Consider the following 116,615-nt stretch of genomic DNA (forward strand, 5'->3'; position numbering starts at 1 on the left):
GTGTTCTTGTGAAAATTCAAGCGGCCAGTGTAGACAGCTGGCAAGTTTTTCTGCAAAATCAGCTGCTTTTGCGGAAAAACTTGCCAGTCTAGATGCAGCCAGGGTGTGTAAATTTCCCAGGTTTCCGGGTGAGAGCTCGAGCTGGTTCTGTGTGAGATGGACCCCTAGATATTGCACCCAGCCCTAGTTGCTGCCAGGCCTACCAGGCAGAAGGGTTACACAGGTAGTCCCTGAGTTACGAACGCATCGATTTACGACTGTTCGTCCTTACAACCAACCTCCCATTGAGCGTGTCCCCGAGTTATGAACGTGTGATCCGCGCTTATGAACAGCACGGACACATGTAAATGAATGGGGCCCACCTTACGAACAGATCAAATTATGACCAAGTGCTTGGTACATAACTTGTTCGTAAGTCGGGGATTATCTGTATAGGGCCTGAAATGTGTGATGTCTAATACCTACTAGGATAAGTAGAACAGGATAGCATTAAATCAATACCACAACACTGTCCTTAGTCAGCAAAGGGCCATAGAACTGAATGTCTATGGCCACGTTACAAACCTTTATTTCAGTGTCTAAAAATTCCATGGAGTAAATACTTATCTGATGCAAGCAGGTTAATCAGAGACAACAGCATGATCACTATGACCACAAATAGCATTCGATCAATAGCAGTTGAATAACAGATAGAAAAAATATAACCCGCACTGTTATCTGCAGAGATTTATGCAAAAGTACATTTTTCTTCCACATCGTGAGCACTAATCGTGCTTGACACATCGTGCCATAATCTGATGGCAGCTCTGACTCAGATGGTTAACTATAAGAACATTTCCCTATGGTAAATTATTGCAAGGGGGGAAGAGGAGGGGAATGTACAAACAACTAAGCTGTAGCTGAAGTAAAAAATAGATTCGTTCCTCTTTCTGAACTACATCTGACCTGTGAAAAATATAAGCTGTGTCAACTGGAAAAAACCTGTATGTATATCTACACAATTATTGCAGAATCCTTTCTGTGCAAACCTTTTCACTAAAACTCGCTGTACATTAAGTGATTCAACTTTACACATTTGTAAATTTCACGCAGGATGTTAACATAGCTTCTTGCTAGTTAAGAGCTGGTCTCTGGTCCTTACTCATGGGAGGGCAGTATCTGGTGGTTAACACCGGCTTAAATCATTAGCTCAATTCATTACTACCCTCATGCCGAGGCTCTGACATTCTGCAAGACTGGTGCGAAAAGTGCAGTCGCCCCGGTTGGGTAAAAGCATCTACAAGTGCAGACGAAAGGGGTGAAATAATTTGACTCTTCTCAAACAGCCCCTCTGCAGCCTGCGCTGGGCTTGTACTGGGCCGCATCTCAAACACCCGGGTCCCCGTGAGCCCGGCACACGCGTGCGACAGGAGCCTCGCGGCGAGAAGCGGAGGCACCAGGGGGCGATGGCGGGAAGCGGCCGCAGGCAGTAGGTGGTTCCACCGCGCGGGCGGTATGGGCGGAGCTTAGCCTCAGCCCCGCCCCTCTCCCTGAATCCTGCGAGCGACCCGGAGCCGGAAGCGGGAAATCGCTGGCCTCCAAGATGGCGGCCGTGGCAACCGCGTCCGGGCAACAGCAGGTAACGGCCAGGCCGGCAGCGCCGTTCCCGCCCCGCGGCAGGGACTGTGTTGCGGCCCAGGCCGGGAGGCTGCGGCCGGGCCCTGTGGCTGCCAGAGACAAAAGCTGCTGCAGCCCGTGGCGTGTCCCCGCGCCCGCTGCCGCCCCTCGAGGCTGGGCCGCGCCGCGGTCAGGGCTGGCAGCGGACGTTCTGTGACGTCAGGGAGCTCGTGGCTTACCGGCCGCTGCCCCGCTCGCGGCCCCCCACGTCACTGCGCGGCTCCTCTGCGCCTTTCCCTTGTGTCCCGCCCGCGCGCATCGGGCTGTGAAAAGCCCGGGCCTCGCCCCCCCCCCCCCCCCCCCGTGTCGCGTCAGCAGCCTGGGAGGCAGCGGGTGAGGGCAACGCTGCAGCTGGGCCAGTTCAGTCTGCGCTGGGGCTTTCCCGCCGTGTCTCTTCATTACCCCCCTGTTCACGACGCTGCTAGTCCGGCCCTCCCACCCACGGGGGGCAAACCGAGCCTCCTCGCTGCCTCGCCCTTTAAATCCGCGCCGGAGCCTCGGCCTTGTGTCGAGCCTTCTGGGTGGTACTGGGGACTGACTGGCCGTGGGGGGAGGGAGGCCTGCACCTTCTGCCTGAGTCCTCGCTAGGGATGTGAAATTTTGATTAATCAACTAATCGATGGAATTTCCATTGTCTACTTGATTAGTGATGGGGCGGGGGAGCACTTGCTCTCCTTCTGCACCCAGCCTTTGCCCATGGCTCTTGTACCTTTCAAGGGGAGAGGCACAGCTGGGAACCCGCTTGAGTGGGGACTGCTTAGGTGCCTGTTCAAGCAGGTTCCCTCCTGCAACTCTCCTTGAAATGTACCAGAGCTGCCAGCTGCAGCTTTGCCTGCCCTGCTACAGGCCACTAGGAGAGCCACTACTCAACTGCCCAGTAAGCATATGCATAAATGGTCCATCAATACTTATTAGCCAGAATGGGTAGGAATGATGTCCCTAGGCTCTCTTTGTCAGAGGCTGGAAATGGATGACAGGAAAGGGATCATTTAATGATTACTGATTTCTGTTCATTCGCTCTGGGGCATCTGGCATTGGCCACTGTCAGAAGACAGTATACTGGGCTAGATGGACCTTTGGTCTGTCCCAATATGGCTGTTTTTATATAGATTTTTAACTCTACGGAGCCTAGAATCTTGGTGGTTGCTGAGTGACTAAATGTGGTATGATGAATAAAAATCAAGCTGGGTTCTTCTTGAGCATGATCACAGTAATAATTGTACTGCTGATTAAATTGTGCCCTTTGTGACTCCCATACAATCTCATGGTCTTCCAAACTGAGCAAATTTGATATTCAGTTATGGAGATATCATCAGTGTGATACTTCATGATGTCATTTTCAATAGTTTCTGAACAGTGGCCTCTTTGATCTGTTTAAACTACATTTTAAAATGATTAAAAACAAAGCTGAGTGTAATTAGACAGAGAAAATGCTTTGAAAAATCTAGTCTTTAAAAATCCAGTTATGTCATAGTTTGACCCTGTACATACTGGTTGGTCAACTCCTGTTATCCACTTTGATTACAGAATGTGTTAGCATTTAGGATGTTTAAAGCATCCATGTTTTACTTGAACATGGATGCTTTAAACATGGTTATATAGTGGTAGTGGGCAAGGAGCTGAATTTATTTTAATATTGTCTTCAGCTAGTGATGATGCTTTATCATCCTATGCTTATGTTTCATTTCAGCATATAATGTTTGTTACTCATACTTATTTGTATAATACCAAGAACTCAGTAATCACTTTAGAGATCAATATAAGGATGGCATTCCTACTCCAAGATAATTGCACTCTAAATACAGAAAATACCAGTGAAGGAAATGGAGGTGAAATATTGCAAGCAAAACAAGTAATCAGTCTGTTTGCACACATCTAATTATTTCCATTTTTTTCCACTTTGTATTTGTCCAATAAGGGAAAAAGTAGCAATTCTAACAGACAAAATGAGGGGCATGTCTAACGATGTGATGCTAGTTCAGGTGCTCCAATAAATAGTCTTTAGCTGGAGCAGTCAAATTAATTCACCTTTATAGCAGGGAAGACATGTATTCTCTATATGACATGTAAGTCCCCAGCCAGATATTCTGTTTTCTTCCAGTTGCAGTGGTCATGGGGGTTTGATTCTTCTCATCTTCCCATTGAGAAGTCATTGACTTTAAGGTTGACTTTTCTTATGGAGAACGCCTAATACTTGTTATCAGGTACCTTATGTTGATATTAGGTAGATTTAATCTTAGGGGGGAAATGATTATTCAGTCCCTGATCTTAGAATAGTGATAGAAATGTAGCCGTGTTAGTCTGGTTTAGCCGAAACAAAAAAACAGGACTGTGTAGCACTTTAAAGACTAATAAGAACAGTACTATGTACTATGTAAGAGCTAAGGACCCTTATCACTCTAGCCCTTTTTCTAAGTTAGTGTATCTTAGTCAAGTTGTCTATTAACTTAAATGGGACTACGCTCATCAGTGTTTCTTAATGTTATTTTTTATTAATATTGCAATAGCGCTTAGGAGCCTCAATTATGGACCAAGACCCTATTGTGCTAAGTGCTGCACAAACACAGAACAAAGGTAGTCCCCTCCCCAAACAGTTTAAGTGTAAAACAAGAGACAATAAGTGGAAATGGGAGAGGGTACCAAGAAATGAGACAGTGCTGCTGGCCTCAAGATTAACAGTGGTTTTAGCACATCAACTGTCTGTTATCAGCCTGTTTGTAGGCTGTGAGTGAGGATTGCAAATTTGTATGCTACATTACTATCGAGATTATCCTGGGTTATCACATAGATGGGATATTAAACCTCGTGTTTCAGCATTTAAGCCAATTCCGAATGATTGTAGGAATAAGACCAAGAAGAGACATGTGAAGGGAGATTATTCCTCATTTGTGTACTACAAGGTTCTTGCATTTTATGCTGACACATCTGGTACTGGTCACTGTCAGAAAGGATATTAGATGGCTGACGGGTCTGATCCAGAGTGACGGTTCCTATGACCGGCAACTACTGTTAATTGTAGTGCTATAACATTGTACTATTTTTCTTTTTAAAATAATATTACAAATAAAATTCCCATTTCACCACTGCATTATTCTAGCTTTACAATGGTATACACTAGTGTAAAACTGAAATAACACAGTGGTAAAGTACATGCACAGTATGTGTTTTCCTTTACCATGTTACTGAGAACGAATGAGTGTTTTAAAAATACAAAACTAATTTATTTTAATAAAGAATGCCTTCTTTTGTGTTTTGTACAGAGTGACTACTGTTTCAGTACTCCAAATTCCGGTCAGCACTTTCAATTTCAGAACTGGAAGATAAAAGCTGATCAAGCTAAGAAAGTTGAATTCATAAGAACAGCAGAAAAACTAAAAAATCAGTAAGTTAAAGAATAGCGCTATGAACACATTCTGTGGGTGACAGGTTTTAAGGTAATTTTACGATTAGTACGGAAGTAGTGGTGATCAACAGGGATTCTAGAACTGTGAGCTCTGTGTTCTCCTCTTAATCCCAGCAAGTGAGAGCTTTGCTACTGCTAATCTGTGTGTCAGGTCATGGATACACTAGCTTGTTTGCCTTTCCAGCAAACTCTTCAGGACTCTGCCAGTCCAAACTGTACATCAGTGAACTCCAGTTCCCGAGTTCCTCAGAGGTATCTTTTTATATACAGCAATGTTCCCTATAAGATGTGCACTTGTGCAGCCTCTCTGGAGAGATTCAGATGCCACCCAGCTGATTAGCAGAGCACCCACAGCTAGGTTTTGTGTTTTAATTCATGGTGCACATAAATGTTTATTCTGTGCATGGATGGAAAAGATTAGAGGAAACATAGGTGAATGAATGTGAAGGGCAGGTAGAGAAAAAGAGGGTCTTTAAGGGTATGTCTACACAGCAGTTAACTACTGTTATTCTGAAATAACATAGTGCGTATCTACACGAAAAGCCTTTATTTCAAAATAATGTCAAGCTGGAGGACTTCTTACTCCAACTCATGGTAACCCTCATTTCACGAGGAGTAAGAGAAGTCAAAGGAAGAGTGCTTTTCCTTCGACTTCTGGCTGTGTAGACAGTGCCTAAAGGTGATTTAAGCTATTTTGATTTAAGCTATGCAGTTGATGTACCTGAAGTTGCGTTGCTTAATTTGACTTTAGCCCTGCTGTATAGACATATCCTCAGGGTGTTTATCTCTCCTTTTTATAGTTTTATAGTCTCCTCTTGAAAAAGTTTCTAGCTAACCTTCAGGAGATAGCGTGTGTATGGGAAAGGATGTTCCCTGCTGCTTTTTCTCACTTTTGAACTTCCTTTATATTCCCTTCCTGCTTGATAACTCTGTTCATTGCATAAATGCAAATTAAGCAGAGCATACAGTCCTTTGTATGAGACAAACATGTTTGCTAATCTCAGTTTAGGAACATGTGTTAATAATAGAGATGTTAGATATCATATAATTTAATAGTTATGTAACTGCAGCCCCATTCCTGGGGAACCTCTATGAGAGGCAGAAGCGTGGGGTGGCAGGCGGGAGCTGGTACACAAGGGGAAGCAGTTTAAAAAACAGCTCCTTGCGCAGACCGGCTGCCTGCCACTCCCACTGATACAGAGGCAGCGTGCAGGGTTGCAGCAGCTGGGACCCGCTGTGGACAGGGGCTGCTGCCATAGACCAGCCTCTGTTTGTGCCAGACCCAGCCTCACTGCAGACAGAGGCTGCTGTGTGGGATGCCGGAGCAGCCTCTGTCTGCAGGGAGCTTGAGCTCCCTGCAGATAGGGGCTGCCGCTGCGGTCCAGCCTCTGTCTGTGGGGAGCTCAGACAACCTGCGGACAGGGGCTGCTGCTGTGGATCAGCCTCTTATACAGAGGCAGCAAGGAGGGGGGCAATGCGTGTAGTTGACAAGATTAACCAATAAGCCCTGGCTTATCAGTTAATCGTGTAGTTGGCTACATGTTGACATCCCCAGTTAATAATACCATTCAGTGGAATTTTATACAGTAGAACATCAGAGTTAAGAACACTAGAGGTATGAATTGATCTGTCAACCACACACCTCATTTGGAACTGTAAGTATTCAGCAGCAGAGAAAAAAATATGCAAATACAGAACTGTATTAAAGATAAACTACTAAAAAAATGGTATCATGAGCTTTCATGGACACAACCCACTTCTTCAGAACTGGGTTGTGCCCATGAAATCTCATCATACCATGTACATTTTTTGTTAGTCTCTAAGGTTGTTGTTTTTAATTTTTTTTCAGTTACAAACTAACATGACTACCCCTCTGAGACTACTAAAAATGGGAGGGTTAAAAAATTACAAGATAAGAAAATTGTTGCTGTGCTTAAAGCAGCATTTTTCTTCTGCATAATTAAGTTAGTATTCAGTTGTAAATTTTTGAAAGAACAACCGTAATGATTTGTTCAGAGTTATGAATAGCCTCCATTCCCAAGGTATTTGTAACTTTGTGGTTCTAGAGTTTACAGTTTCATATTTCACTTGAATAGTAATTATGACCAACAAATTATGAATTTCAAAATGATACTTCAGAAGGCATATTTTGTGCAATGATTTATTACAAGGTAGGGTGTGGACACACAGGTATCTTTCATACTTTCCCACTGGTAGTTTGATGACTTTGCTTTCATATACAGGCAGTCCCCGGGTTACGTACGAGATAGGGACTGTAGGTTTGTTCTTAAGTTGAATCTGTATGTAAGTCGGAACTGGCGTCCAGATTCAGCCAGTTCTGACTTACATACAGATTCAGCTTAAGAACCCCAAGCTTCCCCAAGTCAGCTGCTGCTGAAACTGATGAGCGCTGATTCCAGGAAGCCTGGGGCAGAGCAACTCTGCCTCAGGCTTCCTGTAGTCAGCGCTGGCCAGTTTCAGCAGTGGCTGACTTGGGGACGCCTGAGGCAGAGCAACTTGGGTGCTGCTGGGTTGCTCCAGTAGCACCCCTCGGCGCTACTGGACCAACCCAGCAGCACCCCAGCTGCTCTGCCCCAGGCGTCCTGATTCAGCCACTGCTGAAACTAACCAGCAGCGGCTGAATCAGGAACTGGGGCAGAGCAGCTGGGATGCTGCCGGGTTGGTCCAGTAGTGCCCAGAGCGGGTGCTGCAGGACCAATCCGCAGCGCCCCAGCTGCTCTGCTCCAGGGTCCAAAACAAAAGCCTGGTCTGCTGGGGGGGGAGGGGGGCACACTATCCGCGCCCCCCCCCCCAGCAGACCAGGGACACGGGGAGCAGAGCAGCAGCGGCAGCGGGGTGCCGCGCCTCTGAGGCTTTGCTCTGGCAAAGCCTCAGAAGCGCGGGAACCCGCCCGCTGCTGCCGCTTGGGTCCCGGTGCCTGTGGTCTGCTGGGGACGGTCCCCAGCAGACCACAGGCACCGGGTCTCAAGCGGCAGCAGCAGCGGTTCCCGCGCTTCCGAGGCTTTGCTCTGGCAAAGCCTCAGAAGCGCGGGAACCCGCCCGGTGCCCCTGGTCTGCTGGAGACGGTCTCCAGCAGACCAGGGGCACCGGAGCAGCTTACGAACGGGGCTTTCTCGCCCCAGAGCTCGCAGGTAGCAATCCGCTACCTCGACCTCCGGGGCGAGAAAGCCCCGTTCGCAAGTGCGGATCCGACGTAAGTCGGATCCGCGTAAGTCGGGGACTGCCTGTACATATACTTGCATTGTGTCTCCTTCCTCAGTTGACACTAGAGACACTTACAAGCAGATGGGATCACATTCCTTTGTCTAGGATGGAGTGATTTAAGCCTTACTTTCTAAACACATTTTCAGATCTTATTTCTACACATAGAATCATAGTATAGGGCCCTACCAAATTCATGTTCCATTTTGATCAATTTAACAGTGAGAGAGTTTTTTAAGGAGTCAGTTTTGTGTTTTCAGTTACATCTGGAATTTCATGGTATTTTAACCAGTGGGAGGGTCCCAATCCAAAGGGTACCTGAAAGTGGGTGTGATCTCCCATCCGAGAGCTGCTATGCAACAGTGTTGCATTGTTGCCCCATATTTAGCTGGTGAATCACTATGACCTCAAGATTCCCTTCTGCAGTACTCCTTCCTAGGTAGTCATTCCCCATTTTGTATATGTGCAAATGATTGTTCCTGCCTAAGTGAAGTACAGTAGCACCTCAAGAGTTACAGACACCCGAGTTAAAAATTGACCAATCAACAACATATGTCATTTGGAAGTGGAAGTATACAACCAGGTAGCAGCAGAGGCAAAAAAAACTCAGAAGTACACTTGAATCTCCATATTCCAGGTGTTCCTAACCTGGGACCACCCCATGGTACAGAGGAGGAAGTAACTTTGTGTGCTGCCATTCCTCTCCCCCTAGCTGGGGGAAGGCAGTGCAGCGATGTGCTTCCCTAAGGCTTTTCCCATAGCAGCTGGGAGTGGTGCCTGGGAGTGGCATGGAACCACATATGTCCCCAGTTTTAGTATACCTCCACTAAAATTAGTATTACACTACTGCCGAGGAAGAAAGTTGCATCTAACAATACATCTATATATATATTAGACTTTTGTGTGTCTGTCCATGAGTCTTCCCATCCCCCCAACCCGTGGAGAAGATGGCAGCCAGATACGGGCACAGCATCCCTGCCCCACCTCCCAGGAGGGGCTGGAAGGGGCCAGAACCTACAGGGCCATCTCCCTAGCCTGAGCCCCCTGCCCCTCCCATCCACCTGCCCTGACTTGTGCACTCCTATCCCCTTCTTGACTCCTGTACCCCCCACACCACCAGCCTCTTGCCCTTAAAGGACCCAAGCAATGCCTGTTAAGTCTTCTAGTAGTCTATAAGGCTCACAGAATCTTGAGTGTAAAGAAGGTAGTTTATAAATGGAGGGAGAATGTGAGACTGTTCTAAAGGATGTGAAGGACTCCAAACCCATTAGATATAAAATCACCATTCACCATGGTCTGTTGAAGGGAAGAGCAGAATTGTACTTTGCTGAGTGTGGTTTCTCACTACTTCTGTCAGACTTACAGTGTAGCCTGCACTAAGAATAAATCTTTTGCAAAGGATTTTTTCTGATTTTTTTTCTCCCCCTTTTTTACAGTTGCCAATACAAATCTAATCCTTCCAGATCTTTCAAATCTTATCGTTCTAAGTGATAAAACATTAGTTGCATGATAAATTAATATCAGCTATTTTAATTAATATTCCCGGACCTAAAGCTCAGTTTGTAAATTCTGTAAAGATGCACTTGTGTGTAGCATTTACTGAAACTAACTTTCTTAATCAAAAATAAAGACCGCTACTCAGAGTTAAATAGTTTCTAAGTCATAATGAGTGTACATTTATATTTTAAATTAATTTTCAGGTGATTTTTAAAATGTGATTTCAAAGCCAAGCAATATTTTTTCTCAGACTTGCGAATATAGAAAAAGACAAAAATGGCCATCTGTACAGCAAGAAGAGTGATTTCAGGGTGGAGTACAGCAGATTGGAAGAAATGGAACATAAAATGACCAACAACAGGAAAGCTGAAAGTAGGATATTTGTTCCTTTCCTTGTCCACACTCACTTACTTAATTGGTTTATTTGCTAATAGAAAAAAGCAAATTCTTGTACTGGTCTGTGAAAATATTTTTGCTACTGTATGTACTGTTCAGAAGAGAGAGTGCACTATAAAAAGAACAGTATTATGAAAGAATTAAGAAGTATTAACCTAAACGCATCAAGATTTAATGTTGCTTAGTTAAAGTACAATAAACTTATACCACACCACAAAATAATCAAGGATTTTCAGTATCTCCCACACTGATCACTTAAAAAGAAGTAGATCTTTTTGAATATTTCAGTGTCTGGATTTCAGGAGCTTGAAGTATTGGAAGTTGGTCCTACAGAATCCAGTCACTGAAATGTCCGCTTATGTATTTCAGGTCTGGGAAGCGTAGATGACATCATAAGAAGGTATGTTGGTTGCAGGATGGAATGCAGAAGTTGGTTCACACTTTGAATGCTCTTGAAATAGAGGGTAGCACACTCAATATTCAGAAAAGACCTACTGTGCCGTTCCAGGAAGGTGACACCATCTGTCATGGCTCCTTCCCCACTCTGGCATGACAAATGCAGAAGTGGGGGCCAGCAAGTGTACCCCAAAGCCTTATCTACCAGGCTTTGGTATAAAACTTCCCCCCAAAATCTTAAAAACCTAGATTTTGGGAATAAAACTTCTGCTGCCACCACCCAAATATTAATAACGAGATTAGGGGAAAGATCATTTGGGAAATCTCACCCCTGTTATAAAAATCAGGACACACACGTAACCAATGCCAGCTTAATAAAAAGAAAAGAGAAAACTTTTATTATTACAACAATATTCCTGTTGCAAGCATAAGGATCAGATGGAAAGATAACAAAATATACTCATGGAGGAATTACACCATGGGCTAGAACTTAGTTAAAAAGAAAAGCCAAACATCTCTTAAGCAGTGCCAGATATCAGATCCCATACCCAAACCTTAAAACAATAAAGCCTAACGAAATTAACTAAACTTTACCCTACTTACAGAAAGTGAAGAATTGTTTCTTGGAGAGAGAGAGACATGCTTGTCCCTCCCTGTAGCTTCAGAGGACTCACCCTGAGAGACCAAAGAGGACAAAAAGTCACATTCCTTTGTCCCAGTTTGAAAGTCCCACCTACATTCCTACTGGCCACTCCAGCTGGTGTAGTTAACCTCTTAATCCCCAGGCTGCTGGCTAACCCTCATCATCATGACACCATCACTGGGACTTGAAAATGCTATGTTTGGGAGTGCAAAAAATAATTTAGAGATGTGCTAAGTGCCTCACAAAATAAGTAGTAGACCTGATACAGATTTTGAAGAGCATACAAACTAAGGTGACTCAACATCAAATCATAGAATACTAGAACTGGAAGGGACTTTGAGAGGTCAAGTTCAGTTCCCTGCATTCGCTGTAGGATCAGGCACTGTCTAAATCAGCCCTGATAGATGCTTATCCAACTTGCTCTAAAATATCTCCAGCGATGGAGATTCCACAACCTCCCTAGGCAACTTCTTCTAATATTTAACAACCCTGACAGCTAAGAAGTTTTTCCTAATGTCCAACATAAACTTCCCTTGCAGCAATTTAAGCCCATTGTTTCTTGTCCTATCATCGGAGGCCAAGGAGAACAATTTTTCTCCCTCCTTGTAACATCCATCCTTTTAAATACTTAAAAACAGCTATCATGTCCCCTCTCAGTCTTCTCTTTTCTGAACTAAACAAGCCCGATTCTTTCAGTCTTCCTTCATAGATCATGTTTTCTAGACCTTTAATCTTTTTTGTTGCACTTCTCTGGACCTTCTCCAATTTCTCACATCTTTCTTGAAATGTGGTGCCCAGAACTGGACACAGTACTCCAACTGAGGCCTAATCAACTCAGAGTAGAGCAGAAGAATGACTTCTTGTGTCTTGCTCACAACACTCTTGTTAATGCATCCCAGAATGTTTGCTTTTTTTGCAAGTCACACTGTTGACTCATATTGAGCTTGTGGTCCAATATGACCCGTATATCCCTGCAGTACTCTTTAGACAGTTGCTTCCGGTTCTGTATGTGTGAAACTGATTGTTCCTTCCTAAGTGGAGTACTTTGCATTTGTCCTTATTAAACTTCATCCTACTTACCTCAGACCATTTCTCCAGTTTGTCCAGATCATTTTGAATTTTGACCCTATCCTCCAAAGTAGTTGTGACCCCTCCCATCTTGGTATCATCTGCAAATTTAATAAGCGTACTCTCTATGGCAATATCTAAATTGTTGATGAAGATATTGAACAGAACTGGTCATAAAATAGACCCCTGTGGAACCCCACTTGTTATGCCCTTCTAGCAGGATTGTGAACCATTAATAACTACTCTTTGAGAAAGGTGGGTACATAACTGGCTGGATAACCTTATAGAAGCTCCATCTAAGTTGTATTTGCCTAGCTTATTGATAGAAAGGTCATGCGAGACTGTTATCAAATGCTTTACTCAATTTTAGGTATAACATGTCCACCGCTTTTCCCTTATCCACAAGACTTCTTATTCTATCAAAGAAAGCTATCAGATTGGTTTGACATGATTTGTTCTTTACAAATCCATGCTGGCTGTTACCTGTCACCTTATTATCTTCCAAATGTTTGCAGATGAATTCCTTAATTACTTGCTCCGCTATCTTCCCTGGCACACGAGTTAAACTGACTGGTCTGTAGTTTCTTTGGTTGTTCTTATTTTCTTTTTTATAGATGTGCACTATATTTGCCCTTTTCCAGTTTCTGGACTCTCTCCTGACTGCCATGACTTTTCAAAGAAGATAAAGGAGGTATCTGAGCCTTTAGCCATCAGCTCCTTGAGTATTCTAGGATAAATTTCATCAGGCCCTGGTGACTTGCAGACACCTAACTTTTCTAAGTAATTTTTAACTTGTTCTTTTTTTATTTTAACTTGTAAACCTACCCCATTTCCACTACATTCACTGTGTTAGGCATTGTCACCATCAATCTTCTTGATGAAAACCCAAACAAAGGAATCCTTAATCACCTCTTCCATTTCCAAGTTTCCTGTTATTGTTTCTCCCTCTTCGTTGAGCATGTAAAAGTCTAAATAAACAAAGCAGAAAAAGGGAAAGAAGGTATCAATATAAAGTTAATACACATTTTGATGGTGCTGTTTTGCTTTTTAAGGATATCTATCTGCCCTCCACATATTATAGGCCTTGTGACAGAAGTGAGTAGAAGGGATTTGAATGAGTCAAGGGAGGAGGCTATTCAAGCAGAGTCAGAATTGATGTTCCAAGTACAAAGGTCAGCATGAAAGAGTGGATGGATCTGCTTCAGTGAGAAGATGATGAAAGGGGGTATCATTATTGGAATTTTGCGGAATTATTGTTGGAATGGAAGGGTATCAGAGAAGACATGAAAGGTAGCCAGACCAGAGATGTTGGGGTGCATGATTTAGTGGTTTGTGGGTAAGAGAAAGACATTTCAATTTGATGTACAATTAAACTTTTAACCTGATTAATTAACTTATTTTTTTCCACAGAAGCTAAAATCCAGCAACAACTAGCAAAAATACACAATAATGTTAAGAGACTTCAGCGACAATTGAAAGATGTGAAGCCTACACCAGAATGTAAGTTGTTTTTGGAGTCTGAAATACTTGCCTTTTATAGGAAAAAGTTTAATTTTCTTGAATAATTGTGTTGCAGGAAAGATTGTGCTATCAGTGCAAGATATGGATGTCCTTTCTCCAAACTGACTCTTCTTCTGTGAATCTTGGAAGGGAGTGTCAGGAAAGGCACTGTCCTGGGACTCTGTTGGGAGTGGGGTACCTTCTGAGCTGAAGTCTGCTCTTTTGCTTGAATTTTACTGCAATGTTAAGTGGAATGAATATATTTTTGAGACTTAGATATATTTGTACACCTCTCTTCTATCTGATGTCTGAGGAAATTGAGCAAGGGCCATAAAGATCAAGGGCCATCTGTACTGATATAAACCGGAATAGTCTGTTGATAATGAATAAAACATGCTTGGGGGATAAATTGAAACACTTGGGACACTGGTAATCAGAGCTCTTACCATTTCAAATGTAGTCCAGATTAGAGACCAAGACCTGTCATCAGCTCAAGATTGTGTCTGAAAATGTCTGCTTCTACCTTGGCTTCTCTGCTAAACTGTCAAAAGGGATGCCAAGGATTGAAGAAAAACTAGGGGCGGTGCTCTCAGCTCACTTCGCTCGCCATCCCCTTGTCTTTGGAGGTAGGCAGCCCTGGCTCTCCCCCGGCCACTTAGGAGGGCCATGCTAAGGTGTGGCAGCTCGAGCCTCTCCCCTTTCCTCCCTCCCCCAACCATTGGCAGGGCTGAGGCCAGGCCAGCCCCAGCTCTCCCTCCCCCACCATCAGGCAGGTCTCTCCCTCTCTCCTCCCACAATGTGTACTGCAATTTGATCCCCCTGCCTCCATTCCTGCACTTACTATCCTCCCTAACAGCTCCCCACAGCACACTGCCAATCCCTACCCTCTACTTCCTTTCTCCATTCAGACACCTCATCCTTCCCTAACTAATACCCCTCTGCCCACTCACACTGCCCATCCCCCTGCCTCCATTCCTATATCACTCTCACCATCCTCCTTTACTGCACTGCCCATCCCCACATACACTCTTTCCCTCTTCCTCCCTCCCTACACACACCCTGCTCCCTCCCACAAATTTGTTGAGCTGTGTGCTCTGCCCCTCCGCCCCAGGAACACCATTGAGCTTGTCAGCACAGCCTTGGGCACGGCAGCAGGAGCCACAGCCTGCTCCCCAGCCCAGCCTTTGCGCACAAGCCTCTTAGGGCAGCTTTACTCCATGGTGAGCCCAGGGAGCCGAGAGTGGCTGATCTGGAGAGCTGGGGAAGTGGCCATGGTGCAAGACCTGCCCACCTCATGTTGTGGTGGGCCTGGAAAAGCGTGTCTGAGCCTCGGCCACGTAGAGCCAAGCCCAGTATCCTGTCTTCTAACAGTGGCCAATGCCAGAAGCCCCAGAGGGAGTGAACAGAACAGGCAAACATCAAGTGATCCCTCTCCCGTCATCCATTTCCAGCCTCTAACAAACATAGGCTAGGGATACCATTCCTACCCATCCTGGCTCATAGCCATTGATGGACCTAACCTCCATGAACTTATCTAGTTCTTTTTTGAACCCTCTTAAAGTCCTGGCCTTCACAACCTCCTCTGGCAAGGAGTTCCACAGGTTGACTGTGCACTGCATGAAGAAAAACTTTCTTTTGTTTGTTTTAAACCTGCTACCTACTAATTTCATTTGGTGACCCCTAGTTTTTGTGTTATGGGAATAAGTAAATAATTTTTCCTTATTCACTTTTTCCACACCAATCTTGGTTTTTATGGACCTCTATCATATCTCCCCTTAGTCTCCTCTTTTCTAAGCTGAAAAGTCCCAGTTGCTTTAATTTCTCTTCATATGGAACCCATTCCAAACCCCTAATCATGTTGTTGTCCTTTTCTGAACCTGTTCTAATGCCAATATATTTTTTGAGATGAGGCAACCACATCTGTATACAGTATTCAAGGTATGGGCATACCATGGATTTATGTAGAGGCTATAAGATATTCACTGTCTTATTCTCTATCCCTTTTTAGGACACTTCAGATCATGTTTGTGTTCCTGCCAATCCTTGTTAATAGCTATTGATGGATCTATGCTCCATTAATGTTTCTAGTTCTTTTCTGAACTCTATTTACAATCATGGCCTTCATAGCACTCTCTGGCAGAGTTCCACAGGTTGACTGTGTATTGTGTGAAGAAATACTGTCATATAGTTTTCTTATTGGACAAAGCCTAACACTCTTGCCCCAAGAGATGCTCTCTCCAAATCAAGACTGATGCACATTGGCGGTGTAATATAAGAGAACTAGTTCTTAGGTTGGAAATAATTTAAAGATAATCCGGAATGAGCCCTTCTTACTCTAAAAAAAGTGTGTCCACATAAGGGTTTCTACTGAGTTAACTAAATCAGTTTAAAATCACACTTTCTTTGCAATGGGAAGAATGCAGACAGACCTGTATACCTGCAAGGAGTCTCACTCAGAATAGAATAATAATACAAATAAAGAATTCCCTTGGTATCATCAGTAATTTATTATTATAGTATAGTTTGATTTCAGGAAATGCGATTGTACATATAACTGTAATTTGTTACTAATTTAGTAAAAACTTATTTTGCCCATTAGGGATGTATGAAATAGAGGCTATTTGGGATGTATATGTTTTAAGTAGTAATTGCTTGCTTTATTATACACCTTTGTTCTTCAAGTCAGTTTATTAAGAAATGTCATATTTTCTTGTGTCTAGCATATAAAAGATGTATTCTTCTATAGGGAAAGTGATATCTGTGCCTCTTTCTGGTTTTTGTAGTTGTTGAAAAGCTCAAAGAAATGATGGAAGAAGTTGAAAATGTAATACATTGTTTTAAAGAAGAACAACGACTAATGTATGTTTCTGAACGTTTTATAGTTTTGAGATAACTGTATCAGTTGCACAAAACCAAAATAAAACTTAATTTAAATGTATGGTATAAATCACTCTTTCTGTCTTTTTTCCATCCTGTTTCTTTATTTTCTTTTTTCTGTAATAAATCTTTTAAGTAAATATATATTCAAAGCAAACTATTAAGACTAGATTATCTGTAGTAGTATCATGCAATAACCCTATGAGTATGATAAAGGCATTCCAGTGTAGTGGAAGGGATGTTAAAATGAGGGTAGGTGGTACTGTTTTTTGTTCGTTTGTTTGTTTTGGAAACATGTAACTGTTAAAATTTTTCAGTGGTTATACATTTACACATGAGAGAGGTGGCAGCAGCAAAGCAGGGGCCCTGCGTGTAACCTGAAGGTTAGCTGATGAGCCCACGCTATCACATCTCTAGGCTAGGTTAGATTAAACTGATTTTTAAAGGCACATTTCTTTCTTTTTTTCTTTCTCTTCTGTCCCAGTGGTATTAATACAAGTAAGGATTGTGTTTGTTTGCTTGCTTTAACCGTGCATTTTTGTTTATATTTCTTTTAAGAGTAACTTTAACTCTGATTTCTTTGGGTTTATAACTCTTAATTTGGGGATAAATCATAAAATTATAGACCTGGAAGGAATCTCAAGAGGCTATCAAGTCTAGTAATCTGTACTCATGACAGGATCAAGCACCATCTTCTAGAAGACAGTGCCTGACAGGTGTTTTTCTAATCTGCTCTTAAAAATCTCCAAAGATGGAGTTTCTAAAACCTCCAAATACAAAATTTCTGTACAGGAGAACCTCAGAGCTATAAACACCAGAGTTACAAGCTGAGCAGTCAACCACATACCTCATTTGGAATCTTTGGACTCAGATGTACACAATCAGATAGCGGAAGAGATGCCCTCCCCCAAGTCTCCTGCCAAAAAAAGCAAATACAGTAAAATCGGTGCTATCTAGCACGCTCAGGGATTAGGGCATTCCAGTTATCTAAAAATTCCAGTTATCTGAGGGTCCCATCAACCTAGGAAAAACCAATGGACAATAATAGTAAAACTCAAGTTTTTAATATTAGTAGTTTTGTAGTGTGAGGCAGTTGGTCTCACATTTCTATTTTGAGTTAAAGATGATTAGTACTTCTTAAAAAAAAATTTTTTAAGCCAATCATGGTAAACCAAGCCAGGCCTTTGCGCTTGAAGATGTGACAATATTGTGGCTGGAGGCAATGCTGGTTAACAAAGTTTTCTGGTTAACAGAGTGCCAGATAACAGTTTCACTGTACTGTACAAGTACTGTGTTAAATGTAAACTACTAAAATAAAAAGTAGAATTTTTCTTCTGCATAGTGAAATTTCAAAGCTGTATTAAGTCAATGTTCAATTATAAACTTTTGAAGAACAACCATAATGTTTTGTTCAGAGTTGTGAACGACCTCCACTCCACTTGTAACTCTGAGATTCTACTCTAATTTTGTTTACCCTAAATTAGTGATCCATAATCTCAACTTTAGCCCCCTTTTAATGTAGATTTTTGTCTGGGAATTGAATAATCACTGTTTCAAGTGAACTCATGGGTATTTTCTGATCTTTTGTTTAAAATTCAGTTTATTTTTTAAAATTTTAGATATGAAGATCTTATGAAGGAGGAAAAGAGTACTACTAATGAGCTCAGAGCCTTAGAGAAGAAAATTGACACGTGGGCACTACATAGTTCAACCAGAGAAAGAGTTTTCAATTTGCTCTCAGGCAAAGTTCCAGTGGACAAAACACTGCAAAATCATCTACCTAAAGAAGTAGTAGAATTTGAAAGGTTCCTTCAGCAAACAGGAGGACGACAAGGAGGCTGGGATGATTATGATCATCAACAGTTCTTGAAAGCATGGACAAAACATAAAGGAAAATCTGTTTATATAGAAGAAGCCCTTGAGTATCTCTCTGGAAGAACAAAAGAAGATATTCAACAGCATGGAACATGGTATCAAGAATTTATGATTTTAGAGGAAAGAAAAAAAGAGGTATGAGAGTTTTCAGATACAAAGTATGTTTGTATTTTAAACAAATGTATTTCTTAAAAGCCACACCTGCTTTTTACCCTCTTCCGTCCACTTCTAGCTGTGATGGCAGATATAGCTTTTTTCTTAAAACATGTACTCTTTAAAAATGTCACTCTGCTGGCGGTGTTCAGCAAGAATGATCAGCAAATGATTCTCTAAGCACATGTTGCAGTGCCTGGGGCAGTAGCTGAACTTATTACAATTATTAATCTTATTGTAGTAGTACCTAAGAACCAACCGTGAATGGGGCCTCATTCTACTAAATGTTGTATGGAGTAGTAGACAGTCTTGGCCTTGAAGAGTTTACAGTCTAAATAGACGAGACAGACATTGTGTGCGAGGGTGGGGAGTGGCTGGTGGCAAAGACTAGAACATTTGCAATATATCTTGATCCATTGGTTCAGAAAATTAGAAATTTTGAGGGGGGTATTGGACCTGGGTCTCTTCATGGCAATAGATAAACTGGCACAAACACTGATTTTTTTTTTTTAAAGCAGTAATGTGAATGCCATGAAGCTTTATACATTCCAGTTATTATAGATATTAATCTTCAAACACAGCTGTGAGATAGGTAGATAAATAGTTATTTCCATTTTACATGTGAAGAAACTAAGAGATAGTAAGCTTCCTACAAAGGTAAAAAGAGATGTCAGAGATAGAATTGCTACTTTGGATTCCTGCCCTCTAGGATTCCTTGCCCTTAGATCACACAGTTCTGTCCAGTGATTCTCTCCCTTGGAAATAATATAAAATTTTACATGTCTAAACTTATTTTAAGAGGTACAAGAATTTTTTCTTACTGTTCTCGTGCAGTCTATTCAAAAATGGAAATTGAAGAAGCAACAAGAAAAGCAAGAAATTTTCAAGGAAAATCAGAAGTCAAAGGAAATGAAGAGAGAAAATCTTCAACAAGAAGCAGCTCAAAAGCAGAAAGCAGAGGCGGAAAGGAAAAAGCAACAAGCAGCAATTGAAGCATGGAAAAGACATAAAGAAATAGAATTTGCAAGGAAACAAGCATCTAGATTGAAAGAGGAAGAAGAGAAAGAAAAAAGGCAGCAGAAGGATCGTCGGCGCCATTTCCAACTGAAGCTACTCTTAGAAAAGCACATTCAGCAAAAGGAGGAACAGAAAGCTCAACAAAGACTTGAAAAGGAGAAGAGAGAGGATGCTGAAAGAGAAGAGAGGAAGAGAATTGCTGCAGAAGAAATTTCTAAGTTTCAAGAGCGAGTGAGTAGTCCCATCCCTCATTCATGAGTTTCAGATCTCCCAGATGTAAGGTACAGAGTAGATGTAGCATTAGAATGTGTGGAAGACCGGGGAGTGAATTATCAATAACAGTTATTTCCAGGTGTTGACGAACCGCGGCGAAAGCCACTCACCAGCCCCGCACTGCGCATGCGCTCGCCGCCCGTAATCGGGGCGCTGGGCTGAAATCTACTCACCCTGGGCGAGTAGATTCAATAGATTGTCGAGCCCTGGTTATTTCACCTGTAAGAACTATTGTTAGATTCACAAGCTATAAAAACTTTTCCTGCAGGACAATAGAGTGACGGCATCACGTCACTCTGTGCCCCAGGAGCCCTGACCACTTGACTGTTCTGTGAAATGGGGTGGGAGTAGCTCCATCCCTGCACGCCTTTTGGAGCAGGGTCCTCCTGTCTGGCCCATGTGCCTGCCGTGCCGCTTTGCTCTGTGCAGCCCAGCCCAGCCACAATGCTTTGGGGCCGTGCTCTCCTGGGCCTGCTGCGAGCTGAGCAGGTCTTTACCCTGGCCGCTTCCCCAGTTCTCCAGAGTGGCAACTCTGCACTCCGGGCTCCCTGGACAGCTATGCTGCTCTTGGGGGGGAAGGGCATGCAGCTCGATGAATTTGTGGGAGGGGACAGGGTGTATGTAGGGAGGGAGGAAGGGGGATATATGGGGATGTGTGGTGTGATAAGGGGGGATGATAGGGATGAGGATATAGGAATGGAGGCAGGGGGACAGACATTGTGGGGGTGGAGAGGGGTTAGGAAGGATGGATGGGTATAGAAATGGAGATAGAGGTAGGGATGAAAGGAGAGGGATAGGCAGGATAATGAAGGGGAAGGAGTTAGGCAGGATGGTGAGTGTAGGAATGAAGGCGGGGATCAAATTGAAGTACAGCTTGCAGGGGAGGGAGGAAGGCGGGAGAGCCAGGGCTGGCCTTGCCCCAGCCCTGCCCAACAGCCAGGAGGGGGGAAAGCTGGGTCTGCCCACCCCCAGAGATGGGTTGGTGAGCCTAGTGAGCATGGGGGCACCGCTCCTGAGTTTACTAAAGTAATGTTCTGGTGTTTTTCCTTAGTGTCACAGTTTAATAAGATTTTGAGCACGTATTAAAGTACCAGAGTACTCCTATTGGCCTCAGTGGACTAACAGTTTAAAATTAAGTATATGCTTGAGTATTTTCCTGGCTTGGGGTCTAGGTGGGGGAACTATCCATTGCCAATATTTTCTTAAATTACTGTTTGTTTCAAAAATGGAAATTGAATCTTGCAAATATATAGCAGTACAGTATAAGGGTTTGTTTCGAAAAAAGGTAACCTTTAGAAACTGGTCAGTGTAATTTAATTGTGTAGGTGTTTTTTTCCCCCCATCTACTCTGTGGTGCGCACAGTTCAGAGTCCAGACAACTGAAATGCTTTAGTCGTAACTGCAGTAATTGGTTTCCCCAGAGTGGTATCTAGGTGAAATATTATATAGCGGTCCGACCTAGATGATTGAATGGTCACATCAGTTCTTAACCAGTATGAATTCTAGGAAACATTTGGTTTCTAAAGCATTCAAAAAATTTTCTGAACATATAAAAAAACACCTATTGGTGCAATAGCATTTTTTCTAATTCCCAAAAATACTCTCTATTTCATCCATTATGTATCTTCCAGGATCTTCATAAACTTGAACTAAAGATTCTAGAAAAGCAGACAAAAGAAGAGGAAAAAAAAGAAAAAGAAAGGAGACTGGCAAAGTTAAGGGAAAAGGTAACACATTTACTGAATGTATCAGTTTTTCTTATTATAATCTGATTTAGTATATTTTCATGCTTGTAATTAATTTTTTTTAAATAGCTTTATTCTATTTTTCAGCTGCCTTTTTCTAAAAGACAAGTATTTTTCCTATCCAAGTATCTTGACCTTTTACATCTGACAATTTTTTGTCATTGCAAAATAACAAGCAACCCACGTCAGAATGGAAAGTTTTCTTTTCTTCTTTTACAATGGAAAAAGGGCATAATTTTTGTTAAAAAGAACAACACACTTATTTTTCTTTTCAAATGTGCTTAAATAGCTATCTTTTTTGGTTTAAAAGTGGATAAATATAGCAAAACACAAATGTACCAAGGCCCAAAAATTGTTAATTACAGATGCCTAAAATTAGGCACCTGAGTCCTTATTTAGGCACTTAAAATAATTTGACTATTTTTCACAAAGGTTGAGCATCCAGTAGTTGCTGCTCATTCTGTGAATTTACAGTGGATGTTAGTCTTCAGAGTAGTCAATCCTGCACCTTTTTCCTGCACAAACTTTTATAATCAGTGAACTCCATGTGTACCAAAGGCTCTTGACACTAATGAGACTTATTGCATCTCTTGGAGGGACTATCATACAGGCACACTCTTACTTTTCTTATGCTATTGATCTAGCCAGTGTAATTATTTCTTGTAACAAATTCAAAGGTACTGTTTTTTCCTATTGTAAGCCAGTAATCAGGGTCTTACAAATTTTTTCTGCTGCAGAGGGGTAGCCAAGTTAGTCTGCCACAGGAAAAACTTAAAAAACAACAAATAATCTAGTAGCACATTAAAGACTAACAAAACATGTAGATGGTATCATGAGCTTTCATTGGCATGTCAGCCGACGGTCAGGGCTCCCTATATCTGTCCCTTAAGACCGGCTGAAGTTCTTTTAAATTGTGCTTGGTTCTATTACAGCAACTGAAGGAGTCAGGTTAAAACTTAAACAGTTACAGGTTTATTTGAAGAAGCTTATAAATCATATGGTTGCAATGGCTATTGTTCTATTTCTTAACTACTAGCAAAATATAGATCTTAAAAATGGTTACAAAGAAGATAAAGATAGAAAAATAGAAATAATGGTACCAAGTAACAGCTTACTCTTTCTATGTGTATACTTAGGACAGAGGACCACATCCAGGTACAATTTTTACCCCCTTCTGTGCCTCTCGACTCCAGCATGTCAGGCCAGGGCCGGTCCCTCAATTCCTAGGAAAGACGAACATACGAGGTGGGCGTCCCCATAGAACCTCGGGAGGTCAAACACCTAACCCGACCAGCAGGTAGAGGGTAGAATGACACTCAAAGTGAGTGTGTGCTGGACCTATCTTTTATACTCATGGGGTCACGTATTTCTCTTTCTTGTCTGTCATGCCAAATGGGGCTGGTCTGTCTTTTGTGAGACCAGTTCTTACAAAGGAGTTGTGAACTTAATTTACACTTGTAAGAGAGATAACTAAATTGGGATTACTGGGGATTCTTTTCTCAGTGGGAAATTCCTCTTCCTGGGACTGTGTGTGTTCGAATCAACATGGGTGCCAGCCGGGTCCGTTCTCGCAGCCTCGAGGCCAGCTTATTGACTTAATCGCTCTCTCTCCACATATCTGGGTTTTTTTCAGCTTCTCAGGATCAGATGAGCCAGCATAGACTATGCTGATTTTACTGCTCCTTCTCTGCCCTGTATGCTTCAGAGAGGCAAATAAGATGGATGTGATGGGGGCGGGCTGTCTGGCTACAGGGCACAACCCACTTCTTCAGATGACATGCTACCAGCACTCCTAGCTACCTTCGCGACACCACTGACTTCCTGAGGAAACTACAAAACATCAGTATTCTACCTGAAAATACCACCCTGGCCACAGAAGCTCTTTACACCAACATTCCACATGAAGACGGATTACAGGAACACTGTCCCCAATGACAACACTGCACACCTAGTTACAGAGCTCTGCAACTTTGTCCTCACCTACAACTACTTCCAGTTCGGAGACAATTTGTATTTTCAAGTCAGCAACACAGCCCTGGGCACCCGCATGGCATCACAATATGCCAACATCTTTATGGCTGACCTTGAACAACGTTTCCTCAGCTCTCACTTCCTAACACCTTACTCTACTTATGCTACATCGATGACACCTCCATCATATGGACCCACGGGAAAGAGACTCTTGAAGAATTTCACAGGGATTTCAACAACTTCCACCCCACCATCAACCTCAGCCTGGATCAGTCCACGTGAGAAATCCACTTCCTTGACACTACAGTACAATTAAATGATGGACAAATTTCCACCACCCTATACTGGAAACCTACCGACCGCTACACTTACCTTCGTGCCTCTAGCTTCCAACCCATACACATTTCTCAATTTATTGTATACAGCCAAGCCCTAAGATACAACCGGATTTGCTCCAATCCCACAGACAGAGACAAACACCTACAGGATCTTTATAGAACATTCTTAAAACTGAAATACCCACCTGGAGAAGTGAAAAAACAGATCGACAGAGCCAAAAAAGTACTCGGACATGAACTACTTTAAGACAAGTCCAAAAGAGAAAACAACAGAATTCCACTTATCACCTACAGTCTACAACTTAAACCCCTCCAACGCATTATCAGCAATCTAGCATTTAACACTCCTGTCATCTGAAGAAATGGGTTGTGCCCATGAATGCTCATGATACCAGCTATATGTTTTGTTAGTCTTTAAGGTGCTATTAGACTATTTGATGTGTTAAAAATTTTCTTCTGTTAGGGGAAATTGATAATGGAGTCCAGGTATTTTTTTTTGATGCAATCCTGTTTATTGACAACGAATGTATTTAAAATCCAGTTTTCCTCAATGCATTAGGAATCAAGCAGCAGGAGACGGTTTCTTTGGTCACTGTTCCAAGACTTTTTCCAGCCAATACTTAACCCAAAACACTCAGCATTTTTTTTCCTTGTCACATTATAAATCCTCCTCTGGCTCAGTTCCTTGCTGTTTAATCTGTGCTTCTCTCCTGTTTCTTGCTGCATTAATAGTAATAAAAGTATCTTAACATTTCTTACAGGTACTGTCCTATTGCAACCCAGGTCCTTGCTAGCTCTTTAAATAGCTCCTTGCTGGCTTTTGCTGCAGCTCAGCCAGGTCTTGCTGGAACTGCGCACAGGGCGCACCTGCTTACTTTCACCTCTGTGCATTACTCTCATACAGACATACAGCTTCAATCCCATCAATTCCCTGTCCTCAGATTGTTTATCAGGACACCCACCTCTCTCCTCCCAACCCATTGGACCGCAGGGCTCAGCCACTGTCATGTGGTCTAGTTCCTTAAGTTTTTCCATTGTTCAGCTATCACTAAGCAAAGGGACAAGTTGGGTGATTTTGCCCAATAAAAGATACTCTCACTCACCTTGTCTTTCTAATATCCTGGAATAGACAGGGCTACAACTACATTGCATGCAGTGGTCAAAGGGCATTTAATTGTTCCCCATTTAGCAGGAGTGGAAGGCAATTGTCACACTTTAAATTACATGATTGTTCAGTCCCCCCACCTCCCATGCATAATAATATTGTTGACAGGTTGAAGTTCATGTAACCAGGGACCCATCCAGACTGTACAAACCTACCAAGGGTTGGGAGGAACGCACAAAAGAGATTGGATCAACAGATGTGCAGGCACTTACATATATTCCACACAGGTAAGAAAAAGACACACATTTATATATTTTTAAAATACTAGGAAGCTGCGCCCCCTGTTCGCTATGGTTGCCAACCCCCCTCTCTCTGTGGGAAGGATGTCTGGCCAGGGGAAAGGGCGCAGGAGCAAGTTTGGGGTGCGGGGTCTCGCCTGAGTGGTGAGTGAAGGGGCTAAAGGTGTGGGTCTTGGCCAAAGGGGTGTGAGAAAAGGCTGAGGGTGCAAAGCCTCAGACAAGGGTGTGTGTGACAGGGCTGGGGATGTAGGGAGGGGGGAGGCCTTATGGCTCCTGGCCCCTCCGCCTGTGAAGTGGGAGGGTGAGCAGCTTGCTCTGACCCCTAAGGCAGGACAGAGGGCGCGCGGGCTTCCAGCTCCGCCTCCCCCACCCCCGAGAGGGTAGGGCACACAACTCCTGACCCATGACACCGGGAAGGGAGGGAGGAGGCAGGGCAGCTGAGAGCAGAGGAGGCAGTGGGGCACAGAGTGACATGATGACATCACTCTGTTGTCTCATAGGAATTATTTTTATATATAAAGATACTTTATTACAAACTACTCATCCTTATTTTTTCTCATAGGGCTGTCCCAACCTGGAGACAAGGGCTATAGCTGATCATCTGCATATACTTTATTTTGGAAGATTAATTACATACAAATAAAATGACCGAGTCTTAAAAGTTTTATGAAAACTTTTTTATACAGTGAAGAATATTAATTGTGTATTATTACATGGGTTTCAGGTTCTGACCATTTAATTTTTGTTGTGTTAGCAGCGTATTCATTATGGTATGTGTTTGATAACTGGCATATCATCCACAGTTCCATAAATGTGAAAATGAAATAACAGAATAGAAAAAGATGACTATAAATAATGTCATGGAACAACAATCAGTTATATTAAAATTACTGTTCTTGTACATTATTCTAGATTATAGATCATATATGATCTAGTCATTTTGGGAAACTATGGAAGGAAATAGTATTTTTGAAGAACAAATGTGCTGTGTTGCAATTGCTTCATATTTTCTCCCACATTTGCTGTGTCCATAATTTCCACAATTAGTTATTTTAAAATATTGGTGTTTTTATATTTGAACAAATAAGATATTTCACAATTAGATGAGTGATAATAGAATGACTATTCTGTGCTGCAGACTATTGTACTAGTGTCAATATGACTTGGATAGGGACTGCTATTTTGCAAAATAAATATTTATTTTGTTCTTGTTTTAGTAATACTATTTTCATTATGCATAGTGTCTTTCATCCAAGAATCTCAAAATGCCTTACAGATGGTAGGTGGTATCTCCATTTCATAGAAAGAGAAGTTGAAGAACAGGGTTAGTCACTTGACTTGAGCCTCAATGCTAGTTTAATGTTGAACCTGGGACTAACTCTTTGGTTTCCTATTGAAAACAGCAGGAATTGTCCATTGCTCAGCAGTTCTTTAAAAAAGAATCAGGCTATTCAGGTACCTATTTATGACCTTAGATTCATAACTGTAGAGACTCCGTTTTTAAAATATTGCTCAAATCACTTCCTTGCCTCCCATTCCCTTCTGCTGCAATGGTGCCATCATGATCAGTTTTTGACTTTCCATTTTCCATGGCAAATCATATGTTGTACTTTTTATAAGCTTCCTTTTAGAATCCTGGCCATTAATTTGGAAGGAGCTTTAAGTCAGCCATGCCCAAGATATTGCATCGTAAGAAGATTTGATATGTTGTTCTTGTTAGGGTGTATTATATTCCATATTGCATAAAAACATTTAAAAACAATTCCAACATATGCTCGAGGGCACATGGGAACAGTGAGTCACTAAAGGTACATATGATGGTGTTATATTAACATTCTGTACTAAGATAAGGGCAAAATTCAGTTACAATTACTGTACAGTGCCACTGAAATCAGTGGGCTCCATTATATTTCTCACAGAAGGATGGAGGTTGGAACCTATATCTCTAAATTAGAAGAGATGATATGGCATAGTTGGACAGGAAGAAAGGGGGTTAAAACTGGCAGGATTCCTTTAATGAGCAGCAGTGAAGACAGCAGCTGGTCAACAGCAGAAAAACAATTTAGAAATAGCTCAACATCAGTGTTTGAGAGACGAAAAGTGCCTTTCTTTGACAGAGCAGAATATAATGCCACCACAGACTGCAAGACAGAAGAATGAAACAAGTACCCTCCCTAAAGACTAGAGAGAAGAACACCCTAAATATTTTTTTCCGGGCTTCCTGTGTGCCGCTTTCAGCCCAACTTCTCATTTGGTGTATTTCAGTGGAGAGCGAGAAATGATTATTGGCTAACCTCTGATACTAGTGTCCATGCATAGATGTAGCAGATGCCTTGTAATCAAATCAAATGCATCATCTACTGTTACATGTGCAACAATTGGCAATTCTTCAGACTAATTCAGGGACTTGGTCTACATTTCTCTTTTTGTTGTGGCAATCTTATTTTCAGTATGCTGAGCCCCATACTCCCCGCCCTCCAAGTTTGAAGAACAGTGTTGGAGGGATTTTATCGTGTATTCACCGTGAAAAATTGTTTAAATTTGCATGACTTGACTTCATGGGATGCTTTGGAGTATCCTTTGGTATATATGGTTGTGACAGTTTTCTCCCACTATTTGATCTGAGGAAGTGGGTCTGGCCCACGAAAGCGCATCACCTAATAAACCATCTTGTTAGTCTTTAAAGTGCTACATAGTCCTGTACGTATTTTGTTTCAGCTACACCAGACTAACACGGCTACATTTCTATCAATAGAGTATCTATTACTACAATGGATCTGATAATTACTGATCTGGGTGTCTGCAGACGTGAGTTCCTTAATCTGGAGCAGAGATTTCCCACAAGGCAGTGCTTTCCTGCTTTTGGTATCCCATAGTTCAGTGTGGTTCATGCTTTGGACATGCTGTTCTCCATTTTGTATACTAATGGAGATGTCTGTCTGTCCTATCTTCAATGCATATGAGGCTGGGGGTCTTTTCTTAATTTGACAACCCTTGTCTGGAGGTAAGAAGCAAAAAAACAAAAAATCTCTCAATAACACCTGCCCCTAGAGGAGGAGAACCCCTCCTCCCCCAAGAGATTTGGCCCCCTCTTCAGAAGCAAGAAAAAAAGAAAGAGGGGGATGCTCATTTCACTTCATTCATGCTACGCAAGTGGAAGGGGGCCAAGCTTCAGGGCTTCCCATGAGAGCCAGATTAATACTTCTTAGAGCATGGGGCTTATAGATTTTGTGGGAGGGTTGGGGGATGAGTGAGGAGCTAATGGTGAATGTGAAGGAGGTGAATGTTCTGGGAAAGAGGAGAGGGCACAGCCCCCTAATAAGGGTAATAGAATTAACATTTATAAAGGAGCATTAAAATGGGTTAGAAGGAGTGGAACGCAATTCAGGAAATCACTGCAAGAGAAGACAAATATCACAGGTCTGCAAATTGAAACAAAGTTTAAATTGTTTTGATAAAAATTAGTGACTTTACATAATTTTGCTATGCTGATTTTTAAAATGACATCCATTTTGCTCTATAATGTAAGGATTTTTCACAAATTAAAAAGAAATTGGACATTTTTCATACTTTTTATTTCACCGTATGCATTAAAAACTTGGTAAATAGTAAGTTATAGTTCTTTTAGAAGGTCTGTGGTAAGCCCATGTTTAAAGAACAAAGGAGCAAAGTGTGAATTTAACAACTGAGTAATTTTAAATGATTAGATGTGACTGAATCTATGCTTTTTTGACAACTTTTTATTCATTTCACCATCAGTCTCTCTTTGCACAGACCAGCAGTAATCAGCCATCATGTTGACATCCCAACGTCCTTGATTTCTCTTTTCCACCATCTTGATATCCTGATGACATCTTTCCCCTTGCTCTTCACTGACACTTCCAAGATTTTCAGGAAAATAATCCAGATGGGAAAGCAAAACATGAACTTTCAAGCTCATGTTGCATCCAAGTCTTTCATATATGTTTAGCATGTTGCCAACAATGTTTTTTTAATCAGGATCTTTGTTATTCCTTAAGTTTTGTAAGACATTTCTGAAGGCCACCCAAGCGTCTTTCTCTGTGTCATTCATGGCTTCTTCAGAGTTAGTGTCAAGAATCAGTTTCCTGATCTGAGAACCCACAAAGATACCCTCCTTAACTTTTTGGTAACTCAAAGCTGGGAACTTGTTGCAAATGTACTTGAAACAGTCACCGTTCTTGGGTAATGCTTTCACAAATTGTTTCATCAAACCTAGCTTGATGTGGAGTGGAGGTAGCAGTACCTTGTTGAGTTCAATCAGTTTTTCATGAATTATATTCTTGGACCCGGGAGTCAGACTCTCCCTTGGTGGCCACTGTTTCCTTACCCAATGAAGATCTCTTGCTCTGCTATGCCATTTGCATAAAAAGCATGGCATTTTTGTGTAACCAGCCTGCTGACCAAGCAGCATACACAGCACCTTCAGATCTCCACATACAGTCCATTCATGCTCTGGACAATGCACCTTTTTCCAAGGAGAAGGTCAGGATTTCCATAGGTTTCTCTAAAGTGGACAGAATGGGCAATAGGCACAGAGGCATATTGATTGCCATTATGCAGTAGAACACCTTTTAGGCTTGTTTTTGAAGAGTCAATAAAGTCTTCAGTCACCTGGTTAGTAAGCTGTCCCCAAGCTTTCTATTAATCAGGCAATATTATTGCAGTATACCAAACAGACCATCCATAGAAAAATATGGAACAAACTCTTTCTCGCGGTTCCGTACCAAGCAAAATTTGTTCCAGAGGAAAGCAAATTCTTCGCTTGAAGTCTGTATCCCAAAAGCTCAGCAGAATCTTTAGGCAGATCCAGGTCTCTCACCAAGTCATTAAATTCACTTTGGGTGAAAAGTTGTGGCTCATTACTGACATGTTCTGGTGGATACTCAGTATTGCCTCCAGCATTGTCAGCATCGGGGCACATTAAATTAAACTAGATGGCATTCATTTTGACAAATTCAATCAGTTCGAGGTATTTTTGCATTCAAGTTCTTGAAAATAAGTCACTGCATATAATGTATAAAGCATTATAATAGCATTTTTTGAAAAAGTAGACTCCAGTTTTCAGAAAATCTGTACATCATGGGCAAAAATGGATATAATCTTTGAACTCAGCACCCCAAAATGAGTTAAGAACAGTTGTTTGTTCTCAAACAATGGAACCCATGCATAAGGGGCTAAGTCTTGACTGGCATGATTTTCCGCAAATGCTTTTAACGGAAAAGTCTTTCCGTTAAAAGCATTTGCGGAAAAGAGCGTCTAGATTGGTACAGACGCTTTTCCGCAAAAGCACTTTTTGCGGAAAAGCGTCTGTGCCAATCAAGATGTGGTTTTGCGCAAGAAAGCCCCGATTGCCATTTTCGCCATCGGGGCTTTTTTGCGCAAAACTGTTTTTAGCTGTCTACACTGGCCCTCTTGCGCAAAAACATTTCCGGGAAAGGGCTTTTGCCCGAACGGGATCGTCAAAGCATTTGCGCAAGAAGCACTGATTTCAGACAGTAGAATGGCAGTGCTTTTGCACAAAATCAAGCACCTAGCGTAGACAGCTGGCAAGTTTTTGCGCGAAAGCAAATGCTTTTGCGGAAAAACGTGCCAGTCTAGACGCAGCCTGGGTGTATTTGTAGCTATTATGAGACTTTATGTACGGCATTACCTGCATAGAGACTTTTAAATCTTCAAAATATGTTACATGCGCCCTGAAGTACTTGCAGCATTTTGCCCCACTGCAGAGAAGAGCTGCGGGGCTGGCAGGGCAATTCGAGCAGCTGTACCTGCTAGAGCAGCCGGGAAGCGGCCCTGTGCTTGGGCACGCGTCTGTGTGAGAAGGGCAAGAAAACCCCCTCTCCGCCCTGCCCCCAGATCTGCACCCTTGGCACCTGTTACCCCCTTTGCCCCTCCCTGGGGGGGGGGGGACCTGAGTACAGGTGCTGGCACCGGCTTCCCCCCAGCTCCAATCACCGCCCCCGCCCGATTCGCCCTTCCAGTCCGCGCTGGGCCCCACCAGGACGTTAACAGAACCGGCCGCTGCGCCCCGCGCCCCTGCGCCGCTTTTAAGCGATTGTAAAGAGCTGGGAGCAGCACCTGACGCCACGTAAGAGAAGGTGCGGGGAGAGTGAAGGCAGCAGCTCTTACTGAGCATGCTCGGTTCCACGCAGGAAGTGCTGCAGCCCCGAGGCACGTGACAAGGAAGCGTCTCTCGTCTTGGAGGACGTGCGCGCCCAGATCACGTGAGCGAGCCCCTCCGGCCGCGGCGGAAGTGGTCACTGAGCGCGCCGGGGTTGGGTAGGGAGGGCGGCAAAGATGGCGGCGGAGGATCCGGGCTGCGGGGAGGAGGAGCGGTTGGATTTCCTGAAGGAGCGGCACGTGCGCTTCTTCCAGCGCTGCCTGCAGATCCTGCCCGAGAGATACTCGTCCCTGGAGACCAGCAGGTACCGGCCGCGCTGGGGGCAGACGCCGCGGAGGGGCCCGTTGGCGCGGTCTCCGGGTCCCCTCCAGGCGCCGCAAGGTCGGGCTGTGCTCGTGGCCGCCTCCAGGCTGGGGATCCCGCCCGTTCGCGTGTCGGCGGCGGGATCTGTTCTGTGACGCGGCCTCTGGATTTAGCCTCCAGTGACGAGTCCCGCTGTAGGGCAGCCGCTGGTCTCCGATCCCGTTAGCGCGCCGGACTGGGCAGGCAGCTCGCAGCCGCTCAGGGACAGCTCGTGTCAGGGCTCTGGGTAGGGAGCGGTGAGCTGCTTGTCCTCTCCTGCGGGTGGTTGCCCCAGCCCTGAGGGAGGGAACCCTGTGCTAATGCACGATCGCCCATGCAGCTGCCCTGCTGGTGGTGCAGGGGTGAGGTGTAGGTAAGATATTGGGGATGCTAACATACAGACATTTAAATGATAACCGGTAAGTCTAGTCTTATTGGTTAATCCAAGAGACTGCAGACACTGTATCAGATGCAGCAAGGTGGTGTGTGTGGACGCTAAATAGACCCCCTGTGCATGCTGGTTCCCCAGAGCTGCTGCCTGCCTTCCTGTCTCCCCAGTTAGATACAGAGAGGCAGCAGTATGTGGGGCAGCCTGCTTCCTCATACCACCTCCCACAGATACAGGGGCCTGCTAGCCATGTCGTCCCCGTCCCCCCGCCCGGGAGTATTTTGGTAGTCGTGTAATCATTACAAATTGTTGCAGCTATAAGATTACTAAAATAACCAATATCTAACATCCCTATAAGATACATGTGTTCCTGTCAAATTATTCTTTGACCATGAAGGTTTGGCTGGTAAAATGTCATGGCTGTTCCTAAGCTAGCATTTTTATGGAACAGAGAAGCAAAAGCACCCACAATACTGCAGTTTTTGTTCTCCCAACCTGGCACTTTGGGACAAAGGTAACCAAGAGAAAGTTGGGATAAACAAGTGATCTTTCTAGTCCTTGTGGCTCTCCACCGTACATTAGAAAGAACTCCTGTTCTGTGTCTTTAAGGTCAGCAGGCATGCAGGCTGAATTAAGTCACTTATTTGAAAGCAATGATTTAAACCAGAGAGTAGAAATACATGTTTTATAATCTAACTTTTGATGTATGCTTTCAAGATTTTTTTTGAGAGAAATTCTCGTTGGTTCATACATCCATTAAGACACATTTAAAATATTATTTACAACTAGATATAGCTGTTACACTACTTTTGATCATTCTTTTTGCTAACCAAGAGACTGCACCATACTGAAAAAGTCTATTAAAATTAATTATATAGTACAATATATGTTTATTCATATACAAAATGCAGAAATTAAGTATTCTAGTAGAAAATGTTAATGATGTGTTTTCTTGTTGTGATTGCGCATTGGGGGGTCCCCGACCCTGCACCCCCATCTACAGCCAGGTGTGACTCTCACCCAGCCAGTAGAGTCAGAAGGTTTATTGGTTCACAGAGATGCAGTGTAGCTTAAGATCGATGTTAGCCAGGAACCAGGGCAGGCAGCATTATTTCTCTTGCGGGGGAAAGGGCTCCTGGGCCCCTCATCCCTTTTCCCGCTCTCAGCCTCTGCACTCTCCTAGCCCACACTGACCCACACTCCCAGCCTCTGCTCACCAGCCCCAGGCAACCCTGCCTTCTCCATTGTCCTCCTTCCTGGCCCAAGATGTTACTGCTGTCACCTGGGCCTTAGGAGTGAGAGACTGAACATACTTCCCCAGTGAGTCACACCCAGCCTCCCCCTCCTCATGCAGCTAGTGCTGCAGGGCCTGGGGAAACTGTGGCACACACACAGTGTCACTACAGAGCAGCATAGGACAGTAGGATCTCCTATAACCCCACAAGATAAATGGTGAATGCAACACCAAAGTGACAACAGGATTACAGAAGTAGATAGCATCCCCACTATATCACACTTGTTTACTAGATACCCAATTTTTGATTGAGACTGTTTCAAAGCTGCATTTGGATTGAAATTGGATTTCAAAACCAAGATTTTATTGGAGTAAAATTACTTGATTCTTTCTACATAATTGTTTAAATCCACATTAGCATTTTTCAGAATGTAGTTTCTAATTACTTTGATTAACAGACTCAAGCATTGTGTGATCTGATAAAAAAATAAACACACGTTTTTTCTTTATGGCTGACTACTGATATCTAGGTAGGGGAGTAAATACTGTCATTCACTCCATTACAAAGACTGGAAATTGCTTCATTGTTTTTGTAATATGACACATTGTGCTATTTATAAGAGTTGGTGTCAGAAGTTAAGTGTTTACTCCCTCATGCTGAATATAAAAAGCATACGTTAACTCATAAAGGTTGGAAACTTGTTTCACCATATTTGTTTTATTTAAATAATGTGAATGGCATGTTTAGACTGTAACATAAGTTATCATACATTTTAAACAGGTTTATTTTTAAAAAAATTTCTAAAAAAGTTTTATCTATTCTGGCAGCTTAGGAAGATTCACTGAATATCACTCAAAGGGAAAACCCCAAATAAACTAGTGAGAGGGGGAAAAAACGGGAAGGTAAAATGTCTGTTTGAGCTTGTGAGGAGCTAAGAGAAAAATATCTGAGACAATTACATTGATCTATGGCTGTGGTGTCCAACCAGTTCTGAAGCAATAGCTGCTATAGTGGCTACTGCTGTAGCGAACTAGCCGCAGTCACCTGGTCAAATAGCCACATGTGGCTAGAATGTTGGATGCCATGGATCTATGGGTAAATGACAAACAGGTCAGCTTTTCATGAAGGCCTTCCTAAGGAGGGAAAAGACCTAATAGATCACATCTATCACTTTAGGGCCAATATGGGGCTGTTTATTTCGTAAGAGAATATGGTAGACTGTATTGAGCCAGATCAATGGTTCATCGAGCCAGTATTCTGTCTTCCAACAGTGGCCAATATCAAGTGCTTCAGAGGGAACAAAGAGAAGGAGGAAATTATCAAGTGGTCCATCCCTCTTTGTCCAGTCCCACCATCTGGCAGTCAGACACTTAGGGACACCCAGGGCACAGGATTGTGTCTCTGACCATCTTTGATGGCTAATACCCTTTGATGGCGCTGTCATCCATGAATTTGTCTAATTCTTCAGGTACTTTTGGTCTTCATAACATCCCCTTGCAATGAGTTCCTCAGACTGACCTATGTGTTGTGCGAAGAAGTACTTTTTTTTGTTTGCTTTAAAGCTGCTGTCTTTTTTTTTTTTTTTAAATTTCATTTGGTTTCTATGTTATGTGAAAGGGATAAATAATACTTTTTTCAGTTTTTCCACACCATCATTGATTTTATAGACCTTTTCCACGCTGAATAGTCTGTGTTTTTAATCTTTCCTTACATAGAAACTGTTCCATATTCCTAAACATTTTTGTTTCTTTATTGTGTACCTTTTCCATTTTTCTCATCTTTTTGGGGTGACTGGAACTGCATGAAGGGTTTAAGAAATGGGCTAGGGATGTTAAAATGCATTTATTTGTGTAAATGTGTAACTGCTGAAATTTCTCACGCTATATTTCATAATAGAATATGGAGCACCAGCTCCAATTTCTTCTTCCCCACCCTTTCTACCTTCCTCCTGTGCTGGCTGCTTCTGAGGCAGCAGAGTGAGAGGGAAGGCAGCTTCGCAAGAACCAGTGCTCGTGGGGAGCTGGCTCCTGCTGCCCCATCACACTGCTCCCTGTGCATACTATCTCCTTCCTCTCTTCCCACCCACCTCTTTATCAGAGGTAGTGGGAGAGGGGGCAGGCAGCTCCAAGGGAGCTGCTGAGATTCCTTTGTAGCTCTTCAGTCTGCTTTGTACTTCGCTATTTTAAGTTATTTTGTAATATGCTGTGCAAACTTTGCTACTTCCTGGTCATGTATGAGTATGTTGAACAGCACTGGTTCCAGTACAGATGTTTTGGGACAGTACTATTTACCTCTCTCCATTCTGAAAACCAGTCCTTTATTTTTTCTGTCTTATATTCCTTTTGTCCCATGATTGCTAAGTTTGCTTGAGAGACTTTGGTGAGGGATCTCCTCTACAGCTTTCTGAAAGTAAACTACAGGCAGTCCCCGGGTTACGTACAAGATAGGGACTGTAGGTTTGTTCTTAAGTTGAATCTGTATGTAAGTCGGAACTGGTGTCAGCCACTGCTGAAACTGATCAGTTTCAACCGCGGCTGAATCTGGACGCCAGTTCTGACTTGCATACAGATTCAACTTAAGAAACCCAAGCGTCCCCAAGTCAGCTGCTGCTGAAACTGATCAGCGGCTGATTCCAGGAAGCCCGGGGCAGAGCAACTCTGCCTCAGGCTTCCTGTAGTCAGCCACTGGTCAGTTTCAGCAGCAGCTGACTTGGGGACGCCTGGGGCAGAGCAGCTGGGGTGCTGCCGGGTTGGTCCGGAGCGGTGCTGCGGGACCAACCCGGCAGCCCCCAGCTGCTCTACCCCAGAGGTAGGCAAGAAAAGCCTGGTCTGCTGGGGGGAGGGAGGGCACTAGCTGCACCCTCCCCCCCCCCAGCAGACCAGAGAGACGGGGGTGGCAGGACTGCCCAAGTCCTCCACGGCTCTGCTCCGTCTCCCTCGTCTGCTGACCTGGGAGTCCTGGAGCAAAGCTGCAGAGCATGCGGGCAGCGGGACAGTCCAGGCGCGCTGCAGCTGTCCCACAGCTGGCATGCTCCAAGGCTTTGCTCCCCATCTCCCTGGTCTGCTGGTCAGACCAGGGAGACGGGGAACAAAGCCGCGGAGCACACCCGCAGCGGGACAGCCCAAGCGCGCCCGGGCTGTCCCTCTGCGGGCGTGCTCCAAGGCTTTGCTCCCCGTCTCCCTGCAGACCAGGGAGACGGGGAGCAAAGCCGCGGAGCACGCCCGCAGGGGGACAGCCCAAGCGCGCCTGCATTGACCAGGAGATGGGGAGCAGCTTTTCTCGCCCCGGAGGACGCATCTGGGTGTCCCGCCGCTCCCGTCCTCCGGGGCGAGAAAAGCCCCGTTCGTAACTGCGGATCCGACATAAGTCGGATCCGCGTAACTCGGGGACTGCCTGTTTATGCATTGAATCGTCCTTGACCACATGACTATTAACCATCTTGGAAAGCTCTCATAGTTTGGCGAGGCATGATTTTCTTTTGCAAAAGCTCTGTTTACCTTTTCCCAGCAAAAAGAGTGTTTGTCTAAGTGCCTGATGATTACCCGTTTTGGATGATACTTGCCAGTTAACCGGTTAACCTTTCACATCCCTATTTGGGAGCCTTCTAAAAAAAATTAACGTCACATTAGCTATCCTCCAGGCATCTGGAGCAGAAGCTAATTAAAATCATAGGTTCTATACCATTGGTAGAAGTTCTGCAATTTCATTTTTTTATTTTGTTCAGAACTCTTGGGTAAATATCATCTGGTTATGGTAACTTTTTATTTCATCAATTTGATATATAAACCCTCTTGTATTGTTATCTCAATCAGAGAAAGTTCTTCAGATTTGTTCCCTAAAACTCAGACTCAGGGTGGGACTCTCCTTCACATCCTCTGCAGTGAAGGCAAATGTAAAGACAACGGCCTTGTCTTCCTTTAATGCTCTTTTAGCACCTCAGCAGTCCAGTGGCTCTGCTGATTGATAGGTTTCTTGCTTTTGATATACTTTAAAAAGTTGCTGTTGTCTTTTGCTAGATGTGCTTCAGATTCTTTGTTGGCCTGCCTAATTATAGTTGATTTTTCCCAATATTTGCAATTTCCGATATTTGCTATTATCTGGGAAACAGAGCTAGACATTATATTTTTTCCCTTCCTATTAGGGATGTTAAATTTCTATTAATCAGCTAATCAAGTAATCAATGGAATTTCCTTTGACTACTCGATTAGTCGATAAGCGGGGTGCTCACTATCCTGCTGTGCCACCACCCCCACTCTGCCTCTCCCTTTGAAATGCACAGGAGCCACCACCTTCATATTGGTGCCTGTAACAAAATTCACGTGGTGGGAGTGAGGCCAAGGGTTTCTAAGTGGTGCTATCGGGCTCAGGCCTGGTGCAAGGGCATGTGGGCTCTGGCTGGCGGTGCAGGCTCTAATGTGGAGCCAGGGATCGGGTGCTCAGGGCTAGGACAGAGGGTTGGCATTCTGGGGATGAATGATTTGGGGTGCAGGAGGGACTCTGGGCTCTGGGGGTGTCAGGGGGAAGGAGTTGGGGTTTGGGCTTACCTAGGTGGCTCCTGGTCAGCAGGTGCTAAGGCAAGGTGCCTCCCTGTCCTGAGACACCGTGTTGTGCCCTGGAAGCAGTCAGCAAGTCCGGCTCCTGAGTGGGGAGGGCATGAGGCTTTGCAGCATGTGGGAACCCTGTGGTCCATGTGCCGTGGGTCCGGAACTGTTGATCTTGCTGCTTCCGGGCTGGCCCCAGCATGGAGCTGTCCTGGCTGTGGGAAAGAGCCATTCCCTGCTGGCCCTAGCATGGTATTCTCCTGCCAGTGGTAGCTCTGTCTTGGGGTCTTCGGGGAAGGACCCCTCTCCTCTGGCTGCAGCAGCTTTGGGGCTTGGAGAGTGGCATCTCTCCTTATTGCAGGCTGGAGCCTCTGCATGGGGCTTAATGGGAAGCTGTACAACCACACAGCTTAGCAGGAACGTAACTTTTTGGAGCCCTCCATTTACTGGCAGTTTAGTGGTAATAAGAATCTTTAACTGCACTGTAGCTTCTATTAAGTATTTAAATAATTAAACATAAGTAGTATTTTGTGACTACTGTATAATGGGGCATGATACTGAAATATCAATATGTTAAATCAGTGGAAGTTACCAGTTTATAGCAGGGCTACTCAATTTGGAAGTCCCAGGGGGCCACAATAATACTCTCAGCACATGCCAGGGCCGCAATTTAAGTGTGGTTGCATATACATGCAAATATGTATGCAAATAGCTTCTTTCACACTGATGGGCATGAATACAAAGATTAAGGCAAGACTACGCAACATGCAGGGCCCATTTAGGTCAGTTCTATTGATATTAATAAAATGCAATATTTACCTGATTTCCACCCATTTGACAGAATTTTATTGAGCCATTACAGTCCAGGAATTTAACTACTAAAACTTATATCAACAGAAGACCATTGTATTGACTACTTTTTTGTTTTGGCTCCCACCTGCGGGCCGCGTGTTGAACCCTGCGTAAATCCAAACCACACCACAGGCCGCATGCAGCCCCAGGACGTATGTTGAGTAGCCCTGATTTATAACATGGTAATTTATGAATGTTATGTAATCCTCACAGTAATCTTTGGAGTGTGGACAAAATGTTATTCCTAGTTTAGCAATGGGAATGCTGAATCAAAGGCTGTGACTTGTTCAGGACCACTGGAGAACTAAATGTGACTACAAAGATGAAAACTCAGATTCTGGATTCCATGATGAAACCACAAGACAACAATTACGTAAATTTATTTTAATTTTAATTATTGTGTGCTGCAGAAGCAAAGATAACTGTTCAGTTATAGAATTTAGTGATGTATTTCTTACCATCACACTGAGTGTGCTTCAGAGTTCTTTTACAAAGAGAAGGTCGTAAGATCTTCTTACCCTTGATTTGATTTTTTCAGACTCTTTATCTGTAAAGACTCTTTGAAGTTTGTGATGCATCATTGTTTATTTCCTGTGTTGCTTGTTCCTATTTGACTTGGTATGGTCTTCAATTAGCCATGTAGCGTAATATGTAAAAAGGATCTTTCAGAATTTGCCTTATGCTCTAGCTCACAGATGATCTCTTGAGATGTTTGTCAAGTTTGGAAAATATTGGCTACCAAAACTGGATAATCTTTTAATTTAGTTGAACTTAATTATTTTTTAATTTCCTTTTTGTTGACTCTAAATCGAGAGTGAGCAATAATTTTTGCCGGGGCCACTTCAGAAATTTTTGAAGTGGCCCCGGGACACACCGGAAGGGGTGGGGTCAGGATACTTCTCTGCTTCCTCATTCGCAGACCATGATTGGTCTGAGGGTGGGGGAGCACCTTTGCTTTCCCCCTCCCCTAAGATTTCCCCTAGGCTCCCATGCCGCAGGCGGTGCAAGGAGACTTTGCGGCTCTCTCTTCTGCGCCCTGGCCAATCAGCGGTTGGGGGCGGGGAAGCATGCTAAATCTCCTCCCACCCTGACAGAAGTGCATGACGCTTCTAAACACCACACGCTCCTCTCGGGAGTGCAGGGACACTCCTCCCACCCCAAGGCTAATCAGGGTTGGGGGTAGGGGAGCGAGTGAAGTCTCCTCCTCCCCTGCCTCGCCTTGGGGCCGGATACAGCCTGCAGAGGCCCTTTTGCCCACCCCTGCTCTAAATGATGGTTTTGCTGTGATATTGTTTACAAAGGCTGGTGTGATGTCACAGATCTACCAGTAATCATCTGAAGGTACCCTGGTAAGAAACCTTGAAGAATTAATCTTGCACTGTTCCAAGTTCTTTGAGCAGTGATGGGCAACCAAAAATAGGGAGTGGGCCACATGAGTGGCCCTCCTTCACCTCAGTGGGCCGCAGAAACCTATGGCCCCCTGGAATTCCACCTGCAGCCTCAGTCTGTACTACTTCTCATGTACTTCTCACACACTGGGGAACTGGCGCTCCACTTTTCCTACTCCTTGTCCCTCCCAGCACTTTCAGAGCACACAAATCTGCTGATTCGTGGTTTGTCCCACCCCTCCCCTTCCCAGCGATTTGGTCAGTCATGCAATTCACAGCATTTCAGCTCTGGAAAAGAGCAGAGTGGGAATCAGCAGATTCGCAGTGAAGAGTAGGAGTGAGAGTTCCAGTGCTCCAGTGTGTGAGAGGTGCATGGGGGAGAAGGGAAGATGGGGGGGGGGGGCCGTTGGCACAGGTGAGGATGCTGCAGGATGCCCACCACTGACGCTCTTTGATAAAAATTTGGTTTCAAGTGGGAGATTTCTGTGGACAGTCTGCTGCATTATATCTCTGTATTTAGGCATGTCTTTGTTAAATTGACACTACAGATTGAACCTCTCTAATCCGGCACTCTCTGGTCCGGCAACACTCGTGATCCGGCATGATTTTAGTTGGATGGATGCCCACTCATGATGGGTGTGACCAAGTTTCCCACTGTCCCATTGTAATATACTGGGTCCGGTCTGAGCACCACTGATGGTGTCAGTTCAGGGGTTATTGCTGGAGTCCTTTCCTTTAAGGCATCAAACCAGTCACACAGAGCACTTCAACTGCCAATCTGGGCAGCTGGAAGCCTCACGAGCAAAACCCCTCCAACATCCCAGCTTTACCTGGACCACAATCAGACCTGTATCTTACACAGATGAGAGGTTATAAACCCAATCTCACCAACTCCTAACAGGTTCTCCCAGTTGTAAAGGACCAGCCACAGTCCCAGGTCAATTTATGCCTCAGATCTTATCCAAAAGAGCATGCTGTGCCAATCCTTTAGAAACTAAAACAAAATACAGGACTATGTAGCACTTTAAAGACTAACAAGATGGTTTATTAGATGATGAGCTTTCGTGGGCCAGACCCACTTCCTCAGATCAAATAGTTGAAGAAAATAGTCACATGGTATATATGGCTGTGACTATTTTCTTCCACTATTTGATCTGAGGAAGTGGGTCTGGCCCACGAAAGCTCATCTACTAATAAACCATCTTGTTAGTCTTTAAAGTGCTACATAGTCCTGTATTTTGTTTCAGCTACACCAGACTAACACGGCTACATTTCTATCACTTTAGAAACTAAAATGTAAAGGTTTATTACTAAAGAAAGAAAAGGTTGAGAGTGAGATTAAGGTGAATACATTACATATATCAATCACCAAGTTCTTGATGTGTAGGCTCTTAGCCGAGATAGGGATGTAAGTGACTAGTCAAGCTTATGCTTATCGGATAATTAATTATCAGAGAGTTGACTAGGTGATGCAACTAGTCACTTCCCCTTCCCTTGCTGCCTCGATCAGAGAGCAGCAGCAAGAAGGGAGGAGCAAGTGCCTGTACTGGCAGGAGCTGGCATTAAATGGATGAAAGTCTTGTCTCAGGAAAAAGCTCAAGAATATGAGTGTGATTCTGTTATGCTCTGTTAGCAAAACTGCTGCTGCTTTAGAAAGAATATGTCTGTACACAGGGGCCACTTTATATTTTAAGTGGAAGTGTGTCCTTCATATTTTTGCCTCATTTCTACCTCCTTATTCCCAGGAACCTTTTAAAATAATGGTTTTGTTTGACTGTGTTCCTTTTCTTCCACTGTCCTTAACTATTCTCAGTCCCTGTGCTTGTGGCAAGCCTCTAAAAGGGTATGTTTATACTGTAGTGTTAAATCCTGTGTCTGACCCATGTCAGCACGTTCAGGCTAAGGGCTATTTAATTGCTGTGTAAATGTTTGAACTCAGGCTATGTCTAGACTGCAAGCCTCTTTCGAAAGAGCGTGTCTAGACTACAATACGCGGATCGGAAAATCGATCCGCTTTTTAGAAAAAGAGCGTCCTGACTGCTGGATGCTCTTTTGAAATTCAAAGCCACCCGGAACCGCTTCTGCCAGGGCATGGGGGCAGCATTTCCTTCCTGGTGCTGCTGCCTGCCCTTTGCAGAGACGCGTGGTTAAAGGGACGCCCCTGAACACCCGTTGTTCTGCTTCTGCAGCTGTCTTCGCTGTCCCTCTAGGAGGTAAGCAAGGCATTGCAGTGCTGGTTTGGAGTTTTTCTGTTGTAGACCCATTTTTTTGGCATGGAGCCAGAGCTGCCCCTGGGCAGGCGATGGCCCCACGCCATCATGCAGCAAGTGTTGCTGCATCTGCATGACACAGTCATGAGGCTACTTCCCCATCTGGACCCAGACCAGAGGTACGGAGGGATCGTCCGTCATGCAGCCGCATTGCCCTTGCCTCCAAACTTCTTTGTGGACAGGCGTTTTTGGAGGCTTGACACCAGCTCTGACTGGTGGGACCGGCTCGTGATGGAGCTCTGGGATGACCAAAAGTGGCTACGCAACTTCCGGATGCGAAAGACCACCAGGAGCTGTGTACCTGGCTTGCCCCTGCTCTGCAACGGCAAGACACCCACCTGCGGCCCGCTATCCCCGTGGAAAAGAGGGTCGCCATTGCCCTCTGGAAGCTGGCAACCCCCGACAGCTACCGCTCCGTGGGACACCAATTTGGAGTGGGCAGGTCTACTGTTGGATACATCTTGATGGAAGTAAGTCATTGTCTGGGGACAGTCACAGTTTGGGGTGGGGGGAAGGGAGACTGTCAGAAAGGGCCAAGTGGAGTGGGAGTGGGAGGGAGCTCCTCCACTCACCCTGAATTGTTGGGGGGGGAGTTCTGAGGAGGGGATTCCCGGGGTGTTTGAGAGGGAAGGTGGGTGGTGGGTTCTCCTCCTAAGAGATAAGGCACCCCTTCTAACATTTTGTTGTCTGTCTCGTTCTGCAGGTGGTGAGGGCCATCAATTCGGAGCTGCTCAACAGGCTCGTCTGTCTACCAGATCTGGACAGCGTCATGGCCGGCTTTGCTGCCCTTGGCTTCCCGAATTGTGGAGGAGCGCTCGACGGGACACACATTCCAATCCGTGCACCGCCCCATCGAGCAGCCCAATTCATTAACAGAAAGGGCTACTTTTCTATGGTCCTCCAGGCCCTGGTCGACCATCGTGGCCAGTTTTCTGACATTTGTGTTGGGTGGTCAGGGTGGGCACATGATGCCCGCATCTTCAGGAACTCGTACCTCTACCGGAGGCTTCAGGCAGGAACATTTTTCCCGCATCACAACTTTGCGGTTGGGGATGTGCACATGCTGTGTATAGTGGCTGACGCAGCCTACCCCCTGATGCGGTGGCTGATGAAGCCCTACACCGGCCACCTGGATGCAAGCAAGGAGCAGTTTAATGCTCACCTTAACCGGGCTCGCAACCAGGTGGAATGTGCGTTCGGACGTTTAAAAGGCAGATTCCGGTGCTTGCTCACACGCCTAGACATGGGGGAGAGCAACATCCCTGAGGTGGTGGCCGCGTGTTGCGTTCTCCATAACCTGGTGGAGAGGAAAGGGGAGGCCTTCCTACCAGGGTGGGGTACAGGTGCTGATGGTCAGGAGAGGCACTTTGCCCAGCCCCGGACAGCTGCCATCCGCCAGGCTCACTGGTCTGCTGTTTGCATACGGGAGGCCCTACGGGAGCAATTATCAAGTGGAGGCCACTGACTCTACTGAGGGGCTTCTGCCTGGGGACTGGGCCCTGGCCCAAAAGAAGCTTCCCTACACAACCCATCTCCTGACCCTGTTTGGAGAAATCATAAACACCAGGGTTTGTCTCAAAATAATAAGTTCTGGTTTATTTTTTTAAATATCACTCACTGGAAAATAGTATAACTGTTGCAAACATAAAAAAGCTTTTGTTCATTTTTGATGTAGAAAATATAGTTTCATGCCAAACTATGTACAATAAACATTTTGTTGAACACTTTCCTTGTCATTTAACTGGGGTGATGGGGGTGCTTGAAACCTGGAGGGGGGGGAAGGGGACTTGAAACCTGGATGGGGGAAGGGGATCAGGTTGCACGGTGCTTGCCTGATCTCAGTCTCCTGCTTGGGCCTCGTGTTCGGGGTCCACCATGGCCACGGGATCGGGTGGTGCACCTGTCAGTTGGCTGGATAGGGTGCTCTTGGGATGGGGAGGCCTGGGGGAGAGGAGGGCCAGGGGGAGAGAGGGGCTGGGGAACTTGAGGGGCTGGGGGAGAGGGAGGTCCAAGGGGGGAAAGGGATGCTGTTGTGGAAGGGGGGTTTGGTGGGGCGGGGTCATGGGGTGCTGGAGGAGCAGGACCAGGCACAGGAGCAGGCAAGCCGCAGACCTCCCTGAGAGTGGCAGTCAGGGACGTGCGCTGCTGGACCAGCTCCTCCATCAGCCGGTCATGCCACTGATCCTCTGCCTCCGCCCTCTCTCGCAGGATGGTGTTGAGCTCCTGCACGGCCTCCACATGCTGCTTCAGGATGTCCGCATACACACGCCTGTGTCTGCGGCTCCCATGTCCCCGAGATGGAGGTGGGGCTGGGGTGCTGCGGCCCTCTTGCACGGCTGGTCCGGCTGTGGAGGAAAAGAGGAAGACACAATCAGTCCTAAAAAACTGGACTCTGTAGCACTTAAAATACTAACAGGATGGTTTATTAGGGGGTGAGCTTTCGTGGGCCAGACCCACTTCCTCAGATCAGACTAACACGGCTACATTTCTATCACAATCAGTCATGTGTGCAATAGCTGTCCAAAAGGGCATGCCCTCTCCCTGAGACAGGGGAATCAGACATTCTGAAGGTAACACTGTGTGTGACCTGGGCATCAGCCTGAGCATGACAGGTTTCCCTTGTGCATCACCCCCCCCCCCCCCGGTGTTACACAACCTCACTGCACTCACCTGCTGCTTCATCTCCTGCGTCAGATGACACCTGGGAGGCCTCTGGGGTCTGTGTGACTGGCTCCAGGGTGAGGGTCGCCGTCTCCTCACTGTTGTCCTCTGGCACCATGTCCCCATCTCCTGACTGCTCTGGGTTCTGCTCTGGCGCGTCCACCACAGGGTCTGCCAAGCCTGACTGCACGAGACGCCGTGGTGTGCGTGCTTCACCACCACCACCCAGGATCTGGTCCAGCTCACTATAGTAAGGGCAGGACTGGAGGGTTGCCCCAGAACGGGAGTTATGCTCCCTGGCCTTCACATACCCTTGGCGCAGCTCCTTAACTTTGGAGCGCACCTGGTCCTGGGTGCGGGGGTAGTGTTCTTTCTGGGCCAGGGCCTCTGCCATGCGGCCATAAATGTCTGCATTTCGCCACCTGCTTTTTAGGGCTTGTAAGGCCTCCTCCTCTCCCCAGAGCTCGAGAAGGGTCTTGATCTCTTGGCCAGACCATGACGGTGCCCGGCGTTTGGAGCCCCTGGTTGGATCCCCATAAGGCTCTCTGGAAGGGCCAGGAGGGTCTTGGGGCTGGGACATGCTGCACTTCACCAGCCGTGTGCTCTGGCTGCTTTGCTGCCACAAGTGGCTGTGAGGGTGCCTGTCCCTTTAAGAAATGGCTGCAGACAGGAACCAGAGACATGCAAGCCATGTCCCAGATTGTCCACCAGGGCTTCTTCCTGGAGGCCATTATTTTCTTAAAAATGGCCTCCCCATGTCCACACTCACTTATTTTCGACGGATCTCCGTCGAAAAAGGCGTTCTTCCTTGTGCAATGAGGTTTACCGCCGTCGAAAGAAAAGCCGCGTTCTTTCGATTTAATTTCGAAAGAATGCGGCTGCAGTCTAGACGCAGGTGAAGTTTTTTCGAAAAAAGGCTACTTTTTTTGAAAAAACCCCTGAGTCTGGACACAGCTTCAGTCTGGACTCTAGGATGCTGGGAAATGGGAAGATTGCAGAACTTGGGCTGCAGCCTGAACCCAAACATCTACACCGTAGTTAAACTGCTCCTTAACTTGAGCCCGATGAGCCCAAGTCGGTTGGCCTTGGCTAGCTGAAGGTGTTGTTGCAGTGCAGGCATATCTTCAGAGGCTTGCCACAAGCAAGCTTTTTATGCTTGATTTACTTTTCTTTCCAACATGAACACTTAACACAACATAAGACTTCATTAATCATACCGACAGAGATGTGATTCATGTAATGAAGAGCTTCATTCTGGAATATAGATATAATTAAAAGTAAGGACACTGTTGCATGCAGCAGGTAAAACCAGAATTAAAAAGTTGAGGTTTTGATTTTTTTTTTCCTTTCTGCATTTAATTTTGTTAACCTCCTGTGTGAAATTTATGGTGGGAAGTGAAAGTCCTATCTTTTTCTTTTAGGTTGACAATTGCGTTTTTCGCACTCTCTGGTCTGGATATGTTGGATTCCTTAGATGTGGTGAACAAAGATGATATAATAGAATGGATTTATTCCCTGCAGGTCCTGCCCACAGAAGACAGTGAGTGAGTTTTTAGCTTTTTTAAATTGTTGACACTTTCACCTTTTATGTTGCTTTTAGCCCTTGGGAATAGTGCACAGTTTATTCACAGAAAACAGGCTATGTCTATGACATTGGCAACTGAACAACAGAAGTTTTCTGTCTGAGGTTTTAAATACACTAAAACTCAAAAGGCAAAAGCTTTGTTTCAAGTGCTGGTGTGAACAACACTTTGTCCACAGGAAAGCTAACAAACAGAGGCTACATTACTTTGGCTTTGTCTAGACCACACAACTTTTAGTGGCATGACTGTAATGATACAACTGTATCACTAAAAGCTGCATAGTGTAGACAAAGCCATAGATGTGACTTTTCAGAGCTGTGAATACCTGTGATTCCTGTCGACTTGAAGTAAAAGTTGAATGTGCTTATCAGTTCTGGTGGGCAGGAAACCTCTCTTGCCCTGACTGTTCAGAAGAATCCAAAAGTTTAAACTTTTTTCACCAGTTTCAGTGGAAACCAGTGTTTTCCAATTTTATTTGGCTGAGGAACCCTTTTCAGCTTTTCAAAATTTCAAGGAACCCCTAGGTTTGTCAAGCAAAAAAAGGGGGGGGGCAGAGGAGGAGAGAGGGACCCACCAATTCATGAAATTCACATTCCTTCCCCAAGACACCCCCCCCCCCAACTCCTTTCTGTGAGGCCTCATCTGCTCTGTTCCCCTCCTCTCCATCACTTCCTATACCCAGCCCTTATACCTGTCTCAACCTAGTGAGAGTGAGGTGTGGGGTGGGAATGAGGGTTTTGGGTGTGGGAAGGGGTGAGAAGTACAAGCTCTGGGAGGGAATTTGGATGCAGGAGAAGGGGCTGTTGACTCAGGGAGGGGGCTCTAGGCTGGGGAGTGTTGGGTTCAGGTGGAAGGTTGGGGTGCTGAGCAACCCAGGGCTTGTGGCTGTGAGGGTGCAGCACTTTGGGCTGGATATGTGAGGGACTCAGGGCAAGAAGTTTGTGAGTATGATGGGCTCAGGACACAGATTTGTGATGTGTGGATGGTGGAGGAATGTTGTGGCAGAAGACTGAGGATGTGGGGATGCAGGAGTGTGGGGATGTAAGAGGCTCAGGACGGGGTTCCAGTGTATGATAGGCTCAGATTTGGGGTTAGGTGGTGCAGGAGTGTTATGATGTTGCAGTGAAATGGGGGTTTGGTCCCAATTGGGGGCTTGTTGGCCAGGCTTCATTTTTAAATAAAATATGTCAAACTCAAAAGGTTTTAGCATTGTCATTATATATGAGAGGGGTGAGGAACCTGGTTTGAGTCAAAGGTCACTGACCCACAGAAAAGTCAGTTGGGGCCACACAAGTGAGATGCAAAAAACAAAAAAAAGCTCCTCCAAAAACCCCCAAGCCTCACTAATATGGTCCCAAATGTGCTGGTGGGGGTAGGGGACAGAGTGCTAGTGGGGGCTGGGGAGAGGGTGCTGCTGGGTGGAAGGATGCTGGCTTAGGTGGCAGGGTGCTGGGGCAAGGTGCTGGGACAGGCAGGTGGCAGAGTGCTGGGGTCAGGGACATGGTCCTGCTGGGCACTAGGGTGACTGGCAGGGTACTGGGACAAGGAACAGGGTGCTGCTGGGTGCTAGCGTGGATGGCAGGGTGTTGGGGCTGGGGCCAGGGTCAGGGTGGTGCTGAGTCCTGGGGTGTGAGGCAAGCTACTGGGGCCAGGGCGGTGCTAGGGTGGATGGCAGGGCTGCCAAGGAGCAGGATAGGGATGGGGTGCAGGATCTGAGAGGGAGCTGGGGGCAGAAGGGGACAAGGTCTGGGTAGGGTGCAGACCAGATAGGTAGGGTGCAGAAGCAGGCTGGATGTAGGGTGTCTGGCTACGAGGGAGGGTGCGAGGAGGGGACTTGGGTAGGAGTTGGACCTCCCTGATCTGGCACCCTCTAGACCTGACTGGTCCCAGATGAGGAATCTTTGGACCAGGGGAGGTCATTTCAGGGCTCCTGGTCTCCCCCCCCCCCCCCCCCCACTAGGCTTCTTTGCACCTCTATCCCCTGCAACCGAACTAAGCTGCCCACCCCTGCTGGTTCCCTGCACTTCCCCCAAAACCATCCCTCACAATCCAAGGGAGTGCAGCACCAGTTCCCTGCAGCCCCTCACAGCCCAGCTGAGCTGCCCATCTGTTCTGTATGCCCTCCCCCATCCACCTCAGCCCAGCTGAGCCCTGCACTGGTTCCCTGCATGCCTTCCCCACAGCACAGCTGATCCCTGTTTCCCTGCACCTCCTCCAAGCCCCACAAAACTGCTGAGCCAAGAGCCGATTCCCTGTCCCTTCCTCCCCTTGAGTCTAGCCCCGGTTCCCACTCAGGAATAAGCCCTTTTGAGCAACTATTCTTGCGCAAGAGGCCAGTGTAGATAGGCAACATGAATTTCTTGAGCAAGAAAGCCCTATGGCTAAAAAGGCCATCAGCACTTTCTTGGGCAAGAGAGTGTCCACACTGCCATAGATGCTCTTGTGCAAAAGCACAGCTCGCACATGGAAGATGTTCTTGCACAAGTAACAATCAGTGTAGACATAGCCTAAGAGTTTCCTCACACGAGCAAAATGAATTTTGTGTTGTGCACCAGTATTGAGTTCATGTGGATTGTTTGGATGTGCCACCCACGTTATTAATAAATATTTTTAAACCTCTACCTTTTCCCTCTACTGCCATGTCAGCTCCCCTGGTGCCTGCTGCCCCCTGACTCCTCACCCTCCTCTGCTGTCCTGACTCCTGCTCTTCTCACTGTCCTCAGCCCTCCTGCAACCTGCCCCCCTCCACCAGCCCTTCTCTCCTCTCTGTGCCCACTTCTCCAGTAGCCCCACTCTGATCATGTGAGCTACCCCTCCTCATCCCCTCTTCTAACACCTCCCTCTACAAACCTGCGTCTCTCCTCTGATGGTGGTCCCTCCACTGGGCAGGTGTCTGTCCAGAATCCCCTGGAACCTGCACCTTCTCTTACCCCTACACCTTCCTGGTGCCTCCCCCTTCCCTCACTTCCCCTGCCCCCTTTGCTCCATTTTTCCCTGATGCCCACCCCCTCACCACCCTCTGACCCCGTTCCCCTCATGCCCCTGTGCCCTCTCACATGACTTGCTCCATCCCAGCCTTCCCCATGCCCACCCCTTCTTTCAAGCCTTCTCCCAGCACCTCCCCATACCCTTCTAGCCTCCAATGCCCTTACCGTCTCCCCTCCCAGCATCACCCTGTCCCCCTCCCACTGACACCTCTCCTCCTGCCCTTTTCCTCATTGTCTGCACTTGGCCCCCTGTCATTTGTCTCTCCTCCACCCCGTCACTTTGGTGCCTTCCCCTTCCCCTCCGCACAAGCACCTTCCTCTCCCAGCCCTTTCCCTTTCCCTCTGCACAAGCCCCTCCCCTCTCCCTCTCCTGTACCTTCTGCCTTCCACTTTGCGGGGCCGGAATCTGTGCTCTGTCCCCGGACTCTGAAGCCGCAACTAAGCCATGCGGTGCATCACAGCGCCCAGCAAGTTTAAAATCCCGGGCTGTGACGTTATGTCACGTCCGGGCGTCTCTCCACCCGCTGGTTTGAGCGCGCTGCGCAGGGCAGCAGCAGCCAGCTAGGTGGAGCTCAAGAAAGGTTGCACACGGTGGGGACGGGTCTGGGGACGGGGAGAGATGCTCTGGGGCCGGGCTGGGAGGACGCGCGCGCATGGGGTCGGGACCAGCTCCAGATATTGCAGGAGCATGGGCACCACAAGCCCACACAACTCGCTGCCCATGCCTCTGCTGGCTAGCTGGCGCTCTCTCTCTCTTTTTCAGAGGGGGCGGTGGAGCGCCGGCTCCTCACGGAACCCCTCGTTTTGCTCCAATTGGGAAACACTGGTGTAAACCATGAAATGATTTTAAAGCTATGAACAAGTGACATTTTAGTCAACTCTTCCATTCACACTGGGGCAGAACAGTTAGTTTGATGGTGCTTCTAAGATTTCCTAATCAGTGAAGTATGATGGCTTGCCATGTGTTCTTTTCATACTTGAGCCAACTGCTGGGGGTCTCCTTTTAAAGTTGCTGGCTACTTCTATGAGAGGGATGTGCAAATCGTATGCAGGTATTGTGCTTATCACTTATTGTACAGAGTTGGCCACTGACATAGCTGTAATTAATGTAAGCCAGTGGTCTCCAACCTTGTTACACCCAAGATCACTTTTTAAATCTCCGAACAGGCGAAGATCTACAGACCTGCCTCTTTCTTGAAGCCACACCCCCTTTCTTGAAGCCCCGCCCTCTCTATTCTCCTCCTGTCCATCATTTGCTATCCCCAACCCTTAGGGTACGTCCAGACTACATGCCTCCGTCGACGGAGGCATGTAGATTAGCCAGATAGGCAGAGGGAAATGAAGCCGCGATTAAAATAATCGCGGCTTCATTTAAATTTAAATGGCTGCCCCGCTCTGCCGATCAGCTGTTTGTCGGCAGATCGGGGCAGTCTGGACGTTCCCCTGTCGCCAGAAAACCCTTTTGTCGACCGCCCCGTTATGCCTCGTGGGATGAGGCATAACGGGGCGGTCGACAAAAGGGTTTTCTGGCGACAGGGGAACGTCCAGACTGCCCCGATCTGCCGACAAACAGCTGATCGGCAGAGCGGGGCAGCCATTTAAATTTAAATGAAGCCGCGATTATTTTAATCGCGGCTTCATTTCCCTCTGCCTATCTGGCTAATCTACATGCCTCCGTCGACGGAGGCATGTAGTCTGGACGTACCCTAACTTACACACTCTGATAAACAGTTTATTTTTAAATTATGCGATGTATAAAATTATAATCACATGTTTATAGTTATGAAATAAATGGTCTGTTTTTTATTCATGCTATTTAAATCTAAAATGAAGCATTTATAATTATACATTTTGTGGGGACAGAGTTCTGCGGCTGGGGGCAGGAGAGAGGAAACAGGGTGCTGGGAGGGCAGGGGACAGGGTTCTGCAGCAGGGGACAGAGTGCCAGTGGGGACAGGAATAGGGACAGTAGCTGGGAACAGGGAAGTAGGGACAGAATTCTGTGAGTGGGGACAGGAGAGTAGGGACAGAGTTCTGTAGCTGAGGACAGGAGAGTGGGGACAGAGTTCGGGGAGTGGGGATGGGAGTGGGGACAGAGTTCTGTGGCTGCGGAGTGGGGGCTGGGAAGTGGGGTGCCAGTGGAGGCAGAGAGTCCCCTGTATCTGCCTCCTCCCAGGATTCCCCTGCCCCCAAAGGGAAGCCTCCCGCACGCGTGCCGGCCCCAGGGCCAACCTCCCCCCCCCCCCCCCCGGCTCAGGGAAGCCCCGCGCGCGCGCCTCCCCCGGGGTTGACTCACCCCTCCTGTGTGGTGCAGGGAGCCGATACTCCCTCCCACAGTACACCCGGCAGAGCAGCTAGCGCACTTCCGGAATCACCACAAGTGGCGCTAACCTGTGGGACTTCTGACCATCCCTGGGAAGCCTACACTACCTCCATTTTCACTGGAGGTAGGTAGTGGGGCTTCTCGGGGATGGGAGGGAAATGGGGGCGGGGCGGACAGGACGCCTCGCGATCGACCAGTCGATTGCGATTGACCTGTTGGTGACCACGGATGTAAGCAATACTGAAGCAGTTGCGAGCCAGCAATGTAGGAAAGCAGTGGAGGAATAATGGGAAATAAAACAGCAGCTGCTGAAAATGAAAAATAATAAACAATCTGGTTATTGGAGCTTCGATAGTGAAATTACCCATTTTAATCTTTTTAGAATGAACAGAGCTGGTGCAGTATCCCAGGGAATAGCAGGCAATCTGAGTACATTTTATAACTGTGTAGACTGTTAACTTGTCTTGTTTTACAATGTTTAGCCTTTTGTAGATCTGCAAAATGAGTATGAAATGAACTAGGGATGTAAAAAGTTAACCATTTACCTGGTAACCATTTACCGGATGCAGCAGAACCGGCAGGATCCCCAACAGTAGGGGCTCTCTTCCTGGAGCAGCCCCCACTGGGTATTAATGGGTTAAATGATTAAAATTGTTTAATGGGTTAACATTTTTTCATGGTTATTTACATCCCTAAGGGCTCGTCTAGATTATGCAGAAGATTTGAAAGAGGATATACAAATTCCCTTGGGAATTTGCATATCTTCTTCCGATCTCACTTTCAAAAGTGAAAGTAATCTAGACGCGTTTTTTCAGCAACCCCCCCTTTTTCAAAAAGCCGTGTAAACCTCATTTTTTGAGGAAAAGTGGCTTTTCGAAAAAGGGGGGTTGCCAAAAAAACGCATCTAGACTATTTTCACTTTCGAAAGCTCCACTTTCAAAAGTGAGATCGGAAGAAGATATGCAAATTCCCGTGGAATTTGTATATCCTCTTTCGAATCTTCCATGTAGTCTAGACATAGCCAAAATGAATTGTAGTGTTATACTCACCTCATGCTTGCTTTGTTTGCTTTCAAGGTTTGCTTTCTTAACAAAGGCAAATAACCTGTTTCTAGTTTTCTACTTGTATAAAGCATTTGTTCCTCACTTGCAGTTCATGAACCTGCACTTGTCATGGGGTCTAGCAGATGGTTTTGGTCCTATTCCAGTACTGTGCAGTAGATTCAGAATTTTGGACAAGTAGCCATTAGACTTCATCTAGTGCATCCTCCAACAACTTATTTTATTTTTATAATTATAAAAATAAAATAAGCAGTTATAAAAATTGCTCTTTTCATTTGTCATTAAGCACATGTACATCTTTTTGGTAAGTATACCCCTTATTGGACAGTCTCTCAATCCCTAAAATTAATCCTTAAGCCTTATAGGTAAAAAGTCAACCCCCTGGTAACAGGTGTGAGGATAGGTGGACCTTTAGTATATTCTCCAGTTCTGCAGATTCTGGTTTTGTCTAGTCAATGTAAAGGAAAGTGCCAGAGTCCGGGGCCTTCTAGGAACAGTTATACACCAATTGCAGTTGTTCAGATCTAAGGTCTGCTAATTAGGCTGCCTCCACACTGCCCATATTCCCAGTCTTGTCCATCATTTGTGAACCTGTAGCAGAGTTGCCTTTTTCCATGAGGCCCCTCACTGCATGCTGCAACCTCTTGAACTTTTCTATGTGCAACCTTCCATTCTAAATCCCACTTCACCTCATGAAGAGCAGGAGTTTTAACTATATTAATTGCCTGCTTTTGTCTCTCTTCTCATATTTGTTTCATTTGGCCTTTGATTGTGAGTATTTTTTGGAGCTGGGACTGTCACTGAGTATTTGAAAAGTGTGTGTCACCTAAAACAGTGGTGCTCAACCTTTTTTCATTCGCGACCCCTAGAGCCAGGAAAATTTTTGTTGGGGGGGGGGGGGGGGGGGAAGCTAGGAACATTTTGTTGCAGCCCCCTAAATTTAAAGCGCCAATCCACTCCCCTGCTGCTCCCCCTGCCACATGTATGTCGGGCGCCAAGCCAGGAAAAGGAAATACCAGCCAGCATGGATCAAAGCGCTGCAACCCCCCAGGAAGACAGCTGCGACCCCCTTAGGGGTCGCGATCCACGGGTTGCACACCGCTGATCTGAAAGGCGCTCCTGTAAATTAAATAAATTATAAGAAGTCACTTATTTCTAAGGCTTCCTTTTGGTTAATGAAGTAGGTGGATTAAAGATGTAAATAACACTAACAAAGTAATGGATTGGATAGTAGTATCAATGAGGAGCCAAAAGGGAAAAAGTGGAGCCATTTTAAAATATCAGATAAATTGGTAGCTTTTCAAATTTTGAAATGACTACTACTTTTCAGTATGCTTCATCTAGTCAAATTGGTTTATTTATGAAATACAAAATAAATGGGTAGCTGAATATTGAGGATATAATTCTAATTATTCTACCTTCATCAGTCTGTTCACCAGAATTCTGTGATGGAATTAATCTGAATGTCTTTCTGGTTAATAAATAAATAATAGTTCGTGGTCTTTGGTTTCATATTCACGCAGTGTAGTTCATCTGCCATCTCTTCCATCAGCAGAGTTCTCACTACTGTTTTGATGGCCCATACTTTTCCCTACTGGTCGAGTCACCCTTATGAATTAATATTTTTTTCCTAAACTGCCTTTTTAATGAAGTAGCTATTTTTTTATTAAAACACAAAGCAAATCTGTTCTGAAAACAATCAAGTGCACCTGTCTAATTCTGATACCTAAAATTGATCGTATAAAAGAACATTTTTGCAATTGTTTGGTTTTTGTAGAAATAATGTTTCATTGCAAGAACTTTGACGCAGAATAAATAGATGTCCTCCACCTTTTATAGGAGACTTTTTAAACTTTTTTGTGGTTTAAATGAACTTTTCTATATTTTCTGGAATGGTAGCATTACTGACTTTAAAGTTTATATCCTCACTAGGGATGTGAATGGTTAGTAGGCTACCTGATGATCATCATCCTTACTAGCAATTGCCACACACACAGCTCCCTGCACTTGGAGGGCCGGAGCAGGAGCTGGTCACCTTGCACAAGTAGCTGCTGCTGCTCCCCCTGCACCCTATGTGTCGGAGCCAGCAGTGGCAGCAGTGAGCCTCATTCTTGGGGTAGCCAGGAGCAGAAGCCTGCATGCGAGGCCATTGGCTCCTGCTTCCAGCTCGCCACTTAATAGGTTAACCGATTAAACCTAAAATTTAAGCAGTTAGCTGATTGATCAGGATTTTACATTCCTAATTGTCACTAATACCTCAGAGATTCTGTGAGAGCTGAAGGTGTCTAAATGATACATGACTTGGGCAAGCAAAAATCTGACATGGGCCCCAGTATACATTTGTAGATGTTTCCAGTCTCAGGTAGCTTTCTGTTCTTACCCAAGCAATGCTCATTTCCTCCAGTAGCTGTCTTATCCTCCCTTGACATGCACCTTGTCTTTGCCTTCATTAGGGAAAAAGATATATTCTTAGTTAAGAGGTGCACTAGTGATTTCATCCTGTATCTTAATACACAGTCCCCTTCCATAGGGAGTTGACCCTTCCTTCTCAAACACATACTCCATACTCTCTCCTTTGGGATTCCTTCTCCTCCTCCTCTTAGTGTATCCCTTCCCCAGCTAATTATCCACACTTGTCATGGTTACATCTATCACTTACGTCTATGAGAGATGGTCTAGACCAGTGTTTTTGAAAGTGCTCCATGAAACCGCTTTGAGAAACACGTTAACTCTCCGCCCCAGTTTGTTTATTTACTGGTGCCACGGCCACTGAGCCTCGCAGCTCCCATTGGCTTCCTTTCATCCTTTACAGCCAAGGGAAGGCGCAGGAAGCAGTGTAGGCTAGGCCACCACTTCCCGCTGCCCCCCTTGGCTGCAAAGTGCAAGAGGGAGCCAATGGGAGCTGTGAGGCTCCCTGGCTGCGGTGCCAGTAAATAAACTAACTGGGGCAGCCATTTAATGTGTTTCTCAAAGTGGTTTCACGGAGCACTTTCAGAAGCACTGGTCTAGATGGTACTGGGTCCTGAAGGCAGGGGACTGAACTCAGTGACCTCTCGAGGTCCCTTCCAGTTCTTGTGTTCTATGATTCTAATTTCAATTTCCTGCTTATGCAGCATTTTCCTCTTCCTGTATGTGGGCCTCTGAACAGGGTTCAAAAAAGAACTAGATGAATTCATGAAGGGTCAGCATCAATGGCTATTAGCCAGGATTGGGAGGAATGATGTCCCTAGCCACTGTTTCTCAGAAGATAGGAATGGGTAACAGGATGAATTGATGATTTACCTGCTCTGTTCATTCCCTGTGAAGCACCTTGCATTGGCCGCTGACAGTAGACAGGATACTGGGTTAGGCTGGTTAGACCATTCTTATGTTGCACTGTTTTGTATTAAAGCGTGTTGGGTTATGTATATGAAAAAATTGTGAAAATATATCATGGTATTGTGATTTAAATTGGAATATGCGTCTTCACATCGGCTGACTTTGTGTTTTGGTTGCGCCTAGGCACCAGCTTCTAAAAATCCACTACAGGCAGTCCCCGGGTTACGTACAAGATAGGGACTGTAGGTTTGTTCTTAAGTTGAATTTGTATGTAAGTCGGAACTGGTACATATTGTAGTGGAAACTCTAGCCAAACATTTCTCCAGAGTTCAGTTTTTTTCTCCCACACCTCACTTCCCTCAGTCCTTTATTCTCAAGCTGAGGTGTCTGCTGAGAAAAGCCGCTCCGCGTCTCCCTAGTCTGCTGGGGGAGGCGCTAGCTTCGTGTCTCCCTGGTCTGCTGGGGGGAAGCAGCTAGTGCGGGTTTGCCTCACCCTGTTTGTAAGTAGGGATCCGATGTAAGTCGGATCCATGTAACCTGGGGACTGCCTGTACTGGAATTTTCTTTCTGGAAAAACAGAACTCCAATACCCACTTACACTTGCCTGTACCAAGCTGCTATTTCAGCAGTGTTTTGTAATTGTTCAGCTGTCTTGTGAAAATATTTATTTAGTAATTAGTTTTATACAAGTGGGATGAAATGGTCTTGGGATACAAACTGTTGTTAAAGTGGCATCTGGGTTGCTGATGTAATGGAAGAAATGTTTTGAATGGGCCACCAAACAGTTTAAAAAAATCAAAATAGAGAATGTTTAAAATGCTATAAACTTTAGGTTTTACTAGGAACTGTGTCTCATAGTGGAAGAACAAATCTCAAAATTCTGATACTTAAAAATGTATTTTAATGGCTGTAACTATCTATATTGCATTAGCAATAAGCCACACCCTGGTGTTCATTACAGATATTGATGCACTTCTTGTGTGGTTAATGGCATTCATTCTGCCTTTTGCCTTGTTATTAAAGAAAAGGTCTTATGTCTAAGACCCTTAATACCAGGGCTTACAACCCTTGAAAGTTTTTTTTAATGTAATTTCAGTTCCTTAATACAGGCAGTCCCCGGGTTACATGGATCCGACTTACATCGGATCCCTACTTACAAACAGGGTGAGGCAACCCCGCACTAGCTGCTTCCCCCCAGCAGACCAGGGAGACGCGAATCTAGCGCCCCACCTCCCCCCAGCAGACCAGGGAGCCGCGGAGCGGCTTTTCTCAACAGACACCTCAGCTTGAGAATAAAGGACTGAGGGAAGTGAGGTGTGGGAGAATAAAACTGAGCTCTGGAGAAATGTTTGGCTAGAGTTTCCCCTACAATATGTACCAGTTCCGACTTACATACAAATTCAACTTAAGAACAAACCTACAGTCCCTGTCTTGTACGTAACCCGGGGACTGCCTGTATAAATTAGTATGAGAACACAAATGTATAGTTTACAGTAGCCTTACAGAAATGCGCTGACAGAAGTTGAAGCTCAAATGAGTCAGGTTTCACTTTCGGATTTTTTTATTTTAAGAAATTGGGTGAGACCTTAATACATGTGAAATATAAGGAAAGGTAATAGAACAGAAGCATTGCAAAAACAGAGATATTCAAGAGGTACAGCAACTGATTTCAGCTGACTTATTTTATGAAACTGAGTGCCTGTCATAAGTAGTTTGTTCTTTGAGCATGTGGATTTTCATGTACGTTCATGTGTCCTCTCCCCATCCCCAACTTAGTCTTTTGCATAGTAGTGTTCAGTGGGGGCTGTACCTTCAGCCCTGTGCCTCTTTGTGCTCCGCTATGAGGACAGTGGCCTTGGCCTTTCTCATTTCCTTCTTATTGCTTAGAGCAGTTACACAGACTCTGGACTGTGTTCAATTTGCTTCTGAATTAGTTTAAGGTCTCTATTTGATTAATTTCTTCTTTGATTTTGCTGGGTGTTTTCAAAAAAGAAAGCAGTTAGAACAGATGTAGGGGGACCCATGCTGCACACCCCTCTGTATAGTGGGGTAAGTTACTTGGCACCTGTTGCTAGTTATGGTGAATTTATATCTCTTGATTTTTAAACCCACCATTTGGTTTCTCCAAAACTCTGCTATATTTGAAAACTAGAGGATTTACCCAGCCTTGCTCAGGTCCTGAACTGAAATAATTGTTGTTTTTCTTCATTTAAATCATTGCTCTAGGGTAGGATAATTTGACTTAGTCTGATCTTCTGCTCAAGGGAAAGGGATCTTTTTCCGGGTGTCTTTTGTTCATAACTGGAGCAGTGAGTGGCTATGAACTTCATTTGAATGATTTGTTGCATTGAGTGCCCAGTGTAAGTTTAATAGCATCAAAACTGAAAATGGACACTAGGTGGTGCTATTTCATAACTACAGTACAGTTAAATATTTCAGCTTACAACATGCAGCTTGCTAATGCCCTTTCACATGTTTAAAGACTCAAGGTATTAGCATTTCCTTGTCTCTGGCAACACATTTTAAAAATATTGACTGACTAAAAGAGATCAGAGACAAGGTCAATGAGGCAATATCTTTTACTGGACCATCTTCTGTTGGTGAGAGCAGATTACAAGGTACACAGAGCTCTTCTTCAGGTCTGGGAAAAGTACAGGCTATCACAGCTAAATACAAAATAGAACAGATAGTTTAGCATAAATAGTTAGCACATATTCTGAGAGAGCATTGATGGTCCCCTTAGCATCCCTGTAATCATAGGAGGGATGGGATTAGTGAATAAAAACATTTGTAATAAGTTTTAGTGTTTTTAATTAAGACTGATTTTTAGTCTCTAGCAAAGTTTTAAATTTAAGCTCCCAGGAATCCTTAGGGGTTAGGGTTAAACAGTTTGCTCTTTAAATAGGGTATCTTGATTTTTTTATTTTTTAAAAATGGAATATTTTTGTCCCCCTTTTGCCAACTCTTGTACAGTGGAGTCTGGATTATCCGATTCCCGACACTCCGCTTTATCTGACCCTGCAGCTTCCGGGGACTTTGTGGGGTGGGGACAACGGCCCTGCTTGCTGCCCTGTCGCTCTCTTGGAGCAGCTGCTGCCGCTCCTGCCCGGGACAATGGGGCAGCGAGTGGGGCCGTTCTCCTGCCCTGGAGCCGCTAATGCGGCTCCTGCCGGGGCCGCTTCTTCCCCGGCAGCAGCAGCAGCAGCTGTCCGGTGCTCTCTAGGAGCAGCTGATGCGCTGCTGCTGGGGAAAACGCGGCCCCGGCAGGAGCCCCATCAGCTGTTCCTAGAGAGCACGGGGACAGCTGCTGCTGCCGGGCCCGCTTCTTCCCTGGCAGCAGTCCCTATCATCCGACATATTCGGTAATCCGACCATGTGTCTGTCCTATTTACGTCGGATGATAGGGACTCTACTGTATTAACATTGTGGGATCGAGGTGGATGAGAACCTGGCAGGCTGCTGAAGTCCTGGCAAGAAGCTGTGTGGAGCTCTCAGCTCTCCTCCTTGACCCTGGCTCTCAACCCCCCACATTGCCTCTTCAGTCATTGGCAATGCTCCTGGTTAGGATACACACCATGGACAGAAGGAGACTGATGCAGTCATTTCAGTAATTACTGTAGTGGCTGTAAGTCAATCCAACTTAGGTTGTAATGTATACATTCACTTAGTTATAGTAGGCTAGAAAGTCACAGAAAAGTTATTTTTTTAAGTTGGTATCTTTGTTAGATTTGCTGTGTGAACCTCTCTTCCAGGATTTATTGCTGCATTGTGACAGTTTGAGGACTTTGTGTATGATTAACAATATGTCACAGAGGTCTTGGACTCTGTGACTTTCAGAGACCCCTGTGACATTTTCCATTTCAGCAGTAGGTGGGGGTATCCCAGAGCTCTCCAAGGTAGGGGAGCCCTAGGAGCCCTGGGATGGGTGTTGAACAGTCTCTCCCATTCCCTCCACTCACAGCAAGGTTTGGGCTCTCTTCTCCGCTTTTGGGCTTCAGTCAGACACCCCCATTATTTTTTGTAAGTCAGACAGGTCACAGGCTTCTGTGAATTTTTTTTTATTGTTCACAATCTGTCCATGACTTTCACTAAAAATAATCATGACATAATTTTAACCTTACATATGATGCATAATTCTGATCAGTTTAATGGAATTGTTTCTATCATAGATTCCACATCCACAAAGGTATTTCATCATTTGAGTGGGCTAGGGCCCTACCAAATTCACCATCATGGGGAAAACACATCCTGAACTGTTAAGTCTGGTTGCTCCCTTCTCTTCTCTCCCCTACCCCCCAGTAATATCTGGTCTTTTGTGCGCTTTTATCCTACAGGTTTTTGCAGTGGAGAACAGCATTTCTCAAATTGTGCAGCAGGAGCAGGGGGCGGTGCGAACACAAAAGGAAGTTGCAGGGTGGATCTTAAAGTTATTTTAAGGGGATCACAGTATTGCTGCTCACTCTTCTGCACTGTCTTCAAAGCTGACTGAGGGCCCATCTTTCCAGGCAGCAGTAAAAAAGTAAAAGTATCACAATCATAGCATGCCATCCTTATTTCTGCGCTGCTTTGCCAGCAGCCGATACCTTGCAGCTGCCCAGCTCTGAAGGCAGTGCTGCTACCAGTAGTCCTGCAGAAAAAGGGAACAGTACTGCTCCCTCTCCCAGGCCTGGCCAAAGAGTTTGCAGGGCCCAAGGCAGGGCTCTGGGAGCAGGGCCCCAGGCCCAGCCAGTGGATGGTGAATACTTAGCAGCGTGGGGGCCCAAAAGCACGGAGCCCAAAGCCTTTGCCTTGCTTGCCTTGCCCTAGGGCCAGGCCTGCCCTCTCCACCCCCCAAATAGCCCAAACACAATAGTGGGAGGAGCATCCAGCCAGAAGGAAAGTTTTACCAGTGCTCACTCTGTATGTAAGGGTCATATAAATAATTTGGTCTGACTTGTTCATGACAAAATTGCCCAGCTAAAAGTTGGTTGTTTTCACTTCCTTTATCACTTCCTCTATCCGCTTAAATCCTTCTGTTTGAAACTCTGGAACTGCAACTTGGAATCTGACTATGTAATTGTAATATAGCTGTGCAACCCTGGGAAGCATCCACATATTGGCATGAAATACAAATATCCCTTTTACTTAGGATAACAAAAAGTATCTTTGGACTTTGTTAGTCATGGGAGAGGGCCGCAAAGTTGCTGCACTCCATTCCCAGGGAGAGAGGGCATTTCCTCTAACCTGTTAGTTAGGAGATAATGGCAAAACAGCCAAAGTCATAGAACATTTGTATATGCAACAAGCAACATTACTACATTTCTTTATAAACTATAAATGAAGAAAAGTGCCACATAATTATAAACCTAAGACTGTTCTTTAATGAGAGGGGAGATTTCCAAACGTGTGTATTAAATGATTTTGGAACTTAAACTAAATCAAGAAACAAGGATGTTTAGATTTAAGTCTTTTTTTCTATAAAAATTGGCCAACTAGTGATTTTATCTGTTTCACTCAGGGACACCTGATCCTATTTATTTTCAGAAAAAAAATATAACATGGAATCCTCTAGAAGCACCAAGTTATGCTGTAGCTCATTTCGGTCGCCTCTTTCCTCATTCTGTTTTACATTTGTTGTATCTGGTCTAAAACTGAATTGTAAAACTCCTTAGGCAGGGAACTCTCTTGCTATGTGCCAATACAGAGGTCCAGCACATTGGAGCCTTCACTGTACCTGTGAGTGACTAAATCAGAGGTGGGCAAAAGGGCCTCTGCAGGCTGCTGCTCCTCTGCCCCTCAGGCCAATTAGGACCTGGGAACGGGGGAGTGTCTGAAGCCTCTTTTTGCCCTGCCAGGAGCACATGGCGCTTTGAAAGCGCTTGCTGCTGGCAGTGCCGGGGGGGGGGGGGGAGGGGAGTGGAGGAGGCTTCACGGGCTCCCCCACCCCCAGGCCAATCAGGGTCTGAGGGCAAGGGAGCTGCATTAAGCACATCAAAGTGCCACACGCTCCTCACAGAGCAGGAGGAGGCTTCCCACTGTCCTGCACCCCCAGGCCCTGATTGGCCTGGGACTGGGAGAGCGTGCCAAGCTTCTTCCAGGGCGTGGGTGCCTAGTGAGAAGGGGAGCAAAGAGGCTCCCCCAGCCCCAGACCAATCAAGGGTGGCCCCAGGCTACTTCAAAAATTTTCAGTAGCAATTATTGCCCACCCGTGGGCTAAATAGAAACTAGATCTAGGGACCTTTCTGTTAGAAAAACTTGCATCACTGTAACTAGAGTAAGTTTCTATTGTAGACATAAGACACAGTGGGGCCTCAACCGGTAAATCTCACAAGTGTAAGATTCCTTTCTGTGCATCTGTTTTGGGGCTTGCAGTGTAACTACATTGTCTAGATCAGGGGTCAGCAACCCCCGGCAGCATGCCACAAGCGGCACGCGAGCTGATTTCCCATAGCACGCAGGGTGGGAGCTCAAGCCCGTCTCTCCCCCCATGCAGCTGGGATCTTGTGTTGTGGCTCCAGCCTCAGCCGTGCAGCTGCAGGCTGGTGTACTAGCTTTGACTTCCTCCTGGGATGAGGGGGAGGAAAGAGGCGCGCACATGTCCCTGGGGCTGTCCTTGCCCAGCCTGGGTGTGCAGCTCCCAGGAACCTAAAGGGTTAACTCCCCTGCCCCTTCCTAGCTACAGGCTTCTTATTTTGGGATGGGGCAGGGCTGTGTCTGCTTCTCAGGCCCCTTCCCCACTGGGCTGGAGCCAACCCTGGGCAGCCTTGGGCTTTGCCTGCCCTCGCCCCAGAGCTGCAGCCAATAGGCAAGGAGCTGGTCTGGCAGGGAAGAGACTCTGCCCCCCTCTCACCCTAGTGCTACTGGCCTGCCAGTGAGTGCACTAGAGGCACAGGGATGTGGGGACAGATGGGGGATGTGAAGGAGGATGGAAGGGGTCAGGAGTTTCACTGAGGTGGGATGGGGCGATGTGGGGGATCAGGCTGTGGAGGCAGGATGGGAGGGGGCAGGAGATGCACTGAAGTGCATGGAATGATGGGGAGGGATTATGGGGCTGAGGGGAGTGAGGCTGGAACAGAGGGAAGAGGTTCCAGAGAGGCTGTTCTCGGTAGTGACGGATGACAGAACAAGGAGCAATGATCTCAAATTAGTGGGAGAGGTCTAGGTTGGATATTAGGAAAAACTATTTCAGTAGGAGGGTGGTGAAGCACTGGAATGGGTTACCTAGGGTGGTTGTGGAATCTCCATCCCTAGAGGTGTTTAAAGTCTCGGCTTGACAAAGCCCTGGCTGGGATGATTTAGTTGGGATTGGTCCTGCCTTGGGCAGGGGGCTGGACTTGATGGCCTTCTGTGGTCCCTTCCAGCTCTACGATTCTATGTGAGGAGGGATACAATTTTACTTTGCAAAAGCTGCACTTTTCTTTACTCCCCACTTCTTTGCCTCCCTCCCCAACCAGCTATTTGCCTGTATTCTCACCCTCTCACCTTTCCTGCATTACTCCCCCAACCTCCTTCCGTCCCCAGGTCCCTCTCGTACCCCCACCCCACATCCTCTCCTGCCACCAAACTCCCTTCCAGACCCTGCTCTCCTCACCCATCCTGCATTCCTATCCCACACATTGAACCTCTCATTTTTGTTCCCACCCCAAAGCCTAAGGGAGTTCACAAAATCCACTAACTTTGGAACCCAAGAAAAATAAATCTGGCCTGTGATAAGCCCTGAACTTCAGGCCTCCCTGTCCCTTCCCCTCACACCATGGGGGCTGGAGTGCTAGAAGAGTGAGTTGTCTCAGTTGAGGGCCTGGGTCTTTTTGGCTGGGCTGCACCTGAAGGAAGGAGCCAGGGACCCTGGGGAGAAGAGGGGGGAAGAGAGGGAAGACAACCCTGTTTAGAGTGGCAGCTGGAAAAGAAGTTTTAGGGTGAGTTTGATTAAGTTTGTACTGAGATTTCAATGTAGAATTAGTCAAGTGGTTTTGTTTCTTTTGATTTGTAACCTATTTTGCTCTGCCCACTTTCACTTATTACTATTTAAATCCTACTGCTTCAACTTAATAAAACCATTTTTATTTTTTATCAAACCCAGTGTAAGTGATTGTTACTTGGGGAGGGCAACCAGTGTGCACATTTCCCCCTTTCATTGCTAAAGGGGACTTACCTAATTCTTTGGGGTTTGATCCCATCTGGGGAGTGCTATCTCCAGGAGGCTGGGCCCTAAGCTGTACTCTCCTTGGACCTGAGGAGGTTCAGTGTCTGTGCTGCTTCTCGGTGGGGGCAGGGACTTCAGCTTGGGGCCTTGGCTGGGGGAGACCCGGAAGCTGGCCCAGCAGGACTGGGAGGTGAGGAGCCCCACAGAGCAGGAAGACGAGTGGCAGTGGCTGGGTCAGCACCCCAGGAGGCACCCCCAAGGGGTCACCTGTGACCTCACCCCATCACAGGGACATAAAAGCATCTATTTGAGGGTGAACACTAACTAGCCTTTCATCTCTGGAGGTTCTTGAGTCAAGTAGCTAAGTTACAGGAGCTCAGAGGTTCATATTTGAGCTATCTGGAGAACCTGCACTGTGCTTGACTTTTGGTGGCATGTGGTATATAAGAGTATGTCCTAAGTACTAAGATATCATGACAATCAATATAATAGAAAACATATGAATAGGATTTTCACATTTGAATGATTGCTAAGTGAGCAATTTTCCCTTTTATAAAAGATTCTCATGCTTGCAGATTTTTGGGATGAGAGAGATAAGCAATGCTTCTATTAAACCTTCTGATGTTTCAGGCTATTTTAATTTTATATATCATCCTATGTGTTTTAATATGAGCCTTTCTTCCATCACTATGAAATGGCTAAACATTTCACTGCATACTTAAAACCATACTGAACTGATCTTAAACTGTCTTTCTGTATGGAAATATAGAGGAAAAACAACCTATTATATTTTTTTCCAACTAGGCAATATCGTTTTTCAGATCAATGGAGGAAATTTCAGTGAGCACAAAATATATTTCAGCAAGTGCACCAATGTCATTCTGAAAGAACTCTCTTCTCTCCCCTCCGCCCCCGCTCCCTCTCCCCCTGCCCCTAGAAATAATAGTATGCTGGGATTGGCAATTTACTGAAAAGATGAGAGAGAAAAACAAGTGATTCCAATACTTTGAATTATGTGAAGAATTTGAAATTGGTGTTTTGAGATTGTTTTGTTTTTTTTCCCCCCTCCTAGGATCAAATTTAAATCACTGTGGATTCAGAGGATCTTCATATTTGGGGTTGCCATTCAATCCATCCAAGGTTAGTTGAGTGTGAGTGTGTGTGTGTGGTGGTACGCACACGAGAGCAAAAGATAAGATCCCCATGGTAACTAGAAAATGATTTTGTGGCTTCTTTAGAGTAGGGATGTAAATGAGTAGTCGAGTATACAATTAACTGATAAGCCTAGGTTTATCAGTTAATCTTCTTGACTACTCACATTCTCTCCCTGCCCCCATGCTACCTTGGTATCAAAGGCAGCAAAGGGTGGGGAAGGAGTGGAAGCCGGCTTAGCCAGCAGCAAGGGGGGGGTGAGAGTGGAGTAGGGAGGCTTCTTCGTGGCAGCAGCCCCTGTCCATTGGGGCTCCGAGCTCCCCGCAGACGGAGGCTGCTCCGCAGCAAGCCTGGACCTGCTGCGGGCGGAGGCCACTTTGTTTAGACCCCCTGTATACCAGGGGCTGCTTGTAGACCAGCCTCTGTCCGGGACCAGCCTGGGCCATTGTGGCCAGAGGCTACTTCGCAGCAGCCTTCCCTTCCTTCCCCCCCTCCACCCAGAAGCCTCTGTCTGTGGGGAGCTCAGACCCCTGCAAACGGGCTGCTGCCAGCACGTACTTCTGCCTCTATATCAGAGGTAGCAGTGTGGGGTGGCAGGCAGGTAGCCAGTCTGCATAGGGAGATGGTTTTTAAACTGGCTCCCCTCATAGACCAACTCCGCCTGGCACCCTGTGCTGCTGCCTCTGATAGAGAGGCAGCAGCACAGGGTAGCAGGGGCTCCCGGGAGTGGGGCTGGAGTGCACTGGCTGCCATCCCTGGTACTATAGAATAGTCGAGTAACTGATAAGAATTCATTCTATTACCTGCCATCCAACATCCCTACCTTAGATCATAACTACAGAACTATGAAGTGAACGTTGAACCAGGAACCTTTGAAAGAAATGAATATTTAATTGTTTGCACTTGCATAGTTTTACAAAAAATCCCCACTACACCTCCTCTGCCCCAGAACTGTTTCTCTGTTTACAAATGGCAATGGGGAAATGGCTATTCAGGTTGTAGCTTGCCCAAACTACACAGAAAATTGATTGGCAGCACTTGGTTTAGAAAATGGGAGTTCCTAATTGCTCATCCACTGGACCCTACTAGGTAAAAATCCTCTCTGGTCCAACAGCTACATGTGGACCATGTCCAGAAAAAAACTAATGAGATGCATGTATAGACAAAATACTGGAATGCAATCAATATTTATTGCCGACTACAGATTTTTAGTGTCATATATAAGTAGTGCAGGCGTGTTTCCTCCTCTTCCTGGGCATGCAAAGTAAAACAATTTAAGCATTTAAGCTATTCTGTTTGTATAATCCTGTTGCATTAAAACCTTTGTGTTGTGTCTAGACTACATCCCTCTGTTGGCAGAGAGATGTAAATGAGGCATTTCGAAAGTGCAAATGAAGTGGGGATCCCACGCTTCATTTGCATAATCACGTCATGCTGCTTTTTTGAAAAAGCGCCATTTCGAAAGTAAAACCACGGTCTAGACGCGGTTCTTTCGAAAACGGCAGGCTTTTTTGAAAGTGCCATGATGTGATTATGCAAATGAAGTGTGGAGTATTTAAATCCCCGCTTCATTTGCACTTTCGAAGTGCCTCATTTACATCCCTCTGCCAACAGAGGGATGTAGTCTAGACACAGTGTTGGTAATTGAGTTGATCTGTCAGTGTAGATTGCTGACATGCGTCCATGTTATATAAGCCGTTGTTGCAAAGTATCGTGTAATTTTTCCAAACTCTTTACTGTGAATGACTGACTATAATGTATATTACGCAGATTGTAAAACACATGGAAAGAAATCTAGTTACCCTCCTACATTACAGGGGACACTAAGGGCAACATTAGCACAAAATGTAGGATTAGTGTGGAAAAAATGACTTGATCTTTAACAGTCATTTATAAACTGAATGTTTATTGTGACTGAACTTGTTTCTATGGTCCTGGATATTGTGATAATTCCCTTTGTGCATATGTTTGGGGTAGGGGAGGATTCTAAAATTCAAAGAATGTAAGTGTCATGGGCAGTAGGCTACTGAAAATAAAAATTGAGATGTTGGGATTTAGTGTTGTAACCTTCAGAGTTGTAGTGTCTAGAACTCTTGAAACCATGATCAGATCCCAGCAGGCACAACTAACTCAGCCTTGAAGTTAGATAAAGTAGTATGCAGCTTGTTGATTGGTGGATTCAGATGAGATGGCAAAAACATCTTGTCTATTCTGACTGAGGTTTGGACCCCTCTTTCTTAATCAGTCATCTGAGCTAGGTGAGGAAGAGCAATATGGTTCAAAGCCTAGGGTTGGAGTTAATTCCAGCACTGGTGACTTGTCCCTCCACAGATACTATCTGGCTGCTGCTCAGGCAAGAGGAGATGGTGTTAAAGTCCTCTATGGCTTCCGATTCTGCACCTCAGTTCTGTGTCAATGGAGGGATAATCCCATAATTTCAGTAACCCTCACCCCTCCTTGTCATCTGAACTGAGAATGCAAATTGCCCATCTTAATCTCCACTAACCTAGAGCAGTGTTTCTTAAACCTTTTAAAGACCAAGGAACACCAAACAATTTTTTTTAAATGAGGAACACCAAGGATTTTTTGGGGGTGTCCGGGCCAGGGGAAAGTTATTGAGCAAAAAAAAAAAAGTCGCCTGCCCCTTTGAGGGTGGCCATTTTGAATTATCTTTTTTTCTGCGCCACACCTCTAATTGCCTCGTGACACACCAGTGTGCAGCAGAACACAGTTTAAGAAACATTGACCTATAGAGACTACTTCACCCTAACGTCATTTACAACTGCTGGGCAAGAGGCAAGATGTTAGGTGGGTGCAGACTGTAGACCTGCACTTTGTTGGTGTTATCCCCTATGAGAGCATGCCCACGGGCTCCAGGGAGCATCTCACTTCAATCATGTGTGCTGGAGGAAGAGCCTCTACCCTGAGTGTGGAGCTAACACCTGTGAGTGGAGAGTACCCAGCAGCTAGGGTTGCCAGGTGTCCAGTATTCACCTGGACAGTCGTATTTTTGGCTCCTGCCCGGTAAAAAATTCAGAGAATACCAGACACCTGAGATGGCCAGTATTTTCTGAATTTTTCCATGGCCAGGAGGTGAAAATGCCGGGCACCTGTCAACCCTACAAACACTCAGCGTCCGGCCACCTCTCCCTCCCACTGTCTTCCTCTGGCCCCCAACACCGCCAGCGCCCCGTCCCCAGCCCCCATGCTTACCTGGTACTCAAGGCTGCCGGCACAAAATGGCTGCCAGCCAAAAGACCTAGGGGAAGCAATGCTCAACTGCTTCCGTGTTCCTTTCCCTGTACTTAAAGGGGACATGCTATTTTATTTTAAAAAAAATATTTCTTTGGCTTTATAAGTCCTTGGAGTCTCTTTTCTTTTTTCTAAAAAAAACAACCCCAACTTTGGTCCTGTTCCGTCCCCTTTTTTTCCCCTTCAACAGAATTTTTTCCCAGGCTTTTTTTGGGGGGGAGGGTGGAGTGGTGTTCGGTATTTTTGTTTCAACCATCTGGCAACCCTTCCCAAATCCAAGTTGTTAGTGTTACTCTGTATTCAGCAATTTAAACTCTTAACATCTTTTACTCTTCTGTGCCTATTTCCCTTCTCTTTCACAGTCCCTCCATTACCAGTCTTACTTTTCCCCTTCTGTGCCCATCTTCCTTTTCTTCTGCTCCTGTTTCACTTCCTGCCTTCTTTCATTGGCTGTTAGCCAATCTTTGCCTTGATAGTACTTCACAGAAAGTGAAGCTTCATATGTGGTATCCATTTTTGCTACCCAAATCTTTTTCTCTTTGGCACAGTGAACTCTCCAGATTAAGGACAGTCTCCCTCTATGAATGCACAATGCCCACAGTTTGAGTACTATAATAAGTAAATTCATGGTAGTGTTTTTGTTAAGAGTAGGGGACTTGCCCTGTCAAAATTCCACCCCCCACCCCCCCATTCCCATGTTGTGCTGTTGGCTCTGCCTATTGTGTGCTTGGCTTTCATGTAGTCTGTGCATCATCAATGTGCTCTCTGCCCCAGCTGTGGAATTGGGTGCAGAACTGAAGCTTTTCGATTTAAAAAAAAAAAGAAGCTTGGCTTGTATTTGTGATGAAAACAACATTTTATACTGAAGTTGTATTTAGATTGTCTTTTGCGTCTGCAGTTGGAGAGTCTGACTCATTTCCATTCATTAAATGGAGTTTATTCTGAAGCATAACAAAGTAAATCTGAGCATGGATTATTTCATTATTCAGTAGAAGCTTATTCCTCTGCACCTTCCTAGTGCCAAAAGCCCTAGCTGTCAAAACCAATAGCTTATGCAATTGCTAATGCAGTTATGGATTAGGCATATTATGGGTTTTAAGAAGTGGGTAACTGACTAATTGTTTAGTCGATACAATTTTGGGAAGGAAGATACTCTATCCTGGCTCATGGCAATCCAAGATCTATCCCCACTGCAGCTCTGCAGTTTAAATGTGATAGAAGCTAACTAAGTGCTTAATAATTTGATTGGGCTAACTTTGGTTCTTTCCTTAAGTGAAAAGATAAATAACGCTTCCCTATTCACTTTTCCCATGCCACTCATGATTGGTCTCTGTCATATCACCCTTCTGGATGTATCTTTTTCCAAAATAAACAATTCCAGTTTTCTTAGTTTCTCCCTGGGCGGAAGCTGTTCCATACCTGTAATAATTTTGTTGCCTTTTTTGTAGTTTTCCCATTCTAATATGTTTTTTTAGATGGGTTGATCAAACATGCATGCTGTATTCAAGATATGGGCATACCATGGATTTATGTAGTGGCATTTTCATGTATTTTGTTTTATCTATCAATTTCCTAGTGATTGCTAACATGACTGCTGATATATGTCGGGTGGATGTTTTCAGAGAAGTATCCACCATGACTCCAAGATCTTTCTTGGCTGGTAAAAGCTAATTTAGACCCCCATCATTTTGTGTGTATAGTTGGGATTCCAATGTGCATTTACTAATTGAATTTATCTACCATTTGATTAACCAATTTAGTGAATCCCTTGAACTCTTCACAGTCATTTTTGGACTTGATACATAATTACCCAATAGAGTTGTCTGCAGACATTGCTACCTTACTTCCTTTTCCCAGTCTTTTATGAATGTTGAACAGTATACATAATTAAGGAACACAACTAATTATATGTTTTGTGAAAACTGACCATTTCTTTGTAGCCTTTATTTCCTGTTTTTTAACCAGTTATTGATCCATGAGCAGCGGATCTTCCCTTTTACCCCATGAGTGTTGAGTTTGCTTAAGTGCCGTAGGTGAGGGACCTGGCCAAAGGCTTTCTGAAAGTCCAGTTCACTACATTGACTGTATCTCCCTTGTTTGTTTGTTTACCCTCTCAAAGAATTCTAATAGATTGATGAAGAATGGTTTCTCTTTACAAAAGCTATGCTGGCTATTCCATCAATATAGCATGTTTATCTGTATCTGATAATGATGGTTTCAACCACTTGCCTATACTGAAATTAGCTTTATCAGTTTACTTTCCAGGATTGCCTTGAAAGCCTTTTTTAAATATGCACATTTCATTAGCCATCCATCATCTGATAAATGCTGATTTAAGCACTAATTTTCATATTACAGTTGGTAGTTCTGCAATTTCATATTTAAGTTTATTGAAAGTATTTGTAAGCTCCCAGCTTCTCAGGAAAGATGTTAGATGGAGCTGTGCAATAATTTAGCTTGTTTGGGCATATTTAGTCAGATAAATTCCACTTAATCAAAATTACCGCAGAAATTAACATTCTTTACCTTTTAAAATGTTGTCAAAGCTTTGACTATTTAATTGTAGTTAAGAGCTTATGAAACAAGTTAAATGTATTTTCTTTTAATTTTAGGGTCCTGGTATATCTCATCCCTATGACAGTGGACACATAGCAATGACATACACTGGACTATCATGCTTGGTTATTCTTGGAGATGACTTGAGTCGAGTAAATAAAGATGCCTGCTTGGCAGGACTGAGAGCTCTCCAACTGGAAGATGGAAGGTACAGGATGTTCTTTATTACATACAGGGCACTCTGGAAAATTTTGAGAAATAACTACTCATGGAACAAAATATACATTTTACCCCTATAAAATATCGGTATTCGTTCTTCTCCATCTTAAGTTTTCAGTTTGCTGTGAAAACAAGAATATAGGCAAGTAGAGCCCTGTGCAAATGTGAAATTGATATCTGAATCCACATCTAGCTGAGTTAGGAGCAACCCTGAGAGGATGAAAGTTAGAAGTTGAGATTCAGGGGTATGGTTGAGGTGAAGATTGAGAATACTAGGTACCTACCATATCTGTATTCTCTTTCTGAAGCAATTAAAAATGAACTCCAGTGCATAAACTAGCATTATTATATTCCTTTCGGATCCAATAATAGACACTGAAAGATTCTGCTTGCAGTCAGAGGCAATTGGTCAGCCTGCAAAAAAAAAAAGTATCCATATTAATTTCAGTATGCTAACTTTTTCATATCCCACCAGCACTATTGAGTTGCAGCTTTTACTATTAGCTCTGTGACCTGGTGTCTTGTCCTGTTTAGGAGAATGCAGATGTAGTTGGGCAAAAAATGCTTGTGTGTGTCCCTTTTATTAAACAAATACTCTGCTACAGTATGTGCAAGCCAAATCTGCAGTTTAGTGCAATAAAGGTTTGTTATCTGGTATTTGAATATCTGGAAAACTACTGGTATGTTAACCAGCATTGCCCCCAGCTGCCATACCCCTGCGTCTTTGGGTGCGTGTGTCCTGCTCCTGCCTGTCTAGTGGGTTGGCTTGATGCCTCCGGCCATTGTGGAGCTTCTGACAACTAGCACTGCCAGCTGCTCTCGTCTTCAGGTGCCACCTTCCTCTTCACCCTGCCTCGAGCTGTCCGAAGCCAGATCTGCCAGAGGGCTCCCAGGCAGCTGGCCCACTTGTCTGCCTGCCACATATGATGGCCCTGTGGCTCAAGGGGAGGGTAAAGGTCACCAGACATCCTAAGGGGATGAGAGTTGGTTGCTGTGGTTTCCTCTGGGTAGTAGGCAGGGCAAAGCAATAAGCTTGGGTATCCAGCACATTTGATTAACGTCAGCCCCCATTCCTCCAGGAGTGCTGGATAATAAAACTTTTACTCTACGTAAAGTTGGTATTAAAACTGAAAATCTAATGTATGCATTTTTTTAAAGAAAACTTTTACTTTTGGTAGGAATATTTGTTTCAGTACTAAATAGTGTTTCAGCATCACCCAGCCCATGCAAAACTTGTTCAGTTAAGGTTGTAGGGTTTTTTTTAAACAAATAGTTAACCAGCATAGACCTAGTGTGGACCATTAGAAGCATAAGACACATTTATACTATGTATCTTATTTCCCTTTCCTGAATGGGGTTGTAAAGTCCCATTTTAAAAGTTAATGGGTTAAATATTATGTTTAACCGATTAACCAGGATCTCACAGGTGGGGGCCTGCTTGTGGCACTGCAGGCCCAGCCAAACTGCTGTTCAACCACTAAGTGTGATAAGGGTGATGCTTTCCAGGGATCCAGTTAACTGGTTAACCCTTTACATCTCCAACACTAATAAGAACCCTTATAGCACTATATCTTAATCTTAGCTAAGAGGATTGTACCACTTTAATTATACTCTAGTTAAAGCTGTGCGACTTTGTTTAAACAAACCCTTAGAGCTGCTGCTGTTTCAGGGATGATTTTCTCGCTGAGAACATGTTACATCCACTGTAATATAGGATTGAAAATACTGGTAGTCCTGTTAGAAAGTACCGGGAAACTGTGTAAAACTTAAACTATTTGTCTATTTTGAGTTAGGTGTGGTTCAGATTAAGAAGTCTGTTTTTGTATTCTGTTTTGTGATTCCCAGTTGGCCTTTAGTGGGCATGTAGATTGATTCCTTCTTTGCATGATAAATTGTTATAGTAGCGTTTTGATTTATTTAAAGACTGAAAAGCATAATTAACGTGTTTTGGTGATTTACTTTTCTTTGTACTTAGGTGCAAGAGATCCATACAAAGGCACGTTTTTTTTAAATAAAATTCAACAGACTGAGATTTTGAACAGTATGTGGTGCTCCCAGACTCTTAAATAATTTTTGAGATTGTCTGTCTATCTGGAGAACTAACCATAGTTAGGCACTACTGAGTTTACCAATTACTAGCTTGTTGAGTAGAAAACTGAACAGACAAAACGCCAGAGCTGATTACATGTAGAGCTCTACTCTGTGATTTATTACATTCTCTCTTACGAATCTATCATTAGACTTTGTAGAAATTTGTCTGTAGTACAGTACTTCCCTAGAGATCCTGCTGTCATTGTTTCAAGAGAGCATGTTCCTTCATGAATAAAGTGTTCTGGGATCTTGACTGTGAAAACATCCCTTCTATTTCTGAATCTTCTCTTTGTCCATGATTTTTCCATTAGTGTTCCAGCAAACCTGGCCTTCAGTGGAATCTTTGACTGCAGTGGGAAGTTAGCAACTGACCTCTACATTTCTTGGCAACTAAGGGAGAATATTTCCTAACTGGTGTCCAGCTTTAGAGGAGAGAATTGACTCCATTTACTGTTGAATATTAGCCAAAGGAGCGCAACTATACTATAAAATACAGTAATATGCAAATAACATATTTGCCTAACCAGTTCTCCCCAATCTTTGGAGTTAAAATAATTAAATATAGCAAGCTCCTCAGGGAAGCAGAGCTGGTGTAATAAAGGGAGATTAAAACGTAATTGGACTCTCAGTTTAAACCCCAAATTTATCTGTAAAAAGTTGTCATTAGAAGTGAAAACTTAACCTGAATGGTCTTTGTAAAGAGTACTGAAACAAGAGACCGGCATGTAGTTCCTTAGAAGCTCATAGGTAGAGCTCTGCGTGGATACAAAATTGGTATCTGAATCCTCAAAAATGATCCACGGATACCCATGGATTTGTAGGGCTGTAGTGTAGGTTCTAACTGGCTGTGCTGTTGTGATTTCCATTCATAGTATTAAAATCCAGATTCTAAGTACTTAATCTATTTGTAAAGCCACATATATACTGTTTTAAATTGCTATTTAGTGTCAATATTATACATCTGCCTTATCAGATACACTGTTGTACAATTCAATTTCTGTGTGTGCATAACAGGGATTTTTAAAGGGACTATGGTCCATTTCATTATTAAACTGAGATAGCAGTGTTAATCAAGTGAAAGTGTTGGCTTAATTTATTTTTAGCTTATGAGTCAGCCAAGACTTACAGAGATGATAGGGGTCTACAAAGATAAACCATTTTCAAGAACTCAGAATTGTTAAAATACAATGCTAAATTGCGTCCGTAAAATAAAAATTCCAAATTTAAAGGAAACTATGTAGCTGGATGTGATTATTTCCAGAGTTGAGCCTCGTGCGTTGGGCATCTGATTGAAACAGAATACAGGCAGTCCCCGGGTCACGTACAAGACAGGGACTGTAGGTTTGTTCTTAAGTTGAATCTGTATGTAAGTCGGAACTGGCGTCCACATTCAGCCGCTGCTGAAACTGATCAGTTTCAACAGTGGCTGAATCTGGACGCCAGTTCTGACTTACATACAGATTCAACTTAAGAACCCCAGGCATCCCCAAGTCAGCTGCTGCTGAAACTGATCAGCAGCTGATTCCAGGAAGCCCTGAGGCAGGGGCTTCCTGGAGTCAGCCACTGGTCAGTTTCAGCAGCGGCTGACTTGGGGACGCCTGGGGCAGAGCAGCTGGGGTGCTGCTGGGTTGCTCCTGTAGCGCCGAGGAGCAGTGCTGCGGGACCAACCGGCAGCGCCCCACCTGCTCTACCACAGGCCCGGGGCTTTGCTCCACATCTCCCTGGTCTGCTGGGGGGGGGGCACTAGCTGTGCCCCCCCCCTCGCCCCCCCAGCAGACCAGGGACACGGGTAGCAAAGCCGCAGCGGCGGCGGGTGCCGCGCCTCTGAGGCTTTGCTCTGGCAAAGCCTCAGAGGCGCGGGACCCCTCCACCTCCCCAGCTTTGCTCCAGGTGTCCCTGGTCTGCTGGAGATGGTCCCCAGCAGACCAGGGGCACCGGGAGCAAAGCCGCAGTGGCGGCGGAGTCCCGCGCCTCTGAGGCTTTTCCAGAGCAAAGCCTCAGAGGGGCGGGACCCCTCCGCCTCCCCGGCTTTGCTCCGGGTGTCCCTGGTCTGCTGGAGATGGTCCCCAGCAGACATGGGGCACCCGGAGCAGCTTTTCTTGCCCCTGAGGTCGAGGTGGCGGGACCGCTGCGCTCTGGGCGGTCCCGCTGCCTGCGAGCTCCGGGGCGAGAGCCCCGTTCGTAAGTGCGGATCCGACATAAGTCGGATCCGCGTAACTCGGGGACTGCCTGTACTCTGATTGATTGAAACAGTTCTCTTGACACAAGTTTCAGAAATTGCAAGTATGCATTTGTTTGTCCAACTTAGGCTATGTCTACACTATGCCAGAAAATTGACCTAAGAGATGCAGTTCCAGCTATGAGAATAGAGTAGCTGGAGTCAACATACCTTAAGTCAAATTTCAGAACTCTCCCCATTGCAGGTCAATGGGAAAAAACCTCTCCTGTCAGCTTTCCTTAGTTCTCATGACCCAGTGGAATGCTGGGGATGTCATCAGCAGTTAATTTAGTAGGTCTTATTAGAACCGCTAAATCAAACCCCAGAAGATAGCTCTCCAGATCATCAATCTTGTGGTAAGTGTAGACCTGGCCTTAGGCATATGACTAGGCCAGTATGTATGCACACGTAGATTTGCACCTCAAATGGGTGAAGTTCTCTTGTAGTAAGACCCCAACACAAAAGTTTATGTAGAGATTTTAGAGACAAATGGATGGCTTCATTAGTTCGGACTGATCTAGAAGGGAGACATTTAAAAATATTTCCATGCACTGACCCTGCTTCAGATGTTTTAAAAGTTTCTAAGTATTCAAACTGCATATCTTTGAGCTAAAGGAAATCTTGTTAGGAAGTTGTAAAGCAAAATGTTGTGGTGATCTTGTTTGTGAGGTTTTGAAAGCACAGAATCCTAGGCTGGTGCCTGATTAGGGCAAGCTAATTAATAGTTTTTATAATTTAAGAATATTTTAAAAGACTAAAAGAAAAATGTGAGTAATAAAAATATAAACCCTGAAACTTGACCATAACACACACTTAAATAGATATAGTTAGGGCTCGCCGAACCACAGCGATCGCCAGCCATGCTGTCCGGTGATCTGTGCATGCGCAGATCATTCTGCACATGTGCAGATCGCCCGAACCCAGCTCTTCCGGGTTACAATCTACTTGCCATAGGCAAGTAGATAGTATAATTTGTCGAGCCCTGTATATAGTCCTATTTCCAATTCAATACGTTCATTCTTGGAATCCGTTCCATGATGTATTTAAAAAAAAAAAAAAAAAGGAGTAAGTAGCCAGCACCATGCCTTACCAAAATGAACACCAAGATTGCTAGGGAGGAATTATAGGTATAACTCATCTATAAAAGTGGAATATACCAGATGGAAGAATACAAATAGTAAAATATGTATTTTAATATGTATACATGTACTCTGACATTTGTCTAGATAAAATTGCCTGAACCACTAAATATAAATGGTTTGTCAGTTCACTTCACTTGATAGCACAATATTAAAACAATATCAAAACAATATTAAACTTAAATATGTGGTTGTCCTCCCAAATATGGACATAGTATTGTCTTCCTGAACAGTATTGTTTGAAATATTTAAGGAATATCCTCTTGAGATGAGTGTATGGTACAAGAGGCCAAGCATTTTTCTTGTTCATAATGTGATAACCGTGACAAACCATAATGAGAGAAAAATCTGTGTTTCTTTCAGTTTCTGTGCTGTGCTTGAGGGTAGCGAGAATGACATGAGATTTGTATACTGTGCTTCCTGTATTTGCTACATGCTGAACAACTGGTCAGGCATGGATATGAAGAAAGCAATAGAATATATTAGAAGAAGTATGGTGAGTTTTCCTAAGTGTGTTGTGTGGGTTTTTTTGGGTTTTGTGTGTGGTTTTTTTTGTTTGGTTGGTTTTTTGCGGGGGGGGCCTAGGGGGAGATTTTTCAGATCTTAACAGCAGGCTGTTTTTGCCACCTGCTACAATCACCAACTCTACTGAATATAAGCCATAGCCCTTCATCTTCTCCTATGTGTTTGCTGGTATACTGAGTTGAAAGAAAGGAGTAATGGTACAGTACTATAATAAATGCAAAATAAATAAACCAGAAAGCTTGGAGAATCCAGTGTAGCCTCCCTTAATTAATGTAGTACAATCTTCCTTAATGGACTGGGTGGGACAACATTTAATAATGTTTCTAGACTGCAACAGCCTTGAACTAAAGAAGCAGAGCTGTTCCAAAGTCTAAAATTCTAGTTAAAACATCATTCCATCTCTCCTGTACTACACAATAGACTTCAGTTTTTCACTGAGATTGGATAATCCTATTGTGTTGCCATGTTGCAATCAGTAGGTCCCTCATCATGGTAGGATTTAGCATACATGCTGATGTACTTTCCAAGGTTGTAACATTTACTCCGATGAAAAACAGGCTGTCTTTTATTTACTATTGTTGTAAATAGTATAAAACTAGTAGCTAAAAGCTCATGTTGGCAGTTGGGCCAGGTAAATCACCATCTGTGCATTCTACCAGCGAAACTGTTAATGCAGATTAACTGTAATGATTGGTTGAGTTGCTTTTATCAGAATGGTCTAGCTGTACACTGCTAAGCATAATTAGTAAATGACTGAACTTAGAACTGGTACTTCAGCCTTATCCTCCTGGCCTTGACTGTTGCCTTAGTCGTAGTTTACCATGCTCCTCTTCTTGAAATCTGGTCTTCCCTGGGCTTTCTATGATTCTCCTCTCCTGTTTCTTCTATTAGACTCCTTGCTTCTACAGCATGACTTTTGAAGTGTTTTCTTCATCACTCCATCCCCACCCAGCACTTTTCACGGGGCTCTGACTTTGATTCCATTTACTCTTATCTTGCAGTTTATCTCTGGGTAATTTCATCTGCAAACACCAGTTCAGCTATTGCCTGTATACTGATGACTCACAGATCTCTCTACTTCAGACCTGTCTCCTTCCATCCAAACTGCAGTCTTGGTTGGTCTGTCTGTCTGATACTGCCTTGTGGATGTCTGTCAGCTCAAAATCAATATGTCTAAAACAGAACTCTTAATAGGGATGTTAAAATTAGATTAATCAACTAACTGACTAGCTCCATAGGGCGTTTCAGTCTTTGAAATGTAAGCCAGCCTCTCCCACCACCTCCACCTTCTACTCCCCCACCCCCTACCCCTTGCTGCCTCTTTCTGATAGAGGCAGCAAGGTGAAGGGAAGTGACTAGTGTGTCGACTGTCTGATAAGCTTTTACTTATTGGATAATTGACTAGTCGATTACTCGCTAACATCCCGAACTCTGAATCTCCTTGCCCCCATTACCTCCTTTCTTGATATCTGTTGACAACAGCACCAGCCTGCTTGTGACTTAAACCCATAATCTGGATGTCATCTTCAAAGTGGACCTCCTTCTAGGTCCTCGCATCTGGGCTATGTCTGAATCATGCAGATTCTTTATGCACAGCATCTCTAAAATATAGCTTTTCCTTTCCATCCATACAGCTCAAGCTCTCCTCATCTCCAGTACTGCAACGTCCTTCTTGCTGGCCTTAACTATGTAATCTTAACTTCACTTGTCTATTCTGAACACAGCTGCAAATGATTTCCTATCATGTCACTCCTCTACATCCCTCCACTGCCCTGCTACCTCTGTTACCTCAGACACATTCTTTTTTGGACTCATGCCTCTGATCAGTCCATGATACTGGCCTCCATTACTCACTTGCTAAATTTTCTTTGTGCTTTCTTCCAGGCTGCCCCTCATACTTAAGGAGCTCCTAGGAAACATCTGCAAAAGTAGTGTGTTCTCTTTCTTAAATCTCTCCTTTTCCCGCTATAGAAAGTTTAGCAGTGCTTAGGCCACTGGTGTGCTGAGACCACTGTCTGTCATGCTAATCAATACTGTTTGTTTCTTTATACTTCCCCTGTCTGTCTGTCTATACACATCAGTTGTTGTTTGTCTTAAGCTTAGTTTGTGAGCTCTTTGGGGCAAGGGACAGTCTTTTTGTTCTGTGTTTGTACAGTGCCTAGCACAATGGGATCGTATGTGATAACTAAGGCTCATTGGATTTATGGTAATACAATTAATAAGTGAACTGAAAGAACAGATTCTGATAGCTCTATGCTTACTAGCGACTCTTTTCGGTCGGGGGGGTCCACAGCAAGTTGCTTGCCAGCAATATCTACTTCCTGGCTATTTATATTTAATTATGGGCCAGTGTCAGAAAACAACTGGTAGGTGACATGGAGCTAGGTACAACTGCTTACATGTTAGGAACCTAGACTTTCAAAGTGAGCTTTTCTAACCCTAACAGTTTGCAAATTATTGGACCTGAAGAGCACATCTTCCTGATTACCCTTTTGCTTCTCCCATATTTGAATGATTTTTAGCAGCCAACCAGTGGAGCTCGAAACCAATGCTTTATATCAGACAGAAAAATAAAATGAGTCTCAGCTATTATTGTAAGACTGCTGTGTGGAGTATTGTGTAGGCTGCTAGGATGATACATTTTCCACCTTATAAGCAAATTTTGCTGTATGTTTATTAAACAATACAATGGCCACAGTTACATTAGCCCAAGGTGGATCTGCTACATGTAAAATCCCCCCCCCCCCCCAAAAAAAAAATCTGCAGTGTTGCTATTAAATTCTGGGAATGCTATACATAAACTAAAATAAAAATATTTTGTTTTCAAAAGTAAATTTCTTGACTATATGTGATGTTAGGAGAAAGTCCTACAAGAAAATAAAACTATCTAATTATAAAACAATGATATATTTAGCTTGCGTGATGTGCTTTTCTTGCAAATGTTTAGCTCTATTATTTTTTTACAATGGTACTTTGTTTTGATAGTCCACTAATTACAAGGCAAAATAGATGGCATCATTAGTGAACTGCTGTCATACAAAGATGTGGTTTTGTTTCACCATATCTTATGTTACCATTTGCAAGTACATGAGTCCTATTTATATATTTGAATGCAAGTCATAGTTCATGAATTTATTTCTTTAGTGATGTAAATTATGACATGCAACTGAGGTACAAGTAATTTGTTTAAATAGCAGTGAGACTGTTTAGCTATTATAGAAATTTGTAACTGAATGCCTAAATTCTAATTCTAAAATTTACTGTTGTCAGAACTGAAACAAACTTTAAATCCAAAAAATTGCTACTGCTACTTGAATTGTAGAATTAAGCACATCAATAAAAGCAGAAGTTTGTTTGAATATAAGTTTCAGACTAGAGCTATGCTTTAATATTGAAACTGTCTAAACGTAACATCTTTCTAGATCATAGCTGTCTATGTGTATTGTATGTACTACCTTTACTGTTTGTCACAAGTGGTTTTTTTTACCCCTTTTTGGAACCTATTTCTGCAGTGATGTCTCCTTTTCCCCTCTTCAGTAGAACTATCAAGGTACAGAGTGCAGAATTTGTATTGTTGACATGTGTAACTTAAAGTCCATTCTGACTTTCGTATTCAGGAGTGAATTTGTGATACTGATTTGGGAGGCATTTTAGTGAACTCATGAGGAATGATTTTGAATCACTGGTGCAATAAATGTAAAAAATATATATATCATTTGGAATTAATCATCCTTAAAAGTAGAGGAACAAACTTAGCTATTTTGATTATGATTGTATCACTAAAGATGATTGTGAAGGAAATGTACAGGGGGTTAGAGTTAAGATTGTATTTAATTGATTTACATGTTTCCTAATTTGGATAGGAATTAATTATTCAACTTTCATACTGTAGCAGTGAAGAATTATTTTTGTTATCCTTTCAAAAATAAAAAAGAATTAAAGAAACAAAAATATTCCCTTTTCTTTAATAGGATCAAGTGCACAAAAAGTATTTGGTGCCTGTGAATAATGGGCACCAGTCAGCCAGCTGTCAAGTATTGTCTATTAAAATTTCAGGCTAATTGTGCAGCTGAACATAGTGCACTATTTGGGTTGCACACTTAATGACTTTTCCTGAGAGCTAATTACTTCACAGTACATTAAGCACACCTCCTCCTTTTTATAATTATTCTATTTGTAGAGTTAACTAGCTTCGCCAGCCTAGTTTTTCTTTTCTCCAGTGCTAATCAGCTTGCCATTGCTCAGCAGTTAATGGGCCTATGAAGCTTGGCAGCACATACAGCCTGGACTGCATGCTCAAAATGCACAACTTAAGGGAACTTAGTGTTGCATATGCTCAGTCTTCAAATGTTCATAGCATTTGTTTAGAATCAACTTCTCTAAGGTTAGCCAAGGCCATACTCCTGCTTAAAATGTATTAGATGCAGTGTTCCCTCTAATTTATGTCCATGTGCAGAATGACTCTTGTCATGTGCACCTATATGGCGGTGATATATCACTAGTTATTCTACATGGCCAGTGGGGCAGGGATGGTGCTGAGAAGTTGGGGTGTAGGAGTGGACTCAGACTAGGGCAAAATGGGAGTGAGGGCACAATGGGGAGGAGAGGTTTGGGGTGCAGGCTGCTCTGGGAAGAGAGGACTACCCCCAGCCCTCTCACCACAGCAACTTGGGGCCAGCAACTAGGTGACTTGTCCCCTAACCGGGGCAGGTCTAGGCTAAGGTGAATGAAGAGTGCCTGTTCCCTGGTAGCAGAAACTCTGGGTTAGGTACCATGCCTAGGGTGGCGGGAAGCTTCCTGCCAGCTGTGGCATGGAGGGGAGTTGGAGAGAGAGCTGCGGCAGTTCTGGGTTGGGGTTGGCGTGCTAATGAGGTTGATCTAACCTCTCTCTATTATTTACTGTTTCTACATCAGTTATATCTCCTCTTACTGATTTCCTCCAAATAGTGCCAGATTCAGCAGTTTCTCAACATACGGTTGGTTCGTCACAGTACAGCAGCTTTTTCTGCTTCTGCCTCCAGTTCAATCCCTGCTGCTTCCCCATGTCCCTCACACAACTCAAGTCTCTCATTCCCTATCCATATGTTGCTTCTCCCCATGTCGCCTTTGTTACATGCAGAATGTAAATGGAGATGCCTGGACTGTGCCTTGATGGAGGGGAGGGAGGGGAGCAAAAGAAGGGGAACTGATGAGTGGGAATGTAGGTAAGGTGTTAAATGACTCGTATGTCAGCTGACTCAGGCTCCAGTTAAGGAGCTGTTTCATTGAGGTATAAATGTGCAGTTTCAGGTTCACACCTCGGGCATTGGCACTCTTAGGCTACGTCTAGATTACACCCCTCTGTTGGCAGAGGGATGTAAATTAGACGTTTTGAAAGTGCAAATGAAGCGAGGATTTAAATATCCCGTGCTTCATTTGCATAATCACATCATGGTGCTCTTTCGAACAAGCGCCGTTTCAAAAGTAAAACCGTAGTCTAGACGCGGTTCTTTTGAAAACAGGGCACTTTTTCAAAAGAAGTGTGTCTAGACTGTGGTTTTACTTTTGAAATGGCGCTTGCTCGAAAGAGCACCATGATGCGATTATGCAAATTAAGCGTGGGATATTTAAATCCTTGCTTCATTTGCACTTTTGAAGTGTCTAATTTACATTCTTCTGTTGACAGAGGGGTATAGTCTAGACGTAGCCTTAGAGTCCCACTGCTTGAGCCTGAGCCCAAATGTCTACACCGCGGTTAAACAGCCCCTTAGCCTGAGTGTTATGAGCCCAAGTCAGCTGATACAGGACAACTACAGATGTGTAATTTCAGTGTCGATGAACCCTTAGCTCAGGGGTGGGGAACCTTTCATGGGTTGGGGACTGCACACAAGTAAGAAGCAAAAACAAACCCCAAACATTCACTGAGATGGCCCCTGACTGAGAAGAAGACACTCCCCACATTCCCCTCACACACCAGCGGCTTGATGAGAGGTCAGGTGAATAGATTTTGTGCACTCCAGTCCCACGGGAAGATGGTGCGGGGGGCTGGAGTACCAGCGTGGGTTCTCCAATGCTGGGGAGGAAGTTATGAGCTTCGGGGGCCACATCTGGCCCCTGGACCTGAGGTTTCCCACCCCTGCCTTAGCTGATTGTTTCCTGGGTCTCTGGTAATGAGTTACACTCTAATACCCTTAACTTAGTTAAATACATGTTTTTTTGTGGGGAGATTATACTGAAGTCTGCTACTAAAATAAAACAAATCTGTGTTTAAAAACCCCACTAACCAAAGTGCTTTCTAGTATATTCTGCGGTCATTCTTTAACTTGCTTCAGTATTGTGGCACAGTGGGCAAGTAGCACCCAGTGCTCTGATGACCATTGATAAAGGTTCACATGAACTGGAATTCCTAGGAAATGGAATGAGTCCAGTATGGAATATTAGTCCTTGAAGCTTCCTTGCTTTAGGAGGCTTAAATTGGAATGAAGAAACTATTTTTTAAAGGGGAAGTTTTATAGTCACTTAGGGAGGTTGTTACCCAGTACTCAGGATCAGACCCCTGCTCGCAGCCCGCCATGTGAGCTGTGGGCGGGGAGTGGCAGCCTCTCATGGGCTGAAAGCTGGCAGCTGTGGAACTGGAGCAGCCCCTGCTTGCAGCAGGGGGGCTGCTTCAGCCCAGCTACAGAGGCCCCCTGCCTGTCTCCATTTTAGTTTAACCAGTTAACTGGTTAATTAAATGGGATTTTACGTCCCTAGAGTCCCTATGATTTGTCCAGCAGAATGATCTTGCTTTCCCATTCTTTTCTTTTTCTCTAAATAGAGACTGTTGTTGCTGTTTGGTACATAAGACATTTGTCTTTGCTGCAGATTGTACTACAGTGTTGTACTACAGTCTGCTTACATTTACTAGTGGCATGACTGTTGTTTTCTTGTACACTAAATGACTCTTGACTTGAGAGCAAATATAGACAAATAGCATAGTTTTTTACCTTGTCTGGAGTTTTGCTGATGCTTTGTCCCCATAAGGGGAACACAGTGCCTGCAGAATGTTTTTTATGCATCCACTGAATTGGTTTTTCCTTAGCACTGAAATGCTGCATAATTCAAGAACCTCAAATTTAGCATTTTGAAATATAACAGTTGATTGAAACAGAAAGTTTGGTCTTTTCTCAAACAAAAAAAACTTACATGTGTTCAGACTGTGTCACTTTGCTGATAGGTCAACATGGTGCTGATAAACTTTTGACCCACAGGCTACGTCTACACTGGCCACAATTTCCGGAAAAGCCATGCAAATCAGGTAAGTCAGGATAGGGAAATCTGCGGGGGATTTAAATATCCCCCGTGGATTTAAATAAACATGTCCGCCGCTTTTTTTCCGGCTTGGGGAAAAGCCGGAAAAAAAGCGTCTAGACTGGCGTGATCCTCCGGAATAAAGCCCTTTTCCGGAGGATCTCTTATTCCTACTTTAAAGCGCCAGTCTAGACGCTTTTTTTCCGGCTTTTCCCCAAGCCGGAAAAAAAGCGGCGGACATGTTTATTTAAATCCGTGGGGGATATTTAAATCCCCCGCGGATTTCCCTATCCTGACTTACCTGATTTGCATGGCTTTTCCGGAAATTGTGGCTAGTGTAGACGTAGCCACAGTGTATGCCTTTTGAAAAGTTTTTGGCCAGTTAAAACTAATTAAAGTTAAAATGTTATAATTGGTGTAGTTTGTGATACAAGCCTTGCTAATAAAATGAGGTTATAAACATAGTGTTCAAAATACATATTAGTCTGAACAATTTATTTCTAAAATGGATTTTTTTTTTCAGTCCTATGATAATGGTCTGGCACAGGGAGCTGGTCTTGAATCTCATGGTAAGTGCCTTTAAAATATTTCTCCATTCTTAAAAATGCAGTAATTAAATGACTCTTTATCTTCTGTAAACAATTCTGGGATTCAGTATGCAGGCCTTTTCCTCCATTGTTGGTATTTTAGGTTTTCAAAGAAGAGGGGAAAAGGGGAACACATCAAAAGATTCTCCCAGAATATGTGGGCTTCTTTCTTTGCTATGAGTGGCTCCATCCCAAGATGAGACCAGTTAGGGGTCCCAAAAATATTCTTACTCGAGTATTTTTACCTCAGAAATTTTCTGATTACTTCACCCTCTGATACCTGTTTTCATCCCTCACTGTGGGACCATTGTTGCAGTACTCCTTCCTCATGATACACCCTAGTTCTGCCTGTTGGGGATGTATCCTATAATGATTTCCTATGTTGAACCACAGAGTCTACTTGGAACTGAATTTTTAAAAGATAGTAAATTTTTATTAAAAAAAATTACTGCTGAAGTCAGGAGTTCTTGACTTGGTGTTTTCTTGAGCATGAACATTCCATTTATTCATTGGCAGCAACAAACAGTGGTGAGAAATGTAGGCACTCCCTAGAGAAGTTGGATCATCTCTGATTTTCAGACTTTGTGTTCATATGACGGCCGCTAAAAGCTAGTCAGTTGTATTCTTACCACTGGTTTTTATGTGATTACGTCCATGTTTTTCCATGGTATATTGAAGTTGAAAGCAAACCATATTTAAATATGTTCATTTTAGTAACTTATCCATAGTGCTTTACCATTTTGTTACTTTTGTGTGTCTCTCACATTTGAATGATTACGAGAGAAGTCCATTGGCCTAGTTTTCATTGCACAAACTTCAAAGCCTCTTTACATTTCCACTTGTGTAAAGGGGCCTGAGTCCCATTCAGAGTATCTACAGCTTATTCAGATTCTTCCTTAGGACTTTTTTTGACCTTCTCAAAGGCTGTTTCATGGAGTCTATGTATAATTAAAAGGAATAGATGAAATTCTGAAAAGTAATTCTTCGTTGTTTAGCTGTGTTTCAGAAAATCTTGCCAGTTGAGTTAACCTGGAAGTCATAAAGAAACTATCTGGGGTTTTCTTCTCAGTTTCAAACTTCTCTTCAGCTTCAGTTTAAAATATAAGAGTCATTACTGGAATGCCCTTTGTTATAACACAGGGGTTCCTAAACTTTCATAGCATGGACCACATCTTGACATACATTTTCTTATGGTCACCTCTCCTCCTATTATCATAGAATGTCACAGTAACTGCTTATGCAGAAAAGTGATTTAGGCATGTATTTGGTGTGGGTGTGTTACTCTCACTGCATTTCATCAAATGAAAGCCAAGTGGAGAGAGCAACCAGTCTCTACTTGACCCGTGCAGTTTAAGATTAGCAGTCTGGGAGCTGGGAAGAGTGTGGAACTGCCAGCAGCATATAACTTTAGTTGGCTTAGCGATTTAGCTAGTTATCTACAGAATCTATTACATGCCCATAGATAGTTTAATCGCCTGATTGGGAGAAGTCTAGTTTTTCCAACTGAGTGTCTTCATTAAAGGAAACATAGTACTAATATCTGCTTAATATAAACTCTTCTTAGCACTTGTCTTGTATGCTTTGTTTTTCATCCACCATAATTGTGGCGTCACTGAATCAATTGTGAGACATTTTAATGAGGACACTTACATAATTATGTAACTACAGCAACTAATCTGGCTGATGCAGCAGTATTGATTGGCTTCAGAGGGAGCGTGCCTAGCCTGGCTCAGGATGGGCTGTTGGGTTATAGAAGAAACGTAGGAATCTGGGCTGTGCCCACAAAAGCTCATGATACCATCTACATGTTTTGTTAGTCTATAAAGTGTGACTAGACCATTTGCTTACTGTTTTTTTTGGGGGGGGGGGGGTGAAGAAGGCGCGACTTGGCGTGAGGTATTTCAACAGTCAGCGGTTTATATGCCTGGAACCAGTAAATCTCCCAGGTGGAGCTGCAGCAGGAAGCAAGCAACAATTATAGTAAATGTTCAGTAGAAATTAAAAGTTGGAAGGGAATATGGGTTTCTTTCTCCCCTTCAAAGAGGCAGAGGAAGAAGAACTTACACCTTACGACTCCAAACGTAAATTTAATCATGAATGGGAAAATTTGATGTATTTTGATTGCAGTCTTTATTTCGTGTATTGGAATGATGTGACTCCTTGTTGAATTTGACACTGTTGCTTCTCATTAGCTTGCTTGTGTATGGAAGCCAGTCTGCAGCAGTAAGTAGTGGGGGTACAACTGTCATTGAGCAAATGAGCAAGAACATTTCCATGAATGGAACACTGAACGGTTTCTATTTGCAATCGTACATATAATACTTTGAGCTCTGTGTTGGATTAAGGATCACTTTGTCTGAATTTTACAGTTCATACCTTTCTATACTTCTTTATACAACTGTTAGATTTTTATTATTTTGTAGCTTTTCTGATCTTAATCAGAAGTTGAACATCCATGGAAAAAGTTGCAGAAACAGAATTATTTCTTACAGGTGGTTCCACATTCTGTGGTATTGCTTCACTGTGCTTGATGGGTAAATTGGAGGAAGTCTTTTCAGAAAAAGAACTGAACAGAATCAAAAGATGGTGCATAATGAGGCAACAGAATGGCTATCATGGACGACCCAACAAACCTGTAGACACCTGCTACTCATTTTGGGTAGGAGCAACACTTAAGGTAAAACAGAAGCAGAAGTGAGACATTGCTACAATATATGTATTTAATTGTTTGACTCAGTTAACCAAACTTCATCTCCTCGGGTTAACTATATAGTCCGTGCAAACAGGCTTGACCTTTGAATTACTAAACAGTGTTGATCAATGTACATCTATGTATTGGACTACATATGTCTGATGCTTTCTTGCAAGAATCCAGGATACTAAAACCTTGCACAACAATGTCCCAGTGCACCACTTAAATCGGTTAAAATGGTAAAGCTTCTTTTTATATATAGACATTGCATAATGCTGTAACTTTCTTCCAGCTCTTGAAAATATTCCAATATACAAATTTTGAGAGAAACAGAAATTACATCTTATCTACTCAAGATCGTCTTGTTGGTGGATTTGCCAAGTGGCCAGATAGCCACCCAGGTAAATTTAACTTCTCAATCAGTGTCCCCTATAATTTTTTTTCTACCTTTAAGCAGAATGAATTTTCTTATGTTCACCAATGTGGAAATCACCTTCATATTGATGCACATAACAAAATGTCATGTGGTGGGAGTGATGCCAAAGGGTTCTGAGTGTGCGAGAGGACTCAGGGCTGAGGCAGAGTGGGTTGGAATACAAGGGCTCGGGCTCTGGAGTGCAGGCTCTGGGGTGGGTGGGGATGAGGAGTTTGGGTTGCAGGTGAGGGGCTCCAGGTTTGGGAAGGGGCTCAGGGCTGGGGGTTGGTGTGCAGGACAGAGTACAAGCTCTAGACTAGAGGTGTGGGCTTTTGGGTGGGGCTGGGGATGAGGGCTTTGGGTTGAAGGAGCTTGTTCAGGGCTAGAAGGGGAGCTCAAGGTGGGGCAGGAGGTTGGTGCTTGAGCTAACTTCAGCAGGGCAGAGGGATGCTTTCCCCCAGTGCTGGGGCTATCTCTGATTATTTCCCCTCCACCAGCCATGGCACCTCTGTGCTGGAGTAGGCAGCTAAGAGCTCTTCCTTGCTGGCCCCAGCAGCTTCAGGGCTTAATGGCCCCTGTGTGGGGCTTAAAAATCTGAGTGGTTGTGCAATTTAGGAGGAATTTAGCTCAGAATCCTGATGTGTGTTGTGTTGCCATATGCATTCCAGTGATCCAAGAGGTGGATTATCTTCATCGCACAAAGTGAATATTTTTAATTGTTTACCCTTCAGAAATATGTACAAACAGTAAGCTATAACACATACCTACAAAGCTTTATTTTTGTAATGTAAAGAGTGTATATCTCCATCCTCCCCTTTTCCTTCTTTAAAATGTTACAAATGAACAGTCCCTTATTGAAAGAGAAAACAAGCAACTTGTTTATATTATTAAATATCTGAATAGTATTTCCATATATTCAAAATTATTTTAACTTATAGCATAGATTGTGTAATGCGTATCTTCATCAAGGGCCCATATACAATTATTCTAGAGCCTGTTTTTTGTAATAAACAAAAACAGTATCACTAGAGAAGTGTTATTGAAAAGCTAATACAAAATTTTTTTTACTGTTTATAACTGATGGATAATTTTGATTTATTTTTAAACATTTTTATTATTCATTTCAGTTTTCATAGTTGTAAAAAAATTGACAATATTTATTCAATGAGAGGTTGAGATCCCAAAATTTAAAGCTTTATAATCATTAAAACACAATTGTCAACATCATATGTCAAAATATAAAAAAAAAATCAATAACCTTAAACTTCATTCAGTGTTGAGAAAAGGGTTGCGTTAACTGGCTCATCAAGGACATTTGTATCTCAAACACATTTAGAATCTAAGAAAATTCTTTAATGGTGTAGGAGAAAAAACTTCATCTAATATGTAAATTGAAAAAAACTAGCAGGGATCCTGTCCCATTCATTGTAAGCCTATATGCGATTTTTGCACATCAGTCACTTTGCACTGATCACTGTATACAAATTGACTACGTTCTCCACACTGCTTCCTTAGAAAGGGAGATATAATTAACGTAATTACAACTCACTGGAAGCTAACATGTACACAGAACTACTGAAAATACAGGCTGGCAGTGCAAAGTGTTTTGGAATACATTTGTATCCACATATATTTTTCCTAAGAAAGAAATGTTTTTCATGAAAAGCTGACCTTTTTTTCGCTCACCTATGTGCATGTACCTAGAAGACAAGATCCTAAAACAATCCATTTGGAGGGTCACTAGTTGAGCTATCACAACGCATGTGCAAACAGGATATACTGTTCCTTATGAATGTGAATGAGAGTTAGATAAAACTCAACTTACACAACATTTTTCTTTCTTTGCCTAACTGAATTCCAGAGATGAAAATATTTTTTCACTGATTTGTGTATGGTAAAATTGACACTACTAATAGCAATGAAAAATAACCCTTTCCATACTTCATTCTGTCTTGGATACTTGGGTAGTAGCCAGAGCCCAGGCATGCATAGTTGTTAGAGCTCATGTGTGTCTAGGAAGGAGGTAGCTCAGTTCCAGATATTAAAACTTGGCATTTCAGCAGTCGGTAATCTGATCTTGGAACAATTTGAAAATATGCTGGAATTCAATGGAGATGTATCAGAACATGAAAACAAACCTTGCATTGATGATAACTCTTGTAGCAGCATTTAGGATAAAGCATAGAGAGGATAAACAGTCTGAAAACTCTAAAACAAGATAAAATATAGTCACAATAAAAGCAGTGTTGGTTCAGTATCTGCATGTGAAAGAATTTTCAGTCTGCCTCTATTTCACTTAGTAGAGCTTATTTATGGCTGTACCTATTTTAAAATGTGAAAGAGTGGCTCTGCTCTTACAATCATGGCATTGTGAGATTCTGTATTTATCCAGACCAAATGAGCTCACTTTGCACCTAACTGCTAGTCCTGTGAAAACACAACAGAGATCAAGTTGAGTTCTTTCCATCACCTACATGATTCCAAATAAGAGTCTGCAGTTCTAACTGTGGCCCTCCAGTTGCACCTGAGCCAGTCCCATTGTTTTCCATGTTCTGTGGGCTTGCACAGATAATATACTGAGACATAGGCTTTGTCTATATGCAATCTTTATATCGATTTAAATATTGGATGGAGGTTGGATTTTTTTTTCTACCAAAATACTTAAAATTGGTATAGTCCCTAATGTGGACACAATTGTTATGTTGGTACAAAAGTGCTTTATGCTTTTGTATAAGACACAGCCTTAGTAAAGTATTAGTCTGGTAACTGGGTCTGCAGTGCTTTTAGAAATAAAAGACAGAAGAAATAAATTACAACACATATGGAGCAGCTGTATTGTGTAAAATGCAATTTTTACATACATTCCTCAGAGTAAATCTATACTTTGGGCAATGAGTTTTAGCCTTTACTGTTCATGTTTGGAAAGGCAAATGGTGCTTGCTGGATTTTTAGCAATCTTTTCTTCATCTTAGAGCCCTGCTTAATCCTGTAGCTATTGGAATACTACTTCCTGTGGGAAGAAGGGATTTTTGCATTTTTCCCGGGTTTCACAGCAGCTGTAGCACATCAGTATTTTCACTGTTACCTCTTCTCCTTCCTTTCTAAATGGCATCATTCTTGTGATGTGCCCAAGTTCTTCTGACTGAAGAAGCAAAAGATTTAACATTTTTTCCATTCCAAGCCTCCATATATAGTTTTACTAGCCAACTGGCCGGTTTAATTGTTTACATTACCTATACCTTCGTATAAGAGGAGCTCACAAGTGCTCCTGTTGCATTAAAAGCTGGTTTAAACAAACTCTAATCCATGTTTTCATGAAGAGCTAGGACACTTTGTGCTGAATGAGGACAAGTTCAAAGTTTGTGAGGAATAGCTGTATTTGCTGTGCATCTTGTAGCTCAATCATTGCCATTGTAATGGAACTAAAAATCCACTTTTCTTTGAGATGCTTCTGTGGTTTTAATTAGTACATTAGTCAAAGGCAGTCTGTTGAAAAGCTCAAATGTGTAAAGGTTTCTTAAACATATCTTACCTTTAATACACATTTTTATTGCTAAGACTCAAGATTGGTTCAGCTGAAAATGAACCTACCATCTTTGGTTTTGTATTGGGCATGCACATACTCACTTATGTACTTCCTGCAAAGCATGTCTGCTGTGTTCTAGTAACCATCACTTTTTTATATAACGTGCTTGTGTTGAATTTGAATATTCTTGGCCACGGAACTGGACAGGCAAGTTGAATATGGAACTGCAGGAATTATGAACTTTTTGTCTTGATCGCTCTAGCAGGATTTGCATCTAGGGATAAAAGTCACTAGTATGCAAACTCTCTACTAATGTTGGCAGCTCTTGAAATATGCAAGTCTTGAAAGCATGGAAATTTACTAATAAATTAGTATAATTTCTTTGTATTTTTTTTTACTGCTGTTGAATATTAACTGTGAAAGATTTCACAGAACTGAAATTGCTGTGTACATCTTCTGAGACATTTTCCCATATAGCTGCTGGCATAAGTTCATGTTTCTGCGTTTAAGAAATAGCTACAGTGCCATAGTTGAAAAGATACTATCCTTTATTAAAATGCAGTGCTACTCTGAAGGATGACTGATGATAGAAGTGGCATCATAAAATTCTACATTAACAAGCCAATAGCTTCTATATGAAATTTGCACAGGTCAGGTTTTTTTTAACTTCAGATAGTACCTGTAAAGTGTGAAAGATTATGTTCTGTTCTCTTTTAAAGGTTCTCCCAACTTTTAAAGGTTCTCTATATCTGCAATTCAAAGCATGCTGTCAGTGAAATTATTGGTCCTGCCTTAGGGAGGGGGGCTGGACTTGATGACCTCCTGAGGTTTCTTCCAGCTCTGTGATTCTATGAATTCTATTACCAGGGCTCGACAAATACACTCGCCCGCTCGCCTGTGACAAGTAGACTTTACCAGCTGGTGAGTGCAGGGGCGGACTGGCCCGGTGGGCTGTTGTGGCGGGCTGGCTGAAGCCCGCACTACGGGCCGTGCGGCCCCTGTCTGATCCACCGGCTGGTGGAGGAGCAGAGCGCCGCTGGGAAGGGGGAAGTGTGGCGATTCTCAGCACTGGGCTGCCTGTGTGCAGCTCCGGCGCAAGGAGGCGGGATGCGAGCCAGAGGGTGGGACGCCGGCAGATGCCAGGACGCTGGCATGACGTGGCGTCCTGACGTCATGGCTGGTGACCGCCGGATTCAAAAAGGGTCCCTGCAAAGTGGAAGGCAGAAGGCAGAAGCCAGGTAGGGGAGGGGAAGGGAAGGGAAGGGACTTGTGCTGTGCTGAGGGGAGGGGAAAAAGATGGGGAAGGAGCTTGTGCTGAGGAGAGGGGAGGAGGTCAGGAGAAGAAGAAGAAAGGGGAAGGCACCAAGGGACAGGGCTGCAGGAGAGACAAATGCCAGGGGGCCAAGTGCAGACAATGAGGAAAAGGGCAGGAGGGGAGGTGTCATTGGGAGGGGGGACAGGGTGATGCGGGGAGAGGAGAGGGTAAGGGCATTGAGGGCTAGAGGGGGAAAAGGGAGATTCTGGGAGAAGGCTTGAAAGAAGGGGTGGGCATGAGGAAGGCAGGGATGGAACAAGGCATGTGTGAGGGCACAGGGGCATGAGGAGAATGGGGGCAGAGGTTGGTGAAGGGGTGGGTATCTGGGGAAAAAGAGGGAAAAGGGGGCAGGGGCAGTGAGGGAAGGGGGAGGCACCAAAAGGGTGCAGGTGCCAGGGGATTCTGGGGGTGAAGCAGAAGGGCAGACACCTGCAGGGGAGGGACCAGCACCAGAGGAGATAGGCAAGGCAGGTGTGTAGAGGAAGGTGTTAGGAGAGGGGTTGAGGAGGGGTAGCTCACATGATCAGAGTGAGGCTACTGGAGGAGTGGGCACGGGGCAGAGAGGGGCTGGTGGAAGGGGGCAGGTCTCAGGAAAGCTGAGGGCAGTGAGAAGGGCAGGAGTCAGGACAGCAGAGGAGAGTGAAGAGTTGGGGGGCAGCAGGCACCAGGGGAGCTGATGGAGCAAGGGGAGGAGACATGGCAGCAGAGGGAAAAGGGAGAGGTTTATAAGATATTTATTAATAACTTGGGTAATATTTATTAATAACTTATTAGTAATTACTGTTCTTATTCTTAGTAGGAATTTATGCTATAAAAAACACTTTTGGGGGGGTGGCGAGTCCCTTTTTTTGTCTGGCGAGTAGGGTTTTCCGTAATTTGTCGAGCCCTGCCTATTGCTTTCATTGTAACAGAGTAGAATTTGAAGAAAGTGAAGACTGTATACGTGGCTCTGCAAACGGAATTTAAAAGACACAGTTCATTCTCCTTGTGCTGTGTTGCTCTTCGTGGCTGCAAGTTTGGACCAGTGTCACTTGCGATCTCTGGGCTGTGAAATAAGAAACTCTGTCTCTTGTGTATGTAAAGTCACTGGAAGCGTAATTGTAACTGAAAACAAACGTTACTTGGTTCATCCAGTTGCTATGTTCCATGGTTGTTGTCTGCCTGTGTGCCTTATTCACAAAATATGTCTCCACAACTCCTAACCTTCGAAAGCCTTGAGATTTTTGTTTTCACTTCAGATAGAAGAAGCCGTGCACAATTCAGTCTGTCACAGTCAGTATGTTTTGGCTGGCATTAAATTCTGCATTGTTGCGCAAGACAGTGCAGACTTTCAGAGCGTCTAGGTTAAATGTGCCATATATAGGTAGTCAAGTGAGCATGTTTCTGTCTGCACGGCAGTGATGCTTTATAATGAGCATTTCTTTCAAGAGATTTGGCTGGAGTATATGCAGATACCTTTTTGAAAAAGGTTAGCTTGGCAGTTCGTGCAATCACAGTGAAACTGTAAAAAGGTTAGGGAACATTGATATGTCTGGGAGGACCAGGTAAAAGACATCTTTATTCCCCAGCTTTAGAGAAACCTCCATGGATGGGTTGGTGGAGGTGTTACGGACATACTTGTACTTTTCAGATTCTGCCTTTTGGTAACTGCTAGTACTAAAATTTATCTTGCTGGTTCAGTGAACAGTTAGCTATCAGCTTTGTATGCCCTCATCTAGAGAAGTTATTGCTACTGTAACAGGAGTAAGTTCTCTGTGCTAAAAATAATCCTCCTCCATTCTAAAGAAATATTTTAGAGTACCAGTGAGGGAGTGCTTTAAATAAGCTTGCAACTCTGTCAGACTCATCCAGCTCTCTCTGGCATAAACTCTCAGATGTCATCAGCCAGCTGGGAGGGCCCTTTACTGGATAAAGTAGTTATGCTTCCTAGAATCTAGTTTGAGGTCAGAAATTCCGGATCATCTTCTCATACTCAGTATGTGATAGGGTTCAGTTAACTTAACATTTTTATATTTGGAGATAGATATAGCAAAATGTAACTAGAAACTTCTCTTTGCCATTTTATCTTTTAGTGGATAGCTTTAAAATAGGTTGGTGTTTTGGACCAGAGAACCAGTTGGCTATTACTGCACAAAACACCAGAAAGTATTTACATTTAAGTAACCCCTTTCCTTATTTTGTTTTCAGATGCTTTGCATGCATATTTTGGGATCTGTGGCCTGTCATTAATGGAGGAATCAGGCATTTGCAAAGTTCATCCTGCCCTGAATGTAAGCACAAGAACCTCTGAGCGCCTTCAGCACCTCCATCAGATCTGGAAAACTAAGGACTCCAAACAGTGTTCAGATGATGTGCACATCTCTACATGACTGATTTAGACTCAAGCTTCATTTGGTAGCATAACTGTAGCCAAGGGTGAAAAGCCATGTATAGCCAATGTGCTCTTTTTAAGTGCTGGGGTCATACAGTCAAATTCATGTTTTTGGCATCACTTTGATAGTGAATGGCCTTTAGCCAGGTATTCTTCTCTTGGGTAAAAGGAAATTTCAGTTATGTAGAAGTTTGCCTCTGCAGACTCTTGAGACGGCTTGTACTCCTAAGAAATCCCTTGAGACAAATGGTTTTCATTTGTATTTTATTTTTTTAAATTTGTGCATACTGTGTCAAAGTTTATAATGGGGAAAGTGTCTTCAAAAATCTGTTTACATATTATCATACAGTATAGCACTGACGTTCAGATTTCTTAATGACCGTAATGCTTCACACACATTTGGATAGAGAATCTCCTATGTGAAGTCTCAATTGAAAGTAGATGTCAGCTTCCATAACCTTTGTAAACAACAAATAAAATTATTTTATTCAATATAGACAGGATTCCTAAAGTTGTGTGGCGTTATTACATTAATTCCATAATCCCCTCATAATGCTCAAATTAGGCAGATGTAATAGTTTGATATGAAGTATTTATCACCTTAATGGGATTTTAATTAGATTTTTAGGGCATACCATATTAATAATGAGAGAAGTTGTCAGCAGAATCCTGAGGTAAAGGTACCATCTGGCAAGGTGCCATCACAGAGGATTTCTGAAATAGCATGTCAGAAATGCTGGTAGCATTATATACCACTCAGTTACATCTTAATTTCTTTCAAACTATTTCTCCCCTTCTATATCAAAGAAAAAAGTTCTGATTCTCTTTTAAATGTCTGACTATGAAGAGCACAAAGTTGTATTTTAAAAGCACTGTTTGATGCTTTTTTTTAAATAGCTTTATTCCAAATAGTTCAATAAATTTTCATCTGTTTCATTTTCATCAGTTTGCCAGTGTAATCTCTAGTTGTATCAGAATTGAGAGGTGCAGTTGAGGTGCCGTTCTGAGTTCAAGCAAATAATTTTCTAGCCATTGAGCATGTGACAAATCACAGTTGCTTAAATTTCATAAACATAGGGTAGGGATACATGATACACCTAGCCTCACTATAAGGTTGTTGACCTGCAAATCAAAAAGCCACAAATTGTCATTTAAAAACAGATTTCCAGCTTCCCTGTTGCTTGGGAGATGCTGCTGGAAGCCAAACAAGTGATAAGTTCCTGACATCTGTCTAAAATTGATCTAAGAAGAGAAACTAAAGAAAAACCTGGACTTTTCATGATGATGAAGAATGACCCTGGGGCTGGTCTTTCCAACTCATTAGAAGGGAATGGGGAGAGCTGACCTTTCTATTCTCACAGGGAAGTGGCAACGGCCATCTTTAGCACCTCATAGTATAGAGAAGTAACCAATCTGCCATTCTAAGATGTCACTCAAGCTGCTGATGAAAATGGGGGAGTGGTTGTTGGAACTACTCTTAAATGCATTTCTCCTTGGCTGGAGAACCAGCTGTCTGATTTCTCCAGCAAGAACCCACCACCTTCCCAACTACTGACAGGAGCAGTGAGCTCAAGAAGAGCAGTACTCTTAATTGTGCTAAACCAGGGCTTAGCGCTAGTATTAGAAGTGAGTGCAAGTGAGGAAATGGCACTCCTTTTATTGGCCTGTGTGACATCTCCTGCATTGCCTTTGTCCCACTGGAAATTGGTGCATAATCCACAAAGAATTCCTCTAATGTATGGCTAACAAGTCACACCTTGTGGCTGTGTCTTTAGTAAAAATCATGTTGAAAAAACGCAAGAAACAGGGGTCCACGGAAAACAGTAAGCCTTGGCCAAATCCATAATCATTTTTAACTTTTGGAAAACTGGTTTGTTTCTAACAGAAAATATGCCATTTGCCATCTTTTTACTTAAATGATCAGCTACATAGCTAGTGAATCAGCAGTAAATATTTTAAACAATGGTAGCATGCCAGTGAAATAGTTTAATGCCTTCTTCCTCCTTTCCTTCACTCTTCTCCTTTTCTAGCTATTCAACTTCAGCCAGATTTTTTTCAAGCTGAATGTTGGCATGGTTGATGGCAGGCTTCAATTTCTCTTGAGTTGGAATAACTTACAAAATTGTAAAGTCAAGTTTGTTCCCCGTTAACTCCTTTGGCTTTGTTCTCAAGTCCCTGAACAGTTCATGCTTTTGCCTTTCCTCATTGAGACTAATTACTTTGATTGGTTTGAAACACTGATCTTTTAAAATAGAAATCTGTCTCTGTACAAGCAGCCAATTGGAATGCATTGTCATTCTTAATGTCCCAATCTTCATCAAATTTGACACATGGACACCAAACATTACAGTATACAAACACTTTTGATTTTGATTTCCAATAGTATTGAAGCTGGTAGACACAAATCTAATTTTATATTACAGTGAGTTGCTTATTGCATTTTCTTGCTCAGCCGTGTCATGACCAGAGTTCCCTGTACGGTGCCTGCCTGTGCGGGCGCACACCAAGAATTTTGTTTCCTCCCACCCCGTCAGCAGAGCTGTACAGCTGCGGCCCCGGCTGCTCTCGGGGTGGGGCCCCGTGGCGGGTAACTGCCCACCCCAGGAGCAGCTGGGCAGCCACCACTGATGGCTACTGGAACTGGAGCCTGGGCTGCGTTACTAAAAATAGCACTGTGGTCCAGCTCCAGTCCTGGCACATGGGACAGCCACTTGCTGTGTGGCCCATCCCCTAGGAACAGCTTGGGCTGAGGCTGCAGCTGCATGGCAGCTGCTGGGACTGGAATTGCGATATTAAAAATAGCGTGCTGCCCCATGTGCCCAGACTGAAGCCTGACCACAGTGCAGTTGTTCCTGGGCTGGTGCCGCAGACCTAAAAGTAGCACTGTGGCCCTGGCTGCAGCCCCAGCACATAGGGTAGCCGCCCACCACGCTGCCCTGCCCGTCAGGTGCAGGTGTCAGGATGGCAGAAGGGAAGGGGCAGGGGGATAAATAAAGCGAAGGCAGAGGTGAGGAGAGGAAGAGGTTTGTGCTGAGAGGAGAGGATGGGGCCAGGGTAGCTGAAGAAAGGGGCAGGGAGCAGGAGAGACAAATGCCAGGGGGCAAAGAGGAGACAATGTGGGGAAAGGGCAGGAGGAGACTGGGAATGCAGGAGAAGGGAGGGGACAAGGTGATGCTGGGAAAGGAGAGAGGAGGAGTGGGTGCTGAGAGAAGGGGTTGAAATGAGGGGTGGGCATGAGGAAGGTGGGGGTTGGAGCAAGTCCTGTGTGAGGGTGCAGAGGGGCGTGAGGAGAACTGGGGCAGAGGGTGGTGAAGGGGCGGGCACCAGGGAGGAAGAGGGCAAAGGGGCAGTGAGGGAAGGGGAAGGCACCAGGAGGATGTAGGAGGAAAGGTAAGATGTAGGTGCCAGAGGGTTGTGGGGGTGAAGCAGAAGAGCAGACATGGTGAGGGAGTGGAGTGGAGGGGAGGGACAGGCACCAGAGAGCAGAGGAGAGACGCAGGATCTTGCTACATTTCAAAGGCAGAAGCGTTGCAGGGAGCGGAGGACTCAAACAGTCCCGTGCGGGCCCTGCGCTCCCTGTTTTTGAAATGTACAAGAGCTCCCCGGTGATGGTGCTGGGGGAACTGGCTTTTAAGCCGGCTCCCTCTTGTTTTCTCTCTGGCTATGTCTAGACTACTCTGAAGTTTTAAAAGAGGTTTACGTGACTTTTCAAAAAGGGGCGGAGGGGTTGTCGAAAAAACTGCATCCCTACTACTTTCACTTTAGAAAGTGAGATCAGAAGAAGATATGCAAATTCCACTTTCAAAACTTAAGCGTAATCTAGATGAGCCCTCTCTGATAGAGGCAGCAAAGGGGGGTACCTTTCCAAACTCATGGTGAATGCCTTTCCAAATGTGCTTTTTACATACCAAGTGGGCTCTCCTTTCAGTCCAGTGCCCCAACTGGTGTGGAATGGAGCAGTCATGTTGGGAGAGAAGGGGAGTCCCTCAGATAAGCAGATTCTTTGTAGGATCCTTATCACTGTAACTAAAACCACACTAAAATTTAAATCTTCATGACAGTATAGAAAATGTATCCCAATTACTATGAAGAAAGATGAGAATCTTGGAACATTGCTAAATGGCCACTAGTGGGTACCAATTGCTATGTTACAATAGCCCAATTCTGCTAAACTGGTTAGCTTGTCTTGGAACCAAGATTGGATGCTGCAGAGAGAGATTTCATTAACTTGTACTGGATTACTAGGAACTAAGGAAGTCTTCCTAAAGAGTTATTGTCTTTGGCTTCTCCCCTCTTCCTCCCCAAAAAAATTATTTAGTTGTTAGTGTGTAAGGAAAAACAAAATGACTCTGGCTATCTAATTGACACTGAGAGTCTAGAACTGATGGAAGAGGGATCTCTGGCTCTAGGAGAGCAAAAGTGCACCAGCTATGGCCAGAAACATCACTGGCTACATGGTGGTGTGCGGAAAGAGTTCTAGCTGCATTTGAGAGTAGCTTGTACAGGATTCATAGCCTCCTCTCCTCTGCAACCTAAGCTGCAAGTTCCCATACCTCTTCTCCCTTCCTGCCCCCCTTAACATGATGTAAAACTAATGTATTGGTTTTTCACAGTGGGAAGAAAATAATTAGTTTTATAGTTAAAATCTGCCATTTACAGCATGCTGCACCTGTTGGGCACAGGTCACACATTTTGATAGCTTGTGGCAGTGGTTCCCAACCTTTTTTATGCCAGGGACCAGCAAACCCATTCACAAACCTATAGCAGACTAGCATAATTTTATTTACATATTCATTATGCAAATAAAAAATATGCAAATACAGCGTTGACTGGCTACCTAGCCCCAGTGGAGCTCCTAGCTCCCCAGTGCCTAACACCCTTTGACCACACCCCATGCCCTTTGCCCTTTGGTCCTTTAACCTCTGATTCCTATAACCCATGCCAACACCCTCTTGCTCCGTGACTTCACCTCGCCCTCACCCAATATCCCTTTGCCCCTATCCCTGCACTCCCCAGACCGAGGCTGCTCCCCTATAGGGAACGTAGCTGTTACTGCTGCATGGAAAGGGGGAGTGGCTGTTGGCAGCTCACATGTGCTCCCTCCTCCTTCGCACCCCCTTCCTCCCCAAATGCAGAGGACGGAGATGGGAGGAAGATGCCTCCTGCTCTGCTGCTTCCTGCCAGACCTCCTCCACCATGGCTGCTGGAGCTGAGCTGCAGTGAACAGCCGGCTTAAGTTTCAGCAGTCACTGGGGCCCAGCAGATGGCAGACCAGCAATGGTCCGCTGACCAGCGGTTGGGAACTGCTGGCTTATGGTACATGTTGGTTTGAAGGTGTGAGTAGGGATGGGGAGCTGGTGGGGGGGGGGATGTCAGAATGCTGGGCAAGGAGGCTGACTGTTATTGCAGTGCTTTGCGTGGCCTGGAAGGGGCAGTGTAGCCATTAATGAGACCAAAAGGGGAATGGATGGGTGGAGGAAGTGGCTGCACCAGAACAAAAAAATAGCTGGAAGAAAAAATGTTTGAACTGTTGATGAAGTGGTGGCAGATTTGATTAGAATCTGATTGGTATTTGATTTAAATGGTATAAATATGCTCCCGTAGCTATGAATTCCATACGTTGAACATGTTGCCCCCCTCTTCCCTTCATTCTAAGTTGCAGGGGACAGTGCTAGGCATGGTAAGTAAACTGCCTTTGATGAATTTGAGCCAAGGAACATACTTACAAGGTCTCATGTATGAGGAATGGCTAAAGGGGTATATGAGTGTGGTTTTCACTTATGGAGGATGGTGATTTTTTTTTCAATAAACACCTCATTGTGCCATGTACATGTCTCATATGCTCAGCCTTTACCAGTGAGTAACAGACAAATGTATCAGTATTAGGGGAAAGAAGATAGGACAGTTTATTCCTTCTTAATGCTACTATGCTTAATGCCTTCAAAGCTGCAGTTTTTCTCCCTCCTAGGGATGTAAGCGACTGCCTGATAAGCCATATGCTTATGGGTAGCTGAGTAGTGATTCAGCTAGTCACTTCCCTTCCCCTCCCCCCCCCCCCTGCTGCCTCTATCAGAGAGAAGCAACAAGTGGGGGGAGCAGGAGCCAAGCTAAAAGCTGGTTTCTCTCAGCACTGTCTGGAGCGGTAGGGGAGACAGAGGTGTAGCTGGAATTGGGCACAAGTTCCATCCCAGATGCTGTGGCTCTGCTTTGGAGTGCTCCATAATAAGATGTGGCTGCTAATTCTCTCTCAGCCAGTCTTTACACTAATGCTCTTTACTTTCTATCTGTACTTTGATGGGAATCATCCACTCAGGGTCAGGTGAGCAGACCAAACATCTGCAGGCCTGCCTTGCCTGAAGCAAGGAAGTTCTGCACATCCCCAACAGCCTTTCTCAGAGGCCAAGTTGACATCCTAGGCTTGGGCTACTGCACTGAACATGGTTGTACAAATGTACTGCCCTTGTGGCTCAGGCTCCCAAGCTCCTCCCATCCCTAGTCTGCCAGTCACTGTGTAGACATACTCTGAGGTGTGTACTAGAGAATGGAGCTAAAGCTGCTAGATAGGTTTGTGTAAATGAAAGAGGCAGGGGCAGGGAACAAGCAGGTGGTGAAGGGAAGCATGTGTTTTTACAATAAATTGAGATCTTTGTCCATGATGAAGAGCTAATCTGAGTCGAACACTGCCAAGATGAGCGAGGCACAGACAGCGTGCAGACGCTAGCCCCAGTGAATGAAAACTCCCTATGGAGGTTGGTGATCGTATATCCATTTGTTTTACAAACCTAGGTTACAACATTCTCATGACATAGCAGTGAGGCTATATTTAGGTTGCTCTTGTAGTCTTCCTCATATGCATCCATGTCCCCTCCATGCCACCACCTCCTTCCTCAGATGGCCACAACACACATCGTATGCAGGCTTTGCTGAATGTAGCTTTTCTTCTAGGAAAGTGGATCCAGCATGTGGCTGCCTATAACTGTATGGGAGATTCACAAAGCACAATCAGATATTTAAGTGACAAGGAAAAAGAAGATGATTGGAATAAAACCAGGGTAGAACTTTAGAAGGGTTTTATTTTTAATCACCTAGGGCTAAATTTAGCAAAAGCAAATGGTTCTTAAGTCTGACTGTGGTTCCGAGCCAAAGTAAACTGGCATTTTTTTTAAATGACGAGCTTAGCTCAGATAATTTGAAAGTGTTATGTTACAACCCTGTATTTATGAGGTTGCTCCACAATAACCTTGATTTTTAGCAAAAACGTCCCTTAAATCGTGATTTTTTGTCTTACAAAATTCAAACAATTTAAAATAATTGCTTAGTCTTGGGAATCAAACTCCAACAGTGTTTTTTAAAACATACCCCTTTAAATGTAAATTTTCATTGCAGAGACTCATCAATGTTTAAAGGCCATATAATCTTATCTCTGTCCTTTATTGTGCTGTGAGGTCTGTCTGTATCTACTCTCAGTGCTTTTTTAAGCTGGTCTAAGTGGTGGTGGTGGGGAGTGTTATGTACTAATGAACTAACAAACACAGGCATCTAGGAACGAATATGTGAGTAGTATTACAAATGGTAGGGATACAAGTCAGAAGAAAGCAGCCAGCTTGAAAGTACAGTATGAGTGTACAGACCTGAGAGCAAGTAACCTGAGGATCAGAGGCATGCAGACTGTGCTGGCTGCACTGCTTCCTCCTTAAATAGTCTCTCAAATATGCAGCCACCCAGAGAGGACAGAGACAGGCTGTGTCAAAAGCTGAATATGTAGGAGGATTTCAAATATAGCCCCAAGGCTTTCCTTTATACATAGAGCTACAGCAAGAGCGGGAGGATAGTTGGCCCTGGGTTGCCTTCCACTTTGTTATAGCGAGACATATATGGACCATACAAACTATTAATACTACCAGGCTTGAATCTTTGCCTGCTGTTTCTCTATGACAACTCCTTGCCTTGGGGGTGGGTTTTCATTATAGCTCTACTAGCAAATCACTTCTAGTCTCAGAGAAAGGGAGCTAGAGTACAAGCAAATACTGGTGCATGATTGTGGACTGACTGAAAAAAAAAAAGTATGTATGGTTCTCTAACAACTAGGATGAGACCTCAGGCCTCTGGCAATTTGCCATTGCCCCCCCACCCCCCATTTCACCATTTATGAGCACCCCTCCCCCCCATTTGAGCTGATTTGTTTTTGACTAATTGACATACATTTCCCTAACTGTGAACAGGTTAGTTTTGATTGAAGTGTGTCAGGTCCAGGGTGGAATTCAGAGTGGAGCGCAGCTGCCAGAAAATAGTCCGGAGGAGCCCAGTGGTTAGGGTTCTGGTCTGACCTAGGATGTGGGAGATGCAGGTTCAAGTCAGAAAAACTGTTTTTTCTACAGTCCAGGTGCGGTCCTTAATCACTGGGCTATCCTGAGGACATGGGGGCCTCACTCCAATCTCCTTGGCATACTCCCACAGACTGTCCTGGGTAGGTTGCTCCTACTAAATCACAGGCCCCATGGGCACATTAGGGCCAGCCATAGGTCTGGCAAGGAGACTTTTGTAAAATGTTACGCTGGGTCCTGTCCACTTCATTCTTTGCCTATACCTGGATGCCACTAATTCTCCAATGCCATGAAAATTCCCCCTAGCAATCTATCTCCCCCCCTGTAACCACTCTCCAGATGGTAGCAACGCTCCTGGTGGCCCACAATATGCCTTTAAGGGCACCGGCAGAGACTAAGACACGACAGAGGGAACATGCAGCTTTCCACACAAGGAGTTGGGATGGGCAGTTAGTTCTTCCCTGTGGCCTCTGGAGGCAGTGGGGCTGTGGTGCAGAAACCTGGGCAGGCACTTTGACAGCATGTGAGAGGTGTGTAGCGTAGGTCCCCCACAACGTGCTCTGTTTAAGGGCACTGGCAAGCTGTGGAATGCATCCGGAGATCAACCCTTCCCACAGTTTCCTTTCTAAAAAGGGAAACAAAATTCTGCAGCAGCTGTTCAGCCGATACCAAGTCTGGCCTGGATTCCCCCCTCCCTCATTCCATCCCGCCAGTCTGAGCTTGCTGCAGCTGGAGCAGCTTTGTGAGGCATCTGGGTTGATGCCATCCTCTTTGGCGACTTGAAGCAAAGGGGCAGGTGCAAAAGGTTGTGTTTCTTTTTCCACTAGAAACAAATGTCTGGATCACACTCGCTGTGCTAAGAAGCTGTGTCTCACATGGCACTAACAGAAAAAAAGTTTCAGCCACTAAATAGGAAACTTTGCTTTAGTGGTAGGAGCCCTATTGGGATACGTAGGGCAGGTCTGCACTAGAAACTTTTGCTGGCTGATTTTTTGCAACATTTCTATACTGGATAAAAGCCCCAGTGTGGATGCTGTTATCTATATTTTTAGAGTGTGTCCGTCTGCAAGTCTGTTTTTTCAAGAACTCCTAAATGGTAAGAGCCAGCGCCACCAAACTTGGTATTCAGCTTCCTCTTCTTCTAACTTAAAGCAAGGTCAGGGTTTGGTTGTGCCCAGAAAACAGACAGTGCCATAACATGGAAAGGGAGGGGGCAGAGATGAGGGACACACAATTCACAGTGGTCACTGGAGGCAGTGAGCACATGGGGAAGCTATATGACAGAATGACCACTGGGGGAAGCTGCACCACCAAGGGAATGTCCAGTTGGGGCTGGGGCTCACCATCTTGCCTGCCCCCAGATCAGGTAAGTAGCGCATAGTCCCCCTGCCTCCCCCAAACCCTTTCTTACCCTTTCCCAGGCCTTGGCTACAGCACTGGGAAGGAGAAAGACCTGACGGATGGGGGAAAGGCCCCTGCTGAATAAGTGGGTGGGGGCCTGTGGAAGAGGAAAGGCCCCAGCCAGCCATGGGAGCCTGAGGGGAGAGAGAAGGCCCTTGCCAGCTGGGGGCAGAGGCTGTGGGGGGAGAGAGAGTCCTGCTGGATGGGATTCCCCCACTCTGCGCCCTTCTCAATCCCCATACTGCACTCTTGCACCCATTCACATCCCCAACCCCCCTGTCCTGAGCCTCTCCTCAACCCCCACCCTGACTCCTGCACCCTCCGTATCCTCAGCGCCCTGCCCTGCCCTGTCTTCTGTACACCTGCCCCTCTTCCACGTGCCCCTTTGCTTCAAGTTGTCAAAGAGGATAGCATCAACCCAGCTCTTTGCTCTGAAGGACCTGGGCTAGTGCCACCATAAAAGTGCTTTAGCCAGCCAAGGTAGCTTATTTTAGCAACTGATCTGGTATATGCTATACCAGTACAATCTTCTTTCTTATTTTATTTTCTCCTACTATACGCTTTGCCAACACAGATACATTGAAAAATCTTTTCCAACACAGACCAAGCCTGCATAGAACACACCTCTAACATGCTGGTCTTTTAATGCTCCTCTTAGGCCATGTCTACACTGGCAGATGCAAAGCACCGGAAGTCACAGAATGCAGCAGTGAAAACACTGTGGGGTGTCCACACTATCAGTCACCAGCACAGGAGCATGACTGCACTTGAGGCACTAGCAGCGCCTTTGGAGAGTGGTTTCTGGGCCACTATCCCACAGAGCCCCTCTTCCTCTTCTGCTGCAGAGGTTTGTGGGAAGGCAGAGGGGAGGTGCAGGCATCCTGTGTCTTGCCCCAATGACCTGTAGTGCATCACTTGGCATCCCAGCACCCCCTGCACTTCTGTCTGCATTTGGTGCCCTCTTTCAATGGCTTCTGTGCTGTGCGCTCTGCCTCCTTGGTTTCTGAGAATGGAGTCTCAGCTGTTGATGAAAATGCTGATAGGTCTCACTAATGCATCATTAATGGCAGTGGAGTTATTCCTGAAGCTAAAAAAAAGTGATGAGGAGGAGTTTGTGAAGTGTTCATACAACACGAGATTTCTTGTGGCATTCATGGAGGTGCCGATCACAGGGGAATGCTGCTTTGGGGCTCAGGAAACAAGCACTGAGTGGTGGGATCACATCGTCATGCAAATCTGAGATGATGTGCAGTGGCTGCAGAATTTTCAGATGAGGAAAGCCACTTTCATGGGACCGTGCACTCAGCTCACTCCTACCCTGTAGCACAAGGACACACGAACGAGAGCTGCCCTAACAGTGGAGAAGCACATGGCGATCACATCGTGGGAACTGGCTTCTCCAGACAGCTTTTGCTCAGTTGCCAATCTGTTTGGAGTGGGAAAGTCAACCATTGGACTCATGCTGATGGAAGTGTGCAAGCCCATCAATTTCCTCCTGCTCCAAAAGACTGTGACTCTGGGCAGTGTGTAAGAAATTGTGGATGGTTTTGTTCAGATGGGCTTCCCAAACTGTGCTATGGCGATGGATGTTACACACATTCTAATTCTGGCACCAGGCCACCGAGCCTGAGAGTACATTGGCCTCTGAGGTTCTTCAGGTGCTTGTGAATCATGGGGGACTTTTCACAGATGTGAACACAGGCAGGGCTAGAAACGTGCATGAAGCACGCATCTTTCAGAACACCGGCCAGTTCAGAAACTGCAAGTAGGGGCTTTCTTCCAGGACCAGAAGATCACTATGTGGGAAGTGGAAATGCCCATTGTGATCCTTGGAGACGCTGCCTACCCCTTAATCCTATGGCTCATGAAGTCACACGTGGGGAGCCTTGACAGCAGCAAAGAGCAGTTCAATAATAGGCTGAGCAGATGGCTGTGTGCTTTTGGCCATTTGAAAGCCCACTGGTATTGTTTATAGCTGGAAGCTGGATCTGGTCAATGATAAAATCCCTGTGTTACTGGTGTGTGCTGTACTCTCCATACTATTTGCAAAGGGAGGGGGTGAAAGTTTCATCCGGGGATGGACCACTGAGGCTCAGTGCCTGGAAACTGAGTTTGAACAGCTGGAGACCAGGGCAATGAGGAGCACAGTGCAGGGTTGTAAGGATCAGGGATGCCTTGAGACAGCAGTTTCAGCTGAAAGTCAGTAAAACCTGTTGCCATTTATGGGAATGCAATGGTTGTGTTGCTAGGGGGTTACTCTGATTGGTCTGTGCACTGCACTTAGCACTGCAGTGATGGTAGCACTGCAGTGATGGTAGCGTTGCTGAGGTACACTTGCTTTCATGTAATGGAATAAAGATGGCTTTGAACCACGTGCATTTCATTTATTAAACACTGTAAATGTAGGACACACATGAAGCATGAAAGAGCTGCACTGGGTGGGAAATAGGGATGGGGAGAAGGGACGAGGCAGGGGGTAATGCATGGATGGAAAATTTCACAGTGTTACATGTCCAAGGTTCATATGCAGCCCTTCCGTTTGATGTGCTGTGCGAGTAGGGCTGTAGTTCGTCAGAGAGAAACTGCATGCAGATGAGCACTGAGTGCATCTGGAGCCAGTGGGAGTCTGCATGGGTGGAGGCTGGTTAGGCAAGAGTGGAGTTTGACAGAGGGTGCCCACATTGCATTGGTGATGATGGCGGGTGTATGGAAAACAGTTCTGGGACACCAGCTGCTGGGGGGGGAGGCTGGTTGTGCAGCTGCTCCAGCTGCAGTGCTAGTAGCACCTCCAGCATGTTCACTTGCTGCTCCATGTTTAGGAGCCGCCCCGTACTCGCCTTGTGCTCCCTCCTGTTGTCCCTCCACTCCTTCAATTCTTTGTGTTCGGTGGCAGCGTGACTCAGCACGTCCCCCCCAAACTCCTTTCTAGTCTTTCTTGGTGCTTTCTGGCCATTTTCTGATGCTCGGCAGGTGTTAGGACCTCTGACTGGCATTCCAAGGTGGGCGCTATCAAGGCACGATTGCAACATGTTACAGAGGGTCCATTGTTAACACTAGACACAGCACTGCCCTAACCCCTCTGAAATACTTGCACTGTTCACCTACCTCACACTGCCTGACTGTCTTGGAGCGAGTGCACATAACGTACAGGAACCTCACGTTGGCGAGTTCACTACGGGGGTAGGGGGAACTCTGAGAGCAGTGGAGCAGGGAAAAGGCAGGGAAACCCTTGCTGTAGTGGTGCAGGAAAATCTGTTGGTGCAGCTGGGCCAGGATTCTTATTCTTGCCAGGGAGCAGAAGCTTTAATTTGACAATGGCCATTCTGTGCCCTAGACAGGTGTGAATGGGAGAAAATACTGTGGTGGGGGAGCGTTACATTTAGTAATGGCCACTCATTTCCACAGGTGAAGTTCATCCTGGAAGATGTTTCCCTGCTTAAGATGAAGCAAAGGAAGGGTCTCTTTTATTCAATCATGGGTTCTGTCAAGAGCCATACATGTCTTGTCTTTGCCCAGCGATAAACCCCCACCCCTTTGACACAATGATGAGGGAATGTCAGCTCTCAAGGGTCAAATACCATGTTTGCTTTGCAAGCACATTTGAGGAGCACAGCGGCTGCGTGACATTTTCGATGAGGTGTGTGAGGCAGATTAGCACGATGTCAGAGACTGCACCAACAGTCTGTTCAACATCTGGGAGCAGCATCACACAGAACCAAAATGCCTCCTTTCTGTAACCCTCCCACTCTCAAGTTGCTCGAGTGCTTCCTGAGACCCAGCACACCTACCAGGCCCATCTTCTACAGCAGGGCTCAGAAACCTTTCTGAAGTGGAGTGCCAAGATTTAACCCTCTTGCCATGGGCTGTGCTGCTCTCCTGGGTGGGGGAGGGGCTCTCTCCACCACGTACCGAATGGGCCATCTAGGTCAAGGCAAACCTTTCCTTGGACGACCAGTTGCTAATGGAAACTCATCATTAATCACATAATTACACCCGAGCCATTTTGCTAGTGCTACAGCTGGAGAGAACAGTTTAATTTAAATTATTAAATGGATTAAGCATTTTAACTTTCTCATGTTAGTTTATCAAACTTCATTTTAAATAAAGTAAAATATTATGTCCAATATATAATAAGGTTTCAATGTTTTCTTTATCGTGGGTTGGGGAATCTTTTTTGGGTGAGGGGCCACTGACCTGCAGAAAAATCAGTTGGGGACCACACAAGTGAGAAGCAAAAACACTCCTCCCAAAACCACCAGCCGTCACTGATGTGGCCCCCAACTGAGACATCTCACTCCTCTGGTGCTCCAGCCTCGCAGGGTGAGGGGAAGGGACCAGGAGGGCTGAGATTCATGGCTTCCCATAGGCCAGATTTACTTTTCTGGGGTTCCAGAGTTAATGGATTTTGTGGACCCCCTTAAGCTCTGAGGTGGGAACAAAAATGGGGGGTTCCTTGTGTGGGACAGGACTGCCAGTGAATGGGATAGGGATGCAGAATCTGGGCAGGAGGTGGGATGCAGGACAGGGTGAGAAAGGCAGAGTCAGGAAGGGGAGTTTGGCAGCAGGAGAGGGTGTGGGGTGAGGGTACGAGAGGGAGGTTGGGGGCAAGAGGGTTTGGGGAGGTAACACAGAAAAGGTGAGAGGGTGAAAATGCAGCCAAATAGCTAGCTGGGGAGAGAGGCAAAGAAGTGGGGAGTAAAGGACAATGCAGCTTCTGTAAAGTGAAATTGTATACCCCCCTCACATCTTCCCTCTGTTCCAGCCTCACTCCCCTCAGCCCCATGATCCCTCTCCCCCCCCAAGCCTGATCCCCTGCATCGCCTCATACCACTCAGTGCAAACCCAGGCCCCTCTCATACTGCCCTGGAGCCTCCTTCACTCCCCCTCCTGCCTCCACTTCCCTGTGCCCCCAGTGCACTCATTGGTAGGCTTACAGTGCTGGGACTCTCAGTCCCCGGGAGCAGCACTGGAGCAGGGAGAGGTGTGGGGAGAGGAGCACCAGAGTCTCTTCCCTGCCCAACCCAACTATTTGCCTGCAGTTTACGGCTCCTGGGCTGGAGCAGGCAGAGCCTGGGCTGCCCAGGACTGGCCTCAGCCTAGTCAGGTGCAGCAGGGCGCTGGGAAAGGGGCTCCCCGATCCCCCTCCTCCACAGCCCATAGGGAGCAGTGAGGCATGCCCAGGAGTGGTGTGACCAGCCACCTAGTCGAGCAGGCCCAGCCCCGACCCCTCCTGAAGCAGGAAGCAGAGCTTGTAGCGCAGCGGTAGAGGGGGAGGGAAGGTTAACTTCTTAGCTCCTGGGAGCTGCATGCCCAGGTCGGGCAGCCCAGGGACCTGCACACACCTCTCTTGCCCCTTGCTCTAGCGGGAAGCCAGAGCTGTTGCTCCAGCATGCAGGTGAGTGGCTGAGACTGGAGCTGCAGCATAAGCTCGCCGCTGCTTCTGCCCCGAGTGCCAGTGAAAATTGGTTTGCATATCACTTGTGACATGCGTGCCAGGGGGCTGCCGATCCCTGATCTAGAGCCTCCAAGGGCTGCCAGTGGCTCACCTCATCAGGAGTGCTAAACAGTTCCTGACTGCAAACCTCTGTGGATGCAGATTCTTCCTCAGCTCTGGGTCCCTCTCAGCACACTCTGCCACACTTCCCCCTCCTGTCTCAGTCCACTGTTGGATGGCCCCTGAGCTCCAGAGGTATCTATGGGAGTCTTCAGAGTGGAGGTGGAGTCATCCCTATCTATATCATCCAGCTTTTTGTAGAACCAGGAGGTAGTGGGTGCAGCAGTTTGCTTCCTGTACCTTATGGCAGGGATTCCACAGCTCCTTGCCTTTGACCACGCACTGCAGTATGTCCCAGTTGTGGCCCCTTTCCGCCATACATCTTGAGGTGTGCCTGTAGGCATTATAATTCCTATGACTGGAGTGCAGCAGTGACTGTCTCCTCTCCTCTCCTCAAATGCTGATGAGATCTAGTGCCTCAACATGGCTCCAAGCCGGGGATCTCCCAGTTGGTGGAGCAGGCATGGCCAGCTGGAGAGATGCACTGAGAACACTACTTGTCGCCGAGCAAACAGGAAGAGGACTTCCGCATTTTAAAAAGAAGGCAGAGGGCAGGTCTGAGGGCTGGGGCAATAAAGTTCAAACAGAGGCCAGTCTCAGCACAGAACTGGGGATGTAAAATTTTGATTATTTGGCTAATTGAATAGTCAATGCAATTTGCATTGACTATTTGATTAACTGATAAGGGCCTTTGAAGTGTAGCTCACTTCAAAGGTGAAAGCGCTGTGGGGAACTCGGAGCCAGTGAGGGACTCAAGCAGTCCCCCTCTAGCCCTGTTTTCCCCGTGGCATTTCTAAGCAGCAGTGCCGTGCGGAGCCCGGGGTCAGCTAGGGAGTCCCCCACTGACCTTCAGCTCCACGTAGTGTGGCCGCTTTGAAATGCCGCATGCAGCCCGGGCCAGTTGGGGACTCCCAATGCATATGGCATTTCAAAGCAGCAGTACCACGTGGAGCCAGGGGTCTGGTCCTAGGCTACATGCGATGGTACTGCTTTGAAGTATCCTCCTTTTCTCCCTTCTCCCCTTGCTGCCTCTTTCTGATAGAGGCAGCAAGGAGGGGGAAGTGACCAGTCGACTAGTCTATCGACTATCTCATAAGCATTTGCTTTTCAGATAGTTGACTAGTCATTCACATCCCTATGCAGAACTACATCACACTGTCCACACTGGCCCCCCAGCATTGTATCCAAAGTGCAGCAAACTCTACGCTTCTTGCCAAGTTGGTTTACCTAGAGTGCATTAATTGTGGAGCTAGTGCACACCAAGAGTCTTGCCAGCGTGGGCACCTCAAAAGTTACAGTGCTGGGGCCTGATTTAATGCACAGTAACTTGCCAGTATAGACTTTGCCTGAGTTTGCACTTGAAGTCCAGCATTTTGTCACTACTATTCTGTACAATGTTGATGTACTGTACAATGTCAACATGTTACTGACTACCAAGCAAGAAAAGCGTTTTTGGTTGGGTTTTTTTGTTTGGTTCCAATTTCAACTCTTTCGTTTTTGTGTGGAGCTATGAGAGCCCTGAGGAAATCAACACCTGGGGAGCAGCTAATGAATCTGACTCACACACAAACAGGACTAACGCCACTGAGCTTAATGGATTTATACTAGTGTCAGCCTGAGGTAAGTCAGAGAAAAATCAGCCCCCTTAAATCTGGCTCACTTGTCAGGCAAACTTTTGTATGAGCACTGGAAAGGAAAGTTTAAAGCAGAAGAGCATGAGAAAGAAATAAAAGATCTTGGATAAACAATGTAGTATCTTGGGTGCTCTAAAGGATTGTCGAACAACAAAGAGCACAGCAGAAGATTGCAGAGTGGGCTACCAGGAATGCAGATCTCCAGTAATGGAGATGCCATATAGGACAAATAGAGTCTGCCCGCGTTTATTCAATTCATATTTTTAGAAAGCTCTGTATACCAGATTTTCCCTTTGTACCAACAGACTTTATAAGCTAGCGTGGCCACATAAAATGGTTACATATTCATGGTATGCATGGTTACATGCGTGAACTGGTTCCTTATAAATATACAATGGCATACTGAAAAACCACATAAAATATTAATAGCAGTCTACATACTTAACCTATATTTCTTAAATGAACTTGTTCCCAGAGGCATGTGATACAGCACAGCAATGTCACGTGAGATGGTCTCAGAGGAAACTACAGACCATGCTTTAGTGAAGGAAAGGCACAGACGCTACAGTGAATTTCCTTTTCTTTTGCATTTCTAAGGTCAGCAGCTTAGAAATGGACCAAGGTCGGAGAACAGTGGGGCGAGATAGTCAAAATGATTTGGATCCAAGGTTCCTGGCTGACCTTTATCTAGAATAGATATAAGTTGTATCAAAATTCTGGATCCTGATGTTTCAAAACTTTATGCATTTGAAATCCAGCTTTGGTTTTGCCGCACACGTTCATCTTTGCTTTGAACCTGTGAGGAAGGGGAGGAAATGGGTCAGACACTAGGCATGAAAATATTCCTGTCTAAACAGGAAAAATTTCTTTCCATAATTTGCCATCAGTAACATGAGGGTGTAGAAAGCACAGCTGGTTCGTTATGTTATTAGCATTACCTGAACTGTACTCCTCATTTCCAATGTTTAATGTTCTTGCTCTTTGTGCCAGTTACCTATAATTTAATTCTGGTGGAATGTTTTACCCTTATGTCAATGTGTAGAATACGGACACTGCGCATTCAGCTACCATTGGGTGGAAATAACGCAGTAGTTAGTAGGGATGTTAATGGGTAACCAGTTAGCAGGTGATGCCTACCAGGTAATGGTTAACTGGTACCCTGGGAGCAGCCCCTCCACCCATGGTCCACTGCAGGCAGAGGGCTGCTCCAGCCCCACTGGGCCCCCACGTGGTGCTGGGCTGGGATCCAACAGCCCCACATAGGTCTGGAAGCAGCTGGGCTGGAACAGCCCCTGCCTGCAGTTCTCTGTCCTACCCATTTAATCAGTTAACTGGTTATACTTAATGTTTAACTAGTTAACTAAATGGGATTTTACATCCCTAGTAGACAATGAGACCTGGCGTATGTGAGTAAAGTAGCATGTCCTACACGCCTGAACCCCCATTTGCCTATCTACACTCCCAAGCAGTGTTTTCCATATCTGCAGTACTAGTTTTAGCAGTGTAGTGTCCAGCTGCCCTACCCCAACACAGCCTTTCTTCACTATTGGAGCCTTTTACTGCAGCATGTAGTTACACCTGTCTGCAGGGTTGTCCTTATGCATACTCAGGGCACGCAACTGTGTAAGGCCCCACTAAATTTGGGGCAACAGGTGCCCTAAATTTAGTGGGGGCTAGGCAAGCTGCATGCTGTATATGTCTAGTGACACTGCTGTGGGACAAAAAGCAAAGTACAGGCAGTACTGGCTCTGGCAGCCAGCCCCAACCTCCTTCTGACTGCACCCAGTTGCTGCTCATCCACTCTACCTCTCTGGGACCAGGAGCAGAGTCATGTCTCTGGAAGCCAGGGACCTGAACAGAACTGGGGGCTGAGACTCGGGGCAGGTGTGAGGCTGGGAGTAGAGCTCTAGGTGGCAGCCAGGACCCTGGGCACAGGGCTGATAGCAGCTGAGAATTCACATAAAATTTGGGGTTGTTGAGGTTCCCCTCAGTTCCTGTGCCTATGCCTCATTGCCCTGCCCTTGCCCCCACAGCTCTGAGTGAAGCTCCTGCCCCATGGAGCAGCCACTCTTCTGTTCTGCCTCCCCTCCCGTCCCCTTCCCCTCCATGTAGGGCGCCATAAACCATAAGGATGGCCTTGTCTGTATGACCTGTCCTCTGTACACCACAGCAAGAGTAGACAAAGCCTACAAAAATAAATCTTTACTGCCTTCCAGGGTAATAGGTGTTGAAGGTTGGTTCAAGTTTGGTTCCAGGTATCCTTCTGATTGAAATTTGCCTTGAAGTAATTACTCCCCAGTGCTTCCTGGGGCTCTAAGTTGAGGTAACAGAGCCTGTTTTAGACTAATTTCAAGGCTCCCCATAATGTGGACATGCTATTTCGATGTTGTTATTTCAGGAGTTATTATTTTGAATTTAATTATTTGAAATAATTTCCTAGTGTAGACATGCCCTCTAGAGAGCCTATAAGCAGATTTTGGATAAATTCCTCAAACCAGACATTGTAAGATGCGCCGAGCACTCCTGAGAGAAGATTAAAGCCTTGTAGAGTTGGTACTAAGGAAGTTAAATATCAGGTAACTGACTAGTCAAATAGTCGATGCATTTTTGCATCGACTATTTGATTAGTCGATAGGGTACCTCTGCCTTTGAAGCATTGCAGCAGCCCTACGGACTGCCCAGCTGATCCCAGGCTCCACGCAGCGCTCCCCCTTTGAAATGCCACGAGGAGCCCGACGAGCTCCCCGCAGCATTCGGGGGGGGGGGGGGGGGGTCAAGTGACTAGTCAACTATCCTGTTGACTATCCCGATAGGAATTTGCTTTCACATCCCTAGTTGGTGCAAGAGATTCCTTGACACACAAATCATGGCTTTAGAATAGAAAGAAAGATCTTTTGATGTCATTAACTGAACATAATTAAAATACCAGCTTCCTGCATCCTCAAGAACTCCTATCTCTTAGCCTTTTGTGGGACTGTACGTGGAAACAGGGGATTCACATGTGAAACTATTGAGCTTCAGGATAGGGTGCTTGAGCCACAAGTGGAACCACTACTGGAGGCAGATGTGAGAGTGAGGTTGGCAAAGTTGGAAGAGGGCCCTTGAAGGATGTGGAGACTGGTATTGGGTAGTGCTGATAATTCTCTAAAACATTATTGCATTGTTGTGTGTCTGAGGAGGAGGAGCCTACTATTGCTCTGGTGCTTTTTCCCAAGAGTAGAGGCAAGGATGAAGGACAGAAAAGGAATGAGAGTGGAAGAGGAAAGTGAGGTTCTGCATGATCACTGGTTGAAGATTTGAATTATTGTGGACATCTAGGGAGGAAGAGAGGGATTGGAAATTATCTGCCGCTTCAAGGTGGATGGTGGGGGGGGGGGGGGGGACTTCTCAGGACTCCAGTCCTTGTGCCATGGCTGATTTGCTGTGTGACTTTGGGTAAAAGTCGGTTTCCCCCTCTGTAAAATGAGGGGTTTTGTATTTATCTAACTCACAGGTATATTATGAAGCTTAATTGATCGAACTATTTTAGAGTTTATGAGGTCACTCATCAACATAGTATCTGTGCGCTTTCCATGTAAAATCAAAGTGCCCAGTGCACTTCCTTTGCTTCCTTTTGGGATAAAATCTCTGCTTGGAGATGGCTGCTTGCTTTGGATTTTTAGATTTGTAACTAATTTCCTTGTTTTGAAGGAATAAAGTGCAGTGCCAGAGTTGGGGTGCCATTTTTA

General features: G+C 44.8%; 2 protein-coding genes across 4 annotated transcripts; both read left to right on the top strand.

The window, feature by feature from the left end:
• The first annotated feature begins 1,198 nt into the window (after window positions 1-1,198).
• CCDC112 (coiled-coil domain containing 112) lies at window positions 1,199-28,122 on the top strand. Of its 2 annotated transcripts, none has more exons than XR_016349891.1 (10): window positions 1,199-1,618; window positions 4,917-5,038; window positions 10,029-10,150; window positions 13,692-13,781; window positions 16,565-16,640; window positions 18,278-18,668; window positions 19,521-19,934; window positions 21,608-21,703; window positions 23,355-25,422; window positions 25,997-26,026. XR_016349891.1 is itself a non-coding variant. In XM_075931987.2 (10 exons), exons 1-10 carry the CDS (start codon window positions 1,583-1,585, stop codon window positions 26,025-26,027), a joined length of 1,497 nt encoding a protein of 498 aa, XP_075788102.1. In that variant the 5' UTR covers window positions 1,202-1,582; the 3' UTR covers window positions 26,028-28,122. The 2 variants fall into 2 exon arrangements, 1 of the variants encoding a protein (XP_075788102.1); XM_075931987.2 differs by having other exon boundaries at window positions 1,202-1,618; window positions 25,304-25,422; window positions 25,997-28,122.
• Window positions 28,123-31,704: 3,582 nt separating this feature from the next.
• Window positions 31,705-96,477, top strand: PGGT1B (protein geranylgeranyltransferase type I subunit beta). Of its 2 annotated transcripts, XM_006134477.5 has the most exons (10): window positions 31,705-31,880; window positions 46,675-46,793; window positions 65,720-65,787; window positions 71,664-71,815; window positions 77,638-77,770; window positions 85,592-85,637; window positions 88,148-88,332; window positions 88,640-88,748; window positions 93,156-93,209; window positions 95,791-95,928. In XM_006134477.5, exons 1-9 carry the CDS (start codon window positions 31,753-31,755, stop codon window positions 93,194-93,196), a joined length of 981 nt encoding a protein of 326 aa, XP_006134539.1. In that variant the 5' UTR covers window positions 31,705-31,752; the 3' UTR covers window positions 93,197-93,209; window positions 95,791-95,928. The 2 variants fall into 2 exon arrangements, with proteins under 2 accessions (XP_006134539.1, XP_006134538.1); XM_006134476.4 differs by lacking the exon at window positions 93,156-93,209 and having other exon boundaries at window positions 31,708-31,880; window positions 95,791-96,477.
• Window positions 96,478-116,615: the final 20,138 nt, after the last annotated feature.

Source organism: Pelodiscus sinensis, chromosome 6 (assembly GCF_052426305.1).
Source record: "Pelodiscus sinensis isolate ZL-2025 chromosome 6, ASM5242630v1, whole genome shotgun sequence".
NCBI lineage: Eukaryota > Metazoa > Chordata > Testudines > Trionychidae > Pelodiscus > Pelodiscus sinensis.

Bases quoted from the DNA above. Each gene is read 5' to 3' on its own strand.
- CCDC112 (XM_075931987.2), top strand. From the start codon at position 1,583: ATGGCGGCCGTGGCAACCGCGTCCGGGCAACAGCAG. The intron at 13,782-16,564 runs GTAAGTTGTTTT...TGGTTTTTGTAG, and splicing joins TGTGAAGCCTACACCAGAAT to TTGTTGAAAAGCTCAAAGAA. The intron at 18,669-19,520 runs GTATGAGAGTTT...GTTCTCGTGCAG, and splicing joins TAGAGGAAAGAAAAAAAGAG to TCTATTCAAAAATGGAAATT.
- PGGT1B (XM_006134476.4), top strand. From the start codon at position 31,753: ATGGCGGCGGAGGATCCGGGCTGCGGGGAGGAGGAGCGGTTGGATTTC. The intron at 77,771-85,591 runs GTGAGTTTTCCT...TTTTTTTTTCAG, and splicing joins AATATATTAGAAGAAGTATG to TCCTATGATAATGGTCTGGC. The intron at 88,333-88,639 runs GTAAAACAGAAG...ACTTTCTTCCAG, and splicing joins GGGTAGGAGCAACACTTAAG to CTCTTGAAAATATTCCAATA.